The following is a 105105-nucleotide window of genomic DNA, read 5'->3' on the forward strand; positions in this document are numbered from 1 at the left end:
GTCTGCTTCCTGCCTCTAAAAAAACATGTGGCTCCATTTCTCATTTAGGGAAATATAATATTCTGCTTTTTAAAATATTCCTCAAACTATTTCATTCTTCTAGGTGGGGGGCTTCCCACAAAATACAAGCCCCTTTAATGGTATGTGTGTGTCTTATTTTTTCAAGTTTAATGTTATCAATAAAGAATATTTGTAGCTCAGGAATGAAACGAGAAGACCTTGGTGTACTGGTATTAACCTAGTCTGGTAATGAAATGTCTACAAGAAAACAACCAAGCTCAGAGAGCACCAAGGACCCCTCCAAGTTAACATTTTCTCTCCCACATTCAGGAAATGTGATTCTTCCGGCTCCCCGCAAACTCGGTCCCAGTGTTTCTAGGCCAGTGTTTCTCAACCTTGGCTACTTGAAGATGTCTGGACTTCAACTCCCAGAATTCCCCAGCCAGCATTCGCTGGCTGGGGAATTCTGGGAGTTGAAGTCCAGACATCTTCAAGTAGCCAAGGTTGAGAAACACTGTTCTAGGCAACCCTTTCAGTATCTGATTTCCAACTTCTCGTCTCTCAAGACAAGTAGGGGCCATTGCCGATGTTCTGCCTGGAAAAAAACAGTAAATCACCCAGTGGCAAAAAGATCAGGAGAGAATATGTGTCGTGACTGACATCGGCCGCAAGCGGGCCTTTTCCACAAAACTTCCCGCGGAAAAGCCCGCCCAGGCCGCGCCTAATGAGGAGACAACCATGTACCGTCGCGCGTTCGTGGGTCTTCGGGCCACCGCCGTCTCCTGGCTGTGGACAGGAAACAGCTGTACCTGCAGCCGACGTTGCAGCAGCGAACCAGGCACTTCTGAGCCGCGCTCGGTGCGGATCGGCTGCGCCTCAGGCTTCTGGGGCGACACTGCGGCCGCAGGTATTTCCGAGGAAGCCGCGCTAGAGGGAGGCTCGGCCGCAAAGCACAGGCCCTTTTTTTTTTTTACGCCCGTCGACAGGCAGCTCCTAGGGCCGCTTACATGGCGAGATCTCCGCAAACTAAATATGATTCGAACAGAAAACACTCGCCGCTCCACCCTCACGTTCCTATGTCGGGAAGAGAACTCGCCAGCGCTCCTCAATGAACTGACTTACGAGTACACGCTACACGCATGCGTCGTAAGACCTTTCGCTTACGTCCTCTCGACGTATTTGTGTTCTGACTTATAGCCATCTCTATTTGTGTCATTAACAATTTGCCCAACTTCACGGTGCTACAAATATCCCAACGGAAGCCCGTCTGTATTCTGCACATTGCGCATTTCCACCGCGGGCCTTCCAACAGATCTCTCTCCCAAAACGTCCATTTACTTCATTATGCCGCTCTTAAAATGACTCGCACCTGAGTCTTGGAGAATTGGAGTCTTGAACTGGAGAAGTCAAAACACAAATCTTCCCATTGCCCGGAACTTTCTAACTTTTTTCACATGCGTGATCTGAAAATAAACTTTTATTTTTTGGGAGCAGTTTGGAAGAGTTGTTGAAAGATTAATCATTTGCCTTATACTGTATAATTCTTAAACCTCTGAAAGAGTGAATATTCACATTTAACAAAATGAGGTTAAAAAAAAAATTGAACCCAGGAGGGATGATGTCAAACAAGGGACACCATGAATAAACTAGAAGCAAGGCTGAGAGCTCCTTCTTTATCCCCATTACACAACATTCTGATGGATTTAGGAAACAGGAGACTGCAGTTATATTGGAAGGGGATATACAGTAAGCAAGTCAGGGCATAACATGCACAATATAATTTCATAATCATAAGAATGAAGGCAAAATTCATAAGAGTAATTTCTCAAGTTAGCATGGACAAAATCTTAACTGAAAATATATTTTCATAAGCAAGAAACTTGGCAACTTTTAAGATGTGTGGACTTCAACTATCAGAAAGGGGATTCTGGGAGTTAAAGTTCAAACATCTTAAAGTTGCCAAGTTTTAAAAAATGACTTTAAACAGTGGGACTTCTACCCAAAGAAGTGGATTGGAGCTAAAAACACATTTCATAGCTAAGGTGAAACTCCATCTGGTTTACTAATAATATTTGCAAGGTCAAGTAAACTTGAGACAAAACTAGTAATCTGTATCTTAATAAAAAGCTTCATGGATATTTGAGAAATATTTTATCACTTCATAAATTCAATGAGATTTGGCATTGAGTTTTAAAAATTAATCCTCTCATATGGGAAGGAGTATATGCACATTTATCTTGTTTTTTGAATTACATTTTTAAAATTATGTAACAGGCATGAACAACTTTTGGAATTTATTGTGAATTAAATTTATTAAGGATTATAGTAATTTTTTTCATCATGTATAAGGGTATTGTCTAGATCTTTGTCCATGTTAAAGTCAATTTTCAACACAGTCTTAATAATTGTTTGCTTAATGAAAGGCAACATCTCGCCGTTTGTAATCTTTTTCTCTTGATTTTCTTTTATTAGTTCCTCAGCTGCTCTACGGGGGAAAGCTGGATTTCCTGATTTTTGATTATCTTTCTGAAATTACAATGTCTTTACTAGCTAGGGCCAAAGCCAAATCTCCAGTAAGTATATTTTTGCAATTTTGGGAAAATAAAACCTAGAAAAGAATCCATTCTATATCTACGAACTGTTAAAGCTGTAAGAGTTGTATAACATAACTTTTAACTTATCTAGAATTTTTGAAATGCTAGAACAGTAAAATTTGAAAGAAATAGATCACTTATCTGAACAGTGTTCCTGCAACTTAATTACTTCACCCTAAAATGCACTTTCTCTGCAGCTCTAATTGCATTATAATTTGTATTAATAGCTTTTTTAGTTTTTTCATTTCTTAAGGACAGCATTTGCTTAATTTTTTCCTACAGCTGAACAATTCAGAAATATTTCTTGTAGAGACAAAATGCAAAAATCTATGCCAACTGGAAAATTTGCTTAAGAAAGAAGAGTAAGACTGAACTCTAACATAACCAGAGCCACTTAAATAATTTCAAGGGAATTATTTTGAAGTATTTTTATTACAGAAAACATGTCGGAAACCAAATCTTCAACTTCAAATAATTTCATTGTTCAAAAACAATTGGCTAGCAAAAGCCTTTGGTTTTTATTCAGAAGTGCCAGCCACAAAAAGTTTAGAGTTTGGGAATGCTTTTTTTGGAGCTGAATTGTAGTTTTCATTGCAAAAAGGAAATATCTAGAAATAGAACAAGATATTTGCTGATGATTTGGTATATCTTCCTAGTTTAATTTCAGCTGTTTCCCTATCAATGACTTGCAGCACTTATTAGAGTCATCCATGTCTTACAATAGCAGTAATAAATCCAGGCTTTTTACATTTTCATAGCAGTGATGGTAGCATTGTAAGAAGCAGTAGGTCACTAAAGAGGAAGTGGCTTTAGAAAGTACTCCCCTAAATAATTTGGGAAGATTGCATTGATACTTTAGAAGGAGAGATTTTGAAAGAATATTGATTTTTAAAAGGCTTTAGACATGCATATGTCTGTAAAAATGAATACAATTTAATTCTATTGGATTTTCTGCCTATGAAAAATGGATTTTGCTATATTGTGCAGGTGCAGGAATGGACATAAGTTTGCAAAATAAACAATTCTCTTATTCCATTCTGCTTTCTTATACATGTCCTATAACGTCCCTCAACCAAGGATGTTTGAAATGGACTGCTTGTAAGGAAAGTGAATTTGTTCTGCTGGCATATGTTTTATTTGTAAAATCTTTTTTATATAAAATCTGCAGGACATTGGTATTGTTTAATTAAAGGTTTAATTTCAGCTGTCAATTGAAGAACAATCTTGTGTGAAATACAGTACGGCTTTTCTTTTTTAAAAAATGGATTTTATTTTGGAAAAAAATGGAAACTTTATAGTTGTTTCAACTGGGTTTTGTGGCACTGTAATGAACAACAGAAAATAATATATTGTCTGGTAAAATGCTTCAGTTTATTTGGGTGGCTTTTTTTTAGGATTTGGGATACATTCCTGATTTTGTGTCAGTTGCAATGGCTCCTTATATAAAGGACATACGCAGGAAAGGTATGTTGGGCATATTTTTTGTCATAATTTCATATTGATGTTTATAATAGTTGTTTATATTAATTAAGAAGTCACAATTATTTTCTTCCAGTTTACAGTTCTAAAATATTACATGTAATTATTTGGAGTCTTGGTTCATTGTCTATTAAGTTACAGCTGTTGAAATAGTAATACCTTTTGTTGCTTTTTCAAATGTCAAGTCACAATCCTTGGCCTTTGTGATCACTTAGTCTGCAGGTTCAAGCTGACCCAGAATTTCTGCTAAATTGTTAAAGACAGGCAGAACCAAAACCTATGATCAGTCCTATGTGAATCTCACCTCCTGGCAGCATGACAAAAACTCTCAGTCCTTACAATTATTTCTAAAATTTTCTTTCAGTTTATAAACAAAAAATCTGAGAGCAATCGTAAGATATATGTGACATTTTAAAGTCTAAATAGAATAAGCCGTTAAAATAATTTATAGTAATTTGGTCTCATAACAGTCTGAGCAACTTAATGAGAAATTAAATGATAGTAAACCTTTGATTTACTAGATGTAGGTTTAATTTTATAAATATTGCTATAGATAAAAAAATACTGAATACAAAGACGTTATCTGATGAATCAGATCTTGTCAGAAGGGACGTTATTCATTATTTATTGTTAAAAAGGAATCGGTATTTGGTTTTAACAAATATCAGTTCTCATTAGTCTCTTAAATTAGGGTTTGGGTATATGTCTTAGGTATGTGCCCACTGTTATGAAGCTTTAATTTTGTTTAGGTGTTCGTGTTATCAGTAATGCTGGTGGAATGAATCCACTTGGGTGTGCTGCTGCTCTTCACCAAGTTGCCAGAAATGCTAATGTTGACTTGAAGATAGCTGTTATTACTGGTGATGATTTGATGGGAGAGGTATTTCAATATTTTGTAAAATTATGATTGTTTAAAATTAGTAATTTTACTAATTTTACAATAAAAAACAGTTTTAATTGCTATATGATTGAATCCTGATCAAAATCGTGGTATTTTCATTTAACTCTTATTCCCCAACTTGCTACCAGTTACCATAGACATTGAAATGTATCACATGGTATCCATATATAATTTTGCACCGTACACATACTTAATAAACAGTATGGTCCTAAATCTGTTTAATTTTTTAAAATGATAAATCTATTATTAAAAAAGGGATTATAATTGATAAAGTACCATAGAGTACTTAGGTGAAGTTTACTAGTAAGACTGCATATCCCTGCAACTTAGCTTTTTCTTGCAATGAACTTTATTCAGTTGTGGACTCAAGAAACAGAAGCATCTTTGATCTCTCAGAGCTTGCAGCCAAAATCCTCAACGCATTTAGGTGAAATCTTTGTTCTTTCCAAATACCATCTGCAACACCACTATGCTATTTTGTGTCTAACTTTTCATCTACCATCTTTGATAAGAAGAACATAAGTTACAGGTTTAAAAGGGCTCAAACAATCTCACATGACTCCATTTAATTTCAACAATTTATCCGGATATAAATTGTATATGTGCTGCAGATGAATTGATGTATTTATCAATATCAACAATTCTGCATGCAAGTTCAAATAGCAGTAGGTTTGTATCCTACTCACTTGACTAATATGGAGTTAAATTCAGATAAACCGATAGTTCTCAATAACTCTTTCTATATCTTAACCTTCGTTTGTTACCACGGTTGAAAAAGATTACTCAGATTACAGGTTAGCAGCACCAACTTTAGCAGCACCAACAGACAAGTGTTGTTTTTTCTAAATATGTGCTAGATAAATAATTACAAAGAAACAAACTTATGTAGTTTCTGTAGTTTCTTAAATATTGAATGCTTTTCTAAAAATGTAAAATGATGTTGATCAGCGTTTTGTGACTGAGGAAGTTGTTTGTATTAATTTTATTAATGTTTTAATATGCTGTACATGTCAGGACAGTATATAAATAATATTTTCATAACAAAATCACAGGTTTATTTTGTTTTATTTTACAGTTAAACAATATAAGAAACACCATCATAAAACAGGAGAATGGGAAACTATTTCCAGAAAATGTTCAGAGCATGAATGTATATTTAGGGTAAGATATTTAAATATTTATTTTGTAAAATGTTATCTCAGAAGGCACTGTATAGTGCAGTGATGGCGAACCTTTTCAGCACTGAGTGCCCGAACCAGACCAGCTAGCCGACGTGTCATTTTTTGGGTCATTTTCAGGCCAGTTTTGGGGGTTTTCATGCCATTTTCTGGTGCTCTGTGGTCCACGGAGGTACATGCCAGAAACCAGAAGAGTAGCTGGCGACGGCGTGCATGCCCACAGAGCAGGCTCTGCTTGCGACATTTGGCACATGTGTATAGTGTGTACTCATTTCAGAATCAGACTAGAGCTGGAAAGAACCTTGGCGGTCTTCTAGTCCAGCCTCCTTCTCAAGCAGGTGATCCAATACCATTTCAGACAAGTGACTGTCCAGTCTCTTGTTAAAAACCTCCACTGATAAAGCACCCACATCATCTGATGACAAGCTGTTTTACTTGTCATCACTGTTAGGAAGTTTCTCCTTAATTCCAGGTTGCTTCTCTCCTTGATTAGTTTTCATTCACTGCTTCTTGTCCTGCTCTCTGGTGCTTTGGGAAATAAATCGTCCCTCTCCTCTTTGTGGCAGCCTCTCAAATACTGGAATACTGCTATCATGTCTCTCTAGTCCTTCTTTTCTCTACACTAGCCAAATTCAAACCCTGCAACTGTTCTTCGTATGTTTTAATCTGCAGGCCTTTAATCATCTTAGTTGCTCTTCTTTGCACTTTTCCAGAGTCTCAACATCTTTTTTGTAATATGGTGACCAAAACTGGATGCAGTATTCCAGGTGTGGTCTTATTAGGGTTTTATAAACGAATACTTCATGTGATGTTGATTCTATGTCTCTGTTTATACAACCCAGGATTGTATTAGCTTTTTTGGCTGCCGCCACACATTACTGACTCATATATCAGTGATCATTCACTAGGACTCCAAGATCCCTCTCACAGTTACTGTTTTTGAGCCAGGTTTCACCCAATCTGTACTGGTACCTTTGTTTTTTCCTGCCCAGGTGTAAAATCTTGGTTTTCTCCAGTTTGTCCTATTATTCAAGTTTGTCAAGATCTTTTTGGATCTTGAGATTGTCTTCTGGAATGTTGACTATTCCTGCCAGCTTAGTGTCATCTGCAAACTTGATAAGCTCCCCTTTTGTTCCCTCATCTAAATCATTTATGAAGATATTGAAGAGTACTTGGCCTAAGATGGAACCTTGTGGTATCCCACTGCTTACTTCTCTCCATGTAGATATAGTACAAAACAAGGAAGACTTACTTTAGTTTGTCAGGCAGTTTCAAATCCATCTGGTGGTGATGCAGTCTATCCCACATTTTTCTAGTTTACCAAAGTGTTGGTTGTGATCTACTTTGTCAAATACCTTGCTGAAGTCTAAATATACTACCGCATTTTTCAGAGTATAAGACGCACCTTTTTTCCTCTAAAAAGAGGCTGAAAATCTGGGTGCGTCTTATACACAGAATACAGCATTTTTTTTGCCTCCCGAAGCCCCACCCCTTCACCAAAATGGCCATGCATAGCCTTATGGAAGCTTTCAGAGAGCTCCTGGGGGCTGGGGAAGGCAGAAATGAGCAAAAAACCAGGCCTTTTTTGCCCCCCCCCCAGCACCCAGCAGCACTCTATAAGCCTCCATAAGGCTATGCATGCAATTTTTTTGACAAAAAACAACCCGTTTTCGTGAAAAATGGGTCATTCTTTTGCTCATTTTTGGGCCCCTCCACCCCCGAAGGAGCACTCTGCAAGCCCCCCCAAGGCTATTCATGCCTCTTTTTTCTGAAAAAAATGGGCCTGTTTTTGCGAAGGTATGCAGAGTGCAAAAACTTTTTTTCCTTTCAGAAAGCTGTTTAGAAGGATTGATGAGAATTACATTGGTCAAGTGCTGTGCCAGCAGAAACAAAGTTTTAGGTGCTACAGGTTGTCAGCGATTTCCTTCTCCAGCACATGGACAAATACACCTGGAAACATTTACCTACCTATTCATTCTCTCCCTACTGTATTTCTCTCTCTCTCTCCCTCTATCTACCTATATACCTACCTACCTACTCTCATTCTCTCTCTCTCCCCTACCTATCTACTGTATTTCTATTTCTCTCTCTCTCTATCCCTCTACCTACCAACCTATCTACTCTCTCTACCTATCTACTGTATTTCTCTCTCTCTACCTCTCTCTCTATCCCTCTACCTATCTACACACACACTCTCCCTACCTACCTACTGTATTTCTCTCTCTCTATTTCTCTCTCTCTCTCTATCCCTTTATCTACCTACCTAACTACTTTCTCTCTCCCCCTACCTACCTACTGTATTTCTCTCTCTTTCTCTCCCTCTCTATCCCTCTATCTACCTACCTACTTTTTTAAAAAAAATCCTCTTCAAAACCTGGGTGCGTCTTATACTTTGGTGCGTATCATACCCTGAAAAATATGGTATTTCCACAGCATTTCGCTGGCCTACTAATTTATTTACTTTGTCAAAGAATGAAATGAGATTGGTTTGGCATGATCTGTTTTTAACAAATCCATGCTGGCTTTTAGTTATAACTTTGTTTCTAGATATTCACATATGTTTTTTATTATTATTTTTATTATTTTTCCCCTGGTTTTCTGTATTTCTGTAGAGATGTAGATATCTTTTATATATAATGCAACTCCATGTCCTCTTTTGTTAGGTGTGTTTCTTTGGTATCCTTCCATCATATATTCCAGTCTTAAGTTTCATCTCACCAAGTTTTAGTAATGGCAACTGTATCATATCTATCTTCATGTACTAGTGCTTCAAATTCACCATTTGTTCCCTAAGCTTTGAGCAATAACATATAGGCATTTGAGTCCTTTATTGGTCTTGAGTATGTTTCTTATATCTCCTACTTTGTAACTGGGATTTTACATCCTTTCCATCACTATTTCATTATGTTTTTCTTTTTTTATTTCTTTTTTTCTCTTTGCTTCCTTCCTCCTTATGTGATTGGTTATCTAATGGTTTTTACTTTGAATTAGGCTCTGTAGGTTGTGAAGATTGTCCCTCCGCAATTTTAGTTTAAAGCCGTTTTGATAAGATGAGCCAGTTGTGTTCTGATTATATTGTTTCCAGTTCTTGTGAGGTACAGTCCATCCCTTGCCAGTAACCCCTCATCTAGGTCAGGCATGTCAAACTCACGTCATCACGGTGGCATCACATGACATATTGGGACATTTTTCCCCTTCTCTAAACCAGGCATGGGCGTGGCCAGCATGTGACACATCCAGCCCATGGGCCAGGAGTTTGACAGCCCTAATCTTGGTAATCCAGACCATGGTCTAGGAAGCTGAAGTTCTGTTGACAATACCAGTTTTTAAGCCAGTGGTTCTTTTTTTAAATCATTTGCTCCCTCATTGTATGTTGGCCTTTTGTTGGAAGTATAGATGAAAAGACCACTTGTGCTCCTAATTCTTTAACTTTCTTCCCTAGCTGTTTGTAATCTCTAGTTCGGGTATCTGGAGCCGCATGTTGCTCTTTCTTCCCCCTGTTGTGGTTCTATGTCGGCTGAAATTACAACTGGCTCCGCCCCTCACCCTCCCCTCAAACTCACTAGGACATGTTGGTGCTGCACACACCTTAGTCACTCGGGGAGATGCGTGACTTGTTTGCCCCGAGACACTGGCCCAGCTGTGGCCAATGCTCTGCGTCATAATAGACTCCAGGATTGGACTCCCCATTGTGAAGCGCACTAAATTTAATTGTGCTGCGCAAGGCATTGTGAGAGCAGTGGGCAGGTTATGGAGGTGGTAACAGCAGCAGGTTAACCGCAGCCAGGCTGGGTCAGTATCTCAAGGCGGAGAGGAAGTCATACATCTCCCCAAGTGACCAAGGTGTGTACAGCATCAACAAGAGCTGGAAGAAACACCTGTGTAAGGGCTCCTCTCCTAACTTAAGAAAGTGAAGACTCTTGAAACGGATAATTTCAAAAGGAACCTTTAATTAAGAAGAATGGAAGCCATTACAGGCAAAGCAACATCTAAATCCCTTTAGGCAATGCAAGTAGAATTAAAGTAATAGTGACCCCTCCTCTTTGTCAGAATGCAGATTCTAGCCAATACACAAGTGTGAAAATGTTTCCTTTATCAACTGGCCTGAGAGCCAAATAAACATACATTCCCATGGCTATCTTCCATTAGACATCCCACACAGCCATCATAAATATTCCCCCGCCAGGAAGCCAGTTGTAAAATATCAGTTGTCACAGGTACTGCCAGTAAATTGCCTCCAGGGCCCCACTCCTCCCAATTGAATGGCAGCTTCACTTTTAGGGATCTGACAACCTGTGAGATATGGTAAGTACAGGGGTGCTTCGCTCCTGCTCTGAAATATGGAGCAAGTTTCCATCGCCTGCCATCGCCCTTACCTTCTCAGGCTAGGTGAGGAGTGACTGGGAGGGGGGCAAGGGGGTGGGGCCAGCCAGTGGTGGGTTCAGGTGACAGGGAGCCACAGCAGGAGGGATAAAAGAGCTTCCTTTAGCTGGGAACTTGAAATGACGCTTGATTTAAATAATATGCTAAAAAGCACCCAAAGAAGAAGAAAGAACAACATAATAAAAAACAGCCCCAACCCTCGCCTGTTTTTGGAAATGGTTCAAGATGGAACACATAGACACACACACCCACACACACACGAGATAGAAAGAGAGAGAGAGAGAGGGACACAGACAGACAGAGACACAGAGAGGGAGGGAGGGAGGGGGGAGAAGGAGAGACACAGAGACACACACACAGAGGGAGAGATACCTGTTTCCCACAGAAAAGAAAACAGAGAGAGCCATAAAACCTGGGTAGGCATGGCTGGGAAGGGAGTCATGTGACTGAGTGGGAGTGAGTGATGTTGAGTTGGCCATGCCCACCCAGGTTTTGTGGCTCCCGGTGTTTGTTTTCTGTGGGAAACAGATCCCAATGGCTCTTTAAGTGTTTAAGGTTGCAGTCCCCTGCTCTAGTTGTTGTTTTCAGATTCATTGTTATGTCTTTGGTTCCCACATGTGGGAGAAGAAAGAAAGAAAATTATTGCACAATTTTTCAGCCAGCTAAAAATATATTCCATATTGTTTTAATTTGTAAGGTATTACTTAATGGAATGCATGCAATCTCCAATGTAAAGAGCAAGCAATTATGATACATCCACTACAAATTTTGCACAGACGCTAAGTAGTAATGCTATAATAATCAAGCTGAAAAGAAGAAATATAGACTGTGATAGACATTTTGAGAAAACTAGAGATGCTTATTAAATATTTTTTAATACAGCTTGCTTTGATTATTATCATCTATAAAGTCACTCTTTCTGAAGCATTTAAGATACTCACTTTAGATATTTAGTCCTGTTGGTGCTGTCCAAGATTGGCTTGAAATACAAAGATGCTATGATGATTAGGCTGATTATTTAATTCTAGTGTCTGCATGGTCTATTCACAGTCTTAGGAAGTTTTGTCACAATCCCTAGTGCCATTAATTGCAAAGAGGTATCTGTATTGGTTGGTTTGGCTTGCTTTCTTCTGTTCTTCCATCCATTTGATACTTGAACTTTAAAAATAAGACTTTTTTTCCTGAGATGAAGCATGCACATGGCTCATGATTACTCCTTTTTTGTCCTGTCCTGGCTGAATGACTGAATATTTTACCTTGTAAATGAAGAGCGCCAGGCAGGGAAAGCTTTTGCATTTGCAAAGCTCTCTTGTGGAGAGGAATCCTTTGCTGTATTTGTTTTGCCAATGTTCTCATTACAGCAATTAGAAACTGCAGTATTTTTTTATTTTATTTTTGGCAGCTAGAATCTGTCATTCTATCTAAGATTTTAATATGGCAATCTGAGTTGGTCTCTCCACACATCATCCTTAGTGAAGCATGCAAACCAGCATCTGCATTTCCTGCATCGGATGAGAAGAGCACGTCTTTCTCCTTCTGTCCTGACCATTTTTTACAGAGGCATGATTGAGAGCGTTTGGAACTGAAGTGCATCATGGTTTGGCTTGGTGGTGGCAGTGCCTCAGATAGAAAGTCCATACAGAGAGACAGTAAAGACAATTGAGAAGATTATAGGAAACTCACTTCCTATATTCCTATAAGCAGTATTCAGGATACTGCTTATAAGCACTATGTGCTTAGAGCTCGAAGCATTGTTAGAGACCCCACATACCTACTTTACGACCTGTTTCTGTTGTTCCCCTCTGGGAGGAGGTTTTGAAGTATTTCTAGCAGATTCTATAACACTACCAGATTCTATAACAGCTTTGTTCCCTATGCCATCCATCTGGTAAACTTGCAAGATTAATTTTTCTTGCCATGTACATGTATCTGAACTAGACTGTGTTGTTTCTCTGTTCATATAATATATGAGGGTATGTGGCAGAGGTGGGTTCCTACCAGTTCGCACCTATTCGGTAGAACCGGTTCGTCAAATCTACCGAACCAGTTAGAAGAGGTTCCACCAGTGGACCCGGAAAGCAGACCACACCTACAGAAGAGGTTCCAAAAATTTTTGAAACCCACTACTGGTCCTTGAATATGATTATTCTACACTATCATGCTCATATTTATAAAACTCAGTGCCTCTGTGAAAGGTAAGGATGACTACTGCGTTTGTGGTACAATCAGAACATTGCGTGTGTTGAAGTTGTTTTAACGCAAACCAGAGATGCCTTTTAAAAAACAAGTTTACATCATATTCTTATGCATGCCAGTGCTGTGTGTGAGGTAATTTAAGGTGGTTCTGACAAGTGTCATCAGCATGTTCATATCCAGTCACATGGGCGGCAAGCCATTCCGACAAAGGAGGCCACACCCACAGAGTAGGCTCGAACAATTTTTGAAACCCACCACTGGTATGTGGGTATAATCATAATTTTTTATTTATTTATTTTGTCATGTTTATATAGTGTATATTGGAGGTGGTGACCTTTGAGAGTTGTATACAGCGGAATTTCATTTTAATGTATGCCGATTAGTGTACTTTTAAAATGACAAAAAAGTTATTCTAACTCTAAGTCTTGACTGTTTCTTCTTCAGCGCAACACCAATCAGCAGAGCTCTTGATCAAGGAGCAGATATTGTGGTGATTGGAAGATGTGTTGATAGTAGCCTTGCGTTGGGACCATTACTTCATTCTGTAAGTGTGGATCAATATTTTTTAAATATTTTCTTTTTCTACTAGCCATTTTACCAGACTAAATACAGGTGATCCTTAAATTACAACCACAGTTGAGCCCAGAATTTATGTTAAGTGAGAAACTTGTTAAGTGAGTTTTACTCATTTTATGACTTTTCTTGCCACATTTATTGAGTGAATCATTGTTGTTAAGTAACACGGTTTTTAAGTGAATCTGGCTTCCCCGTTAAGTTTACTTGTCAGAAGGTCCATGTGGGAATGCTTGTCCCATGCATTCCCACATGGACATGCCACATGCTCCAGATCTCTGCTGACTGATGTCTATTGGATGTTGTTACAAATTCTCTACCCAGTACTCATATTAATACAAGACAGATAAATGAAAATCAGTCTGATAAAATCCAGACTAACTATAATTAGCACAAAGAATAATGAAAAAAGTCATTAATTTGTAGAAGTCACGTTATAACTGATATGCATCTATAGGATAATAAAAATGAATGAAGCATGGAGTAGACTAAGGAAATATCTAGCCACATTATGGGCACTAATGCAGTGTCAGTGACTCAACAATGAATCCAAAGGGGGGAAAAAATACTAACAGCAATTCAGTCGGGAAGACATAATCACAGGTTAAATACTGTAAGTTCATATGCGGGTAAAGGCAGGTGAGCGAATACTTTTGGTAATATAGTGTATAAGCCAGTTGCCAAGCATCTGAATTTTGATCATATGACCATGGGGATGCTGCAATGGTCATAAATGTGAAAAACAGTCATGAGACTCTTTTGTTTCAGCGCTGTTGTAACTTCGAACAATTACTAAACAAACTGTTGTAAGTTGAGGACTACTTCTACCCATATTATTTATTAATTGCAGAACTAGGAATTGTTACTCACATTTCAAGTCAGAACAAAATTTCATAATGTCCATCTTTCCCATATTTAAAAGAGAAGCAAACCAAACACAACTGAAGTCCCATAGTAATATGTATGGAAATATTTACATATACATAGGTTAGTTTTCTGTAATAGCTTTACTCTAAATGTTAAGAAATAGTTATGCATATGATAAACTGAAATTTGATTAATTTAGTTTACTTACACTGATGCAACTATGAATTCAGATTCTGAAATACACAAAACGTTTAAGCTTGTGACTGTGACATTTTTCTTATAGTTTACAAAAATATATATAGTATGCGTTGTTCTTTTTCTTTTGACCCAGAAAATCCAGTTAATTTCAAAGAGAGTTTTTGCTAATGCTATTTCCCATTCTATATTTTACAAATACATGCTGCTTTTCAAAATAATACAGCATTGTTAACTTTTCTTTCATCTGAATTTCTTTAACTGCAACTTGCAAACAATTCAGCCCACCACAAGAGGGCAGAAATGGTCAATTTTAACATGTCAAAACAAAGAAAAGGGAGAAGACAGGAATAGAGAGGTGGGACGAAAGACTTACTGGTGGAAAATCAGACAATTAGAAATTGCTGCATGGGAAAATATAAAGCTGAGATATGTGGTTTACTCCTATACATGATAATAAAACTGAGTTGCTAACTGATTGACTATGATAATGAAAAGATAATTAAAGGTTAAAATATATGGAATATGGACAAATATGAAACTGTAAGGGGAGAATATAAAGCAGAGGTATGCGATTTTATACATGATAATTAAACTGAGTTGCTAATTGATTGAATATGACAATGGAAGGACAATTAAGTATGGGTTAAAATATATGAAATATGGACCCATATAGAACTCCTAACACGATGAACAAAGTGAGATGTGTACTGCTTGTTATTCAATATAGTAGACTAAGGATATTGTAATGAATATTGAACAGTAAGGATTGTTATTTAAAGACAATTAAGGGTAACCTAAGCCAAGATATGGAAAAATGGAGAGGGAACATGAAATACTTACAATGGGAAATTATTGAGATTATAAAGACAGAATCACAAATTTGGAGCATTTCTGGTCCAGAAATAGCCACCAAAGGGGCTAAGGTGCTGTGCATGACTATGGTGTTAGAGGAGGCCACAGTTGAATGGACGATCACCATCCACAACAATGATGCCCTAGAGGTGAGAAACTTTGGCACTTCATGGCTGCACTTCGGAAGTGTTTCAAAGACCTTCTAGCCGATTGTAAATCATAAAGACCTTAGCCAAGGGCACAGGGGCATGGCCATGTACACCCAGGAGTTTTGCAGCTTGGTCTGCCAACTGACTGACTGGCTAGAAGATATTTTGATTGGATGCTTCCAAGATGGGCTAAGTGACAAGGTCTACAACATCTGAATTTCCAGAGGCACCCCCTATATACGCTTCATGGCTGGTATGTCATAGCAGAGGAACTGGAAATCAACCTGGCTCGATTCAAATACTAGCCAAGCCATGGATGGTGAAGATACCCCCCCAAAAAAGAAGCCCCAAAACTGCCACCATGTGAGCAGAACACATGTGGATGATCCACTGGCTGCTTCAGGTGTTGGAAGGAGGGGCACCAAGCTGCTGACTACCAAGATATATGCCCAGCCAAGAAGGTGACTCTGGATCTTGCCAAAAAAACCAGCAAAACTAGAACAGTGAGCCTATAAAACTGCCCCGAAGGAAGTAGAAGTCGTAGAGTTCACCCCATCCCCCAAAGAGGGGGGGGTGTATATGTGTGTGTGTGTGTGTGTGTGTGTGTGTGTGTACATACATACATACATACATACATACATACATACATACATACATGTTCTGACCCCCTCCTCCCTCCAGTAACGAATGCCGAGACAAGCTTAACTGGAATTTCACAGCACTTTATTAGCAGGAAACATAAACCTCGGTGGCTGAAAGCCCAAACATAACAAACAGATAAGAACCTTGGCAGCAACTCAGACTTCGACAAAGACATGTGACTGGGTGGGCATGCCTATGTAGTCATGTGACTGGGGGATCAAAAGACAGAAAAATTAACAATATCCAGTTTGAGCGAAGGGTACCATTTTTTTACTACCAGTTCGGGCGTACTGGTAGCATTTCACCCCTGGTTCCAACATGTCCTAGATAGGTGTTCTGTAGCTACAGACCTAGAATTCAGGCTCTTCATAAGGAAAGATATGTTGAAACTGGGGAGGGTGTTTTTGTGGAATGAGATTTATCCACCATTTCAAGAGCTGATGGCCACTGAGTGTTTAAAAATATTTAGTAGTACAGATCAACTGTGGCATGGCTAAGATAATAGAGAGCTTGTTTAATTATGTCATCTCCTGGGAAACTAGTGCTAATAAGAGAGAGAGAGATCCCCACACACACAAATAAATATACATATACAAAGAGTCCCTCTTTGAGGAAGATGGGCAATTTAGAAATGTGAAATGTGTGTCTATATACCCATACCTACACACACGAATATATATTTATATGTATGGGTCTGTTTCTTTGTATGCCTCTGTGTGTGTGTGAGAGAGAGAGAGGGGCGGGGGTGCATATATGTAGTGCTACCTTCCTCTTTTCCCTTTGTTGGTTTAATTGTGAAATATATAACCTAAGTAAAAGACAATACAATTATTTCCAATGATTTCTAGGTCACTAGAGTATTTTTTCTGCTTACTGCATACAGTAATTGCATAGGAAATTTATAAAAATGGGAAAAGCGAAATTGGATGGATTATGGAGGGTGTCCATGAGCGACGTATTCCTATAATGTCTCTTTCATATTGTATACAAGTGAGCATGCATAAAAGAGGAAACTGGGAAACAGCTGAGCTATGGAAATCTGTTGCGGATTCTGCTTTTGGGATTTAACATTCTTTTCACTATTTAATTCTATTTCAATGTGTATTTTAAAAATGTGTATTTTTAAACATTATTTTTCTAGTTTGGATGGACTAGAGATGAATTCAGCCTATTAGCAGCGGGAAGGTAAATATCCTCTTTGTTTCAAAGAATACTGTAATTTTAATACTGTTAAAATAATACAAGTCAAAATCCCTGAAGCAATTAATAATTATGATGTTTCAAAGCCTCTTTCAAAAGGATATCAATTTAGATGTAATAAAGATTTGTTTTTCTAAACATTGGATATTATACAGTAGAAACTTTCAGTAAATGTTAAGGTTTTAAACTCACTTCATTAAAATTGTTTAAATATCAAATGTGATTTTTAGTCTTGCAGGTCATCTGATTGAATGTGGTGCTCAATGTACAGGTGGAATATTCACTGACTGGCATACTGTGCCAAACTGGTATGTTTATTGTTCTGTAAGATACATGGTGGTGAATATTTTTGTAATATATTTTAATACTTAGATTGCTGAATGATAGCTTTATAAAGACACTATTCAGCCTATGATCATATTAATACCTGTGCAAAAAATATCCCTGCAAAAATAATTGTGTCACTAAGTAAGATTATATCAATCTCCTTATAGAAATTCTACTAGAATTTCCATTGGAATGTGGCCTACTTAAAAATAAGTTAGAAAATAAACCAGTTTAGTCTTTTAAGTACAATTTTAATTTGATTTCACTTTAAATATACTAGTCTTACAATAATATAGTTCCAACCTGTCCTAGATAAGTGTTCTGTAGCTACAGACCTAGAATTCAGGCTCTTCATAAGGAAAGATAAGTTGAAACTGGGGAGGGTTTTTTGTGGAATGAGATTTATTCACCATTTTAGGAGCAGCCTCTGAGTGCTTGAAAATATTCAGTAGTACAGCTCAACAATAGCATGGCTAAGATAATGGAGAGCTTGTTTAATTATGTCATCTCCTGGGAAACTAATGCTAGTAAGATTTTTATGGAACTTGGAGGAGAAGTTAAGACTGAAAAAAAACCCTGCTGGGTCCTGGGAGAGTGCAGTGGTAGATGTTATTATGTTTATTCCTCCTTAGAATTAATGCCTTGTGATGAGAAATCTTGCCAATTGGTACTTGTTTATGTGATCCATCTTTAAATAAAAGTTAATGACAATGCTGAAAAATCAATTGTGCCATTACAATCTCCTACAGTAGTCAATTTGCTAGCTCATAATGTGTTAGTGTGGTTCATTATAGCATAGCATTATTTTATCTCTGCTGTGTTTCATACATTTATTTGTAATAAGCTGTCAAGTTGTCATGTTCATGTCCATGAAGATGTGGCTGCAATTTGTTAAAGCTGCTATAGACTATAAGCCACAACATCCTCCATTTTGTCCTTGTTCTTTCTTTCTGGCAACTCTTTCCCTTACCTGAAATGCAATGTGTTTGCAATCTCTACTGCATAATGATTGCAATATGGCTGACTCTGAATACCTCAATTAGTTGAAACCTGTGCAATAGAATAGAGGTAGGAAATGTAAGCACTGAATCTCATATAAGTTGACTAGGAATTGTTCTGAGAAGTGGGCAACAGTGGTGGGTTTCAAAAATTGTTGGGACCTACTCTGTGGGTGTGGCCTCCTTTGTGGGAGTGGCTTGCCGCCCATGTGACCGGATATGAAATTATGAATTAGTACTTACGTCGGTCCAAGTAGCTATTCAGAAACTCTGGCATTGAAGCATGCAAGTCTTAAAGCTGTCAAGTTACAAGATCCTTGCCAGTGGTGGGTTTCAAATTTTTTTGGAACCTCTTCTTTAGGTGTGGCCTGCTTTCCGGGTCCACTGGTGGAACCTCTTCTAACCGGTTCGGTAGATTTGACGAACTGGTTCTACCGAATAGGTACGAACTGGTAGGAACCCACCTCTGGTGAGCAAGGAATGTTAAAGATTGCATAGTGGCTGATAACTTGGGAAAATACATTTTCCCAGTATATATTTGCTTGAATTAAGCAAATGTATACTGGGAAAATGTATTTTTCCCAAGTTATCAGCCACTATGCAATCTTTAACATTCCTTGTTTTTTTAACCACCCAAACATTACTATGAAATACATTGATATACTTTCCATATAATTAAATTTTAATATTTTGAACTTTTAGGCATAACATCGGTTTCCCCATAATAGAAGCTTCTTCTGATGGAAGTTTTATTGTATCCAAAGCACCTGACACAGGAGGCCTGGTGACCTTCGGCACTGTGGCAGAACAATTGGTATATGAAATAGATAATCCTAAAGAATATCTCTTACCAGATGTCACATGTGATTTTTCTCAAGTCTCCCTTACTGAAATTGCAGGTCAGTGTCTGCTGATATTGGATTATTCTAGGGGAATGACGGGGGTGGTATACAGTTTTATTGTTACAGCCTTAAAAAGAATGCTTTTATGTGAATGTCATAACAGGAATCAGACTTCTGTGAAAGGTTTACTCATTCATAGGGTTCCCATTGTCTAAGTAAGGCTGACTGGGAAATTCTGAGAATTGAACTCATTCACCTTGTAGTTGCTAAGGTTGAGAAACACTGGTTTGAAGAATTATGATGTGCAGATTTTGATGCAGAAGGAAATGCAGAGTGCTGGTGTTGGAGTGAGTGTCACATCATACATATTTGCATTGTGGGTGTTTTTTTTTCCATTTTAACATATCAATGTGTATATGTAAAATCAGGTATTGTAAATATTGACTTTAAATTATGTTCATGTAACAGCACAAAACAGAGAACGTGAGATGGCGATCCATGGGTGTGAATCAGATAAAGAAGGTCAAATGATTATTATTTACATAGGCCTGGCAGACTTCATGACATAATTTTGCCTTTGCACAGATGTATGTCATGATGTACATGTTGTAATTTTTACCTCGTTGTGACTTGCCAAAAATAGTGATGAAATCAGCCTTAAACTGGAGGCACCCTATTCACTTTGACTTTTAGTTCACTTTTTAAAACTTTCATTGGAAAAAAATCTCATTGCATATTTCATATTATTAGTAAAAGTTAAACCTTTCCACTACGTATTTAATCTGAATAATACAATGCAAATGTTAATGGAATGGAAAGAAGAGGGAAAAAATGTTAGTCTTAAGTGAAAAGTTAAATAAAAGTTTTCCCCCAAATTGAGTTCAACACTTGGTGACTTTGAACTGTGTAATTTTGAGGAGGAAAAATATAGAAATGATTTTCTAGTCCTTTTATTGGGACATTTTATCTATTTCCTAGCCTAGCATATATCCTTGAGATTTCCTGACGCTTTTACCAACTACATTTCTGCTTAGCTTTTTGAGAGTGGCCAATATCAGCAAATGTTGCTACTTTTTGAACTCCAAATCAATAGACATGCAATGCATTCATTACCTATCAGGAATATGCAGTATTGGAATTATATTATTGCATATTCATTACATGTTTTAAAGTTTAATAACTTCTAATGTAACAATGTATGGAATGGAGAGAGATTTTGCAGTAATGGGTTCTGCATGCATCAAGTGAGAAAATGATCTAGAGATCTGGAAAAGATCATTCTCCAGGGCTAGCCGAGCAACACCTAAACAATACATGTTCAAAATGACAGTGGGAAAGGAGTTTGATAAAAGGAAATAAACCGGAGTTATATTATTCCTTGACATTGATAGAAACTGGTTTGAAAAGGTCTGCCAGCTTTAATAACTATTGCTAATTATTTATTTGCACACTGTACTGCTTTATGATTGCAAAGTCATTGATTTTTGCCTACATTTCTTAATTTAAAACTTTATATATCAATTTGCCAAACTTTTAATTATTAATACATTTTAACATTATTTTTTAATCTTTTGCATGCAATTTTAAAATATTGTTCCTCCACCATGTACTCATCAGAGCAGAAAGGAGGGATATCCATTGAATAAATAAACAAGGTTTTACTGGATTTATGCTGCAGTGGTGAAATCTATTTTTTTCCCCTACTGGTTCTGTGGGTGTGGCTTGGTGGGTGGGTGTGGCTTGGTGGGGGTCATTTGACTGGGTGGCCATGGCTATGTAGTCATGTGACTGGGAATGGTCAAAAGACAGAAACTCACGTTAACAATGTCCTGCTGGAGCAGGGGGTTGGACTAGATGACCTCCAGGTATCTTCCAGCCCTGGATTGCTGTGCTCTTTCAAGCCACGTCTAGTGCCAAATTTGTAGTCCTTCCTCCCTCTCCTTTTTCCCTCCCTCCCTCCCTCTTTCTTCTTTCTTTCTTTCTTTCTTTATTTCTTTCTTTCTTTCTTTCTTTCTTTCGCAACATCCCCGCCCCCACCATTTTTGACATAGCAAGCCTCAGGGAAGCCTCCCGGGAACAAAAATGAACCCCCTCACCCCTGTTTTTGGCCTAGCAGGCTTCAGGAAAGCCTTCTGGGAGCAAAAACAGACCACAAATGCTAAAAAAGGGGGGGAGAAATTCCTACCATCATGCAGCACAGCTAATCATCAGAACTTTCTTTTACTTTATTAAGCAGTTTTTCACTACCGGTTCTGGTGAATGGTAGCATTTTTTACTACCGGTTTGGGCGAACCGGCCCGAACTGGTAGCATTTCACTCCTGGTATGCTGCCTTTGGTCAATGAAGCATTAATGATGCTAAGTAGGGCAGTTTTAATATTCTCCTTGCATGATATCAGTCCTATTGGGCAAGGATTCAAAGAACATGAAACTAACCTAAATATTTTTCTCAAAATGTGCTTTATTTGCTCAAAATTGCCTCATTAAGCAGTAGCTGCATTTAAACAGTGCATTTTAAAAAAATAAGAATTAAAATATTTTAACCTTCAAATGAACTTCTAGCTTGTAAATGGCCCACTGTGACACATTTGAACTCCAAATGAACTTTCACATGAACTTTCAGTTAGTTATTCTATTAGAAATTGAACAGATGGAAAGTAGACAGATTTCTGAAATATCTTTAGCTATAAGTGCAGTGACATGTACTCTCGAAAAGGGACTGCAGGCCTTTCTACTTTAATTGTTTACTTTAGTAAATAGTTCATATAGCAGGATTAGATAAAGCATTTGGGTGAACTTAGAGATGCTCTTTTTAATATTTTAAGAGTGATTCATTTTGTAATATAACTGGAACCAAAATTCTATTAAAAGCAAAATACTATTTGTTTTTAAAGGTATATTTGAGCTAAGTAGAATGTTAAGGGTACAATTATACTGCACATGAGTCTACTTAAAACTGAATTTCAGAAAGTCGATGTGATATAATCCCATTAAACTGAAGTGTGATTTTATATTCTTTTATCTTGTTTATATTTTTTCACAGTAGATACTGGCTTTTAAATGCTTAAGTATAAACTATTCATAAAATATAGAATAAATTTAAAGAAATTAAAATATTATTCAAAAGAGTGAAAGAACCCACTGAAATATAATATTCTGAATAGAACAGGGATAAGAATAGAATAGAATGGCATGGCATGGCATGGCATGGCGTGGTATAGAATAGAATAGAATAGAATAGAATAACAGTTTATTATTATTAACAATAATTTTATTTAAGAAGCCATCACTCAATTTGGCCATTTTAGTTTACTTCTTGGTCTACAGCTTTTTCTTCTTGGAGATGGTGGTAGACAACTTGGATGACAGATTTTTGATTAAATACATTATTTAGAGCCCTTTCAAATTGGATTCAGGCTTGAGCATGGAATGAAAATAGTATTGATATTCTGGTAGATGGTCTACATGAAGTGTGTCAAACTCAAGGTCCGCAGGCTGAATCCGGCCTGCGGGGTGCTTAAATCTGGCCCATAGGGCCAGACTGGAAATAGCAAAGGATTGGCCTGCATGGAAGGGTGCAGCCTGTTTTGGCTGGCAAAGTGCAGCAGGTGGCTGAGGCCAGAGAACGGGGCACCGGGGGGGGGGGGCAGCAGGGTGCTGCAGGAGGCATCTATCCCATCTCCCCTCTCCTGTCCTTGGCTGGCCCCCGGAGAACTACAATGCTGATTTGACCCTTGAAGAAATCCAGTTCGACACCCCTGGTCTGCATGGTTTATCACTTATAGTATATGAAGCTCTTTGTGAAGTCATCTGCTGATTTGAGATGAAGTGCTATCAGTAGCATGCTGATACCCATGTATGCATCAACCCAAGAAGACAAGAGTCTAAGAGTTTGTTATCAGACTAGTAAAGTCAAATAATTATTAGATAAATAATTGTTTGCAGATTTTCTATTAGTAGTGAAGACAATTGTTCCCTTCAGGTGTACCATATGGCTGGGAGAAAGGGACTCTGCCTTGTATATTAAGACTTTGCCTTAGTATATAGATATATTAGTTCTATGTTAAAAGTTCATTTGCTGGAATTTGTGTTGTTAACAAGGTCTGTGTGAATATTGTGTTTGGAAGAGAATCTTTTCTGGAGCCAATTGCATAAGGAGTCAAAGGTACATAGACCCAAGGCAATCCCAGTTTGTAATGGCTTCCTTATTATGAAAATCTGTCACTAGACGTATCCCTGATGCGCTCTTCTCTGAACTTCTTCAAAAACAGAAAACTGTTTAGATTTAATATGTATTTGGTGTTCGGTGTTACAGTTAAATAATTTTATGGTGACTATTAGACTATTTCCTTATTTTCTGTTTAGTTTGCCTTTGGATTTGTTTACTTTGGTTGCTGTTTATTTATGCCTTTAATCATATTATTTTGCACTACCCAATTGGATGTAAAAGTACATGTACAAAAATAAGCAAAGTCGGATTTATTGTGATAATTCCATGGGTGTCTAGGTTTCCTGTGAGCAGTACTGTATTGTTCACAGCAGTGGTGGGTTTAAAAAAAATTTAGAACCTATTTTGTAGGTGTGGCCTGTTTTGTGGGAATGGCTCAGCAGTCATGTGACCAGTGGGCGTGGCCAACTTGGAAATGTGGTGAAACTCATTTAGCAACGCTCTTGCTTAGCAACCAAAATTTTGGGCTCAATTGTGGTCATAGGTTCTATTTCTTTCCTTCCTTCCTTCCTTCCTTCCTTCCTTCCTTCCTTCCTTCCTCCCTCCCTCCCTCCCTCCCTCCCTTCCTTCCTCCCTTCCTTTTGTCTCCTTTCTTTCTTTCTTTCTTTCTTTTATCTCTCTCACACTTTCTGTTTCTTTTTTCTTTCTTCCTTTCTTTCTCATTCCTTCTTTATCTTTCTTTCTCTCTCTTTCTCTTTCTCTCTTTGTCTCTCTCTCCTTTTTCTCTCACTCTCCCTTCATTCCTTCCTTCCTTTCTCTTCCTTTCTCTCTTTTTCTCTTTCTCTGTCTCTCCCCCCCCCTCTCTCACACACACACATCTCTTCCAATTATATTCATAGATATATTCTGTGAACTAAAACCGGTGCTCAATAAATCCTATGATCATGGCATTTTGTGTCCTACAAGCCAATTCACAGAGCCCCCAATTCAGCCTCTTACTGCTCTGGGGATTAACTGAATATAGTTACTCATCCTGTTATCTCTTAACCTTGGTTCCCGCCTTTTTAGCAGAGCAGCAGAGAGGGCTAATTTCAAATGGCTTTTTTTCCTTTTGTCAAAGCCCAATTTCTCTGCTGCTCGGCGGGTGACCTGGTGGATGTCTGAAGGTGTTGGGCACGCCACGGAAGGCACGCACATCATACACAGACAGAGACACACAGACACACTGCGCTTGCGCAATGCAAGGCGCATGTGTAAGGGGGACTGGATCAGCTGAGAGCATGGCAAAAAAGAAGCCTCTCTTTCTCCACTGCCGTGGCTTGTAAAGTAGGCAGGAATTATGGCCGGTGCTCCCCTCTTGCCACATTCCTGCCAGCCATCCAGCCAGGCAGGACTGCAGCCAGCAGGCAGTGGTAAATGAAAAAAGCGCCGGCCAGCATCCCCGCCTCCTTCCTTTGTTTGTTGCCTCTGTTGCCTCTGTTTCCTTTTTTGCCTCTGTTTCTCTGTTTCGCGGCTCGTAAACTGAAGCGGGGATGCTGTCCGGTGCTCTCTTCATTTACCACAGCTCTCCGGCTGCAGCCCTGCCTGGCTGGGAAAGCAGCAGTGTGGTGTGTGTGTGTGAGTGTATGTGTGTGTGTGAGAGAGAGAGAGAGAGACAGCCACCTCATTTCCAATGAAGGGGGTAGGGAATCCATGCTATTTCCTCCTTCTGCATGGATTGGAAACGAGGCGGTTATCAAAGAAGAGAGCAGCACACACTATGTGGGCTTGTCCAACAGCTGAAGAAGGAACAGGAGGCAAGGATTCGGCTGTTGGACAAGCCCACATGGCGTGCACTGCTCCTGTCTCTTTGACAGCTGCCTCATTTCCAATGAAGGGGGTGGGGAATCCATGCAATTTCTTCCTTCTGCATGGATTCCGCACCCCCTTCATTGGAAATGAGGCAGCTGACAAAGAGAAGAGGGCACTCGCCACATGGGCTTCTCCCAATCCTCCACTCCGACAAAGGAAGTGGGTGGGTGGGGCAAGCCTGGTGCAGACAGTGGGGCAAGCGAGTGAGTGGCAACTGGGCGGGCAGGCGGGGGGACCGAGTGGTGGCTGGGGGGGAGGGGGAGCAAGCAGGGGGGGCAGGCCAGGGGAGACAGCATACCGGTATGAGGCCTCCGGAAAAAAGGGTACGGGAAGGCACACTAAATTTCACCAATGCACCGGTATGCCCATACTGGTCCATATTGGTTGAAACCCACCCCTGGTTCACAGTTATGTTTATGACTAATGTTTATGTAGTTATCTCAAAAGTTTTCATGGATGATGAAGTGGGCTGCACAAAAGGAAATGATTGTTGGCATATGTATCCAAGAGACCTCAAATTTTCAGAAGAATACGTTTTGTGGCTAACATCTGATACAACATTCTCTGATAACTTACAGATTGAATCAAAATTCTAAACAAATAGAAATCACATTCATGACTAAGCCCCACATATAGATCTATCCTTTCTATATGATGTCTCATTTTTATCTATGAAATATAAAACATATTTGTTATTCACTTTACTGCATCAGGAAGTTAGAGTTCACATTATTGCAATTTAATTGTTTGAGGTAAGCTGTTGCCTCATTATTGCTGCAGCAATAAATTTGTCTAGGTGGTTTCACTTAGTAAAAGCTAGGTATGAAAAATCTTCCATTCTCCCAGATGAACCTAATAAAGGGTTTACATCCTTTCTAATCTACAATAAAAGACATGTTACATTGTCTCAATGTCCTCAAAGTCACAAGTACAATTGTGGGGAACTACAGGAATTTTAGCCTACCTGCCAGATAATAGTAGTGATTGAAAGATGTTATGTCTGATCCTGAAAAATCCTTTCCTCAAGCTAAAGAAAGTAAAGGTACCTTGCTAGTTCCTCAAAGCCTACTTGTTTAGCATACTACTGAGGCTCTGAGAAGGAAAGTTGACTTCAGACTGGTGTTCAGAATAACCCAATCCTTTCTCTCTTTTTTAACTGTTTGGTTTTATTTGGTTATATCTATTGCTCAACTTTGTAAACAGAGATTTTGATTTGTTGTTTTTCCCGTTTAATTATAAATAATCATGAATTCTTAAACATTATTTTTAGGCATTGACGGTGGTGCAGTGAAAGTTCAGGGAGCCAAAGGATTGCCTCCTTCACCATTTTACAAGGTTGGTTTTCATTGCTTTGCAATTATATAGACTAGACTTAGTTTGGAGACAATATGAAACTATTATGACATGAAAATTTCAAGTGTAATTTTTGTCATATTAAAAAAAAAGTACTTCTGATTTAAAGTTAGGAAGCTTTAAATAGTTTAAATTTGGGTGGTGGTGGTGAACTAGAACAGCAATCCTCAACATTTTCAGTTCTATGGACTGGCAGTGGCACTGAGCGACAGTGGAAACGGGATGGTTTCGCGCATGCAACCTAATCCTGCATATGCGCAAATGCAGCTTTGTGTGCCCGCCTGCTGCTTGTGCCGCCCGGTTCCCAATGGGCCGCAGCCTGGTATTGGCCCACAGACTGTGGTTAGGGACCAGTGGTGGGATTCCAAATTTTTTTACTATTGATTCTGTGGGCATGGCTTGGTGGGTGTGACATGGCTTGGTGGGCGTGGCAGGGGAAGGATACTGTAAAATCTCCATTCCTACCCCACTCCAGAGGAAGGTTACTGCAAAATCCCCATTCCCTCCTGATCAGCTGGGACTTGGGAGGCAAAGAATAGATGGGGGCAAAGGTCAGATCCCTAAAAGTGATACTGCCATTCAATTCCGAGGAGGGGGGGGGCCTTGGAGTCGATTTATTAGCAGTACCTGTGAAAACTGATATTTTACAACTAGTTTCCAGGTGCCAAAGTGCCTTGAGATCCCCCCCCCCTTTGGGGGGAATGTTTATGATGGCCATGTGGGACGTTTCACTTTAATGTCTAACAGAAGATAGCCATGGAAATGTATGTTTATTCAGTTCTCAGGGCAGTTGGTAAAAGAAACTTCTTGTGTATTGGTTAAAATATGCATTCTAACTAATGGGAGGGGTCTCTACTGTTTTATTCTACTTGCATTGCCTAAGGGGATTCAGGTGTTGCTTTGAATTCAACGGCTGCCATTCTACTTAATAAAAGGTACCTTTTGAAATACTCCGTTTCAAGAGTCTTCACTTTCTTAAGTTAGAGCGAGCCAGTCAGAGGTGATATTTCCCGGTTCTTCAAAGTACCAAAATTTCTGTTCCCGGTTCTCCAGAACTGATCAGAACCTGCTGAATACCACCTCTGTTAGGGAGCCCCTGGACTAGAAGACTTCCAAAGTCCCTTCCAACCCTGTTATTCTGAAAGATATGTGCTTTGAAGTTCAGAATATATAGAGTATAAGTAACATTTCATTAACAGAACAATACAATTTATATTGAATGTTTATAAAAATAAATGAAATATCTGTGAAGCAACAGAGTTCTTTGCAAATGCCATTATATGTGCAGGATGATTCGCAGAATATGTGCTCTCAATCAAAGCCCTGTTCCCAAACATTAAAAAGGCAGTTTTAGTCATGTGACCATAGCCACTACCTTCCTGTTTTTGATCCTCCTCTTAGGGATCCCTACATTTGTAATTATTAAAATTAAAGGTCTTGACTCTTGAATTTTGTGGAAGTTGTTTTTACAAGAATAATATAATAAGCTCTTTATTAGTTCCATAAATTAAATAAGCTTAAGTTTAACCATTCGTATACTGACAACATAATTTGCAATGATTCTATCAGTTATAATTTATTATTACTACTATAATAAGATAGACTATGACTATTTGATAAATTTCATAACCATAAAATTGAATTTTTATATTGTTAATTAGAGATTGTGTTATTAATTGTAAACCCTTTGCAACTATTTCCCCAGGTAAATGCCACTTACCTTGATGGATTCAGAGCTACAGCTTGCTGCCCAATGGGAGGACCAAGAGCAATAGAAAAGGGGAAAAGAATGGCTGAAAGTATTTTGGAAAGGTTAGATGCATAGTATATTCCCCAATTGATTTATTATACAGTAATAAATTATTATTTAGATTATCAGGATCCTAAAATGTAATTATTTCAAATGATGAGCAGTGTCATATACACCTAGTGTTTCAAGTAATGTATTACCATTATTGTGTTATAAATTATACATTGATGTTTATCATCAGCATTAATGTTGTTAAAAGGGAGAGTGGTTTCAGACATTGATGGTTTTCAAATCCTAAATAAATGGGTGCCTAGATTCCTTGTAAACAATGCTCACCATTCTAGAGGTAGAGCTTTTATCAAAGGCACCTCTAATTTGAGGCCACCAACAATACATCGTTATCCTACTTGGGATTTGCCCAAGGTATTACAGGCATTGACCACAGGACCTTTTGAACCTTTAAGGGAGGCTAGTCTTCACCTCCTCATGTAATATGTCATTCCTGGTGGCTATCACATCTGCTAGATGGATATCAGAGTTGGCAGCATTGTCGGTGAGAAAGGATCTCTGTGTGCTTCCTTTTAACAGGGTGGTCCTACGGATGGACCCTGCCTTTCTGCCTAAGGTTAACTCCTTATTTCACCAAGCTCAGAAGTTAATACTGCCAGACTTCTGTCCAAGGCCTCAGCATTCTTTAGAAAAGCAATTAGATGTATGGAGGACATTTATATTTCTAGCACGGCTTCATTCAGGAAGATTGAGGCCCTGTTCGTATACTTTCTGCCGTCAACTCTTGGCCACAAGGTGACATCTTCCCCAGTGTGGCATTGGCTAAGGGCTTGTATAGCCAGAGCATATGAGAGTCAGGCTATTCCAGAGCCCAGGGGGAATCACAGCCCATTCTACAAGAAGTGCGGTTACTACAGTTGTTTGGGCTACTCAGGCATCAGTAGAAGAGATATGTAGGGCGGCAATGTGGACATCGCCAGTGTCGTTCATTCACCATTATAGACTGGACGCATACTCTTCTCCAGAAACAGCTTTTGGGTGGCATGTGCTTCAGAAGGTGCTTGAAAAGGACAGCACTTTGGGCCAAGGCAGAGCCCACCCCTAGGACTGCCAAGGTTTTGGTATGTTCCACCCTGGACTCTCCCGTTTATACCATGGAGAAGGGCCATTGGTCTTACCTGCGAACACCCTTTCTCATGACAATCGATGGGAGATTCCAGACCTGCCCGGTTAACTGCTTGGCCAGTGGCTGGGACAGGGTGAAGTTCGGACTGGACGGAGTACAAGATTCCACTCGCTTCGTCTTCATTTTTCAAGACACGGGACCGTTGCCAAGGATGCGTGTCTTCAGAATTTCAATTCAGTCAACAAGGTAGCAGGCTAGAATAACCCATCCTGGACACTCCCATCGATTGTCATGAGAAGGGGCGTTCACCAACACCCCATATGATTTTTCCCTGCAATAAGACAAAAAGATAAAAATCTGGATTGTTTCCAACATGTTTTCTTTCATTTTTTCCTCAACTATGGTTAAAAAAGGACCAATGATGAGGAAGTGCTTAGATCCCAAAAATTCACATAGCAGTAAAGACCTTCAAAAAACAACGAAAGACAAACTCAACCAAATGTAGTCACTCCTTAGTTATTTATTTATACCCCTTCACAATTTACAATTAAAAGTTGATCTAAAATCAAATTTAAAAGAATTAAACAATTAAAATAAATAAAATGAATAAATAACAGTAGCAATTAAAATCAACTATAAAAGCTTAGACAAATCCTAAGAAGAGGTTAGGGCCGTCAATTTCTACAATTTAAAGTCCAGAGGTAGCAACAGAAAAGGCTTTATTCCATACCACCACTAAATGAATTTGCAGGAATTGTAGCTGAAGTTCTTCAGATGATATCTACAATGAGATAGATAGTCAAATACAGTAGACTGCTTGATCATAAGCTATGTAGCTTTTTACAAGTAAAGACAAGCACTGTCTTTACTTGTTTTGCCTAGAAATGAATTGGTAGTAGTTTAATGCTTTAAGATATATGTAAAATAGTCTTTTGTATTGTCCCAAGAACTAACCAAATAAGGCATATTACATTGTCACCAGTTCATGCACCACAATTTTATGGTAATTGTTTTGCTTTTGACATATCAACCAGAGCTTGTAAAAGGAGTTCTGGAAATTACAATCTTCTGGTTTATCGCTTGGTGCCTTTAACCAGAACACTAGACTGGCTCTTGCTGAGTGATGTTTTTACTTATGATTTTATTATATGTGTTCCAGTGTTGTAATATAATATGAGGTGGGATAAAAACAGATGCAAATAAAGTAGAAAAAACAAAGATGGTATATTTTTTTCAGGACACGGATTATGTTTCATCAGCGGGGATATGAGGACTACAGTGCAGTTAACCTACAGATTTTAGGTTCTGAAGAAACATATGGACCTCATGCAAAGCAGAACATAGATGGTGTAAGTATAAAATGGATGGGCTTCAGGGGTTAAGAGGAAGTCAAGAAAATTACACCCTTTGCAATCTTCCATCCCTTTTACTCTCCACCATCATTTCATTTCCTTCGTGAAAAAAGATAGGAAGTGTGAATGGAAATAAAGATAAATATTTATATAGAATGCTTCTTTTGTTTGTGGATTCTAATCTGCCATTCTTAGATAGGAACCTGAACAGAAATGCAAGTTTGTAACTAAGCATCGATAAGAATAAAGTCATTTTCATTAATGATAATTTATTTTTGTTTATATGGCACAGGTCTTCAGAGTGTACTGTTTTTAGAGAACGATATAAGCTGTATAATATTATAGAAGAATTGGGATATAAATATTTTAAATAAGAGCTCTGGCCATCAGTCATTGATGCTGAATTGGGTGTTGGTTTTTATTGTTTATAATAATTTGTTTATATATTTTTATATTACAAACTGCTGGGACTGGTATAAAGATTGCTGGTAAATAAATAAAATACCTAGACAATATCATGTAATATCATGTTCTATGCAGAACATGATATTGTGGCATCATAATTTATTGTTTGGTTTTTTAAAAAAAATATTTACAAACATACAAAATACACAGAGATAGAACTTAGGCGTAGACTACATTTACACAAGACATTGGAACTTCCTGTTCTTTCTAATAGCAGTTTCAAATCAGTACAATTCTCCTTATGTTATTTCCCCTTCTAATATATTTCATTTGAGTTTTGCCATTTTTAACCCTCTTCTAACTCTTTATTAACGTGCATATTTCAACTCCATTCTTTCCATCTTCTGATCTGTATGTTCTATTTTTGTTTCAATGTTCTGGATTTTCTGTTCATTGATTGTTATGGCATTCTGTATCTTTTCAATTTTGTCATCCATATTTTTGATATCTCCTTTCAATTCTCCCATTTCATTTTTAATTTCCTCACCATCCCTCTTTGTCCCTTCGTGATTTGTAGCTATCGTTTCTTGGGTTTTTGTCATTGTCTCTTGTATCATCTGGAGCATCAATTGCATACTTTGCATTGTTTGTGCCAGTCCCATTGTTCCTGCCATCAATCAGCCTTTCTCCAGCCCCAATGCGCTCTCTAGAGATCTTTGGTTTGAGGGTGAGGATGCTGCTGATATAGGGTTGGATGTTGTTTTTTCCCCTGTCTTCATTAAAGTAATACTAATTGCCAATCTTTATCCCTATATTTATCCTCGCCCACAGTTGCATATAAGTTCGACTTTACTTGTACTTTATCACAAATATCAGTGGTTATATATCTCAATATTTAACAATAATTAACCATTCTTAATATCACGTTTCAATATCTAGACAATCCTATATATTATTCTATTTCTAATCCTTAACGATTATATATCACAGAATTATATATCACACTTTTATCTTATGCAAATAGATATCTTTCAGTTATATCACTTATACAGATATTCAGTTCTAATAATCAGCCTCTCTTTTCTTTCATCTACCTTGTGTCACTGTTCTTGCATCAGCCTTTACAGCTCAAATTTATAATCCACTAGATGTATTCACGATTGAAACTCTGTTCAAAGTTCAGCTATTCTTTGGAACAAAAAAAAAAAAAAAAAACAACCAGCCTGACTCTTATACTATCCTTTGTGTGCCTAACAGGTCTTCTCTCAACAGCCCACATATCCCAATCCCATTGTAAAAGCTGGCTTTTTGTGCTTTCTCTTCACTCTCCTATCGGGTTTCCCTCTATGATCACTTCTCTTCTAATATTCACACTGTCACTTGACTGTAAAAAAAATTTCCTCCTTTCTTGGATTGGTGATGATAACAAATGCCTCGATTTCAACAGCTTTCTCTATTCGCTTCTCTCTTATGCAGCCGCCATCGCTCCAGTCTTGTCCAGATGACAGGATAGATCTTTGTCTGTTTAGTGCATTTCTCCTAGCCACGGGGGGGGGGGGGGGGAGGGGGGGTGTTGCCTTACCACCTCAGTGTCTTCAGAGTTTCCCCCTGAATCTACCAATCCCTTCCGGTTCTGCAGTGCTCAAAAGTGAGCCCAAACGAAGAAATTTGGGTTACAGGTTACAGGAGCTGCCATTCCTCAACTCCAGCACGATGATGTCACCGCAGGAAGTCCTATAATTTATTGTTATCTTCACAATTTTCTTTTAATTTCATTAAAATTCTTTATGAAATCACATAACAATTTCAAAAAATTCTTTATGAAATCACATAACATTACAAATATAATACTATTTCATTGCAGTATGCTTTGTACTTTAAAATATAATACAATCAATTAACCAAATTCAAGCAAAATGGTTCCCTTATACATGGAAAGATAAACACAATCTGGCTTCTAAGGGTGCCTAAATGCTTATAAACACCACAAATTAATAGAGGCAGAAAAGGGAGGGAGTTAGAAACCAAATATCATTTTTGTTTCAAATGTTTCAATTCTTTTAAGTTTTTTTATCTTTCTACTTTTTTATGCATAAATAATTATGAATAGCATATGTATAAATAATAAGTAACAGTATACTGGAGAGACAGAAAAACAGAAGACAGAAACTTTTTATTGTGTAACAAATAGTTTGATTCTTCAGTTCATTAATTTAAGCAATTTATCAAGATTGACATTTTAGAAATGATAGTTAATATTAACTATTTAAATATAAATCATACAAGCCATACTTCTTGATCAGCAGTCTAAAAATAATTTTGTATAAAGGTCATTCTTGCTTACTGAAAAATTAGTGGTCACATATTCAGTATCTATACAGACTTGTGACAAGGCTGAATGATGGTATTTATATAGATCCTTAAATTTCCTACTATTGCAGCATCCATGTGGTCACATGATTATGATCAGGGTACTTGACCTCTACCTCTTGATTACAATGTTGCAATGTCCCAGGGTTGCATAACCATCACTTGCATCATTTTTTTGCCAGCTTCCTACAGGCAAAGTAAAGAAGGGAAGGGGAAGACAGCAGGAGGTTGCATATGGTGACGATGTGTCGTCTTTTCCTAACCCATGATGGTTACAGCTTAACAATTACCTGTACAGGTTTATTTCTATTGCTAGATAATTACTTTTAATATCTTTATTTAACATAATGTTTAGTAGAGCACTCAATTTCACGAATTTTACAAAATAATGACGATTTCTTATTAAGGTTCCGGAAAGTAGTATATAGTTTAAATTACTGGAGTTTATGATTTCTGATTCACATTTTAGATTCTGCTTTTCACTTTTGAAATAATTGTGCAGTAAACAAATTCTTGTTTGTTCTATTAACCTGTGTTTTCTCTCTTCTAATATTTCAAAACAGGGTCCTCGAGAAGTTGTTATTTGGCTCGCTGTATTTCATAAGCAGAAAGAAGCATTAGAAATCTTTACCAGAGAGATTGCTCCAGCTGGAACAGGAATGGGTACATCTTCAATTTCTGAATCTCCCCATTTGACAATTTAAATTCATCACATTTTTTTGTTTGCTATTGTACTTTATAAATGAATTCTAATTGATTCTAATTAAGCTGTAGAAAAACTTATGGTCTTTTGATTTAAAAATTTGTGGTTTTTTGATAAAAACCATATTTTTTTACTATAAGACGCACCGGTGTATAAGACACACCAAGATTTTGAAGAGGCAAGTTAAAAAAAAGTTTTTGTCCTCCACGGCCCCCAGGAGCACTCTGCAGGCTTCAGCAAGGCTGGGGTAAGGCAAAAAAGCCCCCTTTCCCCTTTCCCCAGCCCCGCTGAAGCCTGCAGAGTGCTTCTGGTGGGTGGGGGAAGGCAAAAATACCTTCTTTTGGTGAAAAACGGCCTTTTTTTCATTAAAACGGGGGCATTTTTCCCTTCCCCCAGCCCTGCTGAAGCCTGCAGAGTGCTTCTGGGGGGTGGGGGAAAGCAAAAACACCCCTGTTTTTGTAAAAAACGTACAATTTTTTACTATTTTTCACAAAAATGAGGTCCGAGGGCGGGGCTTTGGGAGGCCAAAAATGGCTGTATTCGGTCTATACGATGCACCAACATTTCCACACTCTTGGGGGGAGGGGGGAAGATGCGTCTTACACTCTGAAAAATACGGTAAGTACTAATGATTAAAAGGGAATTTTATACATGGGCAGAAAATTTTTAGATTTTAAAAAATATGTATGTGGTCATTTCCTGGCAGATTTATTCACTGTTAATTTCATTAATGAAAACAATTTATAACTTTCAAGTGGGATTAATATTTCATGTATGTATTCAAAATTGAATTTAGGAATTGTTAGCTGAACAAATGTTTGCATTTATAAACAATTTAAAAGAATTTGTTCTGAAAAATTTCAGCATTTAAAAGGTTTTGTTAGTGTGCCCCACACTTTACAGATGGATCAGTATATTGAATTTGTGTTTTGGCTTAGCATGTTATATAAATCCAAGCATGTATAAAGACAGCTTCAGAGTGACCAAAAATGTTGCACCTTCCTCCCACCTAAACCAGTTGCTTTTTGCTAAAGAAAAGGAGCCAGTACTTTAAAAATGGAGCTGCTTCAGAAAAGGTTGGCTTTTTTTAAATGTGGTTGTGTAGGAGCAGAAAACATTCTCGCTTCCTCCCTCTCTCCCTCCCTCCCTCTCTCTCTCTCTCTCTCTCTCTCACACACACACACACACACACACACACACACACTTGCACAAGAGCAGTAAGCAATAGAGCACTAAAATAGAGCATTAAAAATCTTAGGTGACTTCAGCCAGGAGAAGAACATATTATACAAGGGGATAAACAGTTTTCTCTTAGAACCACCTAGCAATAGGGTAAGTATCGGTAGTTGCAGAATTGCAATACAGGAGATTCTCAGTGATGGTAGTGAACATCTCATCCTGGAGAACAGGTATCTGAAGAAGACAAGAAGATGGTAGTGATTTGGTCTAGGAGCACATAGTCAGGGTTAACTATGTGAAAAGATGTGCATGCATAGCTAGCAAAGATAATAAACTTCTGAATGATTGCTAGAAGCAATGGAGGCTAACAAGGGATCCAGCACCATGCCAGGTGTACCAATAGCTGGCAGAACACTAAACCTCTTCATTCTGAACTCAGCAATAACTTGCCACATCAGCAATATCAACAGACAGAAGAAGCCACCTTGGAGCAATGACAGTCATGAAAATAATGATTGAGGTGCCAGAGGCTGGTCATGAAAGAAATTAGGTTCCTCCCCACTCTCCCCTAAACAGGACCAATGAAGACTGTAGTGATTCAACTGGCAGATATTATTATAAAAAAAGGCTGGTTGCATAAAAAAGGGGAAGGAAGAGGTCCTGGAAAATCTTGTAGGGAATATTGACAACCAGAGGACCTGGGGGACCTCAAAGGAAGTGTGGAACCCAGGAGAAGATGAGAAAAAACCATAATAATAATAATTCTTTCAGAAAGAGTATGTCAACAAAATGTTCTGGAGAAAACTAGAAGGAATTTGCAACAGGTACAGCATACTCTGACCAAGGACCAGCTTTAGACTATTGCCACATAGGCATTGGTCTAGGCTGCTAAAGATTAGGGAGTGCTAATGCCACCCCTCTTACAAATCATTTTAAAAATAAAGTTCTTGGTGAATTGGCCATGGCGGCAAACGGGCTGTGGAAGCAAACGGACCGCTGGGCGGCGGAGAATGGGCCGCAGCAGCGGAGAATAGGCCACAACAGCAAATGGACCATAGCGGTTGCGGCAAATGGGTTGCGGCAGTGAATGGCAAGGGGAAGATGAATACCGGATGGATGCTGGGAAGCAGAGGCAATTTTTTTTTCTTGTTTTCCTCCCCAAAAGCTTAGTATGTCTTATAGTCCGAAAAATATGGTATAAGCCTGGTTGTGTGTAGCTTTTAGTGTTAATTTGAATGTTAACAAACAGATGGGGAGGAAGCTAACCCCCAGATTGCGAACAATTTGTATGATTTGAAGATAAACCAGAGTAAACTCCCATATCTTGGTCTCTCCAGGGAAGTGCTTTTAATAATAGGGTATGGGTGTGCGCAGTGCACTTAAACAAACAGCATATTAAAGATCTGGAAATCCAACAAGATTTCCATCACTGCCTTATACCATTTCAGTCAAGTTATTGTTCAGTCTCTTCTTAAAAACCTCCAATGACGAAACATCCACAACTTCTTTTAACAAACCTGTGCTGGATACTAGTTATAACTTTATTTGTTTCTAGATGTTCACAGATCTGTTTTTTGGTTATTTTCCCCAGTTTCTTCCAAGGTATTGATGCTAGACTGATTGGTCTGTAGTTTCTTGGATCTGTGTTGTTGTTTTTTCCTTTTTTGAAAATAGGAACTACATCAGCTCAGCTAATTTTCTGGTGTTCCAGGATTTTTGACAGATATGGTATAATGATTGTGAGATAACATCTTCAGAACTCTGGGATGTAATCTATCAGGTCCTGGTGATTTATATTAGTCAAGATCATATAGGTATTCACTAAACATTTTCTTGCTTATTTTAATTTAATTTTTAATTTGTGTTTTACAGTTAGGCTTTTGTAGATTGGGCTCTCAGGCTCATACCTCTTGAGAAATTGTACTTCTTATGCTTTCCCTCTTTTATATAAAGAGGCATGTCTATGGTAATCTGGGATCTGAATAAAACTTATGATTTTAATGTAATAAATGTAATAAGTAAAATATTTCTGAATTTAAGAGAAAGTCAAGACCCATATAATGCTTGATCAGTCTATCTTCATTTCCTTAGCATACACATTCATTTTATTGTTGGAAACACTAGCAATTAAGAACAGCTATGTTGAATATGTTCATTTAAAGAAAAGAGAACGACAATAAAAATATTAGCATTAGACCCTTAATTTGGTTAAAAGAAGATTTTTTTAAAAAAAACCATGTTTTTAGAAAGCATACACACACATACAGTATTTAAAGTTTCTAAATATTTAAATATGCTCTTTTGAAAATCGGCATTGTGTAAAACAGTGAATTAAATTTCAGAAATTATATTTTGAAAGTAATTATTGCATTATTTGTTTTGACTAAACTTTATCATAAATATCAGTCTCCATTGACCATTTACAACTGTAAAAATTGTGATAAACAGGAAAAATTAAACATTTTTTGAATACATTGCATTTACTTCCAATTAACTAATTGTATTACTTTGAAACATGAACTACAGTAGCTAATGTAAGTATATAAATAAATTACTCAGCCATTGCATCTAGGGAAGATGAATGGATTGTTAATTTTAACTTGTTTATAGAAGAAATGTTAGTGTATGGTCATAGTCTAACTGACCATAAATGTTATTTTCTACGAAACAGAGCAAACTAAAGGGATATTTATCTATACAATTTTAACATTTACAGCTGTACCCATCTTGATGTTTGTTATTAATGGGTACTTGCTTTTACGAGCATTTTTTATATTTAAAAAACATTTCCCTATGCTGCATATCTTCAAAAAATACTGTTTACTAAAATGTCATTCCTCAGATCATATATAAGTATAACTGAAAGTTTTCTTAAGCATGATTATAAACATGAAAAATCAATTAGCATACCTTCCAAAAGGAAAGCTATGTTATTTTATGGTAAAAAAAATCAGGAGTTGTTTGTAGCATCTTTTGAGATTTATAAATGTTATAAAAAGTAATAAGCTTTTATGAGTACAGACCAGTGGTAGGTTGCCAATTTTTGTAGTACTGGTTTGGGCGTGTGTGCGATGCTTGTGCACATGAGCAGAAGCATCCAGGTGGGTGGATTGAACCTCCTGCCGCCGCTACTACTGTTCGCCCAATCCGGGCCGAACCGGGAGCAACCCATCTCTGGTACCTTTCTTAATGATCCTTGGTACTGTCTGAGTTTGGTTGTTTTCTTGCAGACATTTCACTATCCAAACTAGGTAGCATTATCAGTGCTAGTAAGGAATAGGGTTTGCTCTCAGTTTATATTCCAGTGCAGGGATCCCCAACCCCTGGTCCATGGACCAGCACCGCACCACAGTATACTAGATACTGGTCTGTGCAAACAAACAAAGCCCCATCCATGGGATGAAGGAGCACACGAAACCATGCCCCCTCTGATCCCCAGAAAAACCTCTCTACATGGAACCAGTCCCTGGTGCCCAAAACATTGGGGGTCACTATTCTAGTGACTTGCCCTATCAGTGTTAGTGGAGGTAGTCTTAGAAGTTCTTTGGTTGAGCTGTTTACTGTTAGCTTGTTTGGCAATTCCTTGATTGGGGTACTATTTACTTCTTTATTGTTGGTCTGACGTTGGAGTTAATCTATTCTTCATCTCGGTGCTGATTGCTAATGGGGAGTTGTTGATCTTTTTGTTGCCTTTTTGGCTTGTTGATTGTCTCTTTTGCATAGTATGTAGATAGTGTTTACATTTATGTGACTACTGATCAGTGGTGAAATTCAAAAAATTTCCCTACTAGTTCTGAGAAGTGTGGCTTGATGGTCATGTGACCCGGTCGACATAACTTGGTAGTCATATGACCGGGTGGGCATAGATTGCTGGTCATATGACCGGTAGTATTTTTTACTACTGGGTCAGGCAAACCGGCCCAAAATGGTAGCATTTCACCTCTGCTACTGATTGCTAATTTGTCAGACTGCCAGGCTTCCAGAAATTCCTTAGCGTTTTTGGACTTTGTTCTAGGTTGGTCAACGTTTTCCAGTTGAACTATTTCCCAAGTTGTTGGCTTGAGCTCTGAGCTTGGCGATTTGCTTGCAAAAGTTCCGTCCTCATTTGAGAAGACATCTTCAGTGCGCTTTAGATTGTGCTTGTCTGGGGCAGCACTGGCCTTTAAAGGTACCTTTAAATACCTTTCTGAGTCCTGGTCTTATTTCAGGTTGTGGGATTGGCTGGATGTAGTTGCTGAGTCATGGTCCTTGTTTTTAAGTACTTACACTAAATTTAAGAGCTACTAATATTCAAAGACATTTCAGTGAACTATGGCAGGAGTGTCAAACTGGTGACCCACGGGTTGTATGTATCATAAGCAGGCCACGCCCATCCCAGCTCCACAAAGGGGGAAAATGTTGCAATATGTCACATGACAGCAATGTAAATGCTGCGAGTTTGACATTCGTAAACTATGGTTAAGTTTGTCCATATGTTGTCCATTGCTAGTTGGTTTATGGATGCATTCTGCCAGTTTTCTGCCTATTTGTCCTACATAATGTCTGTTGCTGAGTGTTGTAGATGACTCCTGTTTTTTCTTCACCCTAGTCCTGTTTTTACCGCAATGCAGCCAATACCCGATTAAAATATTATTGTTGCCTTGAAACACTGCATAGAAAACACTGTAAAGGCACACATTTAAGGTGCTGATCACAATTACTGAGAATGAAAATGTACAAATTGTCTTTGAATTTTGGAAGTGATTCAACATAAAAAATGTAACTGATATTGTAAAGGATTGGAATGAGGTTACAAAATACTTTGCATGGTGTTTAATGACACTATCTACCTGGTTTTATTTCTAACTTTAAAGGCTTTGATCCTATAAAAGAATTAGAGGAGGAAGCCTTAGATAAACTGCTTCGATCCCATATAGAAGAAGTTTCACTAGATCTCCAACAACTTGTTGCTGAACAGCAAGTAGAAGGCAGGAAGAAGTCCAACAAGCCATTATAAGCTTTCCGCTTCTGAGTTATCTTCAGTTTTGAGTGCATTTTTTAAAATGCAATGGCTAGAAGGTAGTGCTTACAATGTAGAAAGGAGCAGGTAGCAGTACATGGAATTCTTGTTATACATAAGCAGTGTCTATGTAAGGCAGTGGTGGGTTGCAGGCGGTATGCCCCGGTACAGGCGTACCGGAGCCTGCCCGGAGCACTGGGTACTGTTCTGATACAGTGCTCCAGAGGGCCCACCAGCCCGCCTGAGCTCCTTACCTGTCCTTTAAACCTTTGGCACTTCCGTGCACACGCATGGCGCATAGGGCACCTGGGTGATGCAACGCCAAGCAGATGGAGCATCACGGAGGCTTGCGGGGGCGTCGCAGGCAGGTATGACACATGCGCGCACTGCGCGCATCCATATGGGAGACCCCGGGCCCGTTCCAACCGTACCAGTTGGAACGGGATGCGGAACCCACCACTGATGTAAAGGAAAGAAAAGAGAAAAACAACCTAAATGAGTTTTTAAATAAATCTCCAAGAAACAGATCATCAGTCTCCATAATACTGCAGCCTCAATGCCTCTCATGCTTTATCCATCAAGCTGTCATCACTTATTTTCAAGATATTACTCTAAATTTGAATTATGAATTTAACATGTTTTAACTCTATGCAGTATGCACTTTATTAATTGCAATTGGTTATATTTTAATTACAAATGTTTTTTCATTCTTGACTGATCTGTCCCAATCTTACTTTTCCTATAAGCCCTATTATTCATGATACATAATCTTATATAGCGCAAGTGTTTCTACAAGCCCCAAATTATCATGTTATATAATAACTAACTACAGTAGCTGTGTTCACTCATTGTATAGATGGTATTTTGTTAAATAAACTGCAACAACTGAGTTCACATATACCGTATTTTTTGGTGTATAAGATGCACTGGTGTATAAGACGCACCAGGGTTTTGAAGAGGCAAATTAAAAAAAAAAGTTTTTGCAATCTGTAAACCTCCCAAAAATAGTCCGTTTTTCATGAAAATGGGACTTGTTATTTCTCAAAAAAGGGCATGCATACCCTTTAGAGGCTTATAGAGTGCCTCCACCTGGGGGCGGGTGGAGGCAAAATTGAGCTTATTTCTGCCCTCCCCAGTCCCCAAGAACACTCTGCAAGGCTCCTAAAGGCTATGCACAGCCATTTTGGTGAAAGGGGCAGGGTTTCGGGAGGCAAAAAATGCTGTATTCAGTGTATAAGACACACCCAGATTTTCATACTCTTTTTTGAGGGAAAAATGTGCGTCTCATACTCTGAAAAATACGGTAACTATAAACAATGCTTGATAACCTATTATGGACATGTTATGTTAAACTAAAACCAACCACTTTATGGTTTCCCTCGCTTCAAACTGGTTCAAATAGAAATCAAACCATAGTCTGAATATAACTGAGAATAGAATTTCTGCCCTCTAGATTCTAATTTTCTTGTAACTTTTCAGGGGAATATATCCATAAAAGAATTATCATTGGTGAATTAAATTATTGACAGTGACTTGGACTCTTGGTCAGTGCCCAAAGTAGACTTGACTCAGAAATGAAAATTGTGCGAGCTAATATTACTTTCTTTTAAAGTTATAGTAACTGAATCTTGCAAGTCTGAATGAACTTCCCCCCTCTCCCCTCTTATTTTTATGAGAACTAAGGAAGGTCTTGTCTGATACACTTACTCATATTACAGATCTGCTTTGGACTCAAAATTCTTTTATTTGAGGGCTGTAGCTCTTCCTCCTTTTCCACAAGTTTATTCATTTTTTATATTCACTCTTTGAGCAGGTTCTGCATCCTTACGATTATTTCATTTTAGTTGAAGGATTGCTCTCAGGACAATGGTCTGAATAGAAAAAGTAAAAGTAATAGTTCTTAAAACTTTTATGTATGACATTATACCATGTTGTTAGAATTTTAAAAAGTCTTTTAAAATAGTTTAAGTTCTATTTCATGTAAATATTGTTGAATACATATTTAGAGACAATACAGTATAAATCTGCAAATTTTAATTTAAATAACTTTGGAATTGAAATTTTTATCAAGAAACATAACATTGTAATAAACAACTGCTTCTGTGCCTCAAGGAATTCCGCAACGGTTATTTATTTGAGATCTTTTCTAGTTTTTTATATTTGAAATCCAATAGAAGTAACTAAGAGCCTGTTTCCTCCTATTATTAATACTTTCCTTGTTATTTCTTTTTTCATATTCAAAATAATAAAATCTGATAGATAAAATTCCATTACCATAAACAAAAACATTTAAATAATTATGCTGTCCAATAGTTATTTCTAAAGCCAAACTAATGTGCTAACCCTTATTTCACATCTAGTTGACCGGAGGTTGACACTCTGATGACAGCTGGTTAAGATAATTTGAGATTTTCAAGTCTTCAGTACATGTAAATATTATGAACGATGACAAGTGTGTTGGATGTGTCTCCAACCAATTTAATAGTCAGATCAATCTTCATTCATGTTTGAATACATAATCCTAAAAGATTTGTTATCTTTCAGTTGGACGGAAATGGCTAAAGCAATTATAACTGACCTCTGCAAGTTAAGTGTTTTGTATATAATGCACAATATTGTAGTGAATGCAGAACATTTGGTTTTAATTGGTTTTGTCATCTAAAAAATCCAGATTGTAATAACTTCGATGGTTAGAGCATTGTCAAGAAACAAAAGACATTTTCCAACATATGTTTTTATCTTCTGGGCCTCTTATCCCATTTATCCTGGCCTTAGCTCTAATTACCATTTTCTGTTTTTTTGTAATCAAGTACGTCTTACTAGCCACATTCCTTTTCTGCTTATTAGCCACTCTCTCATCTCTTTCTGTCTCTTCACTTTTTCTAGTACATTGGAATACCAAGTAATATATTTGCTGGAAGTAATAGCAAGTAATAGTTCCTTGTACTCTCTTGCTCATTCAAATTGCTTACCTTCTTATTTCTAGGAATCAATTGTTGCTCCAAGATTTTTTAAAGATATGATACAATTGGTACAGTAGAAGATAACAATATTACAACTACAACTTTTTGCTTTTACACAACAGTATGTACAAGCCATTTCTATAACAACAAGCCTATCTAGTTAACAAAATCGAAATCAAAGTTTCATTTTTTTTTTTTTCATTACAAGCACAAAACCCGAAAGCAGTTTCAGAATAGAAACAAAGATATATTCTCATCTCTGGATAAAAGAATCAACTTGACCAACTCTGCTTCTCTTTGCATAATACTCTAGGAGATCTCAAATAATCTCAGACTAATGTCTAAGGAACTAAAGGGTTATCTTGCATTGGTGAAAGTCAGAGTTCATGAGACCACGATCAGAAGAATACTGTACACAATGATGTGTGAGACAGAATTGCAAGGAGAAAGTGGCTACTCTCCAAAAAGAACATTGTTCTCATTTACATTTTACAAAATATCATGTGAATGAGTCAGAATGCTATTGGAAAATGTTCTAGATGAGACTGAAATATAACTTTTTGGCTTCAATGAAAAGGGTTGCTTAGTGAAAGACAAATATTGCATTCCAGCCTAAGTACCTTATCAACATCTGGAAAACATAATGGTGGCAGTATAGTGGCTTTGCTGTCTCAAAAATGCAAGATGGCTTGCACTCATTGATGGAATCATGAATTCTGAACAGGAGCAGTAAAATCTACAGGAAAATGTTACAGTGCATGTAATACCTAGATAATACAGCAAGAATGATCCAAAATTCATAAGTCTTATAACCAAAGAATGTTAAAGGAAAAGAAGTTACTATTTGAAATGGTCCAAGTCCTGACTTTAATTCTAGGAATGTTGTGGATGGACTTGAAGTGGACAGTTATTTGTATCTGCCTTTTGGCCATGTAATTGTGATAAAGACTTGATTTGAATTAATCAATTATTTTTGCTTTCTTTCTATTAGAACAGAAATAAATAAACAGAAAAATAATTGCAAACTAGAATGCATATTCCAGACTGAAATTTATACAATTGCAGTTTTTAAAGTGCAAAAATTCTATATTAATTGAACAGTAGCATCATCCTTTAATGCCTTTTGCCATAACCCTGTAATACTAAAAGTATTCAATGGTGGAAAAAGTAAGGTTCTACATTTAGGCAAGAAAAACAAAATGCACAGGTATAGTATATGGTACCTTGCACAATAGTGGTGACTGTGAGAGGGATCTTGGAGTCCTAGTGGACAATCACTTACTTATGAGCCAGCAGGGTGCTGCAACTGCCAAAAAATCCAGAACACTTGTGATGTTAATACAACTATATAATGCCTTGATAAGGCCACACTTGGAATACTGCATCCAGCTTTGGTCACCACGATGTAAAAAAGATGTTGAGACTAGAAAGACTGCCGAGAAGAGCAACAAAGATGATTAGTGGACTCAAGGATAAAACATATAAAACATATAAAGAATGGTTGCTGGAACTGGATATGTCTAGTCTTATAAAAAGAAGGACTAGGGGGTGACATGATAGCAGTGTTCCGATATCTCAGGGGTTGCCACAAAGAAGAGGGAGTCAAACTATTTTCCAAAGCACCTGAGAGTAGAACAAGAAGCAATGGGTGGAAACTAATCAAGGAGAGAAGCAACTTAGAACCAAGGAGAAATTTCCTGACAGTTAGAACAATTAATCAGTGGAACAACTTGTCTCCCAAAATTGTAAATGCTCCAACACTGGAAGTTTTGAAGAAGAGATTAGTTAACCATTTGTCTGAATTGGTGTAGGGTTTCCTGCCTAAGTAGGTGGTTGGACTAGAAGATCTCTAAGATCCTTTTCAACTCTGTTATTCTATTCTATTAATTTTCTTACTAGTGCAGTTACAGCCCAATAATTTCTCATTAAGGTTTCATGGTTTCACATAAATACAATACAATACAATACAATACAATACAATACAATACAATACAATACAATACAATACAATACAATAGCAGAGTTGGAAAGTACCTTGGTCCTCTTTGTCTCTCTGACTCCCCCCCTTATATCCAACAGCTCCAATCACCAGCCTCAGGAATGTTCTTCCTTACATACTTCCACTCCAGTACAGGTAGCCCTTGACTTATGATCACAATTGGGACCTGTATTTCTATTGCTAAACAAAGCTGTTTTTAAGTGAATCATGCCCAATTTTACAAAAACCTTTTGCCCTGGTTAAGCAAATTAGTGTGGTTTTAAAATGAATCATGTGGTTATTAAATGAATCCTGCTTCCCCCATTGACTTGGCTTATTGGAAGCCATCGGACAAGCTCACAAATGGCAATTGTGTGACCTCAAGAGGCTGCAACTGTTGTAAATACATGCCAATTGCCAAGCATCCAAATTTTGATTACATCATTGTGGGAATGCTGTAGTTGTAGTTGTAAATGACTTTTTAAAGTTGTAACTGTTGTAATTTCCAACAATTGCTAAAGAAATGGTTGTAGGTCAAAGACTACCTGCAGATATCTTTTTTTTTAAAGTAAGTTTCCCTGCTCTTATTTTAATTGAATAAATTAAACTTAATCCTATCATTTGTTCTAGATGTTCTTAAATTGTCAATATTTCATAAAATAGCATTACTGTTTTAGAATTTAATTTTAGCTCTTTATGAAAGTATAAAATGGCTCTGGAATATATTTATACCTGCACACTGAAAATTACAGTCATTCTTTATGAACTATCTTTGGCTTTTTATGTTCCTGTGCTTACTTTTTCATTTCATTCATTTTTAGCACCTGGAGTCACTGCAATTATTGGAGGACGTCCAAAAATGTAAGTGTTTTTAGAGGAGAATTATATTAATTACTGCTCTTTTCTAATGTTCTAATGTTTTGCATCCTAAACTCTAGATTTTTGGCTAGGGATGTTGAAGATGAATTAAGGACACCCATGATTTATAATTCTTCATGAGGAAGGGTACTGCAGTAGCTGAGTTTTCAATACACAAAGCTTCATGAAAAGTAATGATTCTAATGTTATGTTACCAAAATAAGGCAGTTCTGATATAATAGAAATTCTGGCATGTTTCAGCAACTGTTCTTTCACTTTACTTGGTGGGAAGTTGCTGTGAGAAAAGGTTGTTTTGCTATTGTCCATGAAATGGAAGCCTGCAATTTGTCCTTGTCAGTGTGCTTTAAGCAATGCACTGAAGAAATTGTTCATATGGACTAACAAATATACATTGTTTATAGTATTTAGTGTTAATGTAAATAACTGTGCATTAAAGCTGGTGAACCAAAAAGAGCTGTTTTGTGTGAGCAAGAGTAAATTAGACAACTTGTGTAGCAAAATAAGAGTTTCAATTGAGAAATCTCTGAAAGATTTTTCCCTGGAGTGTAACTGTTCTGCCTTTAAAGTGAAGGGATTGAGAGTGATAAAGATTGAAAGCTGTGATTTTAGTTTACTATTGTTGTAAGCTATAGCTTGATTTTCTTTGCTGTGGATGGCTAAAATCTTCTGACCCTGATTAAAATCCTCTGACTCCCTGATGGTTGAGTAAGTTATTAGAGATATAATTGAAAGGTCTCAAAATAAAATACCCCAATTTATTGACCAGTTGTGCTCTGATGATAAAAAAATTATCCCAAATTACTTCTGAGATACAAGCAGGTGGAGAAATGTTACCAAGCTTCACAACTTCACAAGTAGCTGAAAATGCAGTTTGCTGCAGTTTTGGAAGAATCTGATATTTGCTTTCACTATTATGGTTCAAATATAAACCTGTCAACACAACTGAAAGAAGGAGAGCATTGAGAAAAAAGGCAAACTTGGGACTTTTTCTTTAAAGACATTAACAAGGTTGAGGATCTTGTGATAAAAAGAAAAGCTTATAAGTCTTCTGATAAAACTTCCAGAGATGAAAAAGAACTTACTTCATGAAGATAAGCTGGAAGGAGTGACTTAAACTTAATGAGCCAACTGGGTTTTTCTGTGCTTGATATGTGTAACTGAAAGAAAGGTTTAACCAAAAATTTGATACTGTATTTTTTTACAAATTTGTTTACATATAATGCTTAAGTAATTTTTAAAGTAGGCAAAAGATATTGTAAATGTGTTTGAGAGTACCTGTATTAAGATAAAGTTAAAGAAAATGATATACCAGTTTAAAAAACTGTGTTAAAAGGGATGTTTATAAAAGAAAACAAATATTATTCAATAAGGGCAGCTTGGAGGGAGGGATTAAATATAATATTGAAGTTTAAAGTTTATATGTTAAGAAGTCAAAGAAAAAGACATATTAGAAAGTTTTTATTTAAAAAGAGAAAGGAAAAAAGTTTTTTATTTCTTTCTTTTTTTTAAAAGTGCTTTGAAAAGAAAAAAAGGGGCTTCCCCCTCCCTTTCCCCCCCCCCCCAATAAGGTCAAATAATTTGACAGAATACAATGAATTTTGTAAATGAAATGGTGACAGTTCACAAATATTACTAGGTGCAAATAGAAATATACATTATTTCTACAGCAAGGAAAATAAAGCAGGAATGGTTAAATTGATTGTTTTATACAAAGAAGTAAATTTGTTTTCATTTGGACATCACTTCTGGAATTTTTGCTTGTGAAGAAAAAAAATGAAACTTTGACTTTGATTTTGTTGATTAGAAAGACTTGATGTTATACGAATGGCTAATTATATATTAATGTGTAAAAGCAAAAAGTTGAGGTGGAGTGCATTCATCTTGTAATGTGCTAAGAAGAATTGGAAATCAATGCCCCTTTCTTTTTTCTCTTTCCCCTTGTATCTCACACACCCCTTTTCCCGCTCCCTTTCTTTCCTTAATTTCCTGTCTTTTTCTTCTCTTCTTTGTATTTTATATAATTAAAAATTAAAATAAATTTAAAAAGGAAAAGAGTTTCAATTGAGAAGGGTTGATAACCTGATTAAGGGTTTCTTGAAAGATAAAAACTCCAAAAGATGAAAATTGCCAGAAAATATTATCACACCAAGAGAATGAATCTGAGGAATAGCTTCATAAAACAAAACACATAACTTAGAAATGAAGTACAAGTCTATGGACAATCATCACAACAGTTTCATCTACAGAAAAAAAAAATGTAAGCTTCAGCAAGAAAACGTAGTTACTGTTGAGCTACAAATGACATTATTCACAGGGCTTCCTTTGAACCTTCTACCATAATAACTAAGAATGCTACACTGTATCTCCAAAAAATTGCTAAGCAGCGCTTGGAAACACAAGATGGACGTTCTGCTGCAATATGACTATCCTAGCTCTCACATCTCACAAGTCATCCAATAAGGAATTGTGGAGTTTGATCTCACTATTTGACTCAAATGAAGAAGTGAAAAGGTACTGTAAGGACCTGGTTGAAGTGAAAAACTGTGGAGTACTCTGAGGACAAAGGTTTTGTTTAGTGGCAGACCTATGTGGCAAATGGGAATGATTATATGGAAAAATAAAAGGGAACAAAAAGCTATTTAAATTAAAGTTATGGAGAGGGACCATTACTTTTAGTTCAACCTTCTTCAAAACAACAGTGGCAAGATTAAGATTGTTTGTCTGTGGAAATTCTCATTCATCCAGATCATTCAGTTCCCTGAACTGAAGACGTTTCTTGGATGTGAAGCAAAATGTGTTCAAAGAAAAAACCAAGAAAGCCTAGTTAACTTTGGAAAGAGCACCTTTGGGACAAGGTTAAAGTTCATAATTTGAAGATTATCTGTAATATATAATTACAATCAATTAAGGTACTGGCAATAACCAAAAAGCTTTCTGAAGCAATTCCATTTTAGTAATTTTCTGAAGGCCAGCATTTTGGGAGGGGTGGGGGGGACATCAATAATTATATTATGTTGTCAATATTTAAATTGTTACCCCAAGCATTATAACTGGGCTTAAGGAGTTAGAAGGACTGTATGAAAGCCATCTGAAAAGTATTCTGTTCACATCAATTTTTAATTTGTACCTTTTTTTTCCAGATCTCCTGTTCTGAAACCATTTTTCTTTCTTTATCCAAAGAAATATATCAAGGTAGGAGCTGCTATTTAGCATTAATTCTAGAAAGAATGGCAAGTCTAATATATGAATTTTTTTAAAAATAGAATATTTGGGAAATAACATTGAAAGAGGAAAACCTCAGTTGTCAAGGTTACCAGCTCCTTAGAACTTGCATAGTATTTCCTCCATTTCCATAGAGCAGAGAAGATTGTGGAAATAGAGAAGCAGGAACTGGAAATGATGATCACCTGAAATTATCAATTTGACCAATAGGAGATGCAGAAAACTGGTGCAGTCAATATTCTATCTTACAACAATGTAAACTACATAATTTGTTACATTTTAATATGAAACTTAATAACATGTGCATTCTTACTTTGAACTCCCCCACCCTATATTCACCTGGAAGTGGTAGAGACACTACCAGGGGGATCAAATTCGATTTTTCCACAGGCCAGATCAAGATTATATCTGGGGACAGAGGGGAGGAGCATGCGCATATGGGAGTCAGTGGGTTAAAGCTCATGCAGGAACCGTCCCCACCATCCCAGCTGTCTTCTGTGTACACACACGTCTGCTGGGATGGCGTGGGCCAGACCGAAACTTCCTGGAGGGCCAGCTGCAGAGCCTCTGCTACTGGACACCTCCCCCCCATTGCCCAGCAGCCACCCCTCCTCACTTTCCCCACTGTGCAGCCCTTACCTGGCCAGCCAGAAGTTTCATTCTCTATCCAAAGTCTTGTGATTCTCATGCCCCCCCAGCCTGCTCTCCGCCTGGCAGCAGAGGCCAGCCACAACCTTGGGATTGCCTTCTCGCTAACCTCTCCACGCCAGCCTTTTCCCTGATTGGCCGGCTGGAAGTTCCATTCTCCCAGCCTCCTCCACATGGCCAGCAGTGGCAGCAGCCCCCTGCTCAAGGAGACACCAGGTGGGACGTGCTGCGGCTGCTGTGGAAAAGGCTGTGGAGCACAAGAATCGCCTGGCAGCTGCTGGAGAATGGAACTTTCGGCCATTCATCCAGGTGAAGGGCTAGTTCAGTGGGGGCAGCGAGAAGGCAATCCTGAGGCTGTACCTGGAGCAGCCTCCACTTCTGGGTGGAGAACAGCTGGTAGGGACGAGTATCATGGGGCAGTAGCTGGAGACAGGGAGCGCACTGCTGATGACAGCGGCAGTGGCAGCTGCGTCTCTTGATCCATAAGGAAGAGGAGGACGCAGTTGTGGCAGCCAATGGGCAAGCTATGGACAAGGCAGTGTTGATCCATCACCTCCTGTGCACATGCCCGCACGTGGAATAGGGTGGGCCAGGGTTCCGCTGTCTCCTGCACGCACACAGGAATCGGAAGCCTCCGGAGGGCGAAAAATGGCCTCAAAAGAAGGCTGAAGTCAGGGCAACACCTTGTGTGCCCTGACAAATGGCTCCATATGCCACCTGTGGCCTGCTTGCCATAGGTTCGCCATCACCGTCCGAGCAGATGCCTTATCCAGGCTGCCATAATATAATTGCTCAGGTAGGACAGGTAGTTCCAAGCCCTTAAGGGGTAATGTACGATACAAGATGGGTTACCTTGGGTGGGAGACAAATTGTAACTCCCGGAAATGACTTGGTTTTACAAAAAAGACATGATCTAAAAGTAGCAGAACACTTCAGTTTCATTAAAATCTTGCACTTAGTTAAGCACCAATTTTGGTGGCCATTGTCACTAAAGAAAGACATAGAGAGCTATGTAGCTAGCTGCCCTATCTGTGCCCGTACCAAAAGGTGACAAGGAAAAATATCAAGACTGCTCCAGCCATAGCTGAGTCTAAAGCCCATTGAAAACATATTTCAATAGACTTTATAGTGGAACTGCCTGAAAGCTTGGGAAACCCAGTGATTTGGGTAATAACTGACTTATTTTCCAAGCAAGTGCACTTTATGCCCTGTCAAAAAATCCTCTTCACTCGCACTTTGGCCAAATTATTTATGGACAACACTTATAGGTTACATTGAGTCCTAGAGAGGATCATCTAAGATCACAGGGTCCAATTCACTTCAAGGTTTTGGCAAGAATGTTTAGTGTGAAGTTCCCAAGAGATGACCTAATTAATTTACGAGCCTCGAGACAAAGTTCAAACAAAAAACATTCATTTATTAGGATCAATATCTTGATCTTCTGTGGAGCCTAAACTTGCTTTCGCTTAATTGCGTTTGAACTTTACCCCTCTATCTCCTCCCTTCTGTCATGCGTCATAACTCATATTCGCCAACTAGATTGTAAATATATGAAACCCGACTCTAGCCAAAAGCATGCATGGAATCCTCCCTCCAGGGCCAACCTGATAATAGTCATGGCAACACTTTAGAAGTTGACATCTGGCTCCCCTCACTTCCCGAAAGCGACCTGTGTGACACGAACACAATTTGAGTACAGGTATATAATTTAGGGATGCGTTCCTCTCCCAGGCTTGCCTGGATTTTCTGCATGGAATTTTGCTATAAGGTGATCAGCCTGGATATTCCTACTTTTTACCCAAGATGCCTCTGATAAGGGGTAGCCCTTCCACTTCATTAAGTATTGGAGTTGTCTCCTGTGCCACCTCGAATCAAGGACTCATTGAACTTCATAATGGGTTTGGCCCCCTCTGACCATAGGGCCCGGGGGCTCCCGGGGTAGTGGTCGCAGAGTGGATCCGCTCACAGGTTTTAAGAAACTACTATGAAACGATGGGTGTATCTTCCCCAGCAATCGAGGTAATTCCAATTGCACTGTGACTGGATGGATTTTCTTTACTATGGGGAATGGTCCTATAAATGTTGGCCCCAGTTTCTTGCTAGGCAGTTTTAATCTCAAATGTTTTGTGGAGAAGTAAACTTTCTCTCCCACTCGGAATGGCCACTGTGGAGCCCGGTGTTTATCTGCCTGTTTCTTATAGGTTCGTGCTGCTTTAGCCAGTGCTTTTTTGACATTTTCCCAAGTTGCATTCAGCATCGACATCAAATCAATCAAACTGACTGGGGGGGGGGTGTCCCTTGGATACTCAGGCATTGGGACAAAGTCCATGCCACTCACTACTTTGAACAGCATGAGTCCTGTGCTACTGTGAACAGCATTATTGTATGCGACCTCAGCAAAAGATAAAAGATCTGCCCAATTGGACTGCTGATAGTTCACATAGCACCTCTGATGCTGCTCTATCATGGCATTCAGTCTCTCTGCTGCCCCATTAGTGTTCGGATGAAAAGCTGAACTAAGATCCTGAGATGGCCCAATGGACCGCAGGAGCTCCCTCCAGAACTTAGCCGTGAACTGGATCCCTCTGTTTGAGATAATTCTTCGAGGTACTCCATGCAGTCGGTAGATATGCTTCAGGAGTTTAGCCAGCTTGTGAGCTGAGGGTAGTCTGCTACAGGGTATGAAGTGTGCCTGTTTGGAGAACAGATCTATTACAGTCCAAATCACCGTGTTTCTCCCACTTTTTGGCAACTCTACTATAAAGTCCATTGCGATCTCCTCCCACAGCCTCATTGGCTCTGCTATTGTTTGCAGCAGTCCGAGGGGGGGGGGGGCATCGGTCATCTCTTCATTATGGCGCAGATGGTGCAACTTTTCATGTAACTATCCACATCTTTCTCTATGCCAGGCCACCAGAATTGCCTCCGGGCTAAGTGTTAAATCTTTAGGAAACCAAAGTGGCCTGCCGGTTTGGCGTCGTGATTCCTCTGGAGAACTAGGGTATGTAGGGATTCTGGGACGTAGAGTTTCATCCCCTTCCATGCAAGGTCATCTCTTTTCATCCCTAGTTCGGAGAGAGGGAGGGGGTTGCCTGCTCTTGGCAGCCTGCCTGCTGTGTGGGAGAGGCACTGGTTGCCGTTTTGGGCTCCTTCTCCTTCTATCAGGAGGGGGAGGGGGGGTGCGCTCCAGTCTGCATCTCCTCCCTTCAACAGGATCAGATGTCCCTCCCCTCTCTTTTGGGCAGCCTGATGGCCCCTCATCATGAAAGGTGGCCCAGTCAAAATCCTCCCTCAGTTGCTCTTTTGCACTCCCTAGGGATTCCATCTGGGGCTTTGGGAGCTTGGTTTGTTTCCAGTCCCACTGCCAGTCCACCCTTGCCAGCTTGCTTGAGACCATTCCCTGTATCTGGGAACTGGGATAAGGGAACTCTACTTCAGCTGCCTTAGCGGTTAATTTCCAAAAGTACTCATCCTTTCTTGCTTCTGCTGCTGGGGAAGACATCACAGCGTGGAAGTGTGGAGCTCTGATGCGGGGGAGGCTGGCCAACTTCCTCCAGTTGAAAGCAGGCTTTCTCTTGATAATCTACCTTCTGCCATGATTGCCTGATTTTCCCTCCAAGCACCCCAAATATTGGGGGAGTGCTCGGAGAGCCCGGGATTCATGAAATCTGGAAATCTTGATAGATTTTTTAAAAGTCGGTTTAGGCTCTCTGTGAAGTTCCCAAGAGATGACCCAATTAATTTACGAGCCTCAAGACAAAGTTCAAACAAAAAACATTCATTTATTAGGGTCAACATCTTGGCTTGATCTTCTGTGGAGCCTAAACTGGCTTTCACTTAATTGCGTTTGAACTTTACCCCTCTATCTCCTCCCTTCTCTCATGCGTCATATTGCCAACTAGATTGTAGATATATGAAACCTGACTCTAGCCAAAAGTATGCATGGAATCTTCCCTCAAGGGCCAACCTGATAATAGTCATGGCAACGCTTTAGAAGTTGACATTTAGAACTTCTGGGGGCTACTCAGGGGCTTATTTCCTCACATCATCAAAAAACTAATGGTAAGGTACAAATGGAGTTCTGGAGTAATATCTCAGATGTTACATTAATTATCAACAAGACAATTGGACGGACGTTCTTTTCGCTGAGGTTGCTTACAATATTTCAGTGCACAGCAGCAACAGTTTCACTCCTTTTAAAGTAGCCACTGGGCAGAACCTTGTGTCTATCCTGATTTGCCCCAGGCCACCCCATCAACCACCTAAAAAAGCAGGTCACCCAACTACAAAATATTTGGCCAGTAGTAAGAAAACTTTAGAGGAGGAGTGGGAAGTGTATAAAAAACAAGTTGACAAGAGGCGCACAAAATTGAAAGACTTTAAAGTTGGAGACAAGTCTATTTATTCACCAAGTACTTACAATATAGACAACTTTCCAAAGGACTGGGTGCAAAATTCATTGGCCCTTTTCCCATAAAAAGAACTATCAACCTACTGACTGTTAAACTCAAATTACCAAAAAATCTTAGACACCTTCATCCAGTTTTCATTACAGCCTTCTAAAACCAGAAATCACATCTCTTCCCTATGTCCAGAATCGCAATCACCTCCCAATCCCATCATGATCAATGGGAAACAGCACTTTGAAGTTAAAGACATATTGGACTCTTGACACATTGAGGGGAAACTCAGTATTTCGTACCGTGGAAAGATTTCCCTTCCCCGTCTGGATGGTTTAATGTGTTTGGGTTAATTCCAAACACGTTAAACCATCCAGACTGCTTAAAAAGTTCCACAAACAATATCTGGATAAGCATCGATGACCATTCAACTAATTGTGCCTTTTATGTGTATCTCTCCCTCCCCTCTTGTCTTCTTTACATGACTAATGTCTCTGTCAAGGAAGGCAGTATGTCAGGTCTGCCATCTTTGGCCTGATGCCTCACTGGCATCCTGCCATCAAAGGCCAGGGTGTAGAGGGGGGGTATGTATAATGGACAAATGGAGTCAATGGTCTTTTTTACCTAAGGGACCTACCTGGGGCAGGTCTGACACAGATGTTCGTTGGGTAACTTTACAGGTTGACAGATCATTCCTACTATCATAGATTTTTATATTTATGGCATTAGAATATCTTCTTGTTGAATGAAAATGTATATTTTTCCAGATCAATATATTTATGAATGGACAACATGTTGAAACATTTCAGGAAGATATTTCATTCACTTCAGAACTAACTGTTTCACATGATGAGCCTCAGTCTCAAGAAGAGTTTAAAGGTACTATTGCTTGTTTATCTATGAATTTATTATAGCTTTTATTATCTATCTTCTTGAGAGATCAAGGCATCATACATCCAGAGTCGATTCATGTTATTCCTATAACTTTATGTGTAGGTTTCAAAAATCCATCACAGCAGTGGTGTCCAAAATGTCTGTCTGCCTTACGCAGAGTTTATTTGGCTTTTATACAGTTTTAACAAGCAAAGTTAAAGCAGGGGTAGCAACAGCATCTTATTGGTTCATTCTACTTGTCAATATCTAAGACCATCCCAGCCTGAGTTGAGGCTTCACATATCTAAAGGTTACTGGTACTAACTGGTTCTAATAAACAATTGAGGTCATCGGTCACTGAGATCATGGAGGCTCACTGCACATATCTGTATGTAACCCTTCCTCTATTCCTACATTTATGAGATGGATTGAGTTGACAGAAATAGTTATCCAGTTACCCTTTCGTTAAGTCCAAATGTGCATGTGGGTCTATTGGGCCCAATTCTAATAACCCCATACTATATTGTCCTTCAAAGTACTACTGTTTAACACTGAAATTACTCATAACTAAAATGTTTATATGTAGGCCTTGCTTTATACAGAATACGTTGCATAGTTGACCTTTTTCCATTACATACTCATGTTTGGTGCAAGGGAAATCAAGTGAAGTACAAGAGTTGCTGAAATCTAAAAGTTTCTTATTTGTCAGTAAGAATCTTTTTTTTAAAATCTATAATTCCCTAATCGATTCATTATTTTTAGGAAGTCTATTTCAAAAGTGTAAATTCACAATAATCAAATGTTCTCTAACATAACAAGGTAAATATTCACGGTATACAATAAATTGATAGTTTGTTCTAATGGTTAAGGTATCAGGCTAGTTCCTCTTTAGGCATGAAAGTTGATTGGGTGATTTTGGGCTAGTCATAATGACCTCATGAGGTTGTTGTTGTAGGGAAAACAGGAGGAGGAAGAATATTAGGTATGTTTCTCATCTTGAGTTATTTTATTTTTTTAAATGAATTGTGTCAACTATTAATTTAGTTCCTACCAATCATACTCTCTTAACTATCTAGGGAAACATCTCTTCAGGTGAAATGAGTATGCCAAGTTCATGTAGATGGAAGAAAATAAATGTGATGAAAAAGAGGATAATATGGGTAGTCTTTGATATATGAGTGTAATGGAGCCTGACCATTACAGTAGGGAGTCGTGGTTATAATGCAGCACTGCAGGCTACTGCTAGATCAGCAGGTCAGCGGTTCAAATCTCACCGGCTCAGGGTTGACTCAGCCTTCCATCCTTCCGAGGTGGGTAAAATGAGGACCCAGATTGTTGGGGGCAATATGCTGACTCTCTGTAAACCGCTTAGAGAGGCCTGAAAGGCCTATGAAGCGGTATATAAGTCTATTGCTATTGCTATTGCTATAAAACAGATCAGTCACGTGACTAACCCAATTTGATTATGGTTTTTTTCAGAGGTTATTAAGAAAACATCGCAGTTTTCAAAAAGTGAATGCCACAATCACTAAGCAGATGGTTTGCTGTAAATACATGAGTTTTGCTGAACACCAGAACTGTTGACTTTCAGTAAACAATCATAAGACATGATTATGTGACCATTGGATGTTGCAAATGGCTGTAAATATGGCTGTAAATAGTGCCGAAAGTTTGGTCACGTGAGCACAGAGAAGGCCCAACTTCCTCTGCAGATTGCAAACCCCCTTTTTCGAGTCCGTTGCAACTGAATGGTCACTAATCCATATTGGTTCTACTTAAATATATATTTTAAATGACCTTCCATTTTCTCCAATCTAATACATCTAAATCAGTGGTGGGTTCCTACCGGTTCAGCCAAACCGGTAGTGGTTTGGCAACCTGGGTCACTGCCACACCCCCAAACTGATTCTCCAGGCAGCGCCATAGGCCATAGGCGCTGCCATCTTGTTTTTTGCTTCTGCACATGCACAGAGCAATTTTTATTTCACTGTACGTCAAGCACGCGTGCGTGCAAAGCACCCACAAGCAAACCAGCAGTAATAACTGCTGGAAGCCACCCCTGATCTAAATGGATTTACATAATTTAATTATATAGGATTTGGTTATTGAGAATCAGTTTATGTATACTAGCCTTCATTCCCAGATTTGTATTTTCTATTTTAACAAGGCATTTTGTTTGTTGGATTTATCGTCTACAATATATTTTTATCCTTTTCTTTTCTTCTAAGAATGAAATGTTGGAAAGAAATTATACAAAGTGTCTTGGGATTTTATTACCTATTCACCAAGAGAATAACTCTGATAACAGAACAGAACCATATTTGATGTGATAGGAGAAGCTAGTAAAAGAAAAATCAGTTTTAAAATGATGCAAATACTGCCAGGGACTGCAGAGCAAATATTTCCTGATGTTTATACATAGCTAGTGTCAGATCCCTAAAAGTGATACTGCCATTCAATTGGGAGGAGGGGGGCCTTGGAGTTAAATCACTAGTGTATCTGTAACAACTGAGTTTTACAACTTTACAACTGGTTTCGTGTCACCAGAAGCCCGAAGGTCCCAGCATCTCTGGAGGGATGTTTATGATAGCCATGTGGGATATTTTAGTTTAATGTCTAACTAGAGATAACCATGGGAACGTGTGTTTTATTGACTCTCAGGGCAGAAGAGTTAAGGAAACATCTTCACACCTGTGTATTGGTTAGAATCTGCATTTGGACAAAGGGGAGGGGTCATTATCAGCTTAATCCCACTTGCATTGCCTAAAGGTTTTCAGATGCTGCTTCGCCTCTAATGGTTTCCATCCTGACTGATTAAAGGTTCCTTTTGAAATAATCCGTTTCAAGAGTGTTTACTTTCTCAAGTTAGGAGGGGAGCCATTACATCTAGTATATTACTGAGGCTTGAAAAACTATTGAAGAATAAAATTCTATCAAATTAACCACATGCTGATATTTTTCTTTTTATCTTTAAATTATAAATAAAATTGTACATTTACTGTACTTCTCCCTCCCAAGAGTTAGACTAATGTTCCAAGAGTTTCCAATTAAACTTAATTAGCTTTTTGAAACTATTAAGACGTAAATTACAAGACTGCACTAGTTCACCTATCCACCACACCTTAATTTTTAATTTTTGAACCCTGGAGAAGGAAGTGGATTTACCTGTACAATACAGTACTGTAAACTAGATATCTGCTAAGGAATCAATCTTAGTCAGATAATAGATATGATGGGGAAAAGTGCTCTACTGATTTATTGATTGTTACATAAAGTAACAATCACTGCCAAATCATCAGACTCACAGTAATTTACAGTTGGTGGAGAAAAAGTTTGCCAATCAGTAGCACATCTTTCTGGCAACCATTGAAAGTTCTGTAGACATAAATGTATCCTGGTGGTATTTCTTCTGGCAATACACCCTAAAATACATGTTTCAGAGAAAGGGATGAATATGCATCTCACTTTATCCAAGTTCTGTCACTCTCCTGGCACATCATTGGACTGAAGCCCAAAGCTTTGTTAACTTTTCACTGGATATTTTCCTTCTCAATGACTTCAGTGAAAGGAGATAATGAAGCTTTGCTTCTTGTGGCTAGAAAATAAATTTTAAGATCCTGTGTCTAGGTATTCTTTTGAGCTCATTCTTTTGTGAGCTACTCTGGCCTGTTGGTTGAAAGTCAGAGTTTTTCCAGCCTTGGAAGATCTGAAAAAATGGGAGTAGGAATTATAATTATACTTCTTGTCTCTGCTTCTGTAGAATATTTAAGGAAAAGATTTCCTGAAAAATTAAAACTTATAAATGAGGTATGAATTAAATATAATCTTTCTAAAAATCCAATTTTACTGTTGCAGTTGAAGAAGCAATAATCTGTCTCATTTTATATAGATCTACCAAGTGGTCCTCATGTATATCGTCTGGAAGATCTCGCTTATACAAGAAGTGGAGACAAAGGCAACACAGCAAATATAGGTATTTGTCCATCCTATTTTAAAAAAGAACTTCTGATTAAAAATATACATAAGTATTATGCCATAATTATTCCTTCTGTAGTGTGATTCCAAATCAATGCAAGAAAATTATAACATATTTTTTATTGAAAATTTTAAAAAAGCTTTTACAAATATTTACCTCCCCTCCCCACCCGAACCCAACCCCCTCCCAACCTCCCCCCCCCCAACTTCCCAGAGCAAATACAGGGTATAAATCTTTAACAAACATATTCTAAAATAGACTAAAAGAAAGTTAGTATCATCTTTCATTTGTGCTTTAACTCCTCTTTTGTTAGGCTAACTCTAAACAGATTATATCATTCCTCGCTATCATTATATCTGGAATTTCTTAGACCCGTATTTATTTTGAATATAGTGAATCCATCTTCTCCACTCCAGTTTATATTTCACATCTGAGTGATCCTTAAGATATGCTGATATTTTAGCCATCTCTGCTAAGTTTGTTACTTTTAATGTCCATTCTTGAATAGTAGGCAAATCTTCCTTCTTCCAGTATTGCGCCACCAACAGTCTTGCTGCCGTTATTAAGTACAAAATCAAGTTAGTCTCTATGACAGTACAATCAGTAGTTATACCTAACAGGAATAACTGAAGGGTAAACTTTATCCTCTTTTTAAAGATATTTTGCATAATTCACCATATTTTTATCCGGAATGCTTTAACCTTCTTACAAGTCCACCATATATGGTAATATGTAGCATCAACACAATCACATCTCCAGCATTTAGGTTGTAAATTCGGATACGTACAAACCAGTTTTTTAGGGTCTAAATGCCATCTATAAAACATCTTATAAAAATTATCTCTCAGATTTTGGGCTTGCGTGAATTTTACATTCCTTACCCATATCTTTTCCCATGTATCCAGCATTATTGGTTCTTCAAAATTTTGTGCCCACTTTATCATGCAATCTTTAACTAGTTCTGTTTCCGAATCCATTTCTATTAATACATTATATAACCTTTTTATATGCATTTGACCTTGATCTCTAATTTGTTTTAGTAAATTGTCCTCATTTGGCGTAATACCAATTTTCTGATCTTTTTTCCATCTGGCCTGTAACTGTCCATACTGAAACCATATTTGGATTACCTTTTCCTCTTTTAGTACATTCAAGGGTTTTAGCTGTAATACACTTCTTTCTATAGTAAGAAGCTGTCTATATGTAGTTACATCCTGTTTTTGTGCTATACTTATGTTCTCTATTGTATGTCCGGGAATTGCCCACATAGGTATCTTGTTTAGTTTAGGTTGATATTTTTTCCAGACATGCAATAGAGTAGTCCTTAAAATATGACTTTTAAAATTCTTATCCACCTTCTTGTCATATATCAGATAAGCATGCCAACCGTATACCAAATCATGCCCTTCGATGTTAAGTGTTCTATCGTCTGTTGAATTGATCCAGTCACTGATTAGTGATAAAACTACTGCTTCATAAGTATAGTTTTAAATTTGGCAATTTCAAGCCTCCTCTCTCACATACATCTTGCATTATTTTAAGTTTTATTCTCGGCTTTTTTTTCGTCCGCAAATGCACGTAATCTATATTCTTGATGCCTAATCTTGATTCCCTGTAAATCATCTGATCCCCGTATTTTATTCAACAATAATTCCAGAGTTATAATAAACAATAATGGCGATAGGGGGCAACCCTGTCTTGTACCTTTCTCGATTTTAAATGGTTCTGTTAAGTTTCCATTGACTATAATTTGTGCTGTTTGTTCCTGATATATTGCTTTAATTGATTGTAGAAAATACTCTCCTATTTGCATATTTTGCATTGTTTTCATTAAAAATTGCCAATTCACTTGATCAAAGGCTTTCTCGGCATCTAAAAATATAAGCGCTGCGGGGATTTGGTTATTCTTTCCCAAATATTCCAGTATATTAACAATTTGTCTTACATTACTTCACATTTGTCTCCCTTGTATAAAACCGGTTTGATCATTGTGAGTCAGTTGCTGAGTAACCAACATTAACCTATTCGCTAATATTTTTGTAAAAATTTTATAATCTATATTGAGTAGTGATATAGGTCTATAATTTTTTGGTTAAAATCTTGATCTTCTTTAGGTATCAGGGATATGAAAGCTGTCTTCCGAGATGGAGGTACCTTCCCTTCCACTTGGATTTTATTAAATAATTCCTTAAGGGGTTCTACCATTTCTAATTGTAAATTTTTGTAATAAGCCACTGTCAAATCATCTGTGCCCAGTGCTTTTCCAGCCTTTAACTGTTTAATTACCTGGAGGATTTCCCCTGAGGTTATTGGTTGATTCAATCTCTCCCTCTGCTCCTCTTTAACTATAGGTATTTTTTCTTTGTCCAAGTATCTATCTATATCTAAGCCTTGTATTTTATCACCCATGTACAATCCTGTAAAAAATTCAAGGAAGGCCTTTTGGATCATATTTTGTTGATAAACTTCCTTTCCTTTATAATATATTTTTGGTATATTATGAGATTTTTGTTTCTTCCTGGTCAAATATGCTAACAATCTGCCAGGTTTACTTGCATTACAGAAAGTATTATGTTTTGCATATAACATATTTGTAGCCACCTGATCTGACATCAGCATATTAAATTGCGCTCGTAATAGAGTAATTACTTCTTTAATCTTCTTATCTCCTGGGTTTAGTATTAACTCCTGTTCTCTCTTCCTAATCTCTTCCTCTAGTTCGTTTCTTTTTTCCCCCTGTCTACGTCTATGTAACCTATTTAAATTTATTAGGACTCTTCACATGTACGCTTTACTTGCATCCCAAACCATTTCCATAGATGTATCCTTATTCATGTTAAAAACAAAGTATTCTCTCAACAATTTTTTGCATTCATTAACATTTTTCTCATATCTAAATAAATTTTCATTTAATCTCCAAGACCTTCTAGATTCCTTCCCAAATTCCAATTCCATCCAAACCGGGTTATGATCTGTTAAGACTCTGGAACATATCTTCGTCTTCTTTACCCTAGAAAGCAAATCATTTGTTGTTAATATGAAATCAATCCTGGAAAAAGATTGATGTCTATCAGAAAAGAATGTAAAGTCCTGTTCTCTTGCATTTCTTTCTCGCCAGATATCTCTTAGCTCCATATCATCCATCATATCGAAAAAAGACTTAGGTAGTTTCGCTCGCATTTGGAAGTTTTGCAGGAGACCCTTCTTGTCTTTCTTGGTATCCAAAACTCCGTTCCAGTCACCCATTAATATGCAGGATCTATAGTCCCATTGTATTAACTTAGTATGGAGCATTTTGTAAAATTTGTCTTGTTGTTGATTGGGAGCATATATTCCCATTAAGAGTATCTTTTTCCCTTCTAATACTAGTTCTATTGCAATATATCTTCCTTGGGAGTCTGCTTCAATTAGTTCAGCTTTCATGTCCTTTCTTAGGTATATAACTATACCATTTTTCTTCTCCGAGGCGGAGGCTACAAAGTGTTGTCCAAGTCTTGCGTTGATCAAATATTTCTGGTCAGTGGTTCTAATATGTGTCTCTTGCAGGCAAATTATATCAGTCTTAAATTGTTTCAAATAATAGTTTATTTTCTTCCTTTTCTGTGGTGAATTTAAGCCATTAACGTTCCAAGTTAAGGATTTAGTTGTCATCTTTAGCTCCCTGAAGCTTTTTAAGAGCCATCTGGAAATCCTGTAGTTTGGCTTTTGGCCTGGTTCCTCCCACCGCTTCTGAGCTAGAATCTGTGGCTTCTTTAGCTGTTGCTTATATTTGTTGCAAAGCTTGTTGCTTCTTTAACTCTTGTTCCATATGCCTAGTGACCGCATGTGTTTGCCTTTGCTCCTTCGCTCCTTCTAGTTCCAGCAGAGGAACTTGGTCCACCAGCAATAATCCTTGGGTATCTTGCTGTCTGTTCTGTCCTTCTTGCTCTCTTTCTCTGGGTCCTGGAGGAGGGGGATGCCCAGCCTTCAGTGTATTGCTGTAAAAATCTTTAGCCTTCCATACTGAGTTAAGATGATATCTTTGTCCCAGGTAGTTAACCACTAATCCGGCTGGAACTTCCCATCTGAACTGTAACTGACGGTTTTTGAGCTCAACCACTAAGAAGGCATAGTCTTTTCTAGATCTCAACATTTTTGGTGGTATTTCCTTCAAAACTATCACCTCCTGACCCCCAATTTGCAACTTGGTTTTATAAGACTCTTGTAATATCAAATTCCTCGTGTCCCTTGTGGCAAAATACACCACAATGTCCCTTGGAAGTTGTTTCTGTCTGGCAAGCCATGAATTAACACGGTATTTCTTGTCAATTTGCCAGTCAAAGTCCCCTCCTCCTAACCATCCCATCAGGTGATCAAAGGCTTCTGAGAAAATCTCCTTCAGGTTTTCTTGGTTTTTTTCTTTAAGGCCCCTTATTCTTAAAGCAAATTCCATCTGTCTATACTGCAACATTATAATTTCATTTTCTGCATCATCAACCTTGCCTTGAACCACATCCATTTTTGTTACCAGGTTAATATTGGAATCACTAAGATCTTCCACTGCTGAAACGTAGCCAGATAAGCATTTAAAAGCATCTAAAATATCTTCTCTAATTTCTTGATTACGAATCTGGACCGATCTCAAGACTTCTTCCGAGATCTCCTTAAAAGCAACAGAAATCTGTATTTTAATTTCCATCGAGGCTGCATGATCTTTTAAAGCATCATTTAATACTTTTTGCAATCTTTCTTGAGTCAAAAGTTCAGCAGGAAGTGTGGTGTTGGAGGGGCAGCAATGACTGTAATTTAGTTGTCAGAGCAGGTGAACTCCCTGCGCTTTTAGAAGTGATACGTGGTTTAACTTGCTTAGAAGCCATTTCCTCAGTTAATCTTATCTTGCACCCAATTAATAAATCCAGGCAAGCCGCTTATTCCAGTTATTACTCTGTAGTTTGCTAATAAATCACTGCTGATTTAATGATCTTTAGATGACCTTAAGGTCTGTAATAATTTGAGCTCTATGAAAGTTTGTAACATCACAGCACAACCCCGCCTACAAAACTCTTCGGCGCCATCCTTGTCTTTCTGCCACGTAGATTATTAGAAGGAATTTTTAGAAAAATGGAGTTAAAGTCTGTTAATACATACAATTGGAAGTTCTCCGGTATTTGTCTGCCTGTGTTGGATTCAGGTATAAATCAATCGTTGAGCAAGGGGTGTCTTCATTCTGCAAAAAGGCAGAATAAATCCCGGGCGTGGAGTTCGCCGAGTTGGAGGGATGCTCACACCTTCCACACCCCAGATTTATCTCCTGGGGGAGGTTAATGGAGCACTTCCCAAGCTCAGCTTCTCACCCTTCCTTTTTTGCCCGAAGGAGAGGTAATCAATCTGTCAAACAGCTGATGGATGCTGTTTAGACAGCTTAACGCAAACACGGGGCTGAAGCTGCTAAAAAAAACCAGCTCCTTCAGACACCGTGTCCAAACTGGAAGTTAAGAAACATTTTTTTAAAATGTACCAGTTTGTGCTTCTGTTAATAATAAATATTTCATAATAAAAGGTTTGATGGTTGGGTTTTAGCTTGTCCTCTGTGTCCCACTTTTCATTTCTCTTTTTTAAAAAGTTTAAATATAAAGAAAAACATTTATACTCAAAGTAGTTAAAAGATTGCCTAATTTAACATTCTTCACTGCTCAAAAAATATTTCTCCTCTTCTTTGAGCCAAACCTAACATAATTTTGTGGATAATGTCATGCAGTTTTCTTGGCAACGATATGAAATTATTTTGCACTACCTTATCGTTTGACTCCCTAATTCAGACTGCAGCTCTGATCTTCCATTCAAGTACTAACAAAGCCCAACCCTGTTTAGCCAAAACAAGATCAGTCAAGTGCTATCCTAACTGAGATAAGATCACACAACCCACATACTAAAATAACCTAATTCCTATTTGTGATGACATATGATCACAATAAATTGAGTTCAGTAATCAGGAAGAGGACCTTCTTGGTGGCAGTGTCTCATTATGAAAACATCTTTCAAAAGAACTATAATGCTGTCTTGTTTTAAAGGCGTGTTAAAGTCGTGTCCGTTATCCAGATATTTCTAGAGCACCAACTAACTGTTCTACAATCTGGCTGTTTTTCATACTGTATTTTCAAATTTATGCTTTTTTAGAATATTTGTTTGTTATTGTTCCATTTGATTGCTTTTAATAAATCAGCTGTTCCTTTTGCATATTGATTTGATCACTTTCATTGTACAAACATGCAGTACAATAATCCAAAACAATGAATTGGAGAAAATTAAATATTTACACGGTCCTTCATCATGAAATGTTATTTAACAATTCAAAAAACATTTTCTATTGCTGTGGAAATTAACCAAATTATTTGTAAAAATCTTTACGTTTGTTTGAATTTTAGTCTTTATAGGTAATATTACTGTTGCATGGGAGATTGTAACATTTTCCACTGTTCCCATTGCTGGGTCTTTCTTTTCTAAGGTAACAAGAGGGCTGCCTTTCCACTCTAGGAGATACTTTGCACTCATTATATAGCAATAGCACTTAGACTTTCAAACCACTTCACAGTGCTTTATAGTCCTCTCTAAGCGATATAGAGTCAGCATCTTACCCTCAACAATCTGGGTCCTCATTTTACCAACCTCAGAAAGATGGAAGGCTGAATCAACCTTGAGCTAGTCAGGCTCAACCCCCCCCTAGCAGTCAACAGAATTAGCCTGCAATACTGCATTCAAACCACTGAGTCACCACTGCGCTATATCTCAATACAGATAGTCCTCGAATTACAACAGTTCATTTAGTGACCATTTGAAGTTATTGAAAAAAGTGGTTTATGACCATTTTTCACACTTATGACCATTGCAGTATCCCCATGGTCATGTGATTCAGATGCTTGGCAAGTAGCTTATATTTATAAAGTTTGCAGTATTCACTCAATCATGTGATCACTTTTTGCGATCTCTTGACAAGCAAAGTCAATGGTGAAGCCAGATTCAATTAACAACCGTGTTACTAACTTAACAACTGCAGTGATTCATTTAACAACTGTGGCAAGAAAGATTGTAAAATGGGGCAAAACTCACTTAACAATGGTATCACTTAGCAACAGAAGTTTTGGGCTTAATGGTGGTTGAAAGTTAAGGACTTCCTGTATTTCTGTCTACATATCTCTTCCTAACACCAGGTTTGAAAAGCTTGCCAATTATTTAAAAATATAAATTAATACAATATGTTTAACCATTGAATTAGTAAAAAGTATTTGGGAGTTACAATGCTTTAAAATATCAATAAATGTTTATAGATTGTGAGACAGTTTAATTATTTTTTGTTTTGTGAATCCAAAAAATTAAAATTAATTTGATTCAGGTAATTTTATGCTATTTCAATAAGCTTTTGCCCTTTGCTGCAAAAAATATTTTTTCCTCTGTAAGGTTTTTGAATTCATCTCAGAATCTGATAATTCCAATGAAACTCTGAACGTGAGATTACTGATAATCAGTTTTTATTTTCTGCAGAAAGGAAAAAGACTGGATGGCATTTTTGTCTCCCATCTTAACAGAGCAGGCAGAGAGAGAGAGAAAAACAGGCTTGAGCCTACTGTCGTCATGAAAATAAAACTTTTTGTCAAACTTCTTATAGTCTTACACAGCTTGCACAGATTGTCATAGTGTTAGAAACATTATGTTACGCAAACCTCATGATTTTTCTCAGCGCACTAAAAACAATGGACCTTGGAAGAGGAAAGAAATACATTTTCTGGCATATAAGACAGCTTTTTTTAGGGAATGCTGAACACACATTTCAAGTTACAAGCAAGGTTGCTTTGCAGAATCCACTTTTTACTTTTCATAAGTAGTTACTTTACTAGGCTAAGCTTGGCAACTCGCCTAGAGGTTTTATCTATGAACTTGGCCTGTTAGGTTACAATGGAGTTCTCTCAACAGCAATTTAACAAAAGCTGAATTAGGTTACACTCTGTGTATGCTCTAATCCTTCAGGGATCCTTTCACCTCATTTGAGGCAAATAATAACTTGCAAATTTCATTTGGATTGCATTTGCATTCAGATTGTCAAAAAACAGCTAGCTATTACCTGTAAAATCAAAGTAGAATCCATGGTTTTATCTACAGAGGACATGGTAAAGTATAGTTTGTCTCATACAAGGGACATAAAAATAGATTATTAGGTCAGACAGAGTAGGCATACATATGACTTTGTAAGTGTTTTCTGACGCTTTAAAATATTATGTACATTATCTTTCACTAAATCAGAAGACAGCAGACTAATCAGTTTAACAGTTAACTTTTCATAGTAGAAGTATTATTTCCCAGTATTTGTGAAATAATGATCTATTGACAATTTTCAGCCCTTTACCAGTAGTCCTAATATCAGGAAGGCTTGAAAGGCATCAAATATATGTATCTCTTTTCCAAATGCAGGTAATCCTTGGGTTAAGATGGCAGTTGGGAGTGTGCTTGCCATCACTAAGTGATGTCATAAAGCACAATGTCATTAACTGCATCATTTAGCAACAGCAATACAGGCAGTCCCACTTGCCATTGTAACCCTAGGACCAAATATTTTTTAAGTAGATGGGAGTCCTAAGCAATAAGCACAGAAGACTGTGTGGGTTGTGGGGGACAGAGGTGAGCTACAGAGATACAGAGTGTAGGCAGGTCGGGGGGTGCGTGGCACGACAAAACCGCACTCGACTAAAGCGTGCCCGATTAAATCGCGTCGCTGATGTCATCAACAGGGCGACAACAGCGAGCGCGGAGAAAGGGCGCTTTAAATAGCGCTTTAAAAGCAAGCCGATTCAAGTTAAGGTAAGGGTTAGGTTTAGGGTTAGGTTTAGGGTTAGGTTTAGGGTTAGGTTAAGGGTTAGGGTTAGGGTTAGGGTTAGGGTTAGGGTTAGGTTAAGGGTTAGGGTTAGGGTTAGGTTAAGGGTTAGGGTTAGGGTTAGGGTTAAGTTTAGGGTTAGGGGTTAGGGTTAGGTTTAGGGTTAGGTTAAGGGTTAGGTTTAGGGTTAGGTTAAGGGTTAGGTTTAGGATTAGGTTTAGGATTAGGTTTAGGGGGGTTAGGTTTAGGTTTAGGGGTTAATTTTAGGTTTAGCGTTTACAGCGTGCTTCTGTCTCCGCGCTGTTGTCGCCCTGTGATGACGACAGCTACGCGGTTTCGGCGAGCGCGTTTTAGTCGAACGCGGTTTTGTGGTGGAACCGGGGGGTGGGGGGCTGCAAGTAGGTGTTATACAGCATGGGTGGGGCTGTGAGCAGGATGGTTGCTATGGGTGAACATGATTATGGAATGTAGATGAGTGTAGAAGCTACACAGTGTGAGATTCTTGGGATCTTGCACCCTGTAGTAAGACTCCTTGGGAGGAAAAGTGGCAGGAGTGACTCAACTTCCCTTCCGGCTTCCTCATTGAGTTTGCTTGTGGAAAGCTACCAGGGAAGGTCACAAATTGTGATCATATGACTATGGGACTCTGTAAACCTTATAAGTGCAAGGTAGTTGCCAAGTGCCTGAATCACAATCACTTTATCACTGTGTGGTATGAGCACCATTTATAAGTATTACTCATTCACTTCATTGTAACTTTGAATGATCACTGTAAAAGGATGCCCATAATGATGCATTAATTGCTAAGATCATTTTTAGGTACAGTAATATGAGCATGCTATCTCTGATAATTTTGAGAGTTTCCACCTATCTGGAGGATATCTACATTGAGACAGCCAATCCATAGAATTGGAATATCAAAAAGCAAAAAATTCTAAACATGTTAGACCAGTGGTAGTCAACCTTTTGCTACCTACCGCCCACTAATGGATCTTTCTTGATGGAAAAATTTCCTTACCGCCCACCAGTTTTTGCGCAAGTGCGGAACATGAGCATATTTCTTTTTTTCAGACATGGGTTCTAAATTTGTTTCACAATTTAACAACTACTTTTACTCTTACGTTTTGATCTGCACTCCACACAGTGCTTTTTTCCCTCCTCTTTTCCCTTTTATTACAAACACCAAAAACAATGCTGTATTAGGTGCCAATTTTTATTAAGTGTCACCATCAAAACAAAATTCCTTTTCCTGCCTTCTTCTTCTTTACCTTTCTTATAGTATTTCACTATATCAAGGATCCCTTTTTCCCTTTTTTATTTTCTCCTTCTCCCTTTACTTATTTCTTTCTTTTATTTTATAAGATAACAAAACTTAATTTATGAGCCAGACTAAACACTGCTTACTCTCCTCCTTTATTTTATCCCCTTTTCTCTATTTTTCTTCCCTTTTTTTGTTAATTTTTTTTATCTTTTCCTTTTTTTTAACCTTCCTTAGGGCAATGTACAAAAGTAAGGCTGAGCTAGTTAGCCCACTTATTATTATTAGCCAACAACAATTCTCTCCTGCCTATAACTTTTCTTTCTCCTATTTTGCAACTGCTCTGCTCCGCTTTATTTTATAAGATAACAAAACTTATCTGCCTGTCCCTGCTATCAGTTTCCACTCCTCCCCTTCCTCTTGCCATGTGTTTGCTTGTTTGCGTGCACGCGCACGTTGGTTTATTGATGTGTGTTCTCGTGCTTGCCCACTCACTCAAAAGGAGGTTTTAACCTCTGAAGTCCCTACTTCCCACCTGGAATCCCAAAACGCCCACTAGTGGGCGGTAGGGACCAGGTTGACGACCCATGTGTTAGACAATTTATTTCACCTATAATTAGATATTAGTTTATTTAGAAAATTGGTTTGCTTTTCCTCCATAAGATGAGTATATTTGAGGTACTGAGGTATTTGAAACTATTTCAGTTTTTTCATTCAAAAAACTGAAAATGATAGAATTTCACTTTGTGTTCAGCAAATCTAAGGGTATTAGAATAAATGTAGACTCATCTAACAGACTTACATGTGATATCATCATACATATGTAAAAAGATTTGTTATTAATTCACTCATCTGTATATTGTAGAACTTTCTAAAATGTGTAGGGTAAGAGTCAGTTTTTATTATCACCTAAATTCAACTAATTTGGTTGTGGTTAGGATAAGCCAGATCTTCTTCCTTTGAGTTGTATTTAAAAAAGAAAAATGAAATAGTCTACATTTTGAATCCCAATAAATACATTTTAATAATCCCAAAACTGCCTGGATCTCTGTTAGTATATGAATGATAGTTGGAAGAAAAATGAAGGGAAACAGCTCTCTGCACCAGGAAAAAACTTGACCCTGCCCATTGTAAATTTTCAGCAGGTCAAACAATGGATACCTTCTTTTAGGTTTGTTTACTAATTCAGCATAATCCTTCTGAACTCATTTAATGCATCTTTAATTGTTCTGAAATAAGAAAGAATGTGGTTTTCTTAACATGTGGTATTTGAATGTTATTATTTCTTGCTCTAGTTGGCTTTGAAAGTGCTTTGCAAAATATGATACCTAAATATTTTATATAAACCAAATATCTTTTCAAAACAAATTGTAGATGTAGAATTATATTTTAACACAATATATTTTGGCTTTTTGTGGATTTGTTTTATTTTTTGCTGGTTATTGTTATTTAGTGTTTTAACATGTATGTCATCAAGATTTACTGAAATAATTGAGGTAGATTATTAATTAAACAAATACTAGTTAGTGCTACAAAGATATATACCATATTTTTCAGAGTATAAGACGCAGCTTTTTCCCTCAAAAAAGAGGCTGAAAATCTGGGTGCATCTTATACACTGAATACAGCATTTTTTGCCTCCTGAAATCCCGCCCCCTTCACCAAAATGGCCATGCACAGCCTGTAAAAGGCTTTCAGAGAACTCCTGGGGGCTGGGGAAGGCAGAAATGAGTGAAAAATGGACCGTTTTTTGCTCAGTTTTGCCACACACATCCCAACCCCCAGGAGTACTCTATAAGTCTCCTAAAGGCTATGCATGAAATTTTTTGACAAAAATGAGCCCATTTTTGCAAAAAACAGGTCAATTTTTGCTCGTTTTGCCCCCCTCCGAGCATTCTGCAAGCGCCCCCCCCCCCAAGCACTCTGCAAGCCCCTTAAGGCTATTCATGCCTTTTTTGGGGGGAAACGGGCCCGTTTTTGTGAAAAACGGGCCATTTTTGGCAGGTTTGTAGAGTGCAAAAACTTTTTTTTAATTTGCCTCTTCAAAACCTTGGTGTGTCTTATACGCCAGTGCGTCTTATACACCGAAAAATACGGTAGGTTTAATCTTGAGTAGCTGAAGTTTAAAATAATGTGGACGGAATGATTTTTTTTTGTAAGAATAATAACATTGTTTGGTGATCCATGCAGCATAACATTACGTTCTGTTTGTTTATAACAGGTGTCATAGCCCGTCACCCCCTTTACTACCCATACCTCAAGAAAACATTAACTGCTTTGGCTGTAGAAAATTATTTCCAGCATCTTTTAGAAAGAGAACAGCCTGAAGAAATCTTGGTATCACGGTAGGCACTCATTTAATTCAAGTGTTCATGGAGTATTGTTTGATTATATTTAAAATTTTTAGACTACATGAAAATCCTCATGTAAACCAAGGGCTTAGCAGTTTGGCAAACAGTATATTGCTCATGCATATACATGTAAGGTCTTGCCTCTCCAATCTTCCCAAGAAAGCAGGACTCTTGAAATTGCAGTTGTTCCAAAAGGAGCTTTTATTGAAAGGTGTGTGATAACAAGAGATCTAGGCAAGAACTGAGTTTTTCACTTAAAACCTGCTATTTAAAGCAATGCTAACCAAACCCCTCCCACACACTACATCATTGTAGGGAAACAGAAACAGAGACTTTATATAGAGATTAACATAGTAATGCAAGAAACAGAAACTTCATGTAGAGATTAGCACAGTAATGCAGGCTGTGACTACAGGCTTCAATAAGCGACAATGGAAAACGGGGTGGACTTGCCGTAATAAGTTAGGGAGTTATAATTCTATCATGACAGGGTTAATAATACGAATTATGGGGAAAGACCCAATATATTTAGGACCCAACTTTTTAGACTGCTGCAAAGATTTTAGAAACTTGGTGGAAAGGTAAAGTTTGTCCTCCACATTATAAGGTTTAGGTTCTGTTCGTTTCTTGTCTGCTTGTGCTTTATAGGCAGCCTTGGTTTAATTCAAGGCTTTCCAGACCACCGGCCAAATGGTTTGCAAATGATCCACTGTTTCAAGGAAGGTATATCTGGTTCATGTGAGGGTAACTCAGGCATAGCATTAAATTTTTGCCCTGTGGCCACTCTAAAAGGGGTAAAACCTGTGATAGCATGAACTGCATTATTATAGGCTACTTCTGCAAAAGGCAGTAGTTCGATTCAGTTCTTCTGCTAGTAATAAATAAACACCGCAAGTACTGTTCCAGAACTGAGTTTGTTTATTCCATGGCCCTATTTATCTGCGGATGATGATTAGAACTAAGTTCCTGCTTGGTCCCAAGTAGATTCAAAAAAGCTTTTCAGAACCTGGACATGAATTGGACCCCTCTGTCCAAAGTAATACGTTGTGCGGCCCCATGCAAGCGGTAAATATGGACCAAAAACAGTTTAGCCAAGCTTTAGCCATAGGGATCTTTTGGCATGAGATGAAATGAACCTGTTTTGAGAAAAGATCTGTGACAACCCAAATTACTGTGTTTCCAGAACTCTCTGGCAATTCAACAATGAAATCCATGGAGATCTCTCTCCATGGTGCTGAAGGGTCAGCCACTGGATGCAGTAGACTGGGGTTTTTCCCCTGCCTATGTTTAGTGGCAGCGCAAATGGGGCAGCTTGCTACATAACTTTCTATGTCCAGCTAATTTGGACTCATGACAAGCTTGCATAGTCCTCATCCTTTCCCTAGCTGGCACATACAGCTTATTTCCCACCCAAGATAACCCCTCTTTTATTATGCAAGTATGTTTATTGGCACTAAACCATTCATCCGTTTCTAAGAGGTTTTTTTTTTAAATCTGTGGTGGTGGCATTGTCTAAGGTGGAGGGGTCATTCTTCGCCTGAGAGCGTGTGACGATCTGAACTGCTAATTGGGAGGTTGGGGGTCATGGGCTTAATTACTTCCACCTTGACACTCTTATATTGTGATACTCTGGGCAAAGCATCTGCCAAAAGGTTTTCCCCTCCCAGTAAATACTTCAAAGTGAAGTTAAAGCATTGGAAGTACTGTGCCCACCGGACTTGTTTTGGAGACATTTTCCATGGAGCTTTGAGAGCTTCTAAGTTCTTGTGGTTGCTCCATACTTGGAAAGGTATTTTACTCCTTCCAAGAAATGTCTCCAAGTTAGGAGTGCCCACCTAACTACAAAAGCCTCCTTTTCCCATATTGCCCATCTCTTTTGTGTGAAATCTTCCACTGATTCAATCCTTCTCTAGTTATTTGTCGTAGTGGTGGATCATGAACAATAATGTTCAATGCTTCTTTTACAACCAGACAATTCAGAGATAAGAAAAAAGTAAAATATTTCACCGCTGTTATGAAAACTATTCAATTAAAATGTCTGATTACAGTAAACTTTTATTTTAGTAATGAAACCATGGACTTTTTGTTCTTTTAATAATGTATTGATAGGGTAATGTGAATAGAATTAGAAGAAACTTGCAAAAGAAAGAACACTTTTGTGTATGTCTTAAGAATTAGAAGGAATTATATTCACATGTTTTAAGCTTCCTGAAGCTTCTTATTAACTGTGATAAACACTCTGTTCCTAAAGGAACAAGAACAAATGGAAACAATTGTTCCATTGAACAAAAAGTTACATAAAAATATTAGTTGTCAAATGAAAAGATGGATATCATTCTTGTATACTATCAGCATAATTTTTGTGTTTTTCAAATTTCCAATTATATTAAATAACTTTTTAAATATAAAAATTTAACTCCTACTGTCTAAAACCATTTTGAAATGCATGTGAACAGTTAGATGCTCTCTATTATCTGTTTCACAGTCAGCCAGTCTGTTCATGGACAAGGTGTTGAAAGCCATAGCATATTTAATCTGAATACATTTATAATGTTTCACTTGATTGATTTCTATATAAATCTTTTACTTCAAAATGGGTAAATCAGGTATCTTCATTTCCACATATTTTTTTACACAATGCTTAAAAATTTGCTTTAGGAACCACTCAAATAAAGCAAGACTACAGTTTTCTATCTATCATCAGTTAATGTCCCAAATGAGTTCATGATTTTTTATTCTAAGATGATAAGTAAAGATTGTGTTGTTAAAGTTTGGTGAGTCATCATATTAAATTTTTTTTTAGGTAAATTACATTTAAGCGAATATTATTTTTAAAATGGGAACTTAAGATACCATGAAAAGTAATTGAATCTGTGATATTATACATAAGTAACTGTTAAATTGGAAGTATCTAGGCTGAAATGAATGAAGGAATAAATAAAGTCAAAGTATGATTGTCAACTATCCTTTGTCATACCAAGGAAAAGATATGAAAATTCTGTTCAAAAGTAAATTATTTTCAGAGAGACATGAAATAGTAGTGATGAGGACCAATATATCACCCTCTATTCTAAAAAAATCTGCTGGTTATTCCAGGACATTCCTAATTGGTGTTTCTAACAATGTTCTCCATTTAGAGACAGATGTCAGCACCGGCCAGCCCAGAGGCCTGGAGCTGCCATTCAGGGGAGACGACTGGGCAAGCTATCAAGACTCACTGTCCCACCTCCACAAGCTGAAGAAACTCCCGTTAACAATTCATGATTAATTGCCGGGTAGTTTTTGCTCTGGGTCACAAGGTGATGGGTGTGCGCACCCGCGGGGTGCGATTTATCTTAATTACCAATATAGCTATAAAAGGTGGTAGGAAGCACAGGGTGGCAGCTCTGACAATTTATGCATTGTCTTGGTGCTTTGTTGGTCAGTTTGTGCTGAAGGAAGAATACAAACTGCAGTTACAAACCATTTCTGTGTTTGGCTGGTTTCATTAACCCTTCGGAACCTGACAGTTTGTCAGAGCTGCCACCCTGTGCTTTGCCAGTTCATCACGTCCTTTGCCCAAGCAGCCCTTCCACTAACCGACCTCTTACGCAGCAGACATCTCATGGCAAACCCTCGACCGGGAAGCCCAGTTGTGTGGACAACACAGTGTCAGCAAGCGTTTGAGCATCTGAAGACCTTGTTTGCACAAGAGCTGGTATTGAAACATCCAGAGCCCTCTAAGCCATTCGTGGTTCAGGCAGACGCCAGTAATGTGGCGGTGGCTGCAGTTCTCTTACAAAAGAACAATGAAGGAGTCCTACAGCCGTGTGCCTACACCTCAAGGAAGTTGAGAGGGACTGAACGCAACTGGCCCATTTGGGGGAAGGAGGCATTTGTTGTCTTGTGGGCCCTGTTGATGTGGCAGAATTTACTGGAAGGGGGAGGGATACCCTTCGAGGTCTGGATGGACCACAAGAATTTGGAGGCCCTCCAGACCCTGCGAAGATTGTCGCCAAAACAAGTTAGATGGGGCCTTGGTTTTTTGGTGATTCAACTTCCAATTAAAATATATACCAGGAGGCAAGGACTTCTTAGCTGATGCCCTCTCCTGCAAGCCACAGTATCATAATAAAAGGGAGTATCTAGTACAGGCTATCATCCCGACCTCACAGCCTAGGGTGTTAGCCATTCAACAGGCCCCATTGGCACCAAACCTGTATGCCCAGGGAGAGGACCTCTCCAGAGCAATCAAAGCAGCACTCCCAATGGACCAATGGTTTCAAGAAAATCAAACTTTATTAACACAGCGAGAGGGCTTTGCCTGGAAGGGGTCGAAGTTATATGTACCAAGTGTGGTACGGGTGGCCGTGCTGTGGCGCTGCCACGACATTTGCTCGGTTGGACATTTTGGGTTTCTCAAGACTCTGCATTTAGTAAAACGCCAGTTCTGGTGACCCCACATGAACAGGGACATAGAGGAATATATAAGGAGTTGTGCTGTTTGCGCTACCATGAAGGCCCGGCCTGGCCGGCCTCCTGATCTTTTACAGCAGATGGCAGATCCAATTCGGTCATGGGAACAGATAGCCATGAACTTCATCATGGATTTACTGGACAGCCAAGGGAACAAGGTCATTTGGATGATAATCTCCAAGCAGGCTCATTTTGTAGCATGTACCGGCCTTCCATCTGCTAGGAAGCTGGCCAAACTGTTTATTGTCCATGTCTATAGACTCCATGTCATCTCCAAAAGGATAATTTCAGACAGGGGAGTGCAATTCACTGCCCAGTTCTGGCGTAGATTCGTGGCAATGGTGGGGTCTTCACAGGGACTTAGTACAGCCTTCCACCCTGCAACAAATGGTGCAGCAGAGAGGGCAAACACAATAGTGCAGCGCTACTTGAGATGTTATGTCCAGTACCAACAGACCAATTGGGCTGAACTCCTCCCCTTAGTACAGCCTTCCACCCTGCATCAAATGGTGCAGCAGAGAGGGCAAACATGATAGTATAGTGCTACTTGAGAAGTTATGTCCAGTACCAACAGACCAATTGGGCTGAACTCCTCCCCTTTGCAGAAGTTGCATATAACAATGCAGTGCACAAAAGTAAGGGATATACCCCATTTCATGTGGCTACAGGGCAGTTGTTCATCCCAATTCCGGAGTGTCTTCAAGTGCGCCCAGATGAAACGACCTCGCAGGAGTGGATAGCCCGGATGCAAACAGTTGGGAAAGTGGTGAGGGATGCATTATATCACTCTTTTCCACATATAAAAAGAGTGCCGGTAAAAGCGGAAGGTGCAAGGACCTTTCCATATAGGCCAGAGGGTATATCTCTCCACTAAATATCTCAGGCTGCCGTTGCCATGTATGTAACTTGGGTCCAAATTCATTGGGCCTTTCCCAATCATGTGAGTTATTAACCCAGTCACAGTGCAACTAAGACTCCCCCCTCTACTGGGGAAAACACATCCAGTCTTCCACTTCAGCCTGTTTTGATCAATTCAGGCCTCTCATATCAGAGGAGACCCGCTACAGCCACCAGCCCCAGTTACTGTAGATGGGGAACAGCACTACATAGTGCAAGATATACTAGATTTCGGTTGGCACAGGGGATGGTTACAATACCTTATTTTGTGGAAAGTTTATCCCCTGTTGGAGGCATCTTGGGTTCATATCAAGAACTGTAGGGCACCCCACCTGGTAGTGAGATTCCACCGCAGACATCCCCCAAAACCGGGGGAAATGGGTCTTTCAACTCCCCAGATGCTGTCTCCATGGTAGGGGGCCGCATGTCAGCTCCGGTCAGCCCAGAAGCCTGGAGCTGCCATTCAGGGGAGACCACTGGGCCAGCTGCCAAGACTCACCATCCCACCTCCACAAGCTGAAGAAACTCCTGCTAACAATCCATGATTAATTGCTGGGTGGTTTTCGCTTGGGGTCATGAGGTGATGGGTGTGCGCACGCGTGGGGTGCGGTTTATTTTAATTACCAATGTAGCTATAAAAGGTGGTGGGAAGCACAGGGTGGCAGCTCTGACAATTTATGCATTGCCTTAGTGCTTTGTTGGTCAGTTCGTTGCAAAGGAAGAATACAAACTGCATCTACAAACCGTTTCTGTGTGTTTGGCTGGTTTCATTAACCCTTCGGAACCTGACAGCAGACATAAAATGATCAACCAATAGTGACTTCATATTAACAAGATTAAATAGCAACATGGGAGAAAAATAATAATGTAATGTTTCAATAAACTTAGTGAACATGTTTTTCCATAGTTCTAAGTTAGCAATTTATTCTAACAGGTCCAATCATACCATAATAAATTATTTTTGAATCACAGAATCAAATATGTGGAAGGAGTCCATTTGGATATCAGTCTCAGCATGTAACCTGAACCCTATGTCTTGCACTCTTGTGTGCTAGAAAGCGGACCTGGGCTTTCTGTGTCACTACCAAGTACTTAAAGAGTGCTGTCATAGACCTCATTTTCTCATCTTCAAACTCTCTTCATAAAATTTAATTTCTAGTCCCCTGATCAGCCTTGTTACCTTTAAATTTCTGAAAAGTTTCTCAAAATCTTAATTCATTCAAGGTAAATACTGTAGTTATTACCAACTATATTTTTTTTGCATTTCTGAGTTGTCTTTTTTTAATTCTCATCACCTTCCTTTAAACAGATAAAGTATGGTATTTTTTATCTTTACAGATATGACTTGCCAGGAATATATGGATTAAATTTCGTTCTAAAAAACTCTCTTGGTGGTGGTGGCACAGCATCTCTGAGAAGTGACCCACAAGTAGGTATCTATTTATGAAGAATCATTCAGCAAAGCAAAGATTTCATAAACTGGCATCAGTTTCAAATACATTATGTATATAGAGGGATATAGAGAAATACAGTCTCTGTATTTATCTCAAAATTGGTTCTAGTTAATAGTAGTTCACAAAACAAAGAAATGTTTAGGATGTTGCCTCTTTAAGATGCAACAGGTCAACTTATTGTTTCTTAGTAACATACTTGAAAAGGGGAATCTAGCTATTATTTTTATGTTACATAGTTCCTTTTGTCAGTCAAGTTTGTATTATATCAGTGAGACATCATTCTCATATAATTAATTCTAGCTCTAAAATTCAGAATTTATTATAGTCAACTTTCAGAAGTGCCCTTTCTACAGATTACTCCTTTTTCCATATTGGCTTTTTGCAAATGAGGAATAAATGCAAGAGGAATGTAAAGTCAGTATTTTAGCCATAGTGGACAATGTGCTGAAATTTTAAATCCCTTGTTTGATCATAACTTCCGTGAAATTTTTAAAGTTCATTTTCTCTGTACTGATACAACTGAAGTCCATGCATGTTTGTTATATGCATTATACAAGCCTATGCATGTTATACTAGGAGTAAATCCCAGATTTATAATGCAGGTATCTAAAGGAGCAATAAAAAGACAATGTCATTCAGAAGTAGATTGCACTATTCTACAGGAGAATATGCTCAAAAAGTGACACGTTATTTGAGAAAAGTTTACTTTTTTCCTGGCTGAGTTTGAACTACAGAGTTTTTTTCTCCTTTATTTCTTTACAGGGCAAGGCATTTGGACAAATGCTACTTGACTTCAAGATTAAACATGTTCCAGATTTAAAATCTTTAATAGAATAACATCTTTGTTTTTATTCCATTTTGAAATGGCAATATTTTAAATAAATTTAACAAACCAAAAGTTTTGGTGATGTTTATCATCTAAGGATTTAACCAATTCCTAATGATCAGATATGAGAATGTTCTGAGTAATTCCAGAACTGCTACTTTGTATATCACTGGTATTTCCTGTCTGCTGCATTCGATGATGATCCTGTTTATTTCCTGTGAACATAATTAAGCAATAAATTATAGAATATTTTTCCAAGAGATAACTACTGCTCTCAAATAAAAACTCTTTCTCTGCTGCTTGGTATTACAGATATAAAACTAGGAATACTGTGCATAATTATAACTATAATTATACTATATTCAAACAGCTCTGCAAAAAAAAAATTCAAGAGCTGTTTTGGTTATTCCACATAATCTTTATGTTTTTTGATGTGCTGAATCCAAAAATGACCTCTATTTTGTCATAGAACATCACATTTCCTGACAATTTAGGTAACTATGTTAAATAAGGCAATACCTCAAAATAAATGGAAATAGACTTATAAAATTAAAGTTTTATTACAATATTTTCATGAAAATCCTTTTTTGAACTGAAATGAGCTCACCTACACACACTAAACTCAATTCTTCTTCCTTGTGAGGCTCCTCACTTTTATTTACATTTATGCTTGTGAGTAGCATCTGAAATGTCTCTCTGAAGCATCCAACAGTAGTGTGCCATCATTGTAATGCTCCATTTTCCCTGGTATCTCCTTTCCATCTCTTTAATGTCTTGGTGGAATTGTTCACCTTGTTCCTCACTCACAGCTCCCAAATTTTCAGGAAAGTAGTCAAGGTGGGACTGGAGGAAATGCACTTTCAAACTCATTAGGCAAACTAAAACTTGAAATGCTTTCAGCATTCTTTCGACGATCTTTTAGTATTGAGGATCTTCGTTATTGCCTAAAAATTTCTGTACTTCTTTAAATGCAACCCACCCTTCTTTTTGAGGATCCGTCATGGTATTGACAAACTCTTGATCAACTATAAACCTTCTAATGTCTGGTCTGACAAACACACCTTCCTTCAATTTTGCCTCTGACAGGCATGAAAATTTGGTGACCAAGTATTTGAAGCATTCTCCATCTCTTGGAAGTGATTTTATGAATTGCTTCATCAATCCCAATTTTATGTGGAGAGGTGGTAGAAGAACTTTATGGGAAGGTACCAAAGTTTCTCGGAGGACATTTTTTTCACCGACTGTTAGCACCCTCGGCTGCCAACTCTTCTTGGTCCAGTGATTTTGTCAGTCTCGACTGTCCCATAGACACAGAAAACAAGGGTATTTGGTATAACCAACTTGTTGCCCGAGTAGCATGCACAAGACCTTCAAGTCCCCACACACTTGCCAACCATGGTCTTCATATTTAAGTTTATGAAGAACCAATTCCAAGTTCTCGTAGGTTTCCTTCAAGAGTACAAAATGACCTACAGGTTTGGAAGCATAAAAACCGTTGTGGAGTAAAACTGAATGGGGCTGTTTGTGACTAATGGGACAGAGAACATAGAGGAATGCAAGGGAACATGGAGGTAATCTAGTCCAACCCCTTCCCAAGGCAGGAGTCCTTCCTTCTCTTTGAGAGCTGTCAGTGACAGACATGAGGGAAATGGTGTGTGTGTGAATGAGAGAGAGAGAGAGAGAAAGAATAAGAAAGAGGAAGGAAGAGAGGGGGAGAGAGGGAGATAACTTATGATCACAGTTGAGCCTAAAATTTTGGTTGCTAAGCAAGAACATTGTTAAGTGAGTTTCACCACATTTTCCAACTTGGCCATGCCCACCCGGTCACATGCCCACCCGGTCACATGACTACCCGGTCATGCCCACCCGGTCACATGACCGCTAAGCCACTCCCATAAAACAGGCCACATCTACAGAATAGGTTCTAAAAAAATTTGAAACCCACTACTGCCTGAGATCAATTGGAAAACTAATTCCACAACAAGTGAGAAATCAAATAGATTCCTGACCAACCTAGCTGACAACTTTGTTGTCCAAAAGGTGGAGAAGGGAACTAGAGGGACAGCCATACTGGACTTAATTCTTACAAACAGAAAAGAAGTGATAGAGGGAGTTGAAACCGCAGGAACCTTGGGTGAGATTGACCATGTCATACTAGAATTCAACATAATGCAGACATAATGATACCAAAGTCCTAGATTTTAAAAGAGCTGATTTTTAACAAACTCAGAGAAAACTTGGGAAAGATTCCTTGGATGAAAATCCTAAAGGAGAAAACAGCTCAAGAAGCTTGCGAAAATCTGAAAAATATGATCATAAAAGCCCATACCAGCACAATACAACTGAAAAAGAAAAACAAGAAACCCAATAAGAAACCAGAATGGCTGAACAAAGATCTCTTTGACAAATTGAAAGACAAAATGGACAAGTACCAAAAATGGTAAGAAGGACACATAACTAAGGCAAAATATCAGCAGGTAGACCGAATCTGCAAAGATGAACTTAGGAAACCAAAGGCTCAGAATGAACAAAGTCTTGCAACAAAAGTTAAACATAATTAAAAAAAAGTTTCTTCCAACATACAAATAACAAGAAAAAAATCAAGGAAACGGTCAGTCCTTGACTAAAGAGAGAAGACGGCAAGGAAGTAACAGGCAGCATAGAGAAAACAGCTGCTTAACGCATTCTTTGCATCAGTCTTCACGCAAAAAGAAACTATAGGCCAACCTGCCAAAAACATAACTGTAAAAGATGGACTAGAAATAGCAATAGCACTTAGACTTATATATCGCTTTACAGTGCTCTACAACCTTTCTTAAGCGGTTTTACAGAGTCAGCACACGGCCTCCAACAATTTGGGTCCTTATTTTACCCATCTTGGAAGGATGGAAGGCTGAGTCAACCTTGAGCCTGGTGGGATTTGAACTGCCGAATTGCAGGCAGCCGGCAATCAGCAGAAGTAGCCTGCAGTACTGCACTCTAACCACTGTGCCAGTGAGGCTCTTATAAAGTTAAAATAAACCCCAAAAATTGTAAGAGAACACCTGTCTGATCATGATGAATAGAAATCACCAGGACGTGACAGATTACATCCTAGAGTTCTAAAGGAGGTGGCAGGTGTCATCACAGAACCATGTACTACATCTTTCAAAAATTCCAAAGCACCAGGGAACTACCAGATATGGTTCCCATCTTCAAAAAGGGGGGAGGAGAAACAGACCCAGGAAACTACAGACCAATCAGCCTTAAATCAATACCCGGAAAGATACTGGAAAAGAGAATAAAAAAACAGATCTGCCAACATCTAGAAATGAGTAAAGTAATAACTAGAAGTCATCATGGGTTTGTTAAAAACATATGGTGCCAAACTAATCTTAATTCATTTTTCAACACAGTGACTAAATTAGTAGACCAGCGAAATACTGTGGACATAATATACTTAGACTTCAGCAAAGCATTTGACAAAATAGACCACAACCTACTTATTGGTAAACTAGAAAAAAGTGGGATCACCATCAGATGGATTTGTAACTGACTGACAAACTGTACTCAATGAGTAGTCCTTAATGGTACTATGTCTACATGGAGGGAAGTAAGCATTGGGTACCAAAGGTTTTACCAGTAGAAAAACCGGCAAGGACACACACCCCTGGGCTGGAGGCTAAAACATATGATGAATGGTTGCAGGAACTGGGCATGGCTAGTCTAGTGAAGAGAAAGACCAGGGGAGACACGATAGCAGTGTTCCAATATTTGAGGGGCTGCCACAGAGAAGAAGGGGTCAACCTATTTTCCAAAACACCTAAAGGCCAGATAAGGAATAATGGATGGAAACTGAACAAGATATTCAACCTGGAAATAAGGAGAACTTTTCTGACAGTGACAACAATCAACCAATGAAACAGCTTGCCTTCAGAAGTTGTGGGAGCTTCATCACTGGAAACTTTCAAGAAGAGACTGGACTACCATCTGTCAGGAATGGTGTTGGGTCTCCTGCTTGGGCCAGGCATTGGATCAGATGACCTACAAGATCCTTTCCAACTCTGTTAATCTGTTAATTTGATAATCTTAATCCATTAATCTAAATATCCAACAAAGCCAAAAAAGCTAATGAAATCCTTGGTTGCATAAACAGAGGGATAGAGTCACGTTGAAATGAAATATTAGTACTGCTTTATAAAACCTTAGTAGGACAACATCTGTAACACTGCATCTAATTTTGATCACCATAAAAAGACGTTGAGACTTTGGAAATAAAGCAGAGAAGAGCAACAAAGATGTTTAGGGGCTGGAAACTAAAATATGGAGAATAATGTCAGAAATTGGATATGACTAGTCTAATGAAAGAAGGATTAAGGGTCCGATATTTGAAGGGCTGCCACGCAAAGAAGTGGGGGAGGGACAACCTATTTTCCCAAGCATCAGAAGGCAAGAAACAATGGATGGAAACTAATCAAGGAGAGAAACAACCTAGAACTAAGGAGAAATCTCCTAATAATGAGAACAATTAATCAGTGGAATGGCTTGCCTTCAGAAGTTGTGGTGCTTCCTCACTGCTGACCTTTCAGAAGGGACTAGAGAGCCACTTGTCTGAAATGGTATAGGGTCTTCTGCCTGAGCAGGGAGCAAAGGACCTCCAAGATCCCTTCCAACTCTATTATTCTAAATGTCAAGGTAGCTAAAAACAACATCAACAAATGGATAATTGAACAAGTCAAGAGTTTTTTTCTCAAGGCACAAATGACCATGCTCAGATTTATCATGTTTTATGAAACCTTTATGATGTGAAAAGTCTATAATGGTGGAAAGGTAAAGGAAAGTAAGATGAATGAGTTTAATTAAAGTGGTAATGAGTGCAGATCTAAAAGCTCAAGCTGAAGACAAACCATGTTGGAGAAGTCTGCCTATTTAATTGCTGAGAGTCAACATTAACTTGATGCACATAATCAAATTAACAGGTGTAGATAAACATACAGAGATACATACAATAGTAAACGTTTGGCAAGATTGATGACATAACAATATATAGTCAGTGAAAAATCTCTTTTAATTCTCTAGATTGTATAGATTGTGTTTAGTTATTCTATATGGGATTACTTTCCCAATACAAGGTACTCTACTTATGATTACAATTGAGCCCCAAATTTCTGTTGCTAAGTAAAACATTTGTTAAATGAACTTTGTCCCATTATGCAACTTTTCTTGCCATAGTTGTTAAAAATGAATCACTGCAGTTGTTAAGATAGTAACACGATTGTTAAGTGAATCTGGCTTCCTTGTGGACTTTGCTTGTAAGAAATTCACAAAAGGTGATCACATAGCTGTTGTGGCCCAACAGCCACCCGCAGAGCTGGCAGCAGGCTCGGACAATGAGGTTGGGGAGGAACTTGAGCCAGTCCTGGAGTCTGGAGAAGGCTCTGATGGATTCTCTGCATCGGAAGCAGAGATAGAGCCAGGGCCGTCCGACATTTCCCAGCTGCTTTTGAAGTCGGAGATAAGTGGGGAAGAAGAACAGCTGGGGCCTGTTCCAGATGCGCGTATGCGCAGAGCTGTCAGGATACAGAACAACTGAGGAACAGGGGCGACTCAGGAAGAAAACCATCGGCCTGGCAATTATCCAAGGATTGATAAGGTCTGTTATTGCAATTAACCCTTGGAAGGATTATTTCCTGGACTTTTCTGTGTGTGAATGCCATGAATTTACAATAGCTATATATAAAGAGGGGGTTTTCAGGACAAGGAGTCTGTTTCTTGGTTCTGTTAAAGCTGGGTCAGAACAATAGCACTGGGACACTGCAACTGTCATAAATATGAGTCACTTGTTAAGCATTGAGCCAAGGTGGCGCAGTGGTTAAATGCAGCACTGCAGGCTACTGCTAGATCAGCAGGTCAGCGGTTCAAATCTCACCGGCTCAGGGTTGACTCAGCCTTCCATCCTTCCGAGGTGGGTAAAATGAGGACCCAGATTGTTGGGGGCAATATGCTGACTCTCTGTAAACCGCTTAGAGAGGCCTGAAAGGCCTATGAAGCGGTATATAAGTCTACTGCTATTGCTATAGCATCCAAATTTTGATCACATGACCATGGGGATGTCTGTGGAGATTCTCAGTCATTGTTCTGCCCCGGACAATGAGGTTCTGCTCGGGCAGCCAGTTAACTCCATGCTTGGGAATAACTTTCAGATCAAGTTTATTATCAGGAATCCTTAATAGCAAAACTTACAGTTCAGTGTTAAGATTCTTCTGACTTTCCCTGATCTGTCCCATCACGTAGTATAAAAAGACATTAATTCCTCTAACCCATGCTGCTGGTGCAAAGCTGCTTCTGATAGTGCTGATGGTGATTCAGTGAGTGCGCAGTAATAAAACAATTTCCCGGGCAAAATACCCCACTGCCCAATCAGGGAGCACAGATGTGGTCACATGTTATGGGATTACATTTCCCACAAGGTAGTTGCATTTCTCATGAGATAGTTGCTTAAGGGAGACAGCTTCTAATTTTTAAATTAGCTGTATACTGTTGGGACAGCACAGTCATCCAGCCCACAGTTGTTTTAAAGGTCCTTTTTTTCTTCAAAAGGCAACTAGACGGGATTTTTTCTTCTTCAAAGAAACAATAGTCCAGTTGTCCTTTGAAGAAAAAAGCGACTATGGGGATACTGCAATGGTTGTAAGTGTGAAAAAACAGTCATAAGTCCCTTTTTTCAGTGCCATTGCAACTATGAATGGTCACTACATGAACTGTTGTAAGTCAAGGATTACCTGTACAAAATGGAATATTCCATTAGCCTTTACTATGTATGGAAAAACTGAGGAAGATTTGAAACTAATAGGCAGCCATACGGCAGGTAAATTACACTATTTGAAGTCTTTGAAATTCTGGTACAGATATGTCCCACTTGAAACTGGGAATTCACACTAAGGCCTTTTACTATAAACGTAAAACACAGCCAATGATAATGTCTGATAAGTATTAATGCTCCTGATGGGCTTCTTGTATAGACCACACTGAAGGCCAACAACATCTTAAGAGTTCTTTCATTCTCATGCTATACATAACAAACCTACATGTTATGTAACAGTTGGTTTTTCCACATACTTGGTGAGATTCATATACACAAGCTACCTGCATGTACCAAGCCCATCTTGGAATATTTTAGACCACGGGTGTCAAACTCACGGTGTCACGTTGCGGTCACGTGATGGTTCTTTCCCTTCGCGGAGCTGGGGTGGGTGTTGCCTGTGCACAACACACCAGTTTGACACCCCTGTTCTAAACCTTACAGAAACATTTGGCAACTGACTGCCCACACACACACACACACTACCACTACATATTATGTGGTTAAGCATTACTTCCTTTGAATCCTTTCTGTTGTTTTCAACCACCCAAATACATTTCACATTCATTCCCTTCAGCTTCCCATTTTGTCATGATTCTTATTTTCTTCTATTATCTTTGCATCTTATTTGTTATTTTACTGTTTATCCTCACAATTCTTTGGGATCAGCGGAGAGTTGTGGTTTTTGTACTCCAATGTGAATATATGGCTTTGGCCTTAGGGCTCAACTGGTCAAGTGCCAGCTCTGCAGAATTCCTTTCAAGTAATTTTATTTATTTAGTGGATTTATAAATAAATAAAATTACCAAGTGGAAATTAAACACAGCTCAACGTGCAACCACCTTAGCAATCAAGATTATGTTAACCTCCAATGTTTTGTGTCATGATACCAGGCTGTATTCCAATGATCTCATTGGAAATGAATACTTTCCGTTTGATAGGGATTGTGTAGTCAGCAATAAAACTGATGATATTCTGGATAGGCTCCAAAATATTCATTTAATAGGCTTCAAATAGAGTCGATATATTTCTTCTGGTCACCGTCCCAAAGCCCACTCATGCTATGACCATAGATGATAGGTTTTTAGATGACTACCCCCTAGATTTCTTGCTAGACACACATAAGAGCCAAGGTGGCGCAGTGGTTAAATGCAGCACTGCAGGCTACTGCTAGATCAGCAGTTCAGCGGTTCAAATCCCACCGGCTCAGGGTTGACTCAGCCTTCCATCCTTCCGAGGTGGGTAAAATGAGGACACAGATTGTTGGGGGCAATATGCTGACTCTCTGTAAACCGCTTAGAGAGGGCTGAAAGCCCTATGAAGCGGTATATAAGTCTACTGCTATTGCTATTTCATGCCCAGTTTAATAATTTTAGATGTCATTTTCAAATATCCAAGTGGCATCTTTGATCTTCATATTTTCCCCTTACTAGTCATCAAGTACTGGCTCACTTTCAAAATATAAATGTCTACTACATTTGTGAGTGCTTTAGTTTAACCTCATAACAAGTTGCGTTCTAGATTCCAAGGCAACTTCCATGCTTCTCAAAAATCTTTTCATCTGCAAAAAGGAGCAATTAAATAACATCCTTTGAAAAATTAATGTTTTTTCCTTTTCCAAATATTTTCAGTCCTAATTGAGGATTATGAGTGGAAATCCATATTGGACTTCTGCTATTCTACGTTTTTGAGATGCTCTTGTTTCAGGATGAGAAAAAAATATTCCATTCTTATCCTACAAAATGGAATCTTCTGTTGCCATTAAAATACACATCTTGCACAAGAATCAAACCTGTTGATATAGGAAGTGGGGTGTAGTGCTTACATCACCTCTTGCAGATAAACCTTTAAAACTTCATGAAAAGAATTGTTGCCTTCCAGTTCTTCAGTATCATAATGAAATTCCTAGGAGAACCCCTTTTAAGGGAGTAGGTTTTTTTAATGTAAGAAACATTTTAATGTATAAAAATTAACATTTCTAAAGCAGAATTTGTAAATGGCCTACAGAAGCATGACATCATCCATTTAATCTAGTGTTGAATTTTTTGGCACGCTATATAACCTGTGGTTACCAGGCTATAATATGGGATATTACAAAATACAAAATGGGATATATTTTCTAGCAGACTTATTTTTGTATTTCTAAAGCATCCTATCATTATTTCTTTTTTCATTTATAGTAAATGGATCTCTTTTGCCATTTTCAAGGTTTTTCATGTTTTAACACAGCTCCAAGACGTCCTGTTCTCATATTGATGTTGGGCTTCTTAACAGATTTTTGTACAGAGCTATTCTGACACATGCTCAAGTATGTTTATAGGATAATCTGCTTTTGGATTACTTAAGAGAAATTTGCCCTCTTTCCCTTACAGATTATCCTGTTCCTGGGACATATATTGTCAGAGGGGTGTTTTTTTCCCCTATTTTTACCAAGACTCTGTATCCTCCAAGCACACAAAATTCTTGGTGCAAAAGCCAGAGCACGGGATGTTCTTCAGCTCATCAACCACAGATGGTAGCCGCAACCTCAGTTCACACCAAATGTTCCTATAAAATCTGGAAGTTCCTTTTTTAAAAAATAGTCATTTAATTAAACATTACTATTGAAAAGATAAAAACTAATACAAACTAAGAGATCACTAATACAAACAATAAAAAGTTCCAAAAAGAAAAGAAATAGAAAAGAAAGCAAAAATAAGAATATAAAGAAATATATAAGGAAATGACTTCTTTCATTACAAGTATAAATAATTTTAGCAACTTATCTCCTTTTAAAATAGAATGCATAATCTTCCTCTAGCTCATCTTTTAGCTATGAATTCTTAAAGCCTCGTAATTTAATCCTGACCAACAAAAGATCATTAAGGATTACCAGTAACCAACATTTCACTTTCAAAGACAGGGATGGGTTCGTCCTGGTTCGCGCGTACTGGTTGGTCGGTGAACCAGGAAGTAATTAACTTCCGGGAACGCCGGTACCCATCCTGGCCCCTGTCGCTGCAAAAGCCCTTTTGCTCATCTTTTATCAATGAATTCTTAAAGCCTCGTAATTTAATCCTGACCAACAAAAGACCATTAAGGATTACCAGTAACCAACATATCACTTTCAAAAACAGATTGTCTTAGACTATTTAAAAAAAGATTCTATCCAAAATAAATTAAAATAAACCATTTTAAAATAGTCTACACTCAATACTTTGAAATGTTTTGTGCATAGAATTTTTTATAATAGTTTTATTGTAATTTATTGTGTATGGAATATTATTAATGGTTTCATTTTAAGTTATTTTGTGTGGAATAGTTTGAAATGGTTACAGTGTAAATTATTGCTGGTGGATTGAACTAATGGTTACAGTATACTATGGCTGGTACAATAACTTAAAATTGTTACAGTGTAAATTATTGCTGGTGTAATACTTAACAATGGTTTTTAATGATTTCTTTTATTTATAGAATATCTTTTTTTAATTATTTTTGGGGGAATTTTATTTTTTAATGTTTATAAAATATATTTACTACAAGAAATGTTATTCCTTTTTGCAAATGTTTTCTTTGTGATGCAATATGTTGCTTTTAAGTGTTCAGACCAGGTTTATGTGTCTCAAAGTGGCTGCTTGTCTATGGGCAGGCCAGGTTTCTTGCAAGGCAGCTTTGCCAGATTTAGTGTGTTTCACCCTCATTGTTTAGGTGATTCTGAGGTGGTTGATGGTTCTGTGAGCGCCTGTCCTTTATAATTTTTCACATTGCCTTGATGGTTTTTATTCCAGTGACTTTGTCTTTCCTGTCCATAGGCTTAGGAAAAAAAAACTGATTTCATTGGAAGTCTTTTTTTGGGGGGGGGGGATTCTTATTTTTTGGTGTTTTCCTGGCACTGTCATAGTTTGTGTGTGTGCATGTGTGTGTGTGTAATGTCCCGCAGTTATCTACGCTTTAATAATGATCTAGTAATATCAATAATATTTAGTAATTAGTAATATCTAGTAATAACATCATCTTGGCCACTCCCACCAGGTCACATGGGTGGCAGCCTGGCAGGCCACTACCATATGGTTACATGGGCGGCAAGCCACTCCCATCTGGTCACATGGGTGGCAAGCCACTCCCACAAAGGAGGCCACGCCCACAGAGTAGGCTCGAACAATTTTTGAAACCCACCCCTGATCAAAGACTTCTTACCAACACATCTATTTTAATCTTGATCAAATAAATCAAATTCACATACCATTCTTTTAGCAATCTTGATTTTAATCCCTTCAAATATTGTCCTATAACTTAATTCCTATAATTTTTTTCCCATTTTTGTTAGTCCCTTCTCACAAAATGCTTTAAGCTTTAACAAGTTTTATCTTTTATAAAGAATTCAAAACAAAAGCTTACCCAAGGATTGGTTAATTAATTCTAAAGTTTTATTTCAAATCTATCTGGATCCTTAGCACATTTGTAATTTTCCAAAGTCAACATTTACTTGCCGATTTGTTTGTTTGTTTTTAAAGTGTAAGTCCTTGAATTTGTTTAAAACTTTTTCCATTAAAGATTGAAGGTTATTCACCTAGTGCTGTAAAACTCATCAATTCAAAGGTTCCTGATAGCTGAAAAGCAGTTATCAAGCAATCTCCAAAAGTGATTTTAAAAGGAAGCACTAGCTGTAAGCAGGAGTGGAAAAACTTCACTTCAGTCCCACTCTCTATTGTTTCCTTTTGGGGAAAAAAAGATAGAGTTATACATATATGTTTCTTTGCAAGAGGGAAACCTACAATTCAGTTTGTGCACAAATGGCAGTAAAGTTATGTTCTCATCTCTCTGCTAATTCTTAATTCAGTTTCCAGGAATATAGTTAAAACATATACTTTATAACATACACTTTGTCTATAAAGACAGGTACAGAACCGAGTTGGGTTGCAAATCCCAGCGCTACCAGTTTGCTTGTGCTCGTGCATGGCTCGCGTGTGCAACGCTTCTGTGCATGTTCAGAGTATCTGAGTGGGTGGGCGGAACCTCCCGCCACCACCACTACTGGTTCGCCAGATCCAGGCCAAACCGGGAGCAACCCACCTCTGGTACAGAGCACCTATCATCATCCAATGCTACTAGTCTAAAATTTCAACAGTCCCAAACAAGCCTGGCCAATGACAATGGAGGCTGTGATAAAGCAGCATATGCTTTAAACCAGTGGTAGTCAACCTGGTCCCTACCGCCCACTAGTGGGTGTTCCAGCTTTCATGGTGGGTGGTAGGGTTTGCTGTAACTCTGCTTTATAAATTTTATAAAGTAAAGTTACTTCCCTACTTTATAAATCACCATTACTGTGGATCCGGTGGGTGGTTAGAAAATTTTACTACTAACAGAGATACAAAAGTGGGTGGTAGGTATAAAAAAGTTGACTATCCCTGCTTTAAACTCTTCTATGTTTCCATGTATTATGATTAATTTATATAATATTTGATTGTGACTTGTCCTAAACTAACAAGTACAGTACCCAGTGGAGAATAAGAAATTGTTAATATTATGCTTTTTAAGTCAATCATATAGCATATATGCTTTGTATAACTTAACATATCCAGATGAGAGACTTGCCTGAAATGCATTCCATTATATGTAATGCAGTATTTCAATAAAACGAGTTTTGGTCTTATTAAAGCCAGGCTTTAGAAAGTATAAAATTAAGTGAATGGGCAATGAATCAATACAATTTGGATATAACTAAATTTATACATCTTATACTTTTATTTATACAATAGCTTTAACCAAAAACATATGCTCTTTCTTAACTGAGCTCATTATAAGGCAAAAACACAGCTATGTTTTGTAATATGGAAATCTTACACATACTTTCTTGGAATTCAGATTTAACTAGGGTTATTCCCCATTAACTGCATCTATACAGAACAGTTAAAATTTGCAACTATTCCGGTAAAACTTTTCATTTAACTATACAATCACTGATAAGGTAGAGTTGGCAAAGTTATAGCCAAAGATAATATCTGATTATAAAACACTTGAAGGAAATGTTTGGCATTGTTCCTTCTAAAACACAGACATTTACACATGCACTCACATAGGGGTGCTGATAAAATTCACTACAGTAGTGACAATAACGAAGACGGCATCCTACATATTTCCAGGTATTCTCATTGCTATTGCATTTTAAGAAAAGGCACAAGTATTTTATGGTGATATTTAATAGGATGATTGTGAACAATATACAAATTAGAAAAATGTTTCCATGTGTGTCAATGTACTACTTAAACATTGAAGCTGCTTTGTGGTCTGAGGTGGAGCCCAATCAAGAACAGCTTGCATCTTTTCAGGTCTATTTCTATGCCCTTTCAGGCTATTTGATAATTCAAATAGTCAATCCTGTCTTTGTGGAATTCGCATTTGGAAAGCTTAGCATACAGTTGGGCAGCACAGTTTTTTTTAGCACAGCTCACATCAATTTCACATGCTCCGTCATGATTTCAGCATAAATCAGAATGTTATTCAGGTACACTAAGACCACCTTCTATAGGTGTTCATGTAGGACTTCATTTATTAGTTGCATGAATATGGTGGGGGCATCCCAGAGCCCAAATGAGGAGAGCCTGAACTGGAAACATCCCCAGGGGACAGTCCTCCACTTATCCCCTTCTTTAATTCTCATTCTATAATAGGCTTCCCCTAAGTCCAATTTAGTGAAAATCTTCCTTTTAGCTATATGAGCTAATACGGGTGTCAAACTCAAGGCCCAAAGGCCAAATCCAGCCCATGATATGATTAGATCCGGCCTTCAGGGCTGTCCTAGAAAATGTAAGAGGTTGACCCTTGTCACCTTGGCCTGGTCTACCCACATCGCTTCAGCCTGGTCTACCCATTGTGAAAAGGAAATATTGGGCCAGCATGGCTTCGGCCCGGTCTACGCAATGCAAAGAAGAAACATGCCAGCAGTTTAGGGAATGGCATCAAGCTGGCCACGCCCACTCAGCTGGCCATACCCAGTGAATTATGCCCACAGAGTCAGCCATGGCCCTCCCAGCCCTCCGAGGTCAACCACAGCCCTAGTGTGGCCCTCAATGAAATTGAGTTTGTCCTTCATTAATGGAAGGGGATAAATGTTTTTTATGCAAATGACTATCAGCCTCCATATTGCTTTGCTTGTTATCGGCTACCATAGTAACAGGGAGGGAGGGGATTTCAGTAGTTGGGAGGGGAATCGTGCTGGAGGTAATATTGGGACGAAGATGGAATTTTGTTCTCACTGTCTTCTGTGCATGCTGAATGATCCTGTTTAGGTCTGGTGAAGGTCAACCATCTCTGAATACCAGATGGATAAGGCCACCTGAAAATGAACCCCACATAGCACCCTTGGGGGCTAGAGATTGGACATTTAGCTTGGGGTTGTTGGGGGGAGGGATTTGGTTAACTTTTGATATGTGCAATTTTGTGCCTTTTAGCCCAGATCTTGCTTAACTTTTAATGCTATCACTTCATATTCAGTAAAAGTACCTTTTTTCTAATACAATGGAGTTAGGGGTTTTCTTTCTTGAATTTTGAAGGAGGCACATCTGACATTAGCATTCATTCCTCTATAATCTACACATAGAGGAAAGGACCCATCTTTCTTTTCCCTAAAAAGCACCGGAGAGGCTGCCTGCAACTCTTAGCAGGTTGGAGTTTTTGTCTATGAAGTTCTGCTAGTTCTTTTGGAGTCATTGAATATAGTTTCAGTTTGGGTAGCTCTTCCCTGGGAGGATCTCAATGGAGCAGTCCATTAGTCAGTGAGGTGGGGACTCATCTGACCCCTTTTCACTGAGCACCTCTCTCACGTTGCAATATTCCCAGGGGATGCATGGATCTGATGGTGACTTCCCTCACATGGCCCCACCTAATTCCTTGGTGGGGTAAGTGGGGTGGGGTGGGGTGGGGTTGGCCGGGCCCTTGTTTGGGTTTCCCCACTGTTCTGCTGCCTAAACAATAAACCTCCTTTCCAAATGCACCCTGCCTCAAAATTTTCCTTGGTCTGCCTTTCTCTCCCAGCTTGGGACATGGACCAGATTTAACTTCCATCAATTTGGCACTCCAGATGGGACTCCAAGCTAACCTGACCAACAGACCTGGCCCAGATAAGCCTCCATCTTGCTGGCAACAGATTCTTTTAGTCTGTGGGTGGGTTTCCTCCTGGTCCTTGCCCATTTGGAGCAATGGGAGTACAAGTAGTTTTGAGTCATGCTCAATGGCTGCTTGGAAAGGAGGTGAGCACTTCTAATTTGTATGTGTGTGTGTTATGCTCAGGAGTGAATGTGAGTGTGTGTAGGGGAATCCTCTTTTCCTCCCACTGCAGCTAGACCCTGTTCCTTTTGTGCCATTCCTAGCCACACCCAGAAAATCTGGAAACAAGGGGATTTGGTAAAAGCACAAGAATTTCTGCAAGGAGGAAATGAACTGTATGTATATGACAGGGGGAGAGAGAGAGAGAGAGAGAGGGAGAGAGAGGGAGAGAGAGGGAGGGAAGGAGGGAGGGAGAGAGAGAGAGACCTAATTATTGAGCAAATTCCTACTCTTTCAGGAGGGTCCCGCACTCTGTGAAAAGAACTCAGAGTCATCTCAGAACCTTTTGGTCTGAGAACTGTGGACAAGGCAAGGGCTAAAAGACTGCCTTGCTAGGGCAAGGGCTGAAAAATTGCCTTGCTGGAGCAGAGGATTCCATAAATATTAGCTCTGCACTTGCAGGAGATCCAGGTCTCACCACAGGAAGTAGGAAGGTTGACATGAGGAATACAGCCCAAATATGGGGAACTCAGGCTCAAGGATCCCACTGGGGTCTCCACTAGAGAGACTAATGGAAGGCTGGGATTTGAGGAAGTTGCCTGTCCAGGCAGAGATAAAAAGTAAGCTTGGTTGCAAAGATTTGGTACAGTGGAATAAGTTCACAATGAGGAAAGCAGACAGATTTGACTAAATAAAGGTACTTAAAAGAAAAAAAATACATATAGAAGCATTGACCTTTCTCATCTTCTATTCACTTTGCAATAACTGAGCAATTAATAGGTTTATTGAGATTTTTGCCTCTTCTAATTTGAGTTAACTAAGGTGTACAATGAAAATGACTAGGGTGTCTCCTGGACCAGACCCTCAATGTAATTGTAAATGCAGCTGTTAAATGTCTGTAATCACTAGAGACAAGATTTATTTTTAAAGACCTGTTAGGAAAATATTAAAAAGAAGATACCTTCGCCGTAGTTTGCTTGGCCAGCAAAACAGTGAAGAGAACTGTGTTCCCTTTTTCCTCCCTGTGCCTTTAAGAACAGCCCAGTTTGTCAGAAAGGAATGTTTTAAACTCATTTAGAAGACAAGTTTTTACTTTCTGTCTGTCCATTTTACAAAGCGAGATAAGATATGTCCATCCACAGGGCCTCATAAACTCAAGTTTGCTTGTGTTGGGAAATAACCTTTTCTTATTAAGATATTTTTCTTATCTTATCAGTACCCAGTAAAATTACTATGGAACTAATCCTGAAACATAGAAGCACTTTTCAATCTCTAATTGAATTAATCTAATTAAACAAATTTAATACAAAATAATGTGGTCTTTTTATCTGAACTGTGTATTGATAATACTGGGCCAAAGCTGTCACAATGTTAAAATATTTTAAAACAAATCTAAAGGTAGACTCTCCATGCCCTTCACAAATTGTACACTTTAAAATATTATGCCTATAAACTTATTTAAAACGTTCAACACTCTCAAACTGAACAGCATTCTCAAGCTGCCAGTCTTTAAGTCCTCTTTAATATGTGCTTTACAAAAATTCAGAGGTTTATTTTTTCTTCCGTCACCAGACATCTTTTTCTTATTGCCAGAATACATCTTCTTTCTTTTTTCTGTAGTGTCCCCATTGTGTCTATCTGTTTCTTCAACAACTGTAGTTTCAAACTCTACCTGCAAGCTATCCACCCCACTCTACCTTTCCATTTCTTTTGCTCTGCTCTGCTCTGCTCTGCTCTGCTCTGCTCTGCTCTGCTCTGCATTCCTCTTGTCAGACCAACAATGCCTCTTCTGGGAGGGTCATCCTGGGACGGGAGAGGTGGGCCTGTCCTCATATCTTTCAGCCCTGCACAGATGACTCCACAACCTGTGGAAGCAGAACATACTGACCCAGACACTGCCAGGAAATCCTCCATCCATTAAAGCCAGATGATTGGGTCTGGATCGGGTCATTTACTTGAAAGTCACTACTGCAATCAAAGTGGAAGACCTTCCAAAGTTCTATTGATCATTTAGATGCCTGTGAAAGTTGCAGGGAAAAGAGGGACTTCTTTATTCATTAGTCCCTCATAAGGTCAGCCATAACCGACCATAGCATCAAGCCAAGCTCAGTGCCAAAGGTTCCACCCATCAGACATAAAAGAAAGGACCTCAAGTCCTTTGGTTACAGCCGTGTGTCCTGATTTACTAAGAAGTCTCCATCAATGTCAGTGTTGCTCCCAATCAGGCCCAATGAGGCTCTGGTTGGAGCTCCAACCTCACTCCTGGATTTTACATTTGTATTTCCCCTTTACCTTTACCAAGGGCTGGTCACAACCTTGTAAACTATAATAGAAATCTTGCATCACAATTAAATAATAAAGGACACACAGACTCAGACATTCAATTACAAAGCCCCCAAAATACATAAAAATTAATCTACTGACCAAACCAATTTGCCAGCTGCTTCCCAAAATGCTTGCTGCTACTAGGCCAATAAACCTCCTTTCCAAATGCAGCCTGTCTCAATGTTTTCCTTGGTTTGCATTTCTCCCCCCAGTTTGGAATAAGATACAGACCAGATTTAACTTCCAACATTAGCTTTTATCCAAGATTATATTTTCATTTGGTTTAAATTTAGAAACGTTCAAAAGAAAGTAAGCATGCAAAAATAATAATCTTGAGAATTATAGTTTTTCCTGTTACTCCTTCAAAAAGAAAGGGCTGGAAAAGATTTTTTTAAAAAACATTAAAAAAAGGAGTTGGAGTAACTGTTACTGAGCCTAAAACCAATCCTGTAAAGATGTTACAACAGTTAATACAACAGTTAATACAAGCAACTTGAAGAAAATACCATGATTACAAACAGAACATGGCTTTTTAAAAAATATTTTAGGTTGACTAGTTTGCATGTTCTTAAAAAGACCACTGTGTAATTGTTAGTTCACACATCCTGCTAATTATAGATTGTAGGTAATGTGAAACCATCCCTAACTTGTTAGTAGAAGCTGTAAGAAATTAAATTCTGGTTGTCTCTGCATGCCTTAAAAGGTTCATCTTGGCAATCAAAACTTTTCGTCAAAATTCTTAATACTATCTATGTTTTCATGTGTGTTTACTATCAGAATTCACTTACGATATACTTTTGTTGTGGTGGTGATTAGAGATTAAGTTGAACTACCATTTGGAACGGAAAACAAAGGCTCTGAATAAACACTGAAAAAAGATTGGAAATCAATGTTTTCACTAAGAATAAACTTAGTTTTTGTCTCCACATATCCATGCTAGTGAAAATGCTATATGCTAAGCACTTTTTAAAACAAACCAAACAAAATGCCATTCAGTGTTTCGCATTGGCAGGGTGCAGAAAGAGAGTATTTATTTCAAGTTACTGAATGGGCCCCAAGCAGGGAAGTGGACTGTTATACTCTTAAAATCTTTTTGGAAGAAATGTCTTCCATATTTTTGGAGATCCTTAGGGCTGAATTCTAGCATATTATTTAGTAAACAGTCCTTTTAAACTAATTCTTGAACTATTTCAAAATGGAATAAAGGAAGTACTGAGATTGCACTTTATAATGCTCAACTGGTCAAGCTTTCTGTTTTGAGGTTTATTTAGGTAGGTAAGAAAGTAAGGTTTCATACTTTTCTTGACACATTTTTTATTAATGATCTGGGACATATACCAGCAACCAATTTCATATGATACCTCCACAGCTTGTGCATGGCCCTCAAGGTTAGCCAATAGCTGGAGTATCTCCCTGCAGCTTTAAGTGCACTGCTCCTTAATTGGATCTTTTCACCCTAGTGGACCATCTACTGGAGTAACATGTGGTCAACATGTAATGCATTGGCATATATTGGGCATTGTTCGGTTCCAGAACTGTGCTCCAAGACTGCCCCCTACCCTTTTATCCAGTAACTAGCCCAGTCACCCATTCAGGGCTTGTGAGAGACTATGGAAATGCTTCTCCAAAGATTGCTTTCTTTTTTCTCTGAAGGGAGTTTTGGATCAATTGGTTGAATGCAAGAAGTGACCACAGAATCATAAAACAAGCATGCATCTTAATTGTTCTTTACATTTAATCATTGCTAGCTGTGTTGGCCACAATTAACATACTGGTGGGGACAATGTACCAATTTTGCTTTGCCTTCCCCCAACAACCATCTGGTCAGCAGCTCCCTTACAGTTTCTTAGCTGTGCTCCACATTTTGTTCCAAAGAACTCATTATTTCCCCTCAGCATTTTCCACATCCTACTTAATGCCTAGAATTTTGCTTTCTAGGTCAAGTAAAAAATCTGGCTAGATGTCCCCTACATTCCAGGTAGATAGGGAAGAGGTCCCAGATATAACTTGATTAGCTGGTTAACGTCCTGATGTGCCACTGGAAACTTTTTTATTTACTTATTTTATTTCATCAAGCATGAATTAGATAACAGATATAAGTATAGATATGATTATGAATACATGAAATGAATACAAATACAATGGAATATTAGGCACGCCCCTTAAAGGAATGGGGTGAGGTCGACAGTAGACAGTCTTAAGGTTCAAGTTTTGGTGGTTTGGGGAAGAAACCACAGTATCAGTGGTTTCAGTGTCAGACACTGACAACTCTGTTACTGAAGTTATATTTTCTGCAATCAAGTTTGGAGCGGTTTACCATAGGTTTGTACCTATTGTGTATTGTTGTGGTTGAAGCTGAAGTATTCATTGACAGGTAGGACATTGTAGCAGATAATTTTATGTACTACGCTTAGGTCAGTTCGAAGATGGCAAAGTTCTAAATTGTCTAAGCCCAAAATTTCAAGTCTGCTGGCATAAGGTATTCTGTTGCAAGCAGAGGAGTAGAGGACTCTTTTCGTGAAATATCTCTGGACTTGTTCAATTGTATTTATGTCTGATATGCAGTGCGGGTTCCAGACAGATAAGCTATATTCAAGAATTGGTCTAGCAAAAGTTTTGCATGCCCTAGTTTGCAATTCAATATTACCCGAGAAGAAACTACGCAAGATTTTGTTAACAACTCTTAATGCCTTTTTGGCAATGCTGTTACAATGAGCTCTGGCACTTAGATCATTTGAGATGAGTACTCCAAGGTCCTTGACAGTGTTGGGGTAGCCTACAAGGTCATATCCGCCCAGCTTGTATTTTGTGTTCTGATTTTTTCTGCCAATGTGTAAGTTTATGTAACGTATAGAGTGTGGATCCTAAAATGCTGCCTTGGGGGACACCGCTGTTAACAGGTACAGTGTTTGATAGGGTGTTTCCTATTTTGACTACTCAGCAACTGCAGGATAAGGCAGACAACTATGTAACATCATAAAGACTGCCTTGCAGCTGCCTGGTCTCATTTAGCCTCATCAGTGTGGGAGATTCAATGGTCTATACTGCTATCACTATAAGCAGCAGTTCATCAGAGGTTCTTGATGCAGCCCTGGCTGGGCAGACAAGCAACTGTCACCAACAACATACTATAAACCATCACTGCCAAATATGAACAATCATAAAGCAGTTAAACAGCCCATTAAGTAACAGGTGCCCCAACACAGGTAGAATACTGCCTTTGTCTGCAGGGACAGAAAGAATTCAAGACCCACGTGCCACAAAGTGATGGAGTTGCAATCTTCATGTTCCCAATGAATTTCTGTGGTCTGGTGACCCTCAAGTAAGGAATTGATCACAAACATCTCAAGCCATCAGTCTCTACTACCACGAACAAGAAAGATATCCAAGTCCAACTTCATAGGTACACCGAAAGCCACCAGAGATATTTTGCTGTACAAGGACATGGCAGTGCATTGATACTAATTCCAGATCCACTCTCAGTGGGAACGTAGCTTACCAGCAATACTGCCAATTCACGTGCTAGAATAGCCAAGTGCCATAGTCAAATAATTATTTGAAAGAATGGTCATGGCATCCCTCAAAATCTATCCCACCCCAGCCCATGTATTTCCCATGATGCATTCAGGGTGGTTCTCCTGGATTGGAAGAGCACCTCTATGCCTGAAGAACCTGTTAAAATACACATCAGATAAACAGCAAAACATCAGGGTTTTGTATAACTCAGACATGACAGAAATCTGCTGCAACTTTGAATATGCAAGCTAAGCCAATGCCACAATCAATAAATGGAAATGCAATACATTGTTCATATAAAATATTAGCTAGATAAATCAACACTTATAGCTTGAAAATTAATGAGTAGTTATGATCGGTCTCTCCTCTTCCCTTCTCTCCCTCAGGCTTACCCTACAGAATCCTCCCCTATCCTATCCCCTTCTCTCCCTCAGCCTTGCCCCACAGAAGCCTCCCCTATGCTATCTCCTTCTCTCCCTCAGCCTTGCCCCACAGAATCTTTAACCGACCGGATGGTTCGTTCTGCCAGGCCATTTCCGGCCGGGTAGAATGGGGCCGTCGTGGCGTGTCGTATGCCATACTGGCCCAAAAACATCTCGAAGGGTGCCGACATGAACTGGGGCCATTGTCAGTCACCACCATGTTGGGAAACCCATGGGTCGCAAATAGCCTCCCCAGCACCCTAATTACGGCCTCCGAAGTGGTGGAGGGCATAAGTGCCAGCTCCACCCACTTCGAGAAGGCATGTACGAGGACCAAGAAGTTCTGTCCCAAGAATGGGCCAGCGAAGTCCAAATGGACTTGTGCTCATGGAGCCTGGGGCATGTCCCATTCCCTGATGGGCACAGAAGGGGGAGCTGGTCTAGATTGCTGCCACTGCTGGCAGGTGGCTACCCAGCTTTCTATTTCCTGGTCAGTCTTTTGCCACCTCACGTAGCTTCAGCCTAAAGCCTTCATGTGCACAATGCCCAAGTGAACAGTATGCAGGCAACTTAAAATTGGTGACCTAAGTTTGGGGGGGGGCTACCACCCTATTGCCCCATAACAGGCACCCGTTAAGGATGGATAGCTCATGCTGCCGTATATAATAGGGGTGACACTCAGGATCTACTGGCCCCTGTGGCTACCCACTGCGTACCCAGTCCTAAATCTGAGCCAGTATGGGTTCTGAGGCAGAGAGCCTGGCAATATCCCTGGCGGATATTGGCATGGCCAACTTTTCAATTAAGAGGACCGAAACTTCAGGAGCAAGGTCCAAAACTGGTGCTGGCAGAGGGTAACGACTGATGGAATCGGCGTGCACCAAGTTTTTTCTGGTCTATATTGCAGCTGATAATTATAGACATCCTTGGAGACAAAATCTGAGGAGTCTGGCAATCCCTCGCCAGAAGACCCAAGAGGGGTTTATGGTCAGTCACTAAGTGGGGAAAAAAACGCTTTACCCCTGCTACAGCAGCTAGGGCCTCTTTATCCAGATGACTGCAATTTCTTTCAGCAGCTGAGAGTATGCGTGAATAATAGGCAATTGGGGCTTCTGAGCCATTAGGTAGAATGTGACTCAGAACGGCCCCAATACCATAAGGTGATGCATCACACGCCAATGTTAATGGTAGGCGGTCACTGTATTGAACTAATAAAGACTTGGAAGTAAGAATATCCTTAACTGCCTAAGGCTTTGGCTTCTTTAGACCCCCAATGCCAGGGTGTTTTGGAGTCCAGGAGCCTATGAAGAGGCTCTGCCAAAGACGCTTTACGGGGTAAAAAAATGGAATAAAAATTAAACAGCCCCAGAAAGGCTTGCAGCTCAGCCTTAGAAGAGGGCGTGGGGGCTTTCTTAATTGCCTCTACCTTGGATGGAGTAGGGTGGATGTCTTTGGAATCAACTAGATACCCCAAAAATTCTACACTGGGAACCCCTATCCTACATTTCTCTTGTTTGAGCTTCAGCCCCGCTTGGCGGAAACGGGTCAGGACTGCCTTTATTTATCAATGAGTTCAGCTTGATCCAAAGCGGAGATAAGCACATTGTCGAAATAGGGTACCACCTCTGGCAGCCCCTGGAGCATCCACTCCATTAGGCTCTGGAAAATACCCGGGGCTACACTAACCCCAAATTGCAGGCGTTTACATTTGAAAGCTCCCCAGTGCGTTGTGATGGTTTGAGCCATGGCAGTGGCTTCGCCTACTAGGAGCTGTTGGTACGCTTGTGCCAAGTCTAACTTTGCAAAAATGTTTCCCTGGCTTAATGAATGGAGCAGATGTTAAACCACCGGCACTGAGGTAAGGGTTGGCTTGCAACCCTTTATTTATTGTGCATTTAAAATCCCCGCATTCCATTATATTTACCAAGTTTGTTGTCAAATATGCCCGCGAACTCGCTGGCCAGCGCAGCAAAGGAATCTGTTGAGCCCCAATGCAGAGAACCAGTCAAGCTCCAGGAGGATGGGCAGGTGGCCATCTACAATATGAGGGGAAGAGGCCCCGGGAAGTTTTTGCTGGCTATGATTAATGTGCCGCAACCCACAATGGCTATTGGCTGCCCTTATAATCTCTGAGGCGAAGTGGGCACTGTCTGAATTGAGCTTTCGTCAGGCTGGGCACTATTCGTTTGATAGTAGCCCAAGAGACCAGAGATTTGGAAGAGCCGGTGTCCACTTCCAACCTGCAGGGCTCTCCCTCTATGCACACGGTCAGGTAGATCTTATGGGTAGGCTTGGTCAGGGAAGCATGGCTGAAAGCCAATTCAGGGAGCTGCTGGTCACCTGCGATGGCAAAGCAGTCTCTGGGTTTGGGCAGTCTTTTTTCAAATTGTTTAAAAAAGGCGCGCTCCTAAGGTGGTTCAGAGATTGGCATGGCCGCTCTGCAGACCTTGGCTAAATGTCCTTTCCTGTTATAATGACAGCATATTACGGCTTTGAACCTGCAAACTGACCTTGCATGCAGCCTGTCTGAGGTAAAAAATCAGCCTGAGTCCGTTTTTTTCTGGTGGCCAGTTTGAGGCGGCTAATCTCTTCTTCCTCGTCAGAGAAGACTTCTTCGTTGTCTTCTTCATAATGGACAGCATGGCCCCTGCTGGCATGGGTGGCAGATGGCAGAAATCTTTGAATTTCTGCAGTGGATTTGTCTGACATTTCATATGCCGTGGCTTCATCCACGGCTGTCTGAAGGCTCAGCTCTTTTTGTGCCAGCAAGCATCGCTGAAGTCTGAGGTCTTTGATACCACAAACCAGCTGTTCTAAAGGGCATCATCCAGTACGGGAAAGTCCTGTGCAGGGCTACTGTTCTGAGGGAAGCCATGTAGTCGCTCACATATTTCCCTTCTCTCTGGGTTCTCTGCCTAAAAGCATAACATTTGGCTATGCCAAAGGGATTGGAGAGTAATGATTTTTAAGTTTCTCCAAAAGAGTCTCCCAATATTGAGGGGCTGCTAAAGCCCTAGCCATTCCAAACATCTCGTGGCCACATGTGCTGAGTTAATATCCTCTTTTACAGGCACTGGACAAACGGTGAAGTCGTTTGTCTCCAGGAAACACTCGAACCGCTCGAGGTAGGCGTCCCATGTTTCAGTGGCCGGGCTGAATGCCGTGAATGCTGGTAGACTAGCCATCCTTAGAAGGACGGAAACTGAGGAGTTAGTTTTGGAGTGTCGTCTCGTCGCCTATGACTTGAGACAGTTCTTATTAGTGACTTTGCTTCTCCTTTACCTCAGACCTTATCCCATTCTTGTCGCCAGTGTTCTGTAGGGAGAACAAGGCAGGCAGGAACTGAGGCAAGAAAGGTTGAAGCTAACACAGCCTTTATTAACAGTTTAACAAGGCAAAATGCAAGGCAAACCTTGAACCGGCAAACAGCAACATTTGACAGCTGACAGCCCTTTTATACCGGAGCTGTCAGACGTTGAACCAATAGAATGGCTGCATTCTCCCGCCAGCTGGCTGCTCGTGTCTTAACCAATCAGGAGCCGGCAATGTTAGTCAATGGTGTCGTAGCTTCGAGGACTTAACACCTCCCCTATCCTATCACCTTCTCTTGCTCAGACGTACGCTACAGAAACCTCTCGTATCCTATCTCCTTCTCTCCCTCAGGCTCCTCTCCAAACTCCTAGCAAGCAGGGCGGACGAGTCATGCGCTGGCCATGCCCACGTCCAAGTGGCAATTGGAACAGTTATTTTTGGGTTAGGAGGGGGAATAGAACATCTAACTCCTTAGCATCAGAGCATGTTAATAATAATATAAGAAATACTAATGATCTGATGGTCATTTCAAAAAATCCTTTCTAAGCGAGCACCTAGAAGCCAAGAGGAGGGGTTGTAGGCAAGAAAACAATGTTCAAATAACTGCTGATTCCATGAAGTCTGAGACAGAAAGCCTGACATAGAAGATCTATATATAGCATTGTGATTAAGAAAAAAAATAAAGAGGGCTGCCTTATATTTGACTTCCTGAATCATATTTGCATGAGGTTCTGCTGGGGCCCAACTAAATATTTTGTCAGCACTTTAATTGATGTTGTA

The 105105-nt window shown here is 38.8% G+C and overlaps 1 protein-coding gene across 2 annotated transcripts; it reads left to right on the top strand.

Annotated features, from left to right (window-relative positions):
* Window positions 1-738: 738 nt before the first annotated feature.
* LOC106556998 (uncharacterized) lies at window positions 739-80239 on the top strand. Of its 2 annotated transcripts, none has more exons than XM_087724644.1 (20): window positions 739-907; window positions 2473-2573; window positions 3989-4058; window positions 4823-4953; window positions 6050-6135; window positions 13176-13275; window positions 17154-17197; window positions 17443-17520; window positions 19240-19436; window positions 26668-26732; window positions 28456-28562; window positions 30873-30984; window positions 34326-34425; window positions 46406-46445; window positions 49604-49655; window positions 55501-55612; window positions 59496-59579; window positions 71904-72027; window positions 78724-78814; window positions 79602-80239. In XM_087724644.1, the coding sequence occupies exons 1-20, from the start codon at window positions 739-741 to the stop codon at window positions 79674-79676; spliced, it is 1938 nt and encodes a 645-aa protein (XP_087580770.1). In that variant the 3' UTR covers window positions 79677-80239. The 2 variants fall into 2 exon arrangements, with proteins under 2 accessions (XP_087580770.1, XP_087580771.1); XM_087724645.1 differs by lacking the exon at window positions 739-907 and adding an exon at window positions 1610-1746 and having other exon boundaries at window positions 79602-80238.
* Window positions 80240-105105: the final 24866 nt, after the last annotated feature.

The sequence above is a fragment of the Thamnophis sirtalis genome, unplaced genomic scaffold (genome assembly GCF_051295495.1).
Source record: "Thamnophis sirtalis isolate CommonGarterSnake01/CBP01778 unplaced genomic scaffold, rThaSir2_p1.2 scaffold_10, whole genome shotgun sequence".
Classification (NCBI taxonomy): domain Eukaryota; kingdom Metazoa; phylum Chordata; class Lepidosauria; order Squamata; family Natricidae; genus Thamnophis; species Thamnophis sirtalis.

Excerpts from the sequence above, each read along its gene's own strand:
- LOC106556998 (XM_087724644.1), top strand. The coding sequence starts at position 739 with ATGTACCGTCGCGCGTTCGTGGGTCTTCGGGCCACCGCCGTCTCCTGG. Across the intron at positions 908-2,472 it reads GGGCGACACTGCGGCCGCAG|TTCCTCAGCTGCTCTACGGG; the intron begins GTATTTCCGAGG and ends TTCTTTTATTAG. Across the intron at positions 17,521-19,239 it reads TGGCATACTGTGCCAAACTG|GCATAACATCGGTTTCCCCA; the intron begins GTATGTTTATTG and ends TTGAACTTTTAG.